Below are 121,896 nucleotides of genomic sequence, written 5' to 3' on the forward strand. Positions count from 1 at the left end.
AAGGAGCCAGACAGCATGCATCCAGGGGACAAGATTGAACTAGTATGTAATTGTGTATGTCTCTGTATGTGTGTATGTCTCTGTATGTATGTATGTAGGTCTCTGTATGCCTGTATGTCTTTGTATGTATGTTTCTGTATGCCTGTATGTCTCTGTATATACAAATGTATGTGTCCGTATGCCTGTATGTCTCTGTATGTACAAATGTATGTGTCTGTATGCCTGTATGTCTTTGTACGTATGTGTCTGTATGCCTGTATGTCTCTGTATACCTGTATATATGTATGTGTCTGTATGTCTCTGTATGCGTGTATGTCTTTGTATGCCTGTATGTATGTATGTGTCTGTATGCCTGGATTCTCTGTATGTATGTTTCTGTATGTCTGTCTATGTATGTATGTATGTGTCTGTATGACGGTATGCCTCTGTATGTATGTCTATATGCCTGCATGTATGTCTCTGTCTGTGTCTGTATGTCTCTGTATGATTATTTCTGTGTTTGTATGAACCTTATTTTAAACGAGGGTGGGGGGCACCAAAATGCATCTTCGCCTGTGTAACTAAAAATCCTAGCACCGGTCCTGCTTGGAGATGCTGAATGTCAGTGCTACATATTGAGAATCTGAGTGACTGCCACTGGAGGTGTCCCTAGGCAGTAATGTAAACACTGACTTTTCTCTGATTAAGCAATGTTTACATTGAAAAGCCTGCAGAGACAGGATATACTCACTGGAACAACTACATTACGTTGTAGTTGTCCTGGTGACTGTAGTGTCCCTTTAAGATGTGTGTTTATATAAAGTCAGAAAGCCAGACTCTACAAATAAAGAACAATATTGGCACCCAGATCATTTCAGCTCATTGAAGTGGTTTGGGTGCTTTGTTCCTATTTCCCTTAGTCCTGCAATGTAAAACATTGCACTTTGAGAAAAACTGCAATGTTTACATTGCAGCACTAAGACAGTCTCTAGTGGATAAAATTATCTTTAAGTACTCTACCAGACAGCCACTAGATATAAGAGACACCACTAGAAGCCACTAGAGGCTCTTCCTGCTTGCTATGCATCTAGTGTCAGTGAAAACCCCATAGGAAAACATTGATTCAATACTTTTCAATCGGGAGGGCCTAAGGCGCTCATGGCACTCACCATGCATGCGCATTAGGGCACATGAGGGACATCAGCGCTGGGACCTTTTAAGTAAATAAACGTTTTTAACCATTTTTTTGTGGGGGGGGGGGTGGTTTGAGGGAGGGGGTGGCAGAGTGAGCTAAAGTGAGCTATAGTGTTAGGAATACAGGATTGGGATTGTCTGAGATCATTAATTCTGATGATGTCAGCCAAGGGGGCAGATCAGGGGCAGAGCCAGCACGGGAATATGGAAATAAGGTAAGTTTTCTTACCTTACCTAAATCGTGGTTTTGACACTATAGGATCAGGAATACATATTTTTAATATATATATATATGTATATTCCTGAACTCACCTTCATGGAGCTACGAGAGTTCACGTCATCTTTGTACTGTCTTATCTGTGGTAGACTAAACAGCAATACTAGTAGATTTTCCTCGGTGCTTCTGTGCCAATGTAAGTATTGCATCTTGAATCTGCAGTGTGATGTTTTTCTAATAAAGGCCTCAATTTAATATTTCTGGATAAGCTGTTCAAATTATTTAATATTTTGAAAAATATTTTTATATTGTAATATTTTGATATATTAGTATACAGTATTAGTATATATTAGTATACATAAAAAAAATAAATGTAAAATTTTATCCAAAAATATTAAATCATTTTAAAAGCTTATTCAGAAATATTAAATCGAGCCCAAAATTAGATGGTCTTTTCATTTTACGTAAAATAAAAATATGTAAAAAAACCATAAAACAATTGTGTAAAGTTATAAAAAATGTTACCATCATTTTTACAATGTAAATTTGGAATTGTTGTTAAAAATTATTGAAAGGTATCTGATTTTTTTTTAAGCCAAATACTCTGACATACTCTAAGAGGATACCAAGATGTATAAATAAATGTGACAGAATAGAATTCATTTATATGCAAATCAATATGTGTACACAACCAGTGAACACAATGAACTTAATGTGACATAATTGTTCTTATTAAAACAATGTATACGTTGCACAAGCATTCAACTAGTTTATTTATTGAATGAGTAATAGTTACATTGTTACTCAAGTCATTGTGCAGAAAGCCTTGCTGGTAGACACAAATACGCTTTTATATGGTGCCATCTGCTGGTGGGAGGTGAGTAATGCAACATATCTTTTTACATTTTCCAATAATATGTAGGTCAAGTCAACCAATACTTACTTCCAGGACTAGCTACCTACACTGTCTATTAACTGGCAATTAAAGTATATTCTCATGACTGATCAAGTGAATAAGGCAGCAGGATCTAGCTGGTAACTAATAGTTACTCTAGTTACATCGTCAAACATCGGAATAATAGGTTACATTCCTGGCAGGGCTAATTCTGCCTTTTATCATTCTGAGGTCAATATAAATTCATCAAATTAAATCATTGTTATTTTTTTATTTAAAAAGATACAGGTTAAACTGTGACTAATACAAGTTTTAAAAAAATGTTTTTGCCCTAAACAGGCTTATATAAAGTCAATCAAGTGTGATGCTCTTTATCTTCAATCTAATTTTTTTAAAAAGCAACAAATTTGATGCACGTGAGCATTAGGGAGTGTGCGAGGTCACATCTGGAATGCCTCTTGCATGTGCCCATGTCTTAGGTTGGAGAACCACACATTAATGGACGGCCTACGGGGTTTACACACCAAACAATTGGGCTAACTTGAACTGATTTGCAACATTTAGGGCAAAGCAACAAGTTGGAAAACCAGTTGAAACTGAGAATTTTTCCAGCGTAGATACTTTGACCTAAATTCTCCAGTTTAATATTTAAATGAATCTCCACCATAAGCAACAGAACTGGAGGAGAGTCTATTTTCACTTCTCTGGAAGTAACAATCCCTTGTTCCCTCAGTCCAGTGAACACGATTGAAGTGTTTACTGGGGTGAATAATGTTGCAGGGTTCAGTAACAAAACACACACACTTACCTCTGCTGTAATTCTGTGTTCACCTTAGGACACTTTGACACTCTGCCGCATTCTCCAACCAATAGGCGTGGCCTAGGACAGGGGTAGGCAACCTTTGGCACTCAAGATGTTTTGGACTACATCGTCCATAATGCTCTTACAGCCATAATGCATTGTGGGAGGTGTAGTCCACAACATCTGGAGTGCTGAATGTTTCCTACCCCTGGTCTAGGAGCACATACATGCCCAGGCTTTTCTATAGTAGTGTCGCAGGAATACCTATGTTGCTGGGGTTCATTTAATTTGCTTTGCAGACAAGGCATGTAAAGCAAAAAATAAATTAATAAAAAAAAAAATCTTAAATTGCACATTCCTCGGCTTACTTTTTGTTAGCTATCAGCATGTGCAGAAATCTCAGAAGTGATTCATGTTTAACGGAGGAAGAAACAAGGCGAACACATTTTTCATTTTTTTGACACATCTGTTGGTGGAGTGCAACTGTCAGTTTCACAATGAAAAACAGCTCTGTGACTCATGGGAAAATTATTATTATTATTATTATCATTATTATTATTTTAAAAGAATTGCATATTTCATAGTACCGTAATGTTGGTGGTGATGAAGCAAAATCTTTTTAAACATTTTCGTGCTGGCAGGTATCTCTGTTTGGTGTTGAAGATGCTAATCAGAACAGATGACCTTCGGTGGATGCCTACTGCCCGGGGATAGAAGGGAACACTGGAACCATGAGTTTTCTAGGACCCATCCACTATCCCATGTAAAGAATCAAGGGGGCCGCCTACTAGCAACATTCTTAGGGCTGCAGTATCCCCCAAGTACATAATACAGTTCTGGTCCCCCACTTTTTAATGTATTTGTCTACTATCTTTGCTGTGCTGGATCTCTATCTAGTGCACCCCCATCGTAAAGATCCTGGCAGTGATGCACAGTCCTTGCCTTCGCCAACAATCCGCACTGTTCAAATTCCCACGCATGTGCTGCACGCTGACATTAAGAAGAGCACATAGTAGGAATCTTGAGATCACAGCCGATGGACATGATAATCAGGTGGGCATTGTGGAATTATTGTGGTTATAAAAGGAAGTGAAACTTGTTTAAGCTCCACCCTTTGTCACTTATTGTCAAGCGCAGGAAGAATCGAAAAGACAAAGTGGATTCTTTGTCTTCCGCATTGGGGTGAAAAAGATCAAAAATGAAAAAAAAAGAAGACCTGATTCAGAGAGAGGGGAAGAAAAGGAATCTATTTAGTAAAAGTAAGCGTGGCATGACAGTGCCGCTTTAATCCTTCTCTGATGTTTATCTGCATATTATTCTTTGGTTTTTAGAAGGTATTAACTGGACTTCCTTCAAATTATGAATAATCAGTTGTTTAAACATTTCACACAGGACATATATGTGGATTTCTCCATTAGTAAACATACCAAATCCATTTCCGATTGCAATGGGTTCCTAACTTTCTTTAAATAACATTTACATTTAGTTCTAGGCAGGTTCCCAAACTCTGCTAGCCTGGTGGGTCCACAGCACACCAACCAAGGGTGAATTTCTAGTCACCAGGGCTCAATTGTCACTCACAAATGTCTAAAGGCGGGTGTAAATTTTTAAGACATGGTACTAAAAATGCTTTTACCTACATTTCCAGTATTGCTAATTTCCAGAATATCATGTCATATACATGTTTTGAATATCATGTCATATACAGTGCTGTATAGTAGACAACAAACGGAAAAGTTTTTATGATCTTAGTATGTTCACCGTGAAAGCTCTCATGATCCTAGTATGTGCACCGTGAAAGCTTTCATGATCTTGCATATTTTGTAACTTGAGAATTCACTTCTTAACCCAGGTATTCCAAACGGATAATTCTGATACCCGCATAATTATATTTTTCCATTCATTTGTACAAACAGCTGGAGAGTGAGCACTGCATTAGATTTAAAAATTATTTTTTTTATTTATGCTAAGATGCACCAAAGTTCATTAAAAATGAAATGACAAAAAAACAGATAAACGATCCGGTTGCCACATGACAGCATATCACCTGTTGAACAAAAGATGAGAATTAGAATATTTCCACATACATATATTAAAATGAAATAAATTAATAAAATAATTTTGATAAAGTTTAAAAAAAATAATAATAATTAAATAAAAGAATATAGCACCCCATCAGTAAAGACTTATAACTAGCACAACTCTTTACTTCGCTCCAGCAATGGTTCTCTCCTGACGTAGAAACAAATTTCTCTTCTAAAACTCTGGTTAGTCGTTTCAAATTACTGGCACTCTGCTTTACCCCCTTACTGTACCAAATCCAATGTGGGTGAAAATATATTGGCTGCATTCTAGCAGATGGTAATGATGGTTGAAGAAAGCTGTGGGCACATTTCAGGGATGTTACGTAGTCTGCCATACAAGCAGTCAATGCCCTAAAAGGAAAATACTTGATGTATCCAAATAACTGTATTTGCTGTAGGCATTATGCCCACATAAAGAATTACTTTTTTTTTTATATATTTTTTTTTCTTCAAAATTTAGCATTTTACAGAATATACATCAATCCGTGCAGTTATACTTGGAAAAATTATTATATATAAACCAAGACAATAAGTGCTAATAGTTCTAACAAACACAAACAAGGTCCATAAAGACATTATTATAATATCATGATGGCATTTTTGGGAGGCTGATTTCTGAAAATTAGGCTCTTTAATTATCCAAATAATCTGTGTTTTTAGTCATATCATATATATCTATGCTGTCACATCTACTGTTACTGACAAAAACAATATTTCTGTTTCTGCATTAATATTTAAAAATCTGAAATATTGTGGATACTGTATAATCTCTAAAATGTTTACCGCCTGTTTTTATAAAGACTGCACAAATAAAAAAAATATATTTATATCTGTGAAAATTTAGATTATTTTACGTTTTTCTCTCTTTTTGAACAGTTATCTATACACACCGTGGCTGTTAATCTGCTTACTACCAGCTTTAAAATAAACGTTAAACTATCTGTTAAATAAAAAATAATGAAGTAGTGGAGGAATTAAAGGGACACTCCAAAAATCATAACTCCTACAGCGTACTGTAGTGGTTATGGTGCATAAAGTGCCCCCCCTCCCCCTCCGCCAGTAGTCAAACCATTAAGTACAGTTAGACTTCTCAACTGCGGTCTGTCAGGTCTCCACTTCCACTACTTCAGACAGGGAGCCAGAAGCTCTTTGGCTTGGATAAGCCCAGTGGTGCATTGCTTAGCGCTAATTGGCATTAGCTGATGCTGTCAGCCAATAAGCCAGAGCTTAGCTAAGTTGAGCTAATAAAAGTTACTAAGCAGGAGCTTCTCGGTCTCTCTGTTGGAAGTAGCGAAGGCTGGGATTGCCGTTTGACAGATCCCTGGTGAGAAGTCAAAATGTTCTAAAATGGGTTGACTACTACACATTGCCCTCCTGGCACCATAGGTGCACTGTAGTGGTTATGGTGCTTTGAGTTTTCCTTTAAATTAAGGTTATAGGGTGCAGCCACTTTCTATTTTAACCAATTATGGGCGAAAATTTCAATTTACATTAAATTTAAAGTTTTATACAAAAAAAATAAGGAGGTGGAGGTATAGATTTACTTACTGTAGCAATTTTCGGGGTGAGGAGTACAGTGCAGCTTTGGGTTTAATAATTCAACGACTTTGCTTCACAGTCTTTAAGGAACAGTCCAAGTAACATAACCACTACAGCTGGAGTCAAACTGTTGAAGGAGCTTCTCTTAACTCCATTGAGGTAAGCTCTGTCGTGTAGGCCTGTTTCTTTGGCTGAGAGTGTCAGCTGGACAATCTCCCCCAGTGCAGGCCATCATGGCAGTAGTTAACTCAGTGCAGGAGTTTCCGGCTGCAAAGAAAGTGGCGGCGGAAGGTACCCAGCAGAACCCAGGTAAGTTGTCAAACTGTTCTTAACTAAATTGACTACTTTTTTCTTTGGTTTTTACTGTATGTATTGGAGCTGATGTGTACTATGGTCGTTGCTGCCGCCCAAGAGTAGTGGGAGTTTGAGCGTAGGACTTGTTTTTTGTATAAATTGACTACTTACCCTGGAATGGCATCATGGCACTCACTGCACCATAACCACTACAATGTGCTATAACTGGCTGTAGTGGTTATAGTGTTTGGCGTGTCTCTTTAATTTACCTAGAGCTGCACAATATGCTAATTTGTCCTCGTAACCATAATTATAATAATAGTCTAACGATTATTATACCTTTCAAAGGTTTTACATTATTTACTAAATATATTGAACATAGCTCCTCTTATGAACGCATTGCTTGAGAGGGGGAAACTAATGACAAATGCAGGAATCCTGGGATATTGGGGTGCATGTTCTACTTACTGTCTGAGACAGGGGAGGAGGTGAATACTATGGTAGAGCTGGGGGATGTGGTAGATTCTTTGTCTTTGCTGGTTGCTCTGACGCCATCTAGTGCCTGATCAAGGCTCTGCAGTTGTGTGGTATCAAGTTTGGCACGTTGTGAATCTGTAACCATGACACTATTCTCTGGTCCAAGGCTGGCAATTTGTTCTGGCGGCATTACCTTCAGGAATCAATTAGGTTAGCGAAGATTGCCAGCAATTTTATAAATGATTAGCTGAATACAATACCCCCATCAATGAAAATGTTGACAGGAAATTGAAAGGAGGGCTACACCTGCAGCTAAACATGCAAAAATGTTAATGGCATTCCACAATGACTGGCATGGGCATCATTTGAGGGTGCACATTTGTCAAAGGTAATCAGGATGGAGGAGGGATTAACTTTTTTTTTATTTTTTAAATAAATATATATATTTTTGTATTTACACCCAGCTCATATTCACAGACAAATTCCAACACACACAATACAATAAACCCCCTACACACACACACACACACACATTATGTACACCCTCTATCCACACATTCACACACATACAAAACAAATAGGACCTAGTCACACACACACAATACAAACAGACCTCCACATACATTATGCACAGTCTCTATTCACACATTTACATACACACAGAACAAACAGGACCTAGTCTCATACACACACACACATTATGTACACCCTCTATCCACACATTCACACACATACAGAACAAATAGGACCTAGTCACACACACACACACACACAATACAAACAAACCTCCACATACCTCACATACATTATGCACAGTCTCTATTCACACATTTACATACACACAGAACAAACAGGACCTAGTCTCATACACACACACACATTATGTACACCCTCTATCCACACATTCACACACATACAGAACAAATAGGACCTAGTCACACACACACACACACACACACAATACAAACAAACCTCCACATACCTCACATACATTATGCACAGTCTCTATCCACACATTTACATACACACAGAACAAACAGGACCTAGTCTCATACACACACACACACACACACACACGCTACTCTATGATCAGCCCCTTCCACATATACGTACTTATGACAAACTGTCCCTGTACACACTCTCACACTACACCATAAACATCCCACTCCAGACCAATACAGACTGTTCCTCCTAAACAGGGTCACCTGGGAGGTATGAGGAAACAAAAGACTAGGTTGTCTATAAATAGTCCAGCAGAGCTCTCGCGTATAACCCATGCAAGAGCATTTCAGTAGGGCTCAGTGCAAGGACTGGTCTAGAGGGGCACCAAACTCTAAGGCCCACTTTGAGGAAAGCATGTCTAATCCCTTTGAAGTGTGCAGCTTTGTTTCTGTAGTAGAGAAACACACATTCTGTCTTCTTTATTTCTACAGCTTCAGTTACTCTCAGAAGGAGTGAGCTTTAAATGTTCCCTTGAAGGACCACAGTCATTAAACATAAATAAAGCACGATTTCCAAACCATTACCTTAAACGTGTCGTCAAGTATATATTTAATCACAGCAGGTTGAATGTAAGGCATTAGCTCTGGTTGAAGCAATTTGAATTCTTCTTTGTTTAAACCAGCTAAAAAAGAGAATTATATGAAAAGGATACTTTAGTCAATGTTAGCGTCATCAGGATATTTGTCTACAAAGAAGACGATAAGAAGCAATTGGCAATGTAGAGCACCCATAATGAAAACCTATTTTTCTACTTAATTGTTTTTCACAATAGCCTTATGTCAATGCACATCCCAAGCCTCCTTAAATGAGTTTATTGTGCTAGTTTTTAGGAAAGTATTATAGTACACAACCTACATGGTGACATGGTATGTGGGCACCCCTGAGCCAGACAATGGGCACAGAATTATCTGTACAGCAAAGCTCAGTGACTTTTAACATAACAAAGGCATTGGATGCACCACATTTGTGTCCTACTAGATCAGTCCCCAATCTGATGTTCGTGTGCTATTTTGAATTTAATATTTAGAAGAACAACCACAGCTCAAAAGTAAATTAATAAACAATATAAAACCATAATAAACCTAGTTTAAAGAATGTATTTCCGAGTACTGATGCACTCAATGAGTAAAAAATATCAAGCCTGTTGCGGACCGTTTTGCTCAAAAGGGGATAAAACCCAGTTTAGGCGATAATCCCCTTTAGATAGACCAGCAGCTACTAGAAGCACCAACTTCCCGAACTCCCAAACTGTACGAATTCACCAACTCTCGAACAGCAGACACACGAGCCCTGGAAGCAGCCGAACAGGAAAAGCATACAATCCGCTTACACTCCTGGCAGTCGGCATACAGTCCCCTTTCCCCCAAGAAAGAGACACACTCCAGCTTCAGGGTTAAACAGCAACAACACTGATTTTATTAAAGACACGGAGGCTCATATTATGCATAACTCTTTCTTTATTTCCTCAGCAGCAAAGATAGAGGAATATAAATATTGTCAAAAATGAAAGAAAAAACTGTATAGGCATAACGGGTAGCCGATCACATGGTAGAGGAAGTGGCTATATAAGTCCTGTGTCTCCCACAATCCCCCTCTTTCTTTGCTGCTTCCTCAGACAGATAAGTGTTTTTTTGCTTCTCTCTGACTCAAATTTGATAATCGTTTACTTGTATGAGATTTCGTTGTATACTGATTTATGGCTGTACAGTTTTACCTGTTACCACTAGCGTTCCCCCTGGGACCCCTTAGTGCTTTTCTCCCTACCCGGGGATTCCTATAGCCTGCCTTTCCCTCCTCCTCGTGCTCCCGCACGGCTCCCGGCTCTGTGCTTTTGCCGCGACCGTTCTGTTGTCGGCCGCGGCTGCGCACGCATTCCTCCCCGCTCGCGGGCGGGCTCGGCGGGTCGGGTGCACGAGCCCCTTCCCCCGCCGGGTGCCCGGTCGCGTGCGCCTTCCCTCACGTGCGGCGGCCATCTTGGACGGACCTCGATCCTTCCCCTGTGCTGCCGTGCGGTCACCTTTGCTTTGCCGGGTCCCCTGGGAACGCTAGACGGTCTGTGTGTTTCGCTTTCTGTGGGTTACTCAACCCTTTGCTCTCCTTTATCCACCTTTGTGTCATTTAGCGGTTTATTTTCTTTAATTGCCCACTGCAGCTTTACATCATGCAGGATAGGGAGGATGGGCCTACAGGTCCCCCTGGGGATTTCCACTCAGACAGTGCTGAGGGTGCTATGGCCTCCCAGGAGTTTCAGGCCATGCTGGAAGCCACTATGGCCTCCTCCATTCAGAAGGCTATTGCCTCGACCATGGGAGCTGTTACTACTTCTTTTTCACAATCAATGCACTCCCTGGTTTTGCCTGCTCTGGCCTCCCCCGCCCCTACGGGTGTGGGGTCCCCCTCCCCTGCTCAGACTGTGCCTGGAGCCCGTAAGGCAAAGGCCAAGTCCAAACACGTCGGCTCCCACTCCTCGATGCAGGTTCTACCTGCCATGACTGACACGCTTGAGGCGGTCACAGATGGCGCGCACCCCACGCGCAAAAGAGCCCCTGGCCGGGCTAAAAAGGCTAGATTATGGAAACGGGCTAGAGCCCTTGATGATGGGTCGGATACCGACCGGAGTGTGGAGGAGGAATCCGACTATATGGAGTATGACTCCTTTGGTGATGATGATGTATCTGGCGAGGATTTGCCCCTTACGGGCGTTAACCCATCAGAGTCCTCCGCCAAGGCCCGGGGTCCAGTTTTAGGCCCCTCTGGGGATGACAAAACGATCCTTGATCCTCAGGGTAACCCCCTGTTCGACCCAGACGACCTGCGTCACCCCCGGTCCGCTGAATGGGTCCCCCCGGATCATATTGCCCAGTATGTGGCCAAACGTATCCGCACACCCCTTTCCAAAGAAGGCCGCAATAAACTACGGGCCGAATGCCCACGCCCTTCTCTCCCGGGCGCTGCGGGTAAAACCCCAGATATTGACCCACAGATTGCCCAGTTCCTGGGTAAGTCGGGCTGGAAGCCCAAAAAGGGTCTTGACAATTCCCTGAAGGGATGCCAGGACAAGATCCTGGATACACTGGGACCCCTCTCGAAGCTCTATGAGCTTCTGGATGCTGCTAAAGCTGGGGATTCAGTTTTGGACGTGGACGTGGCCATAGGTTGGGTCCAACGGGCCATATGCTTGCTGGGGAACGCCAATACGGCGATGTCTATGGAAAGGCGTAAGGCGATATTATTAAAAATCGACCCTAAACTGGCCACTATGACTGTGGCGGAACCTGACCCAACAGAAGAGGGTTTACTGTTTGGTACCTCCTTCGTTAAAGACATGGGGTCGTATGTCAAGACCTTCACGGCGATTGACAAGGCGCAGGCGAGCATGAAACGTGTGTTCGCGCCTAAGGTTTTCGGAGGGGCCGGGCGTAGCAGGAACCGTCCACCCGGCCGGGGTTTCCGAGGCGCATTCCGCGCTACCAGAGGTTCCTTTTTTCCCTCCCGGGGATTTCAGGACCAAAGGACCCCTCCCTTCTTCCCAGCCAGAGGTCGGGCTTGGGGCTCCAGATACCCCCGCAGTGGTACCACCAGCAGACGTCCTTACGGTGAGTACCCTTTCTTCCCCTCCCGTTCAGGTGGCAGGGAGGCTGGCTTTATTTTACCGAGAGTGGACGATGCTCACCTCGGATGCTTGGGTTCTGCAGTGTGTAAAGGGGTATCGACTAGATTTTGTTTCAGTGCCTGTCCAGTCTTATTCCCCCAGAGAACTGTCCCTTCCACGGGAACAAGACGAGGTCGGGGAGATGCTCTCCAAGGGCGCTATAGAGGAACTGCCGTTCGCCGCCAAAGGCTTTACGAGCAATCTGTTCCTGGTGCCCAAGAAAGGAGGCGGAGTTCGCCCTGTAATAAATCTTCGTCCCCTCAACGCCTTCCTGCGTTACCAACACTTCCAGATGGAAGGTATACACTGCCTCAGGGACCTTCTACGCCAGTCGGACTGGCTGGCCAAACTAGACCTGAAGGACGCTTACTTCACCGTCCCCATTGCTCTGGAATTCAGAGATTATCTCCATTTCACGTGGCACGGGCGGCGTTGGCGCTTCACCTGCCTGCCTTTCGGTCTCTCTTCGGCTACCTGGTGCTTCACCAAGCTTATGAAGCCTGTGGTGGCGTTCCTCCGTACCCGAGGGGTTCGCCTCATTGTTTACCTGGACGACATTCTGATTTTGTCCCAATCGAAGGAGGATCTCCTTCTACACCTGGAATGGACTACCGCCCTGCTACAGAAGTTGGGTTTTCTGATCAACTGGGACAAATCGGTCCTGGACCCCGCCCAGTCCATAGAGTTCCTGGGGTTCAGAGTGGACTCTGTCCAACAGTTCCTGTTTCTACCGAGTTCCAAGGTGAAGACCATTCAGAAGGAGATCCGAAGAGCTCTGCGTGTCGCAGACTTGTCCATCAGACAGCTGGCGAGAATAATTGGCCTTCTCGCGGCCTCTATTCAGGCGATCTTCCCGGGCCCGCTACACTACCGGGCCCTTCAACGACTCAAAGGGTCACACCTTCGGTCAGGTCATTCCTACGAGTCTCGGATACGCTTGGACGCAGAGTCCAGAGACGAGTTGGTGTGGTGGTTAGCACACATGGAGGCGTGGAATGGGAGAGCCATCTTCGGCTCCATCCCGGACGTAGTGATCGAATCCGATGCCAGCTTGCACGGCTGGGGTGCTCGTTGTGGCGACGTTTCCACAGGAGGCAGATGGTCCGACGTGGAGAAGTCGTTGCACATCAACTGCCTAGAACTCCTGGCTGGGGCTTTCGCGATCCGCAGCCTTACCCCAGGACGGGCGAATTGCTGCGTTCTCCTCAAGATGGACAACGTATCAGCGGTCCGCTACATAAACCACCTGGGGGGTACGAAGTCCAAGATGTTGGCAATTCTGGCGAAAGACTTCTGGCAATTCTGCCTCTTCAACAACGTTTCGGTAACAGCGGAACACATTCCGGGCCTAGACAATTCGGGAGCGGATTGGAATTCCAGACACTTAAGAGACTCTGGAGATTGGCGTCTACACACTTCGGTGTTCCAGAGCCTGGACATGTTGTGGGGAAAATTCCAGATGGATCTGTTCGCATCTCGACTGAACACTCAACTGCCGAAGTTCTTCAGTTGGAGGCCGGATCCGGCGGCGGTGGCGACCGATGCCTTCCTTCAAGAATGGCCGCGGGGTCTGCTATACGCATTTCCTCCATTCAACATGATAGCGCGCACGATCTCGAAACTGGTTCGCCACGACTGTTGTGTAGCGCTAATCACCCCACTTTGGAGATCTCGACCATGGTTTCCCCGCTTGATGGAGTTGTCGATCGATTATCCTCGGCTGATTCCAATCTTCCAGAACCTCCTTCTAGACCCGGATGGGAACCCACACGGGCTAGTATTACAACACCAGCTACCCCTGATAGCGTGGTTCCTTTCAGGGGACCTTGGATTGTCCCAGACATTCCGCAGACAACTCTCCTACTCCTCGATAACGCCTGGGCCCCATGCACACGAACTGCCTATCGAACTTCATGGAGATCGTGGTCTGGTTGGTGCATGGAACGGGCAGTGGATCCCGTATCTGCCCCTCTACCTTTGATCCTGGAATTCCTCACGTCCCTGTTTGACTCAGGCAAGGCGTACCGCACGATTAACCTCTCCCGCTCGGCTATCTCGGCCGGACACAGGGGTTTGGATGGTTCCCCTGTCGGCAGACATCCTTTTGTATGTCGTCTTCTCAAGGGTATCCGCCTTGCTCGTCCTCCTCGGCCTCGCTTCTCTGCCTTTTGGGACGTTAACGTGATGTTGCAGTTCCTCTCCTCATGGTACCCTAATCAGGAGCTGGCTTTGAAACGACTGTCATCCAAGTTGGTAATGTTGCTCTGTTTGATCTCTTGTAAGAGGGTATCTGACGTCAGGGCCATGGATTGGGACGCCGTTGCATTCACCCCTGAAGGTGTTACTTTTGATATATCCAGGAGGACTAAGTCTGCATCCAAGTCTTTTTCGTATCCCAGGTTTTCCGGCTGTCCGGCGCTCTGTCCGGTGGATTGCCTCAGAGTTTACCTGGATGTCACGAGTTCCCTTCGCTCCGCCGATCTACACGATTTGTTCATATCTTTCAAGTCGCCTCATCGACAGGTTTCTACACCTACCCTGGTACGTTGGATACGTGAACTGTTATCCTCTGCGGGTATAGACACCTCTGTGTTTACGCCCCATTCTGTACGAGGAGCGATGGCTTCTAAAGCCTCCTCAGTCGGGTGTTGTCTGGAGGATATTATGCGGGCGGCAGATTGGTCCAGAGAATCGACTTTTAGAGACTTCTATTTCAGACCTATTGAACACATCGCATCTCGAGTAGTTGCACAGCTTTGAACTTGCATAATATGAGCCTCCGTGTCTTTAATAAAATTCCCAGATTTTACTAGTAACATGACGTAAAGTCATGATTTTATTAAAGACACGGAGGCGAGTATTATTCCCTCCCGCCCTCCCGGTGTGGAATGGGGATACGAGATGCTTGAGACTCTACGGGTTTTTTGTTGTTCAATTGGGTATGTATTGATTATATGTGTTTATTTATATGATTGGATGGTTTGGTACGTCTTACTATGTTTACTAATTATTTATCTTTTGTATTTCAGAATCCAGTTTATTGTTTGTGACTCCTTACAATGCTGTTTGGTAAGTCTACAGTTTTGAGTCTGGAAATTACCATATTTCTCTGTCTTTTTTAGCTTGATGTTGTCGCATTGTTCCTGTTTCCTGTGCTGATCAAGTAGGACATCGTTCTTCTTACCTGGTCTTCGGTTTTCGCAAGAAAGAGGGGGATTGTGGGAGACACAGGACTTATATAGCCACTTCCTCTACCATGTGATCGGCTACCCGTTATGCCTATACAGTTTTTTCTTTCATTTTTGACAATATTTATATTCCTCTATCTTTGCTGCTGAGGAAATAAAGAAAGAGTTATGCATAATACTCGCCTCCGTGTCTTTAATAAAATCATGACTTTACGTCATGTTACTAGTAAAATCTGGGAATTTATTCACACACAGGCTTATATGAGATTCTCCCATGCAAGGGAGGGGTTTACAATACACCAATCCAGTTTAAGGTACAACCCACACATCTCCTCCCTCTAACTTATCTGTTAACACAATTAACGTGGACATAGTTTTACCCAAGTTTCGGATGTACCCTAAATACTTGGGGTACATCCACAAATCCAGTATCTCCAGATAGCCCTAGTATGGAGGAACAACATACGTTAAAATCAGCCCATTCGGATAAAGGGTTCGGGAGTTATGGGACTTTAAAGTATTGACCGACCGCATGGGTAAAGTATCCGAAAACAGTTCCATGCATTTTGGCCCTGCGGTCGGTCACAGACAAGGGAATGCAAACAGACGAATTGCCTGGGTTATGGAGCCCCTAGTTCGTGGGGTTCTTTCTACCGAACGGCGGGCCGTTCGGTAGTTCCCATACGAACTTCTGGAGGTATGGAAGTCTCAGCGGTGTTTGCCTAGTCGAGTGTCCGATTTTAGTTCCAGACACTCGACGGCGAAACACCGCTCTTCGGGAGTTTAAGATGGCCGCCGCCACGTGTTCGTTTCCCGAATGGCGGCCACCCAGAGGACAAAGACCACACTACACTGATTGCCAATTACCCGTTTGCAACATTGTTGCAAACGGTAATTGGAGGCACACTTATTCCTGGGTGGTCTGGTTGTTCGGTAGTTTCACTCAGTACAATGAATGGAGTGATTCTACCGAACAATCAGATGAATGCTGCATACATATAACCCAGGTTAACTGAACACATAAATACATACATGATATTAAAGGATTAAAGGCAGTATTACTATAATATGCTCCACAGTCTTAAAGGTACAGTATCCCAAAAAGTCCCAATAGGTCTACGGATGGCCCTTAAAGGCCCAGTAGCAGTAATATAAACTATTACATGCCCAAATATAGTTTTTACAGTGCAATATGTCCAGGGGCCATAGTTGCAGGGCAGGAGGCTAGCAACCAGGCTTCTCCAGTTCACAGTGGCGAAGTTGGTTTCGCCACAAAGCCTCAGTTGCGATATTCACTAACAAGGTCCAAACTACTTCTAGGGACATATTGTCAACTCAAGAACTGTCTATGCCGCAACACACACGCTTTCAATAACATACAAGCAATGAAAACAACATTGGTTAAAAAGCTAACATTGAACTCTGGTACAGTGGATTATGGGTTCTTTTTATGGTGATGTACAACAGTTCATTATAAGGCAGCTCAATAAACTAGTCTAGCTGACTGTGTAGTGCAAACTGTTGAAGAAGTTAGCGTACTGGTCTGTAACTGTTTTGCGTGGTTCACTATAGGCCCCTTCGTTCCACTAAATGGGGATCTTAACACTACAATATATAATGATGTCTTAATTGTGTACTTCCACATTTTCAGAAATTAGGTACATATTTTTTCAGGGACGCTAATATTCCCTTTCTTGGTACATATAAATACAGGTTATATGCAGATCTGGGTTAGTGGTTCAAATGTCTCATAGGCATGGAAGAACTCTGCCTTGTACACCTAGGAGTATCTGGGATGGCAATCCAACTTTGGGAAATCCGCCATTTATTTGCGTTACCTGCAATGTAGCCAATATCTTGTAAAATATAGGAGGTCCACGTCTCGGGTTTTCCATAAACCATCTCTGCTTTCTTTTTAAATTCCTGCAGAATGTTTGGACTGCAAGGCAGGGATCCGATCCTTGAGATAACAGCTCTAATAAAGAACAGATCACAGAATGTCACACTAATTAGCATTGCAGAATACAATGTATCTGTTTATTTACACCAAAGACTTGACAGCAATTGGACATGCCTGGAACTAAGGCAATGATAGCTGAACTTAGATATTTTTGCAATGCTTGTAACTCATAAAGGCCCAAGTAACTCAGAAAAATAAGCACATTAAAAGCATGTTTAGAGTTAGATAAATATTGCTATGGTTTCACTTTAACATATTATTCTTACTAAGTAGCCCTAATATCATCATTTTAGCCAACATATACTCCTAAAAACATGTGATTCATACTAATTACTATTAATGTTTCAAATCAAACATTGCAAAGTTACTGAGATGATGTATCATATTATCTAGTAACTATGTCCTAGTTAATTAGTTATCAAATATGTTAAATATTAGAACCTAGATATTGCTTATAAACTGATCAGCCACAACTTTAAACCTAAAACATGTAGGTCCCCCTTGTGTTGCCAAAACCGCTCTGCTGCATTGAGGCATGGACTCCACAAGAATTCTGAATATGTCCTGGGGTATCTGGCACCAAGACATTAGCAGCAGAACCTTTAACTCCTGCAAGTTGTGAGGTGGAATCTACACTGATCAGATTTGTTGTTCCAGCACATCCCACAGAGGCTCAATCAACTGAGATCCTTTGGAATTTTGAGGCCAAGACAATACTTTGAACTCTTTGTCATGTTCCACAAACCACTTCTGAACCATTTTTGCAGTGTGGCAGGATGCATTATCCTTCTGAAAGAGGCAACTGCCATCAGGAAATACCATTGTCACGAAGGGGTATACATGGTCTGCAACAATCTCTAGGTTGGTGGTACTTGTCAAAGTAACATCCATATGAATGCCAGGACCAAAAGTTTCCCAGCAGATCATTGCCACTAACATTACATTGCCTCCGCCTTCTGCCTATAATGCATCCTGCTGTCATCCCTACCCCAGGTAAAAGACACGCACACACCTGGCCATCCACCTGATGTAAAAATAAACATGATTCATCAGACCAGGCAACCTTCTTTCATTGCTACATGGTCAAGTTCTGATGCTCGTGTCCCCATTGAAGGTGCTTTCGGTGGTGGACATGGGTCATCATGTGCACTCTGACCGGTCTGTGGCTACACAGCCCCATACATAGCAACCTGCAATGAACTATGTGTACTGACACCTTTCTATCATGGCCAGCATTAGATTTTTCACCAATTGAAATACACTTTCTATTCTGTGTGATCAGACTAGACAGGCTAGCTATCGCTCCCCACGTGCATCAATGAGTCTTGGGGGCCCATGATTTTAAAGCTGGTTCACCAGTTGTCCTTCTTTGCACCACTTTTGATAGGTACTAACCATTGCATGGTGGGAACACCACTAAAGACTTGCCATTTTAGAAATACCCAGCGATCTAGCCATCACTTTTTGGCCCTTCTCAAAGTCACTCAGATCGTTTCACTTGCTCACTTTTCCTGCTTCCAAAACATGAAATTCAAGAACTGACCGTTCACTTGCTGTCCAATATATCCCACCCCTTGACAGGTACCATTGTAACAATATAATCAATGTTATTCACTTTACCTTTACACTTTAAGATGATAATTTATTTCTTCTTCATATTTAGATTCATGTCACTAAAATATCAATATGACTTCCAGATCTGAAATATTCCTGTTGTTTAGGACAAATAGCCCTTATAGGAACACCAGTGAGCTGTAGTGTTTATGGTGCCAAAAGTGCCATGGCACTCGCCATGGTAAGGAGTGAAATGGTTTTAGAATGGTTTGATTAGTTTCCTGGGGCCCACTGCATGACACTCTCTTTGTTTTCATTGCTTGCTATGGAGAAGTAGAAAGCACCCTTGAGCTAAGGACTACAATGCTGGGCTAGCTCTTTGGCGAGAGCATCAGTTGAATGAAGTGGGACCAGCACACAACAGACCCTGGATAAAAAGTAAAATCATTCCAAAATGGTTTACTTCCTTACTATGGGGGATGAGAGGGTGGTGCACACAAATAGTGTAAACGCTTCCCTTGTTGCACAGTATGTTTAATTTAGAATCTCTTATTTCCTGCTCGGTTAACAGCCTGCAACAGCCTCTAGTGTGCAATTAGCGTTCATTTAACAAAGCAGAAGATAAAAACTTCTAAAGTAAACACACTGTACTATAGGATCTGATATAAAATTAAAGCATTTTTTTTCATGTTGACTGTGTCAGTCACAGACAATACAGGTATGACAAGGGATGAATAACAATTTAACTCCAAAAGAGCACCAAAAGAGCAGAGAAAAGAGCAGTGAGACTGCAGGGGCATGATCTATGCACCATAACTGCTTAGAGTTTTCCCTTAATATAGACATCTTATGAATTGAGAAAATAGGTGAGCTTTAGTTTGTCCCCGGAATAATACCGTTCCAGCTGCCAAAGATACGTACCGAAATTCAGATGTTTGGATCTGATTTATTTCGTCTTCTTTAGCTGCACACAAAATGCCTCCCAGTCCTGCTAGGTCAAAGCTCTTTAAATCCTTCAAGGATTTATTCGAATTGTTCAGAAACCCTTGTAGAATGGACCTTTTCTGTAGAAGCATAAATTCGTAATCATTTTATATTCGGACAAGGGTATGTATGGTGTGCTTGTAATATTTGAAGCATGTAAGAAATAGCAAATTTGCCTTGTCAAAAAAAAATCCAGTGAAATTATAGATTCAAATTTGTCATTATTCCAGTATGTCTTGGGGTAAAGGTTTTAATATTGAATGGTTCCTTTATATCCCAACATGCTTACCTGGGCAAATGTCCATTCTTCCTGCTTGCCCAGTGCAGAGACTGCATCTATGGAACTTAAATCCAGCTGGTCTATTTCTTGTTCACTGAGAGCGGTCGCAATACGTCCTAGAGAGGTGACATGATAACTTCTCCAGTCTGACATGTTACCCCACACCTTTTAAAGAAAGCTAGAATTACACCACCAGAATTGTAATCTCCATAATATACAATGGGCTATTATATTGATGCCAACATACAGAACAGTGGTTCCCAAACCAGTCCTCATAACCCACCAACAGTCCAGGTTTTGTCAGTATCTCTAGTGGAATAAAAAAAAAGGGAAATACATAGATCCAGGATTGATGGTGGATCATGAGGACTGGCTTGGAAACCACTTATATAAAACATAGAAAATATATAGGGTCACTGAACATGCCGCCCATCCCACTATTTGTTTTGTTTCTTTTTGCCCCTTATCCTTTTATTTTTCCCCCCAAACTTCACTATAGCCTTATCTCTGGTCATCACTTCTGTTGTAGCACACATGGCTATTAAAGGGACACTCCAGGCTCCAAAACCACTTCTTCCCATTGAAGTGGTCTGGGTACCAACTCCCACTAGCCTTAACCCTGCAAGTGTAATTATTGCAGTTTTTATAAACTGCAATAGTTATCTTGTAGGGTTAACTCCTACTCTAGTGGCTGTCTATCAGACAGCCACTAGAGGGACTTCCGTGTTCTTAGAACACGAAAAGTATTTTAAGTGACGTTGGACGTCCTCACGCTATGTGAGGAACTCCAGCGTTGCCGAAATCCCCATAGGAAAGCATTGAATAATAATTTCCTATGGGGAGGTCTAATGCGCGTGCGCAGCCATTGCCGTGCATGCGCATTAGGTCTCCCTCGCCGGCTGACGTCGGCGGGGGAGGAGACTAGGTGGTGCCTGACCCAGCGCCGAGGGACATCGGCGCTGGACTCCGGTAAGTCACTGAAGGGGTTTTAACCCCTTCAGCAACTTGGGATGGGGGGTGGGAGAGAGAGGGGCACTGTAGGGTCCTGCAGTGCCAGGAAAACTAATATGGTTTGGCACTGGAGAGTCCCTTTAAGGATAACAAAATATTATACAATTCTATATTGAAATATCCTTTTAATCAGTTCTGTATTTGCTATTGACATTTGACTATGTCTGTTGTATTTAGTGGACTGTTTTTCTAAAACACTGAACATTTTATTGCAAAAAAAAGAAAGAGGCAACAGTCCAGATACAGGCATCATGAGCTCCTGAGCTTTTCTTTGATATAAGCAAACTGTTTTTTTTTGTGCATAGAGGAAAACGATTGGGATGGTGATGCTGACGGGAGAAGAGACAGAGTTTGGAGTACAGCAATGGAGATTCTACAAGACTCTACAAGCAGTTATAAAATACATTAAGCCAAGAAAGCAAGCCTGTGGTGATGACTAATCTATTGACTTGAAAGTGGACTGTTTGATGGTAGAAAGAGGATAAGTTCAGTTTGGATGGACTGATCTTCAAGGAGTAGGCAGACATCTAAGAAGAGATGGTAGAAGAGCAGTTCGAGATCTGATCCAAGAGGTAAGGAATGAAACTGTGGGAAGAAAGCGGTGTCTCTTGTCATATAGGTGGTGCTGAAATCAAAAGATTACTATTGGATTTGTTATTGGATACTTACCTCCCAAGATTAGGAGGTACGTGATTAGAACATGGGTGGGTGTCACTGATGATGACCACCATTTGTGAGCCTGTCTAGAAAAGGGGCACTCACTGAATCGGGGTGTCAGCCTGGTATCACCTACACCCTAAAATCCCACAAGCTGAGATGTCATATGTAAGTACAAGGGTCTAGGGGACTAGGCCACTACGCATATTGTCCTCCCTTTCCCACCAACATTCCACTCCTGTAGTCTTCAGTTGTTGAGTTAGTTTTTCGGGGGAGAGAGAGGTAATTGTTCTTTTTTTCTATTTTATATACACAATAATACACAATAATTTTACTTCTTTGGCTTTATTCTTCAGGGCTGAGAGCTGAGAGTGGTTGAAGCCGCTTATAGAACCCAGGATATGCACATTTCTGTGGAAGGTTTCTCTGCCCATGCAGTATAATTCTTTAGAAGACCAATATAAATTGGCTTCTGCCAAGATTACAATATTCTCGTCAGTAGGCGAAGTGATTCCAGTACACTCTGCAAATGCAAGACAAATAGACACAATTAATAGAATAATCTCTGGAAAACCAGCATTTAGATTTCACATGCTTCCAAATTTCAACAACAACAAAAAAAAAAACTCTCATAAGGCGACTCTGAGTGCAAAAACTGTGCCGTATATCTACTATGGGGAATAAAACGCATTACTTAAAATCTCCATTAAGGCATTAAAGGGACACTCCAGCCACCCAGACCACTTCTGCCCATTGGAGTGGTCTGGGTGCCAACTCCCACTACCCTTAACCCTGCAAGTGTAACTATTGCAGTTTTCATGTACTGCAATAATTACCTTGCAGGGTTAACTCCTCCTCTAGTGGCTGTCTATCAGACAGCCACTAGAGGGACTTCCATGTTCTTAGAAAACGAAAAGTGTTTTAAGCGACGCTGGACATCCTCACGCCGAGGGACATCGGCGCTGGACTCCAGTAAGTCACTGAAGGGGTTTTAACCCCTTCAGCAACTTGAGATGGTAGGTGGGAGGAGAGGGGCACTGCAGGGTCCTGCAGTGCCAGGTAAACTAATATGTTCTCCTGGCACTGGAGAGTCCCTTTAAGTTGCCTCTGTCTTGTATTTAAAGTGATAGAGTAGACCGCTAATTTCAATAGTAGAGTCAGATGTGTTATTATGCATAGTGAAGACTGTGGTTTCTGAATTTTACACTTTAACGTAAGATGTTACCCACCAGAAGTTTTCATATTATTTTTTTTCTGCCTATATTTATCTAATATATTTGTAAAGTCTGATGAATAAAATGAAATGTAGAAATGCAAATGCATTTTTGCAAAGCCATCTGGGCTTTCTGTCAATCACTTCTATAAACACTGCCATTTTCACCTGTCAGTCAACAAAGAACAAGCAGTGAGTGCCTTGGCAGTGCCTGGACTGAACTGGATTGTAATGTCAACTGCTGAGTCTTTAATATACATTTAAAAAATAGAAATAGAAAAATCACATGCGAATAATGTTAACACATGTTATCAGTGATTTTCAATATGCTATTAAATGGTGTAATTTCTAGAAAAGTGATTATTCTCCTTTAATTAGTGTCGACATACTTTGAAATATTTTTAGAGCACTATTAGACATGGCCCCCTGTCAAAGAGCCCAAATAAAAAGTAATTATATCGCATTTTTATAGGGACCTATGAAAGAGAATAAAGTAAAAAGAATTGAGATCTGTTGGCTCCATTTCTCCCCAGGTCACCAATACAATTCCTCTTCTTCAATCTAAATAGTTCAGGTCATTTTATATCTGAAAAGGCATTTGTGTAAGCCAAGACACACAAAGAGCCTTTTCAGAATCAGAGGGATCAGAAGAAAATGTCGCCACTGTGACGTTAGGGCGGCCACAGGTGGGAGAAAGAATCTTTACCTGCTGTTTGATTAGGTACTGAGGCGTTGGCATTAAATGCCTGTACTGCGTGGAATAGAGCTGATAGCATCCCCTGACTCAGAGAAATTCCTGCCGCCTCCGATACCATCTGCACAACTGTATTCAGGAACTTTCCAAAGACATTCAAGTGGGGAGAAAGGAACAAAAATATATCAAGAATCAAAAGAGTGTTTGTTAAATATCATGCTCAGTGGTATTTAGGAGATGAACCTGGTAATGATGAGTCGCTGCATTTTTCACTTAGTTCTATCTGGGTTTTTATTTTTAACAGATTCCTTCTCTTTTTACTATCAACTGCGTGAAAATTGATAATGCAACATGCGCTCACGTTCTTCTAATTACTATGTATCAAGTTAAAAGTGTGTTACTGTTAAGGTAGGAATGTAGTCTCAAACACGTGTGCATAACAAGCCTCCCGTCGGTTTATTTCTAAAATTTAACCTAATAAGGTCCAATGATAGCTTCTGTTATAACAAACTAGCCTTTGAAAATTCCTATAGCGGAATATAATGTTCTTCTCAATTAACAGTAATAGGACTGTATAGATCTGCAAAATGCCAAATAAACAGGTCATTCCAAAGTCTATGGATCAGAGTGTAACAATGACATGAAATATCACAAGCCAGGATTCAGCTATGATTCAGGGGAGATTTATCAAAGTGTTAGGATCTGACAAGTGGTGCAAAGTTATAAAAGTGAATCAAGAAGGCAGATTCCATTGGTGCTTTCTCCACTTATCATGATAAGAGTGTTTTAGAATATAACAGGTTGTGTCTGTCATGATTATTTCGGCAGCACCCCTCTTATAGATGCTGCTACTCATAAGCTGAGCAGCTTGTCATGTCAAGATTTTGATTGGCTTTGATTGGCTTTGCATTGGGCCATCAGATCATGGATGCTCTAAAAAGTCAGGCCTGACTTCTATAGTGGTCATTATAAGTTAGTGTTGGATCTCTTCAAAGTTGTTGTTGTTACAAAAATAACTATATCTTTAGGTTCATGGTGTTGAACAGGGCATGGCCTCTGTTGGTCTGGGATTATTTACATGGAGTCATATGGGAAGGGCCTAACAAGTCAAATTCAGAGGGTAGAGTCTAGCAACTCACCACCAGTAAACCTCACCACTACCATTGCTTTTTAGTTCACAAAACTTTGATAAATCCCTCTGATTACCGATAAATTTATGCATTTGTGCATATCCCAATATGCTCATGTCTAAAACCAAGAATATTGAGTGGACTTAAAGTCCACAAATCTTTAGGGTCAGGCAGGAGTTAAGGCATATTGGCTAATATTATAACAGAGTACTCTTATTCACACGTTGTAAGTCTTTCCTGCATCTGTCCCATTTTGTTATTCTACCTACTTCTTGCTTATACTAGCCCCAACCCAAGACCTACTTTTAAAAATATTGTTTTAAAAACAGTCATGTGATAAAACAGACATGAAATGCACCCAATTGGGGAAAATAATGCAATTTCGGGGTTCTGGAGACATTCATATACTATTAAAGCCATCTATCTAAATTGCATATATTATCAGTATTATCAGCACTTAAACTGCTTTTTAATGGGTCCTCGGAGAAACCAATAACAAATACCTTTTTTAATATTCCATTGAATTCTTCTTCCGATAGCAGGTTCCAAAATGCTGTCATATCCTGAACAGTTTCTGATGTCCAGCTCAGTGGGTTTCTCAATAAAAATGATGAAAGCCAAGTTAATGAGGATGGATATATATTGGCATAGAACACAAACATTACATACATAAATAATTTGATAGGATCTACCCATAATGCTCCAGGATTTTGTGCTTAATTTCTACATTTTGCTCTTGACTTAGGCTTGTACAAGACTTCATCCGGTGTATTGTTGCTTCAATCACATCTGTAGATAAGCCATCACGAATGATACCTGGAGACAAATGACAGACGAGGTTCCCAAGCATGTCTAATTGGTAGACATCAGTTATAGAACCATTCTAGAAGACAGAGAGAACATGTGTTAAAACTCATCTTTATTATTCCTGCTGGGACAGAGTTACAAGATGTTATCAGTAAACTCAATCACACTTTATTGTATGCACACCAGATATGCTTGAGATTTCTGCTTGACAAAGATTGTTTTAAGTCAAATGTCAGACTTATCTCTACAGCTAAGGTTTCTTTTAGATGTCCGAAGAAAGCCAAGAATTTAAAATGTACAATAGGTCTAGAAATGTCTCTCTAGAATAGGAAGTCCGTCACTTGGGCGATGTACATCTGTATAGGCAACCTGGGTGGAGAATTTGCTCCTGTAGTTTTAGATATGTATTGGTTCCATTCTGTCCCTTAGATAATGAAGCTATGTTTAGTTGACAGTATATGCTATAATACTCTCTTGTCCTTTACATTGTTCAAACGTAGTTAAACAGTCTGAGAAGCAGGTGTGTTACTTTTTAGGTTCTCATACGTAGAGGTCAAATTGGCTGGACTAAGGATAAGCCAATATCTGCACCTGGGCCTAAGGATGGAGTTTTCTAGCTGTGGATGGGAATATTAGTGCGTATTAGACATATGTTTTTTCCGTCATGGGAATATGTAAGATGTAATCATAGTGTAAGATATGACTTGATATTAAAGGGACACTATAGTCACCAAAATTACTTTAGCTTAATGAAGCAGCTTTCGTGTATAGATCATGGCCCTGCAGTCTCACTGCTCAATTCCTGTCATTTATAAGTTAAATCACTTTGTTTATGCAGCCATAGTCACAGCTCCCTGTACGTGACTTCCTAAACACTTACTGTAAAGAGTCATCTAATGTTTACAGTTCCTTTATTCAGTTTAGAGTTTCTTATATACTGCTCTGTTAATAGCTTGCTAGACCCTGCAGGAGCCTCCTGCGTGTTAGTTACATCCGATTGAAAATTAAACCATTTAGTTTTAATGCAGGGTGCATGAGTCACAGGGGAGGCGTGACTAGGGCTGCATAAACAGAAACAAAAGTGATTTAACTCCTAAATGGCAGCGAATTAAGCAGTGAAACGTCAGAGGCATGATCTATACAGGGAGTGCAGAATTATTAGGCAAATGAGTATTTTGACCACATCATCCTCTTTATGCATGTTGTCTTACTCCAAGCTGTATAGGCTCGAAAGCCTACTACCAATTAAGCATATTAGGTGATGTGCATCTCTGTAATGAGAAGGGGTGTGGTCTAATGACATCAACACCCTATATCAGGTGTGCATAATTATTAGGCAACTTCCTTTCCTTTGGCAAAATGGGTCAAAAGAAGGACTTGACAGGCTCGGAAAAGTCAAAAATAGTGAGATATCTTGCAGAGGGATGCAGCACTCTTAAAATTGCAAAGCTTCTGAAGCGTGATCATCGAACAATCAAGCGTTTCATTCAAAATAGTCAACAGGGTCGCAAGAAGCGTGTGGAGAAACCAAGGCGCAAAATAACTGCCCATGAACTGAGAAAAGTCAAGCGTGCAGCTGCCAAGATGCCACTTGCCACCAGTTTGGCCATATTTCAGAGCTGCAACATCACTGGAGTGCCCAAAAGCACAAGGTGTGCAATACTCAGAGACATGGCCAAGGTAAGAAAGGCTGAAAGACGACCACCACTGAACAAGACACACAAGCTGAAACGTCAAGACTGGGCCAAGAAATATCTCAAGACTGATTTTTCTAAGGTTTTATGGACTGATGAAATGAGAGCGAGTCTTGATGGGCCAGATGGATGGATTGGTAAAGGGCAGAGAGCTCCAGTCCGACTCAGACGCCAGCAAGGTGGAGGTGGAGTACTGGTTTGGGCTGGTATCATCAAAGATGAGCTTGTGGGGCCTTTTCGGGTTGAGGATGGAGTCAAGCTCAACTCCCAGTCCTACTGCCAGTTTCTGGAAGACACCTTCTTCAAGCAGTGGTACAGGAAGAAGTCTGCATCCTTCAAGAAAAACATGATTTTCATGCAGGACAATGCTCCATCACACGCGTCCAAGTACTCCACAGCGTGGCTGGCAAGAAAGGGTATAAAAGAAGAAAATCGAATGACATGGCCTCCTTGTTCACCTGATCTGAACCCCATTGAGAACCTGTGGTCCATCATCAAATGTGAGATTTACAAGGAGGGAAAACAGTACACCTCTCTGAACAGTGTCTGGGAGGCTGTGGTTGCTGCTGCACGCAATGTTGATGGTGAACAGATCAAAACACTGACAGAATCCATGGATGGCAGGCTTTTGAGTGTCCTTGCAAAGAAAGGTGGCTATATTGGTCACTGATTTGTTTTTGTTATGTTTTTGAATGTCAGAAATGTATATTTGTGAATGTTGAGATGTTATATTGGTTTCACTGGTAAAAATAAATAATTGAAATGGGTATATATTTGTTTTTTGTTAAGTTGCCTAATAATTATGCACAGTTATAGTCACCTGCACACACAGATATCCCCCTAAAATAGCTATAACTAAAAACAAACAAAAAACTACTTCCAAAAATATTCAGCTTTGATATTAATGAGTTTTTTGGGTTCATTGAGAACATGATTGTTGTTCAATAATAAAATGAATCCTCAAAAATACTACTTGCCTAATAATTCTGCACTCTCTGTACACCAAAACTACTTCATTAAGCTAAAGTTGTGTTAGTGACTATAGTGTCCCTTTAAGAGGGCAGTGGATGTCGTTGAGGCAAATCCCAGGTATCACCAGGGCTGGATTAGAAGCCTTTATATTTCAGAAACCCATGGCACAATTATTATATTACAGGCATACCCTAAAAAATAGCGTCCCAAGAAAAAACAAAAATAAATAGGTAGAGCGGCTCATTCTGCTCACAAAACAGAACCACACATGCAACAACATGACAAATAACCAAGATTGATACAACGCAATATTACAGCAAAGCATATAATTAGCTCAGAACAAGGATTGTTAAAAGAGAAGTACAATTAACTCTTACCAAGCACTGGTTGATTTTGTTAATTATCATTTCTTTCTTGTGTTTATTTAACAGCAGTGAGTCCAGATCAATTTTTCCCAGGCTAATTAACAATGATCCGCATGCAGGAGGATAGGACACAAAATATTCTGAACTGAAAGTTAAAGAGTATGGAAACACTAACTTATTAACATATATTTACATAGACATTTTAAGCCAAGGAAAACAATGCAGTGTACCAAAATATTTGTATCGCATTCGCAACATAAAATCTTAATCTAAATTGCAGCAATTTACCTTCTGACGACCAGAAGGTTCACAGAGCAGTATATTCCCACCCAACATGTAGCCAAAGAGTTAAAAGAACGGAAATATAACATATTGCAGTAGGTGCCGTCATCAAAATTTCAGAATATTGTTGGCATGTAAGTGCATAGCTTAAAGGCCATATTACCATATATTCATTTTAACATTACGATTGGCAAGGAGGAAACTGAGCTCCTATTTCATGCCTGGATATATCACTTATATGCGTTAGCCCCGAGGGGGAATTGTACGACCCTGGTTCTTCTTTTGCATTATTGCAGAGATGATCAAAGTAACTGTGTTTTGCTTGCCTGTAGTCAAATGGTAGATTCTACCATTTGCATAAACTCTAATGGAATAGAAAAGTGATTTGTAAAAAATGATATTAGAAAATGGCTTTGAAGATCCAGACTTACGGTAGGACAGCTAGCAGAAAAGGAGGAATGGTTGCCTGGGAAATTTTCCAATATCTCCAAGCCAGACAGTGTATCTAAGATGATAAATATAGTTTTGTTAGTGTAGGACAAAAATAGACAAACATTAATACATTTTATTAACACTGACTGTTCTTTTGTATCTTGCCATGCAATATTCTGGGAACAAAGTAGACAATGCAGAGTCAATCTAATGGACCAACCAAATGTTTTTTTTTTTTTTTTTTAAACGTCCTGTTCTCTAAGCGTGCTAGAGTCACCAAGACCTATTCATCTCAATGAAGTAGTCTGGTCACAGTGGTCCTATCATTGCAGTTTTGTAGAAACTAAAATGTTTGTATTGCAGAGTTAAAGGGACACTATAGTCACCTGAACAACTTTAGCTTAATGAAGAAGTTTTGGTGTATAGAACATGCCCCTGCAGCCTCACTGCTCAATCCTCTGCCATTTAGGAGTTAAATCCCTTTGTTTATGAACCCTAGTCACACCTCCCTGCATGTGACTTGCACAGCCTTCCATAAACACTTCCTGTAAAGAGAGCCCTATTTAGGCTTTCTTTATTGCAAGTTCTGTTTAATTAAGATTTTCTTATCCCCTGCTTTGTTGATTGCTTGCTAGATCCTGCAAGAGCCTCCTATAAGTGATAAAAGTTCAATTTAGAGATTGAGATACAATTATTTAAGGTAAATTACATCTGTTTGAAAGTGAAACCAGTTTTTTTTTCGTGCAGGCTCTGTCAATCATAGCCAGGGGAGGTGTGGCTAGTGCTGCATAAACAGAAACAAAGTGATTTAACTCCTAAATGACAGTGAATTGAGCATTGAAATTGCAGGGGAATGATCTATACACTAAAACTGCTTTATTTAGCTAAAGTAATTTAGGTGACTATAGTGTTCCTTTAAATACACCTGTAGAAGTTGTCTTCCAGACAGCCACAAGAGGCAATTCTTCCTACTCCAAAACAGAGTGGAACTCGGCCCTGGAATAAAATGTTAATGATTTGATTAGAGAAGCGAAGCATTTTGCAGCACAAGCATATTTCCAATCCATTCTTTCTTTATGAGAAGCATTGAATTGGAGAAGATCTCAGAAGACGTCAGCAGATATTTTGACAACCTCAACAGTGGAGCAGGGGAGAAGGTGGATGCAATAGAGGTGTCCCAGAGCTAGAAACAAGATGAGTAATCTTCATAATTTTTTAATAGCAAAGGGGTGTGAACCTAAAGTCCAGAGAAAACAAATGTTATTTGTGTGACTTTCCCTTTAATAATGTTGTGCAGAGATAAACTATTTTAGAAAACTAACTTTATTAATGCCTGTCTATCTTTCCACTTTGTAGGACATTTCCAATCTTGAACTGAGCCAGTGCAACATTTGGTGTAACAGCTGTGAGTGGCCAGATAATTGTTAATTTTATTTCTCAAGTGTACTTTGGCTTGTATGTGAAAATAACAGACAAACCATTGGTAAGGGAATCTTTATTAATGGAAGGAAGTCTAATTATTGTTATTTATAAAGCGCCAATAAATTCTGCAGCGCTGTACAGTGAGATGACTGACAAATGTGTGTGTGTTCCTTTCTATACATTGCAAGGTATGATGGGATGTTTAAGGAAATACAATCATTTAGTGATGTTTTATTCCTTAATTGCCTCATAAATTATTACCCATGATATTCAGATGTTAGAATTTACTTAGATTAGTGTGAGGTGTATAGGAACACTATAGGCACCCAGACCACTTTACCCTAATAAAGTGGTCATGGTGTCATGTGCCACCCGTTTTAACAGAGGTAGTTGAAAACATTGCCTTTCTGCATGAAACGGCAATGCATGTATTGCAGGGTTAACCTGCCTGTAGTGGCGCGTCTGGGAAATAGCTGAGTAAAACGCTGATTGGCGCAGAGTGGCGTGTTGCTACACATTCACACTAGCCTTCCCATGATATCCTATGTGAAAGCATTGGATTGGCTGAGATCATCAATCTTGATGATCTCATCTAAAGAGGCGGGGCCAGCCATGGAGACCGCTGTGAGGGAGAAAAGGTAAGTAAACTACATTCTTTAACCCTAACAGTACTGACAGTGACATATTTGTATTCCTAACACTGTAGTGTTCCTTTAAGTTACGGATTTATCTTGCTTTAATGTTAATGTTTAGCCTGATGCTGTCAATAAGTTTTCCTGCCATGATCAATATGACAATACCACCATTGATGAGTCTGAAACAAAATAGTCTATGGCCATGCATTGGTTAAAGAGGCTCGATAACTCTCCCCTCCCCCCCCCCCCCCACAAAAAAACTTTTAAAAATTTGCATTTTATCAACAAAATAATCTTTATGAAATTCTCATAAAGATTGTTGGAATTTTACTAAAATTCTAACCCTGTCAATAAATACCATAGGACAAAGTAGGGACTACTTGTATTATGTATTTTTCCTACGCTTGACAAAAGAGCTACTGCTGTCAAGCCTTGTCAAGGCTTTTGAGAAAGCCTCTGTCTATGTAGGAACCTGTGACCTCTCAAGATCCTCCATAGGCATGTACGCATGCACATGCGTGAGGATACAGCACTAACATCGGCTACTGGCACATTGAGTGCCAGGAGCTGAAGAGGACCATGCAGAAGAAGGTGGCCGGGCCCACAAGGACTAGGTTAAGTTAAGTAAAAACTTCTACAGTTTCCTATAATCCCGGGCCATTGCACTAGAAGCAGAAGCGGCCGCCAGCCAAGATCTTTGCAAAATATGACCCAGGAAGGTGACAGAGTTGCCAACAACAAAAACCGAAATCGTAATTACTAGCAAAATAGCACATAATTGGTAAAGCTAGCTATAGAAATGTGTTCAGAAAATCTAAAGCATGACAAAGCTGTTTGTGTTGAGCAGGCTGAGTACTCTGTTATTTAGAGCTTCTATGAGATGAACAGTTTGTTATATATAAATACAAAAAGTCCTGGTGGACTGAAACATTAATGTTTATAGGTTAAGGTTAGTGTGTTAGTGTTGGAATTATAGTTTGAGTTAGAGTTAGGGCAGACGTGTTTATAGGGGATAAAGAGTTAGGGTTAGGTAAAGTAAGTGCTAAGGGGAGGTGTTTACTACACTTGTGCACAAATCCCTCTCTGTTGTGTAGAACAAATTGAATGCCTTTTAATCTATAGATGAAGTGATTGGTACGTCTATGATTTACAGGCATGTGATGCGTTCCATGCAGACAAACGGGATTTGTAAGACTAGTGTTAACTGTTAGGCACTAATGGGACATACATGAGTTACAGAGTGCAGCTATTTGATTATAGGATGTTTAAAATGTGCATTAAAGGGTTACTCAAAGCACCATCACCACTACAGTCCATTGTAGTGGTTATGATGCCAGGAGTACCCCCTGGGCTCTGGCAGTGCTTTACAGCAAGTGACGACATCCAACTTCTGCAGAGCTGCATAACCCAGAAGATGAGAACGCAAGCCATTCATTGGCTGAGAGTATCAGCTAACTGCTTTTAGCCAATAAATGTAATTTTGGGCATAAAAATACTTTCAAGCTGGCGACTGACAGCGATATGACGCTGCTAGGGGTGGTTTTACACTACTGGCATCAGAAGGGTTAAACTCTGTATTTACTTAGTTTCAAAGTGAAACAATGCACATGACCACTTTAAATCACGAAAGTGCTCACAGCAATAATTTTATCCACAATCCATCAGTAAACATCATATATTGTGTCGATATTTGGTTCTCTGTGTATAATTCTACTTAAGTTTCTGGGATTTAATTTCACTTTGTTGGGACGTTGCCACATTTATGTTTGATCTAACTGTGGCGTGGTGATCCTTGACAATGGCACAGTTTACAATGGGAAGCTGCTGATATCCTGAAGCCAAACTAATATCCTGGGAGAAATTTGAGATAATGTTTTTCTCTAAGAGCAATGAACCAATGGAAAAATTGAAGGTATTTGGTAATAGAACTCCGAATACCATTTGAGTCATATCACCAGTATTTGTTCAGAAATTGCCGTGAACTGTTCTCTAAATAAAATTGTTCATTAACTTCAGATTTGTTTTATCCCCAACTGTCACACAGAAATTAGAATGAGCACCAGAATGAGAGCCAGCTCTGTGTTTAAAGGGTATATCTTCAATTTGCCAGATCTCCTGATTTCAAATCTTTTTTTTTTTGTAAAACAATTATTTATTTTGCCAATGGTTGAAATCTCTCAAATTACTAGTGCACAGGAATCAACACCAACAATGCAAAACATTACAAGTATGATATACATCGTGTGGAATCAAAAGAAACTTAGACACAAAATGTATACAGTTTCTGAAGGTAAATTCGATTGAATCTGCTTCCAGAATACTGGGATTGGTATCATTTTATGTTAATGGGATCTTGTCAAGGTCTGTTATTATATACCCCCCAGAATAATGCAAAACTTTAACAATTAATAAAAAATAAGGGATTTACCTGATATGGCGAAAGTAAATGAAGATTCTTTTCGAAGAGCTTGTAATGGTTAAGAAAGCTGGGTTTGCTCATACTATCGATCTGTTCACATGTAACGCCTTTCACCAGATACCCTGTACTGGAAAAGAACACGTTCTCTAAAGGTGGTCGGAAAACAACAGATGTATAGAGTAAACCAGATTTTAAACACTCAATGTTTAGGTGATGTTCCCCCAAACATAAAGTGCGAGTGCAGCGCTTAAATCAATAGCAACAATTACATATGTAATATTCAAATAGTTGAACATAAAATTAAAAAAAATAAAGTTGCAAGAAAAAGTATGTGAACCCTTTGGAATGATATGGATTTCTGCACAAATCGGTCATAAAATGTGATCTGATCATCATCTAAGTCACAACAATAAACAATCACAGTCTGCTTAAACTAATAACACACAAAGAATGAAATCTTGCCATGTTTTTATTGAACACACCATGTAAACATTCACAGTGCAGGTGGAAAAAGTATGTGAACCCCTAGACCAGGGGTAGGCAACCTTCGGCTCTACAGATGTTTTGGACTACATCTCCCATAATGCTTTTACAGCCATATTTCTGGCAAAGCATCAAGGGAGATGTAGTCCACAACATCTGTAGAGCCGAAGGTTGCCTACCCCTGCCCTAGACTAATGACATCTCCAAGAGTTAATTGGAGTGAGATGTCAGCCAACTGGAGTCCAATCAATGAGATGAGATTGGAGGTGTTGGTTACAGCTGCCCTGCCCTATAAAAAACACACACCAGTTCTACGTTTGCTTTTCACAAGAAGCATTGCCTGATGTGAATGATGCCTCGCACAAAAGAGCTCTCAGAAGACCTACGATTAAGAATTGTTGACTTGCATGAAGCTGGAAAGGGTTATAAAAGTATCTCCAAAAGCCTTGCTGTTCATCAGTCCACGGTAAGACAAATGGTCTAGAAATGGAGAAAGTTCAGCACTGCTGCTACTCTCCCTAGGAGTGGCCGTCCTGTTAAGATGACTGCAAGAGCACAGCGCAGACTGCTCAATGAGGTGAAGAAGAATCCTAGAGTGTCAGCTAAAGACTTACAAAAGTCACTGGCAAATGCTAACATCCCTGTTAGCAAATTTACAATACGTAAAACACTAAACAAGAATGGATTTCATGGGAGGATACCACAGAGGAAGCCACTGCTGTCCAAACAAAACATTGCTGCACGTTTACAGTTTGCACAAGAGCACCTGGATGTTCCACAGCAGTACTGGCAAAATATTCTGTGGACAGATGAAACCAAAGTTGAGTTGTTTGGAAGAAACACACAACACTATGTGTGGCGAAAAAGAGGCACAGCACACTAACATCAAAACCTCATCCAAACTGTGAAGTATGGTGGTGGGGGCATCATGGTTTGGGGCTGCTTTGCTGCGTCAGGGCCTGGACGGATTGCTATCATCGAAGGAAAAATGAATTCTCAAGTTTATCAAGACATTTTGCAGGAGAACTTAAGGCCATCTGTCTACTAGCTGAAGCTCAACAGAAGATGGGTGTTGCAACAGGACAATGACCCAAAGCATAGAAGTAAATCAACAACAGAATGGCTTAAACAGAAGAAAATACACCTTCTGAAGTGGCCCAGTCAGAGTCCTGACCTCAACCCGATTGAGATGCTGTGGCATGACCTCAAGAAAGCGATTCACACCAGACATCCCAAGAATATTGCTGAACTGAAACAGTTCTGTAAAGAGGAATGGTCAAGAATTACTCCTGACTGTTGTGCACGTCTGATCTACAGGAAACGTTTGGTTGAAGTTATTGCTGCCAAAGGAGGTTCAACCAGTTATTAAATCCAAGGGTTCACATACTTTTCCCACCTGCACTGTGAATGTTTACATGGTGTGTTTAATAAAAACATGGCAACATTTCATTCTTTGTGTGTTATTAGTTTAAGCAGACTATGATTGTCTATTGTTGTGACTTAGATGATGATCAGATCCCATTGTATGACCAATTTGTGCAGAAATCCATATCATTCCAAAGGGTTCACATACTTTTTCCATCTGCACTGTGAATCTTTACATGGTGTGTTCAATAAAAACATGGCAACATTTCATTATTTGTGTGTTATTAGTTTAAGCAGACTGTGATTGTCTATTGTTGTGACTTAGATGATGATCAGATCACATTTTATGACCTTTTTGTGCAGAAATCCATATCATTCCAAAGGGTTCACATACTTTTTCTTGCAACTGTATATAGTGTGATATTGTATAAATCACAAAAAAAACAGGGGTGAGTGAAAATTAATTCACGTAGATTAGGGGCGTGGCCGGACCGTGCATGAGAGCAGACGTGTAGTCTCAGAGCTCTGTGCCCTCGGCCTATACTAACAGCTAACAAAGCCTGCAAAAGAGCCCTCAATGGTCCGAACAAAGAGGCACCTGCTCCTGGGTACCCCTCACACCGGTTCCCCGAGGAACAGTAGAGGTACCTTAGACGATTTCGTGTCCACCCCGTCGGACTCTCGCTCCGCCGGGCCTACTGCAAAGATGGCGTCGGCTTCCCCTGATGCAGAAAGCGCGGGAGCCCCCTCCGAAGACGGAGACCAGACAGATGCGCTGACACTGATCCGGCAAGAACTCTCCCGGATCTCGTCCAGCATGCTCACTAAAGCAGACTCTACCGGGATGCTGAAAGAGTTCCGCGCAGCTATGCGAGAAGAGATCGCCACCATGCGCACCGAGCTGACGGCAGTGGAGGTGAGGGTGGAGGCCCTTGAGACAGAAGCGGAGGCGAGCCGGTCCCAACACAGGTCTGCCGAGATTGCCGCCACAAGACAGGGTAACCTCTTACTTACACTGAGACGGCAGGTTGAGGACTTAGAGAACCGGAGCCGCCGTCAGAACATCCGCATCCGCGGCCTACCTGAACCGGACTCAACCCCACTGTCTGAGAAGGTACAGGCCCTGTTTAGGCAGATCCTAGGCCGCAACTGCCCAGAGACTATCCAATTCGACCGGATCCACAGAGCCCTGGGCCCCCCGAGGCAAGATGGGAAACCCAGGGATGTGCTATGCTGCCTACACGCCTATAGCCTGAAGGACGCACTAATGGCGGCCACCAGAGGCTCAGACACCATATTGTTCCAGGGCGCAAACGTGGCGCTGTTCCAAGACCTCTCCGGCCTGACCTTAGACGCTAGGAGAGCACTTCGGCCCATAACGGCTATACTACGAGAGAAAAATGTGCCCTACTGCTGGGGCTTCCCGTTCAGCCTGCAGATTCGACAGGGCAATACCTGGCTGCACATCCGATGGCCGGACGATGTGGCCCCCACACTGCGTGCTCTACACATCCCCTTCGTACGCACCCGTAACTGGCTTCTGGAGACACCACTGGCACCCAACCGAAGGCGAGATACGAGCAGCCCACCGCCGGACACGCAGAGAGTGAGAGACTCCCCTGCTCGGATGCTTGGAGGCCCGGCGGGATCTGAGGAGTGACCTCCTACTAGAGCCCAGAAGAGGACTACTACTGAGGTACCTGGGGTGGGCATCGCGGTTGACCATAGTGGGCAATAGTCAGTAGGTTGGGAGGTGGGAATGAACCTCGGACACTGGCCTAAGGTGACTCTGCTGCTGCCCCCCCCCCCCGTGCTGAGCTGCATCACCATGAACTTGGGACGCTATCCAGTAACTAAGCTCTCCCCCCCCCCACCCCCCCCCACCCCCCCCCCACCCCCCCCCCCATTGATACCTTTGGGTTAGCGTATTTTCAAGCGTCAGCCCCTCCCTGGGATTTGGGTGGGGGACTGGTTTCCAGACAACACCACCCGGATGAGACTCGGGTGAACTGGCTAAACGACCTAACTTGGATGTTGCTTTTGGGGTGGCTTGGGTAGGGGAAGTGAAGGAGAGTATGAGGTAGCAATGGGATCAGTAACATAAGGTGTGCTTCGAAGCCCGGGGGGTTGGGGTTCGAGAAATGGTCAGTTAGCCGTGGGTTAGGCCCCCTGCCCTGTAAAGTGTCAACCGAACTCAGATTAGTACCTAGCCCTTAGTCCTAGTTTTGCTCAAATCAGACCGGCCGAGGGCCGGACGTTGTAGTTTACGACACACTAATTTTTTCTTCACACTGTACCACATTTACACTGAATGTACTGAGTATACCTGTACGGTTTCTGTGTACGACCCCGAGGACTGACTGCGGGTTACAGACGGGAGGACCGCGGGCGACTGAGTTACTTAAAGGGATTGGGGACTCAGGCCTGTCGGACGCCTTCCACACAGTCAAGTCCATTCACTTGTGATAGCGGTTAATCCGCTATTTCCTGACCTCCCTTCCTACCTCGCTGACCCCCCCCCCCTGACAGTTTCCCTACCCTTCCCCCCCCTCCCCTGACTGCATTCCTCCCTCCCTCCCCACTCTCTGAACCTACCCCCCCCCCCCTTCGTCGGCTATGGCGGGGAGCCCGGGTGGGGGTTTCGGCCCGGCCCCTCTGCGCCTCTGGACCAACAATGTGAGGGGCCTGAACACCCCGGAAAGGAGGTCTCATTTGCTCCGGTCCCTGTGGACGGCTCGGGCCTCTATAGCGTTCCTCCAGGAGACCCACTTTAAGGGTGCTGCTCCCCCCCCCCTGGGGGACTCGAGGTTCCCAACTGGATATTTCGCAAACCACCAGTCAGCGAAGAGAGCAGGTGTGGCAATTCTTTTCGCCCAACACATCCCGTTTTGCTGCCTGGATACGAAAATAGATCCGAACGGGCGCTACTTATTTCTAAAGGGAACAATTGCCGATAAGAAATATACGCTGGCTACGATTTACGCCCCGAACTCGGGACAACACCGATTTCTCTCAAAGACCCTCCAACTCCTAGACCAGTTCCGAGATGGACTACTCATTGTAGCTGGGGACACAAATGTCCCATTAGACCCACGTCTCGACACCTCTAGAGGTTGCAGCTCGCACTCCGGTCTTTGTATCCGGACGGTCGGGAAGGCCCTGAGAGATTCGGGCTTGGCTGACGCCTGGAGAGTGCTCCATCCTGAAGACAAAGACTACTCGTTTTACTCACAGGTCCACCACGGTCACAGCCGCCTGGACTATATCCTGATTGCTCAGGAATACCTGCACCTCCTTCTGACCTGCGACATCCAGACGACAATTTGGTCAGACCATGCCCCGGTTCTAGCCACGCTGCGCTCACCCTTGTTTAAACCAAGTGACAGACAATGGAGACTGAATGAACAGGTGCTTGGGGATTCAGTTGTGTGCACAGACACGAGAGAAGTCATTCGGCGCTACTTCCTAGAGAACCCGGCTACGGACACCTCTCCACAAGTTCGATGGGAAGCTCACAAATGTGTCCTCCGCGGCCACTTTATTAAGACCTGCACAAGACGCAAACGGGAGCAAAATCACGCACTGAAGGACCTACACAAACATACAGCGCAGCTGGAAATAGTACACAGAGCCGAACCGACTGAAGACAATCTCCGCCCCCTGCTAGAGGCGAGGAGGAACCTACGTTCCCTCCTGTCCCGGAACCTGACGCACACACTCCGCAAATCCCGGAGATTCTTCTATGAGAACTCAAACAAATGCGGACGCCTGTTGGCCCGCATGCTCCGCAAGAAACGGAGGCAGTCCCGCATCTCTCTCCTGCAAAAGGCTAATTCGCCCCCCGAACGGAGGCCACAAGCCATCATGAAAGAATTTGGAGAGTTCTATGCGCAACTGTACAACCTACCGAAGGAGGTAGGAGCGGAGGCAAAACTGCGGAGACGAGCCGACATTCGAGAATACCTGGAACAACATCTCACCCAGAAACTCACGCAGACCCAAGCCGAGGACCTGGACGCCCCCATCACCCTAGAGGAGCTTAAAGGAGCCCTTAAGGCGGCAAAAGCAAACAAGGCCCCGGGCCCTGACGGCTTCCCGGTGGGATATCTGCGGACATTTGAAGAGCTGCTCATGCCCGAACTACTGACAAGCTTTAATTCGTTGCTGGATGGTGGGAGGTTTCCGGAGGACACTTTGATGGCCACAGTAGCGGTGGTCCCCAAAGAGGGTAAGGACCCCACGTCCTGCGCCAGCTATCGCCCTATCTCCCTCCTTAATGCGGACCTTAAGCTTTTCACGAAGATCCTGGCCCGCCGTGTGGGGGAGGTTGCACCAGATCTGGTGCACCCGGACCAAACAGGTTTCATCCCAGGACGCGAAGCGAAAGATAATACGACCAGAGCCCTCAATATCATCCATTCCGCTAAAACCACCTCCCGAGGGGGCCTCCTGCTCTCCACCGACGCCGAGAAGGCTTTTGACAGAGTCGACTGGCAATTCATGGAAGAAACCCTCCAGGCTATGGGTTTCGGCCCCAACATCCGATCATGGATTGCAGCCCTATATACGTCACCGAAGGCCCGCCTGAGGATTAACGGAGCACTATCCCCTGCATTCCCCATCAGCAATGGCACGCGGCAGGGGTGCCCCCTGTCCCCCCTCCTGTTTGCCCTCACGCTAGAGCCCTTTCTGGCGGCGGTCAGACAGGATGGGGGTATTACGGGAATAAAAGTAGCCAAATCGGAACACAAAGTGGCCGCTTATGCGGATGACTTGCTCTTCTTTATCGGCAATCCGATAGTCACGCTCCCCAACCTGCTACGGTCCTTTCAAACGTATGGAGCACTCTCCAATCTGCGCCTGAATACAGAGAAATCCGAGGCTCTGCCCTTGGAGCTCCCCCCCGGCCTAACAACCCATCTGAGAGCTAACTTCCCATTTCGCTGGTGCACGCAACGCATTAAATACCTCGGCATCTGGCTGATGAGTGATCTAGCAAAGATGTACACAGAAAACTTCCTTCCCCTCCTACGGACACTGGCCACGGACATAAAAAGATGGGGGGGATCCTGTATATCATGGTTCGGGAGGATAAACGCGGTGAAGATGAACCTCCTGCCGCGCCTCCTATACTTATTTCAGACGATCCCCATCAAAATCCCCAAAACCTTCTTCAATGAGATGTCCACGGCCATCAACCGCTTCGTCTGGGCCTCGGGAGTAGCCAGACTCCGATACACGCACCTGATTAGACCAAAACGCCAGGGTGGAGTGGCACTTCCCTCGATTCAAATATACTACCAGGCAGCTCACCTCCTCAGGGTGATAGAATGGCACGTGCCGGACACTGATAAACAATGGGTTGGTCTAGAGCGAGCTGCTTCCAAGGAGCGCTTGCCCTGGATTACCTGGTTGCCAAAACCCGCACAGACTAAAGAAATCCGGTCTCACCCACTCATTGGAGCTACCCTACAGATCTGGGCGACTCTACGGTACAAGCTCGACCTCACCACCAACCCTAATCCGCTGACCCCAGTGATCTATAATCCAGAGATTGCCGGCGGTTTGGCCCCCAGGGACATCATCGGCTTGGGTAACCCGAACACCCCATGTCTTGGCGACTGGTGTGCAGACACACGCCTGAAACCTTTCGAGACACTAACCTCCTCAACACCTCCAACGGGGCTAGCCCGTTTCCGATACCAACAGATCCGACACTACCACAGCTCCCTCCAGGGAAAGCAACTACTATTCAGGAAAAAGACGGGCTTTGAGACCCTCTGTACGGAGGGACAACATCTTCCACGGGGTATCTCCACGCTGTACTCCATGATATTGCAGGCTACCAGGCTCCCCCCTGCGAGATACCAATCTAAATGGGAACAAGCCACGGGGACTACCCTCTCTGAACTGGAATGGGAGAAAATACACGTCCTCGCCCATCAGGGTACGACCAGTGCGAAACTTCAAGAAACCAATTACAAGCTCATGACGAACTGGTATCGGACCCCCCATAGGCTTTTCCAGATGGGGTTGCTGCCTTCGGCTAGGTGCTGGAGATGTGGAGCGGACGATGGCACGGACCTACACATCTGGTGGTCTTGCCCACCCATCGAGGCATTCTGGAGACAAGTACACGAGAAACTACGCGAGATCCTTGACTCCGACATACCACTGCAACCCCTACCGATGCTACTCCACCACTCCACGATGCCCCTGGGAGCCTACAAGAGATCTCTTACGCGACACTTCCTAAACGCAGCCAAGAGCCTCATTCCCGCCCGCTGGAAATCCACAACAACCCCCACCATAGCTAACTGGATGGAAGCAGTAGAAGAGATATACAGTATGGAGAGCCTCACAGCTGACCTACGGGGGACGGCGGAAAAGTGCGCCCGGCTTTGGGCCCCCTGGATCGAATACATGGCTCGTGTACCGGCGGGTTCCCGGAGACGTGGGGCCGAATAGACGGGAGTGCGGGTGGACTCGGGTTGTTGGGCTATGGACCGGGGTGCCGCTGGCGGACCCTCCCCCTGGTTTCCTCCCTGCTGCTGCCGACCCTCTCTCCCCCCCCCCCTGTAATCCCTCCCCATCTGCCCTATACTACCTTGCCCAAGCAACAGTCCCCCCACTGTATGGCCCTCTGACCTAGCAATGGTTACGGATGTAACATACTGTATATAGACGACGAATCTACCCGCCTTCACTTGAGTTGTATGACTCGAGGTGCCTACCCACACCACCGGGCACCTAATCGACGTTGACAAGTCCTGACAAGGGACCCTTGACCACTCAGACTTACCCCTGACCTGTTTCTCTCTCCCTCCCCCCCCCTTCCCCCCCCCATAGGGGGACAGACAGAGACCGACTAGGGACAAAATAGTTGCGCAGTTGCGCCTGTTCAGGACATCTCCAATTAGGGTTACAGTAGGGTGACAGTTCCAACATTGATCTAAGCGATTAGTCAACCAAGCTAACATTCACCTGGGCTTAAGTATGAAATTATCTAATAAAGCGGAGTTAGGTGGCATATAAGACCTATCAGGCAATCTCTGTGTTATAAGCACGACCCCCTAAGCTGAAAAAGGTCCTATGTACCCCACCTGGCTCTGGGCGGCTAAGCTGAGCCTCCCCTTTACAAGACGGGGCTGAAAATCCCTGGTTGGGTCTCCTGTTCCCTCAATGTAGTGTAGAACACCCAACCCGCTTTGTTTACCTATTTCGATGTACTACCCCCACTATGTATGTTTACTCATTTTCCCGTATAACTGCTTATATGTTTGTAATGTTATAATGTCTTGATAAAACCTAAATAAACACTCAGATTGTCAAAAAAAAAAAAAAAAAAAATTCACGTAGATTAGAGCCTTTTCTGGGTATAGGCTCTAAACACACAGGTATTTGTGCCTTAAGGCAGCATACACGATCTCTCTGTATCAGACACTCCCAATGGATAGTGATGTCCTGAACGGTTCGCCTGCGAATAGTTCCTGGCGAATATAGCTTGTTCGCGTTCGCCACGGACGCCGAACATATGTGATGCTCGGTCCGCCCCCTATTCGTCATCATTGAGTAAACTTTGACCTTGTACCTCACAGTCAGTAGACACATTCCAGCCAATCAGCAGCAGACCCTCCCTCCCAGACCCTCCCACCTCCTAGACAGCATACAATTTAGATTAATTCTGAAGCTGCATTCTTTTTTTTTTTGTGTGTGTTTATTATACATTATCCTCCATAGCCAGTAACCTGTGTTTATTATACATTATCCTCCCATAGCCAGTAACCTGTGTTTATTATACATTATCCCCCATAGCCAGTAACCTGTGTTTATTATACATTATCCTCCCATAGCCAGTAACCTGTGTTTATTATACATTATCCTCCATAGCCAGTAACCTGTGTTTATTATACATTATCCTCCCATAGCTAGTAACCTGTGTTTATTATACATTATCCTCCATAGCCAGTAACCTGTGTTTATTATACATTATCCCCCATAGCCAGTAACCTGTGTTTATTGTCAGTGTCAGTGAAAAGTTTGGAGGGGTGGAGGAAGGGGAGAGACGAAGCTGAAAAAAGAGAAAAAGGGAATTAAGCAGAAGGAAAGACAAGAGAGAAAGGGAAGGAAATTGGGAAAGAAAAGGGAAGGAGGAAGAGAGAAGAGAGAGAGTAAAGAAGGAAAAGACACAAGCTAGAACAGAGGTGGTTTAACAGTATTAATCAATAGGCTACAAAGTTGAAAGTGGTGCTATACCTTCTACTTGGGAGAAACTGTATACAAATAACTTGTAATATTTGAAGCAAAGTTGATGCAATGCAAAAAGGTCTTATTCTGTCCATGAGAGATGTATGGATGAAAAACTCCAATATTATATAATAAGAGTGTTAGCAAAATGTAATTGATATAGAAATCCTTTTTTTTCCCCTTCCTTTTTTCCATTTCTCTCTCTCTCTCTCTCTCTCTCTCTCTCTCTCTCTCTCTCTCTCTCTCTCTCTCTATGAATCACCTGTACAAATATATATGACTGGGGGTTGGAGTGTTAAGATATACCAGGAAATGGTTTTAGATATCAAGTAAATAGTCACTTTGGAAGAGATAGCAATATTAGGAATTGGTTCACAAGAGAATTAATTGTGATTAAATATTTAGTAGATAGCTTAAAGGAATGTGGGCATGTCAAAAATGTTATAGATCACTCTAGGAATAGGATGATACACTTAAACGACACTATTGTTCAGTCTATAAAAATGTTGTGGTTTTCATAGTGACCGCACTGAGTTAATAATCTCTTTATACACTTAAACCTGTCTGGATGACAGGCCATTTAGAATTTAGTACAATGGCGTTGAGGCAGAAATGCCAAGGAAATTAGGAACTAATTAAAATTTAAATTTATATTGGCTCCTTAAGGGGGTAAAACGACTGAACTATAAATACACAATATAAAGAGGTAAAATTTTGTTTTGTTAACACGAGCACAAATTTATATGATTAGTTGTTGAGAGTGTTAGGATTGAATAGTACACTGCTTTATATAGTAAGTAAAAGAGAAGGAGGGGAGGGAAGGTAGAAGGGGAATGTAAATGTAGGGAGAGAGCAAAATTAGGATTTTTTTTATAGGTTGTTACACTTAAGTGGCATAATTGGTCAGGCTATTAGAGTTTTGGAACTGGTATATGAAGTATTATACGAAGAAAATGAAAAGAATTAACCTAGGGCCAAAATGTAGATATCACAAGGTAGAGGGCACAAAAAGGGGGGTAACCCCTAAATAGTGAATATCATAGAGAATAAACAAAAAAAGAAAAAAATGCCATTATCATACACAGGTAGAATGGCATTTTTTTCTTTTTTTGTTTATTCTCTATGGTATATGAAGTGTACTGAGCCAATATGAATGTGAGATTTATTGAGAATTTAGTACAATGGATAATAGCCTGAAAAGCTCAGGAAAATAAGAAGTGACCATAACTGTAACTGGATTGGGTCAACGTACAAGGTATATTGTCTGTACTATAACTATACTAACCTAAGTATAGGTTAGCCACCTTTAGGTTTTACCACCTTTATCCACTTTTATATCAAATACTGCACCAAGACATTTTTCCTGTTCTGTGTTTATTTCCTGACATATTCCATTGGGAGTGTCTGATACACTGAAGAGAGGTTGTGTATGCCACCTTAAGGCACAAATACCTGTGTGTTTAGAGCCAATACCCAGAAAAGGCTCTAATATATGTGAGTTAATTTTCACTCACCTCTGTTTTTTTGGTGGTTTATACAATATCACACTATATATCTCTTTTATTTTCTTCATTTTATGTTCAACTATTTGAATATTACATATGTAAGGGGTAAGTCCCTATTGATTTAAGGGCTGCACTCGCACTTTATGTTGTTAGGGGGAACATCACCTAAACGTTGAGTGTTTAAAATCTAGTTTCCTGTAACGGTGGGTTTTGGAGTACTCACAGCGTGTTTTTTCAGCTGCTGCTATCTTAATAACATAAAATCACAATAATCTCCTATATCACACTACAGTTTTCCAGTTTGTTTTAGAGATGTATATAGTACTCTAGCTAGTCAGCAGATGTATGTCATTTGCATGTAGTGATAGTCCCAACATAACTACATGGATTTTACATCATATAATTTCACGAGGCCAGCACAGAGAGAGTTGTGGTGCAGCTCCATATCAAGAGGCCACCTGCTAAGTATTCTTTCGATTTTATTGGTGGTAGCCATGGTTTAGCAGTCTCGTGACATGGTGCTGTACCCCAGCTACTGATTGAGCTAGTCAGACGGTTGGCAACAAAAACATAAAACAGGATGAGCTTGGGATGGGGAATTGTTGAAGGGATGTACAAGGGTAGGGGTAGATTATTTAAGGATTAAGTGAAAAAATAAGGAAGAGAGATCAAAATGATCTAGTTAATTAGCATGGACTAAAATAAGAAGGGATTAAGGAAAGCTGGATGAGAAGAGCGAAATGATTATGGATGAGAATAACTAATGGAGTAAGGTGAGGTAATATGAGTGAAGAAAATGGCATGCAGATAGATTGAATGAGGAAAGAAATAAGTAATAAACAAGGCTGAGAATAGGTGTAAACAAGTGTAGATGTTTTGAAATGAGAGAGATGGAATAGGAAGAAAAAAAGATGAAAGATATGGAGAGGATCAGATAGAATGAGGGAGGAAGAAGAATGATCAAGGAGTGGAGATGGGCCACCAGGAAGTAAAGCAGATTAAATGGAGAGTATAGCAGAAAGATGGTTATTGGGTGGAGAGATATCATGAGAAAGTGCAGATGGGTGAAGAAGGAGAGGGAAGCTGGAGATGAATAGGGAAAATGAATTTGTCAGGAGAAGTTTAGATAAGTTTAGATGAGTAGGAGAAATAAATCTGGTGATTTCAATATGAGATTTTGAGATGTAGGACTGAGCAGGGTTCGTGGATATAATCTAAAAGGGGGACTGAGGAAGATGTAGGGCTGTAATATGAGTTTGTGTGAAATGAGACATAGAAACATACACCAAACAAAATTATAAATGCAATACTTTTGTTTTTGCCCCATTTTTCATGAGTTGAACTCAAAGATCTAAGACTTTTTCTATGTACACAAAATGCCTATTTCTCTCAAATAAATATTGTTCACAAATCTGTCTAAATCTGTGTTAGTGAGCACTGCTCCCTTGCCGAGATAATCCATCCACCTCACAGGTGTGGCATATCAAGATGCTGATTAGACAGCATGATTATTGCACAGGTGTGCCTTAGGCTGGCCTCAGTATTACACAATGCACAACACAATGCAGAATATTACATATTCTATTTTCCTATCCACATTCATGTTAGGTATGGATGTCTAATGGGTTCAAAAGAACAGATGGTAATTTGCTATTCTGTACCATGAGAAATTTGGAATGTGGGTGTATAATATAGTAAGATGAGTGAGGGTCTTCATATGTGTCCTTATATGGTCAACGTTGTTGCAAAGATTTTTAATGTAATTACAGTCGTGTCTATAATAGAACAGTAAACAAAGCCCACACTCTGTTCCTCTGACTTTCTGGACAAAGACACATACTCTCCATCAAAGATCTCTCTCTCTGTAATATTGTTAAGCTGTACCATCTGTTAAGTTTTTATTTTATGTATGTACTGTTGTTTGCATTGTGAGTTGAATAAATACATATTTTTTATAAAGTACGTCAAATTGCGTATTAATATTTTCGGGTTATATAGTAGGATATTACGGTGAGCTATTTAAAGAAGAAAGTACATACATAAACAGATATATTCCAATCACCATTTCCTTATAAATAAATATAGACACAAAATTTGACCTTCTACACCAAAGAAGTTGGAAAGCATTGATTTATTTATTTTCGGTGGTAGACTGTGTACTGATTTAGAAAAAATCACCAGGTTGGCAAATGGTTTAATTTTATTGTCAGTTTTCAAAGTTATCAAGGCAAATTATTTTAATGACTAGATCCCTAGTTCTCTCTTTGTAAAACAGTATACAGAGATACTATACCTTAATAGGTCAACCAGTGATGTCTTATGAGACATTAATTCATACAGGAGAAGGGCCTAAAACAGAAATGAACTGTACGTAAGAAAACATGTACGAACAGTTTGTTAGTTTACTATTATCAGCATTAGTTACTCTCTTCACCAATTAAACCCCAAATAATTTTCTATCTATAGATGTTTGACGGTTCTGTGGCCAGGCAGAAGACACAGTTGAGTAATATTTTCTACAAATAAGATCCAAGCCCAGAGAAGAAGACCAGCTTGTGGAAACTGGTTAAGTATACTCCAGATTACTATTGTCACCCACTGGTCTCCAATGTATACTTGAAGAGTTATCTCAAAGTCATTCTTACCCAGTTTCAAATTCATCTTTCTATTTGTAGTCTCCCCAGTCCCTGTTGTACTACAAAACGGTGTGCACCAACCAATAAAGTTAGTTTTGTCTCAAATCTGTTCTTGATAGAATTCAAATGTCATAAATGGACTAATTTGTGTAAAATGTGTTTTTTCAGTTTTTCATTGAAATCAGACTTAAATTGTATGTTTGAATTACTTGTATATATTGTTAGGCTTGCGTAGTTTTTTTGTTGCATCACGTTGTGTGTACACTGCACATTTTATTCAAAATAAGGTCAGACATTGTGCTAGATTTACTGAATATCTTAACTGCAGGTGTCTATACGATGTAATGCGAACATAAGAATCCATATGTGATTGTTTTGCACATTTGATAATAAAATCGTGCCTTGTAATATATTATCACGATGGATATGGATGAATTCTAAGTTATGTTAGTGCGCCGCGCCATGGGAGATATTGAAACACAGAGAGATGTTGAAAGTAAAAAATGAATTTTCACTGGGGCTTACTATTTGGAAACAATGGTGTAGTCAAAACCAATTTGAATGTACAAAACTGTGAAATATATAATTAGAACAAACTCACAGGATCGCAAATAATGATCTAACCTCACTACAGTCTTTACCTGGAAACTGATAAATACAAGACTAGTCCTTCTGATGGCCAGTACCACCAGAGAGAACAGTATCCAAAGACTAGGCTGTCTAAATAAAGCTCTTCAAAAACATATATCAAGAATCTCAGGATCATTCGCTAAAATGAGAATTCAAAGTGAATTACATTTTTAAAACCAAAGTTGCCAAAATGAAAGCCTAGCTAGCTTAGAGATTGTTTCCAGTTTGGCTATCTTACCAATTCATTTGAAATTCACTTTGAATTAACTTTCAATTCTCACTTTAGTAAGTATCCCTGTATATATTAGGTGCTTTAAATATGAACTTTGATCCTTTGATGAAAAGGAGATGAGTGAACTCAAAAATGAGAGAGAGAAACAGCAGTTTCTTTGGAAGATTGGGCTGCTCCTCATAGACACCTGGATAAAGTATTCTTGAGTGACAACAGTCTGGGCAGTCTGCTGAAACTGTTATTGTATTGTGTCCTTGGGTCATTCGGAATTAGATCAAATTAAAATGAAGCTGGCTAGGTAGTATACATTCTGAATTTGACTTGACACTTGGAACCCTTTGCAGAGTCTTAGCGTGGAGTGGGCAGGAGTAACAGGGGATTATATATACGCTGGTTAGATAGAATTTAAAGTATTGGAAGTATTAGTCCTGCGAAATTCATCTTACTGGCTTTTCACTTCCTGTGTGATAACAGCTGCTCAGCAAGTGAAAGGCACAAGAAAATGGTTCCCCCAAACTTACAATCCAAGTGTGCATTTTTAAAGATATTCTATTCTGCAATTGTGACGTCTTTTTCCTCTATAACTGAATTATTTACAATGCTATTTAATGTAAGATAAACCTGTTTTTAGTTTCTCAAATGCATGAAGAAAAATGTCAACCATGCTTTAGGAGTGTCAACCAAGCCTGTGTTTTTTAATATGGTCTTTATCCACTGAAAATAATATAGAATCCTTTCAAATTTTCCCAGAAATCACAGGAGGTCATTTTCTATTCTGATTTTAATCTCACCTTGAATGAGCACTGGATGCCAAAGGTCGGAAGACATAATTACCTGACTCGTTCTCATTTCTTTCTCCTTTAGTACTGCAACATTCAGGTCCCGTTGTGCTAATAATTGTGACAGAGGGACTTCTCTAAAGAATGCTCCGTTCATGTCTGATACAACTGTCTGCAAATCTCCCGATGACAGCACCTAATTAAAGGTGGAGGGGAGAATCTGACGATCATAATGTGAGTTACAATCTACATAATTGTTCTATAAAGAGGAAATATAGAATATGCAAATAAAATATAAAGCATAAGTTATACAATAAATGCACCCACGATGGTTTAGTGCTTAGAGGGTACTGGTAAAGTAAGGCAGTTCAACAGCCTAGTCTGGAGTCTCTCTGCTAAAAAGATACTAGTTATTAGAAGTAGGAGTAGTGTCTTGAAATGTTCTCAGATGGTATAAGGAGCAAGAATAAGGGGACAATGGAGGGATATACAGTGTAGTATGTTGTATGAGAAGGAATATGGAGAATGAGGTGCACTTACAATGTTTAGAGCCACCAGTTAGCTCTACTTCTGTGCATTGTGTCTCTTGATCCAAATGGGTGATCCAGGAGATATGTAACAGAACCATAAAGTGTAGTATGTACATATTACACTACCTGTATATGGTTCGTATTCTGTTTATGTACATACTACACTATAGGGTTCCTATTCTGTTTATATACATACTACACTATATGGTTCCTATTCTGTTTATATACATACGACACTATATGGTACTTATTCTGTTTCTGTTACATACCTCCTGGATCTCCCATTTGGATCAATACATACCCTGCATATCCTTAAAGGATCACTATAGGGTCAGGAACACAAACATGTATTCCTGAACCTATAGTGTTAAAACCACCATCTAGCCCGCCTGGGCCCCTCGTGTCACCATAAATATAGCAAAATCTTACTGTATTCAAGCCTGGAGCTGTAACTCTGCATGCTGTTTGACTCAGAAAAACAAGCAGTATGCTGACATCATCAGAAGTGGTAGCCTGATCCAATCACAATGCTTCCCCATAGGATTGGCTGAGACTGACAAAGAGGCAGATCAGGGGCACAGCTAGCATGATTCAAACACAGCCCTGGCCAATCAGCATCTCCTCATGAATTGAATCAATGAATCTCTATGAGGAAAGTTCAGTGTCTGCATGCAGAGGGAGGAGACACTGGATGTTTGGATGCATTTTAGACAGCCATGATCCAGGAAGGATCTCTAACAGCCATCTGAGGAGTGGCCAGTGAAGTTATCACTAGGCTGTAATGTAAACGCTGCATTTTCTCTGAAAAGACAGTGTTTACAGGAAAAAGCATGAAGGTAATGGTTCTACTCACCAGAACAAATTGAATAAGCTGTAGTTGTTCTGGTGACTATAGTGTCCCTTTAAGCGGGAAAGTAGAGCTAACTGGTAAACATGATTATTGCACCTCTTTCTCCTTATTCCTTCTCATATGACATACTACACTATACTCCTCCATTGTACGCTTCTTCTTTTTCCATATAGCATCTGAGAACATTTCAAGGCGCTACTCCCATTTTTTAACAAATAAGTTATACAATGTATATTACTATTACAATTATATAAACATACATTATACAATAACAGTATAAGTACTTTGTATTCTTGTTTGGAGCTAAACTCTATTAACAATTCAAATGCCAAAGGTCTGCACATCATATTAAGGCCGAGATCTAATATTTCTGGGTACACTTTTACAGTGATTTAATATTTAGAAAAATGTTTTACATTTATAACATTAAATATTTTTTTTTAATATATTTTTTATACATTATATCGTTTTAGATATTTTAATATTTTGAAAAAAATATTTTGAAAAGTTTATCCATAAATATTAAATCGAGTACTTAAATAGATAACATGACCTATATTTTCCCACAAAGCATTTACTGTCTCTCTGTGTCACTAAATTGTATTATTGTAGCCTTTATCCCGTTTTGTTTAAACTAGTGCTTTGGTTTTTTACCATGTTAAGCCTTTCTTCAATGAAATGTCTAAATGGTTAACAGACCGAATTATGATTATTTCATGTGTTTTTATTTTTTAAATAAAATGCCTTTTGGCTTGATAAATATATATATTTTTGTGTCAGTCTATTCACTAAATAGTGGTGAGTAGACAAATCACTTGCAGAATTTAGGCCACAAATAGCTTTTTTCTGTAACTTGACTTAGTGACAAGGTTGGACGGAATCAATATTGGTAATATTGGAAAAGTTATTTTGCAATATTAATGTGGTCAAGTAGAGCGCCGTCTCTGGTGGCCACTTCCAAACAGTTTAACAAACCTGTTTAGGGTGCCTAGAGTGCAATTTGAACTCTCTTTCCCGTAACAATAAAAATAAAACTGATGTAACGTAAAAAAAAATAATAACTTTAATAAACATAGACTTCGCGAAAACAAAACAAAAAAAACAGACAAACAGAAGTTACTTTGTTATTAGGGCCAAATTCGAGAGAAGAGGCAGCAGACGGGTGACAGAGTTATCATATTGAGAACAAATAAAAGACAGAGAAGTTAGAGTAGAAAAGTGGTGGAGGTAATCACATGGCAAGAAAGAAACTTAAACTGTGAAATATAAAACTGGAAGGAGAAGGAGATAGGGTTGCCATTAGTCCTGTCCAATATTTGATTTGGCTGTTTGGTAAAATCTGTTGTAAAATGTAACATAAAATATCTGGTATTTTCTGGTTAACCTGCTGTCAGTGGCAGGAGACCAACCTGTGGGCATGACCATAAGGGATAACAAGGCTATGCAGTACTGAAGAAGTCATTGACGGTAGCAATGGTGTACGCTTGGTGGAACCTGCATTGATCCGGTGCTTCTCTCACCGTTGGTTGCTGTTACTTGTCCAACCCAGTGCATGAGATCTAAATTGTGAGGCTGTGCAATCCCACCTTCTAATTCTATTTGAACTTTGCATTTTAATGAGGTAGTGACAGCAATCTATGTCGAGAGAAGCACGGATCAATACAACTCCTACACAGCAGTCAGCATATGACTACACTGACAATAGAAGTAACAATGATAAGGTGGGGTAACTGAGAGATGAGATGGAAGAAAGGGGCAATACAGTTGAGGGATATGACTGAGGGATGCCTACCTCCATTATTATTCACTCATTGTCCAGCATTTTTTGGAGGACAGCTAGCTACCCTAGAAGGATGTGGTAAGGACATGGTTTGTAGAATTGGACTTACAAGATGAAGAGGACTTATAGCATAATTCTAATGTATAAAATGTGTATAAACCACACAATAAATTCATGAATTACCCGGCTTAGGATGCTTTCCTGTTGTGCCGGAGAAAGACCAGAGGCATGTTGGGAAAGTCCGACTTTCAGAGCCATCGAAAGCTCCCGTGGATTCATGTCATAAAATGACTGAGCACTTATACCTGACACCAGCTCTCCAAGGTGACTCATATTGGAAAAGGTTAACACCTAGGGCAGAGAGATCCAAAACAAAACAAATACAATTTCAATAATTTTTTCTTGGGTGGGACTTTGTGACCTTGCGCCCCCTTATGTTTTTAGATATGGGGTGTTCATTATACCAGAAAATCTTGGGAATTGTAGCGGTTGAACTGACCAAGGTAATGCCTTACCTTTTCAGAATTTAGATATTTCCCGGTCAGTACCATAATCTGACTTTTAGTCCAGCCTGAGACCTGCTGGAGAGTCAGGATTGCTCCCTGCACAGCCTCTGGTGACAGAGCCTCCAGCTGCGACAGTGTCAGACTAACGACAGCATCAGATAGGGATCCCAGACTCTCGTTCAAAGTCTGGTTTAACATAGCAATCTGGAGAAACTGAGACTTCATCTGCAAAAAAATCAAAGGTTCCACTTAGATCATTTCAAGATAACTCGTTATACAAAAAGGATGATAAAAAGTTTCATACTTGAGTTACTGGCAGGGGAATTAGACATATTTACAGGTTAATTCAGGTTTACAGAATCTCCATAGAGCAGGGGGTCCCAATTAAGTTCCCCTGGAACCCTTTGACACAGTATACCAACATCGAAAAATAATTTGCGCCGTAGCACAAACCTTTTAATAAGTGGCTTTTTTTATTATCATTTTCAAATATTTTGCTCATAAACTGTTTAGTCTTATGATACTCATGAAGCTTCCCCTTAAAAAAGGCAATCTTTGTACTCTGGGTGGTTTTGCTCAAAATGACGATGTAATTTAGCAGGTGCTAACAAACTGTCTGGCAATATTTTCTTGCAATCTAAGCATTGTGCATTTTTATTTCTGGCACTTGTGAATCCATATGATAAGTAGCTGTCGTCATATTTTTTTTTTCTTTGTTTGAGAAGAAGATTGGTAGCATTCTGTGCTTTTCTTTTTTTTCTTTGACTTGTTACTTGTCTCTCCTATTTGAGGAACAGTAGATTCAACTTTTTTGGACTTGTTTTCTTGATTTCTTGTTGTATCGTCTTTCTCAGTTTCTAAAATTGTCAAACTATTAGAAGTAGTAATACTTTTTCTCTTGATAGTTCCTTGTTTTAACCAATTGTCCAAATTCATGGTTGTTGGTTGGTAAAAAAAAAACAAAAACACTTCTCTAACCCCAAAAAAATACAGATCTCACAACCTGACTGCAAAGGATGCTGTTTTTTTTTATAAAGCTCTTAGAAAGAAATGAATATGAGCAGGATTTTTGCTCAATATTACTACAGATTTCACTACCTGACTGCAAAGGACGCTGTTTTGTTAACAGCTCTTAGAATGACATTTTTTTGGTATATCACAGATTTCTACTGATAGTATGCAGAACAAATAAAATTAAAAAAATACATATATAAAATTATATTTAAATAAAATTATTTGAAAATAAGTAAAAATAAATAAAAAAAAAAACATTTTAAAATTGCCAAAATCATGTGGATACTCTCATTTCACTCTTGCAATTATTTGGTAGTTAGAAGAAATTGCAGCTACTCCCATGAACACTATATGTCACTATGCAAGCAAGCCTCACTTCAACCAAAAGTCAAACCCCTGGGGAACTACATGGATCATTAGATATTGCACTTGGATCAATATGCCAAGTCAGTATAAACACTAGGAGAGAGAGGAATGGGAGAATACTGAAGGAGAGAGGAGTAAAAGAATACAGGAAGGAAAGAGGAGTAAAGGAATCCTGGGAGGAGAGAAGAGTTAATAAATGTTGGGAGGAGAGAGGAATGAAGGAATACTGGGCTGCAAGGAATTCTTACCTTAAAGGCACACTATAGTCACCCAGACCACTTCAGCTCAATGAAGTGGTCTGAGTGTCAGGTTCAGAGAAACTGCTATGTTTACATTTGGGGTTAAGTCAGCCTCTAGTGGCTGTCTTCCGGACAGCCACTAGAGGCGCATCTGCGACGCTGGAGGCGCATTTCGCCTCCATCGCGCAGAGCTTCCATAGGAAAGCATTGAGAAATGCTTTCCTTTGGACACTTTGAATGCATGCACAGCACTTGTCGGACGGGGAGCTGACGTCGGCGGGGGAGGAGGGATCACCAGCGCCGAGTGAGCACGGCGCTGGATTAAGGTAAGTGGCTGAAGGGGTTTTAACCCTTTTAGTGCCACCGGATAAGGACCCTGAGGGTGGGGGCACCCTTAGGGCACTATAGTGTCAGGAAAACCGCTTTGTTTTCCTGACACTATAGTGATCCTTTAAATGACGCTGGGCAGGCTGAGACAGGACAGGTATGCATAAGTGTGTAGCAATCTCGCAATCTCTTTATAAGATCGCGACCTCGCGATCTCTGCTGTTTCCGACCTTCCGGGAACAGCAGGGAATAACGGCCATCTTGGATTGGGCAATTCACGGCAGGGCCCTAAATTGGGAAACGCAGCCTCAGAGGAACGTAAAAGAACTCCATCCAGGGGATCATTATTGAGGTATCATAAGGAAACAGACTGAATGTTCTTGTGTTTTAAGATCTGTTATAGGATAATTTATGTAATGTGTTTGTCAGAGAATGAAATAAAGATTTACTTGCATACATATAACATTTTATTTATAACCAGACCAGAGTCCTACAGGATGCAATAAGGTGGTAATTGCAGCCCTACCTGGTGGTCTTTTATGTGGAATATGGAATCTAAGTCCATGGAGTAATCAATTTTCAATTACTGCTGGTACTATCACAGGGAAACCATCCCATCTTTCTTTGTTACTTTCCTACAGCCTGCAACATGTGCACAGTCGTGCTCGTCCTTTTTACCTTTTATCGTGTATTCAGATGGATTTCTAGAATACATGATAAAGTACTGCAGTTTTCATGACCTTTGGCCACCAGCTAGGCATCATGTAGCCCCATGTAGCCAAAGCGCAGCTTAAGCGGAACAGGGCCTTGACAGGGGTTAGGAGGCGGGCCCAGGAGGAACAGACAGGACAGGTGGGTTATGGGATATGTGGGATTGGCTATTTAAGGGAGGAGCCATTTTGTAAGGTTCACTTCTAATTTCCTACCCGGTTCAGTTTGTGTGCATCCCGGTGCTCTCTAGACTTTCTGGGTAGGGTTTCTCTTTTGTCTCCTCTGCAGGGCCATGGATATCGTGGAGAAGCTTTTGGAGGGAATCAGGACAGCGGCGCGGCAACAAGGAGCGGATTGGGTGCAGGCCCAGCTGGGCCCGGTCCTTGCTGCGGCAGCAGGACAGGAGGCCGGAGACTCACGCCCGGCGAGGGCCAGGAGGCCCCCGAGGCGTTTGAGCCCGGGAGGAGAACCGGAGGTCGGTGGCACGGGAGTGCAGGAGACAGCCAGTGGAAGTCGTAGCAGGCCCAGGAGCTGCCTGGTTGAGGCTCTGCCTCCCAGTGTGCGGCCGGGGCTTCGGCGTGGTGAGTCGAGACGGGCGGCTGCCCTGGACATCGATGCACCAACCCCTAACACGGAGGGGGCCGTGCGCGGAGCAGGATCCGAGATGGCGGCCGGACGGCCTAGTGCGGGGCCTGGCGGGGCGGGGTCTCGGCCCAGGAGGGCACCCCCATCGGTCTTGGCGGTGGACTGCAGCACGCGGACTGGGACGGTCCACGACGGGCCCAACGTACAGCAGGCAAGTGCAGGGGCTCCTTCCGGGGGTCCCCTTGGCGTGGTGGGCAGGCGGGGAGTGAGGCCCGATTCCAGGGAGCGGGCGGACGGGGAGGCGGGTAGGCGAGCGGCCCAAGGGGAGCAAGGGTCGGGCGGAAGGCCCCTGGGGGGGGTGCGGGATGCTGCGAAGGGGTCCCGCGGAGTGCAGACTGGGCGGGCTTCCGTGGGAGGGGATGGGGGGTCCCTCGGTAGTTCTCTTGCGGGGCGGAAGGTATTGCCTGCGGGTTCGATGGATGTTAGGAGGGTGGTAGAGGGTAAGGGGAAAGGTAAGGCCCCGAGGTCCGGTCGGTCGGGGATAACTGTCTCGGGGAGCGGGGTGTCACCATCCGCGTCCGTTGAGGGCCCCGGGGGAGGTGCCCCTGGTCTGGGTTCCGTAGGTGTAGTGGTAGGTCGGGCTGCGGCGGGGTTGGGGCGCGGGGCGGGAAGCGGAGAGGGTGGGCCTAGTTCGGAGTCGGGTAGTGCTAGCCCCTCGCCGGTGAGGGCCCCCAGGACACGCAGACGGAGGCCCCGGCGCAGGCGCGCAATGTCAGGGAGTTCGGCAGGGTCCGGGTCCCCCAGGTTGTCTCAGCGGGGGTTGGCATCCAAAGGCGATGGTAGGAGTCGTAGTCCACGTGGCAGGGCTCTCAGGGCCTTTGGGGCGCGACGGCGGGAGGATACCCGGCGGGAGGCTTTGGCGGTTAGCAGGCGCTCCCCGGTTCGGGACGGGAAGGTGGTGGGGGAACAGTACGCCTTGCCCAGGACTTCTTCTCCTCTTTCCAGGTCCCGGAGTCGCTCCTCATCTGAATTTTCCAGGCACCGGGTGGGATCCCTGGTTGGCGGGACATCGGCGGATGGCGTTCATCCTGGACGAGCAGTGACGGACTGCGCAGCCCCGGGTGTCCTCGGCCCCAGGGGCTTGGCCGGTGAGTCTATTGAATCGCTACAGTCCAGTGCACTAGTACAAACACTGCAGTCACTACTCCACTCACTGGGGGCGGGGGGTGGCACACAAGGTAGCGTAGGGCAGGTGTGGACGCAAGGGGGAGGGGAGGTGGGGCCCGGTCCAGGGACCCCGGCGGTAGTTGCGGGCGGGGAAGCTGTGTCGGCTTCCAGCGTGGGTGAGGCGGGAAGCGAACGGGCGGAGTTGACGGGGGGGGTGACGGAAGCAGCGAGGCAACATGCGTATGTGTCCTTCGCGGGCCCGCTGGGGGTGCACCTCAAGCAGGAGGTGAAAGATAAAATCTGGAAGGGGGAATTTTGCGAGATTTTCTCGCTTCTTCCCTTGGAGGACTTTCTTGACCTCAAGGAGGAGGACAAAAAGGACGAAAAGAAAGAGGAGGAGGAGAAACGGCGGAGGTATCGCAAGATACCGAAGTCTTTTGGTAACTGGCTAAGGGCATTCTGTATCCTAGCCAGCGTGATCGGGGAAAAATCTCCGGGCTCCTGCTCGTCCCTGTTTTGCTACTTGGACGGCATATGGGAGGCATACCGCACCTATGGCGGATTGGCATGGTGGCGGTATGATGAGCAGTTCCGGCAGCGGCTGGCGGCGAATCCGGGCATGCGGTGGGACCAGATGGACCTGCCTCTCTGGATGAAGCTCATGATGGCACAGAAGGCACAGCCCTTTCAGCACGCGGCTGGCGCTAAGGGTCAGTCCTCCTCGTCGGCCGCCTCGCAGAAGGGCTTATGCTGGCTCTTTAATGAGGGCCAGTGCAAGTGGGGCGCAGCCTGCCGCTTCAAGCACGAGTGCTCGGGTTGCGGTGGGGCTCATGGGCTCCAACGTTGTTTCAAGAAAGGGAAGTCCGGGGGGACAGGAGCCTCTGCCGCGGTTGGCGGCGGAGGGTCTCCCACTACCTCGGGGGCTAACCCCAGTGAAATTAGACGCGATGGAGCCCTGGCTAAACCGCTACGGTAACAGGGCAGACGCGGAGCTGCTTAGAGCGGGGTTTGGGCAAGGGTTTGTCATTCCGTTTCGGGAGAGGGGTGGCACTGCTTGCCCTCATAATCTCAAGTCCGTGGTGGAGTTCCCAGAGGTGGTTCGGGAGAAGTTGGACAAGGAAGTGCGGTTGGGTAGGATGGCGGGGCCTTTTGTGGCCCCGCCACTGGCGGGCCTTCGGGTCTCTCCCCTCGGGGTGGTCCCCAAGAAAGAAACAGGGAAGTTTCGGCTCATTCACCATCTTTCCTATCCTAAAGGGGAGTCGGTGAACGACGACATTGACAGGGACCTATGCTCGGTCTCTTACGCATCATTTGACCAGGCGGTCGAGCTGGTGAAGAGAGCTGGGCGTGGTGCGTTGATGGCCAAGGTGGACATCGAGGCTGCTTTTAGGTTGCTTCCGGTGCACCCGGCGTGTCATCACCTGTTAGGGTGCTTCTTTGAAGGGGGCTACTTTGTGGATTTGTGCCTTCCCATGGGGTGCTCCATTTCGTGCTCTTACTTTGAGAAGTTTAGTTCATTTCTCGAGTGGGTGGTGCGGACGGAAGCGGGAGATAAAGCGGTGGTGCACTATCTGGATGATTTCCTGTGTGTGGGGCCGGCCGGATCTCCCGCGTGCCAGCACTTGTTAGGTACCATCCAATGGGTGGCGGGCTGCTTTGGGGTGCCGCTGGCGGCAGATAAAACTGAGGGCCCGACTGAGTGCCTTAGTTTCCTGGGTCTGGAGATAGATTCAGTGCGGGGGGAATGTCGGCTGCCGCTGGCAAAGCTGGAAGGTTTGCGCGGCGTGGTGGCAGAGGTGCGTCGGGCACGAAAAGTGACCCTGCGCCGACTGCAGTCATTGGTTGGAATGCTCAATTTCGCCTGTAGGGTGATACCCATGGGTAGGGTGTTTAGCCGCAGCTTATCGGCGGCTACCGCGGGGATTAGGTCCCCTCACCATTTCATCCGGGTATCTTCGTCCATGCGGGCGGACTTGGGGGTGTGGGATACCTTCCTCAGGGACTTTAACGGGACGGTGTTCTTTCGGCAAGGGGGCGTGTCGACAGCTGAGCTAGAGCTGTACACCGACGCGTCGGGTAGCGTGGGTTTTGGGGCCTACTTCGGTGGGAGCTGGTGTGCTGAAAAATGGCCGGAGGCATGGGGGCAGAGCCCCCTCATGCGTAACCTGGCGTTTCTGGAGCTGTTCCCACTGGTGGTGGCGCTGGCGCTGTGGGGGGACCGGTTGAGGGACAGGAAAGTGGTTTTCTTCTCGGACAACATGTCCGTGGTGCACGCGGTTAATAATCAGTCTGCAGCATCGAGGCCGGTGGTAACTCTGCTGCGGCGCTTTGTTTTGTTGTGCATGTCCCTGAATGTGGTTTTTCGCGCGCGCCATGTGCCTGGGTACTTGAACGAGGTGGCTGACGCTCTGTCTCGTTTTCAGTGGTCCCGGTTTCGAACGATGGCCCCGGAGGCCCAGGACAGGGGTCAGCCGTGCCCGATCGAGATGTGGCAGCTAGGAGCGTCCTGCTTGGCGGACTCGTGAAGGCTTCGCTGGCACCGGCCACATGGGCCGCATACAGTAAGGTCTGGAGTTCATGGGAACGTTCCTGGGGCGGGCTGGGCCGAGGGGTACGAGGGGAGCCGCCTCTGGATGCCTTCTTGTGGTTTACCTTTCAATTACTGGCGGGGGGCGCCTCCCCGGCGGTGATTGACCGGAACATGGCTGCAATGGCGTTCTGGTTCAAGCTCCATGGTGGAGCGGATCTTACCAAGGCGTTTATTGTCCGGCAAGCACTCAAAGGGTATCGGAGGGCTCGGAGGGCCCCCGACGCTAGGCGCCCGGTGTCGGTGCATGTGCTGGAAGGGCTTGTTCGGGCGCTGCCCTCCATTTGTTTCAATGCATTTGAGGTGTCGCTATTCCGTGTGGCATTTCTTTTGGCTTTCTTTGGGGCGTTCCGCGTCGGGGAGTTGGTGAGCAACACCCGGGCGGCCACGGGGGGCTTACAGGTGTCTGGGGTACGTATACTGGATGGGAAGCTGGTGGTACACTTGGCTAGGTCCAAGACGGATGTGGAAGGCAAGGGCCGGGACGTTACGCTGGGGGCCCTGCCGGGCTCGGCATTGTGCCCAGTAGCTGCGGTGTCGGAGTATTTGGGTCAGAGGCCCGCGGTTGGCGGGTCCCTGTTGGTCCATGCGGATGGCTCGTCGCTCTCTCGCTTCCAATTTCAGAAAGTTTTCAGTCTGAGTCTGGGTCGGATGGGACTGGATGCCAGCGCATACGGCACCCACTCCTTTCGTATTGGGGCGGCCACGGAGGCCACACGTCTAGGTTTGGGGGATGAGGTAGTCAAGCGGATTGGGAGATGGGAATCTGTTAGGTTCCGCTCATATGTACGCTTGGGTATGTTGGAACACTAAGGGACATTGGGGCGGCCTGGGGGGTACGGGTGGTTTTATCCTGTGTTTTTTCTTTCTTCCCCAGGCCGGGTCGCTTGGATCGTGGGTCATTCCTTCATTTTCTGGGCCGGACGGAGGGCTGCAGCTCGAGCTCAAGGCCAGCAGCTGGGCTTTCCGGAGGACCAGCTCGTAGTGCGCTGGTGGGGGTATCGGGGCTTCTGCTGGGGGGACGTCTGCAGGGCAATATTTGGTATGGTCGCAGGCGGGGCGCGGCCAGATATGCTAGTTTTACATGCAGGCGGTAATGACCTGGGCCTCACCCCGCAGCGGAGGCTGGTAAAATGGATGAAGCAGGATCTTAACCGGTTGGTTGATCTGCTTCCCGGGGTGATGCTGGTATGGTCGGAGATTGTTCCGAGGCAGCGGTGGCGTTACGCCCGGGACCCGGTAGCCATTGATAGATGCAGGGGTAAGGTGAACAGCCTGATGGCAAGTTTTGTTAGGAAACTGGGGGGAGTGGTGGTAAGGCACCGGGAACTGGAGGAGGGGTTGGATGGGTATTACCGCTCGGACGGTGTACACCTTTCGGCAGTGGGTTACGACCTGCTAAACTTGGGTCTGCAGGAGGGGATGCAGAGGGCGTTCCTTCTCCGGGGTGGCGGAGCTCAGACGGCTTAAGGGGTCAAGGTCTGAGCTTGTGGCGGGATAGGGAGCTGAGAGAGAGGACATAGGCTCCCTATGAGGAACGTGAGGAACATGGAAAAAAGTGGAATTATGGTCAATGGTGGTTTCGAGTCCTGGAGGTGGCTCAGAACCTGGTGGGGCAGGGGTATCCGGGTATACCCCTGCCATGGTTACTTATGGTTGGCACTTGTTCGGTTCAAGTTGGCGAGGTTGGAAAATGTCGTTACATATTTGTATTTGTTATGTTGGGGGTCATTGCCCTCTATTAAAAAGAAGGATACGGATGAGAGGGGCGGAAGGTGGGGGCAATGACCCATGTTTATATGTTAATTTATTTAAAGCAATATTATCGTTATATATTATTTAAATTATTTAATAAAGCTGTGGACAAATTTTCCCATATACCAGGTGTCAGTGTGTTATTGGGTTAGGTATGTGGGGGGTTTTTGTCCAAGGTTCCGCCAGCCCATATGGCGACTATACACCGGTCATGTAGCCCCATGTAGCCAAAGCGCAGCTTAAGCGGAACAGGGCCTTGACAGGGGTTAGGAGGCGGGCCCAGGAGGAACAGACAGGACAGGTGGGTTATGGGATATGTGGGATTGGCTATTTAAGGGAGGAGCCATTTTGTAAGGTTCACTTCTAATTTCCTACCCGGTTCAGTTTGTCCCGCCCACCCTCCCTATATTTTATGTTTAGATAGGGGTTTCCCGTTTTTTCACAGCGGCGGGATAGGGAGCTGAGAGAGAGGACATAGGCTCCCTATGAGGAACGTGAGGAACATGGAAAAAAGTGGAATTATGGTCAATGGTGGTTTCGAGTCCTGGAGGTGGCTCAGAACCTGGTGGGGCAGGGGTATCCGGGTATACCCCTGCCATGGTTACTTATGGTTGGCACTTGTTCGGTTCAAGTTGGCGAGGTTGGAAAATGTCGTTACATATTTGTATTTGTTATGTTGGGGGTCATTGCCCTCTATTAAAAAGAAGGATACGGATGAGAGGGGCGGAAGGTGGGGGCAATGACCCATGTTTATATGTTAATTTATTTAAAGCAATATTATCGTTATATATTATTTAAATTATTTAATAAAGCTGTGGACAAATTTTCCCATATACCAGGTGTCAGTGTGTTATTGGGTTAGGTATGTGGGGGGTTTTTGTCCAAGGTTCCGCCAGCCCATATGGCGACTATACACCGGTCATGGGAAATGTACTTCAGTAACGTTTAGCCATCACTGAGCCATCACTGAGAAGTCAATTTACTATATTGTAACCTTTTTTTATGTTAACCCAGGAGGATGGCTGCCATTTACTGAGGCCCACACACCTGGATTTGAAGTATGGTTATTCTGATATTAAGAGATTTTTTTAACCAGGTATTAACAATAAATGAACAAGCAATTTCTTCCAGACTGGATCTCTTTGAAATCACTATAACCCCTAGATGAGGAATAGTAATTACTATTTATCTGCCAGATCACTCTCCCTGCCAATAGTATTATAGACTGGCAACATGCAAAGAAACCAAGATGGCTGAGTCAAAATGGCACAAAATAAACTGCATAAATATAATTTAAAATACTTTTTCTAGCACTGTAAATGAATAGTTAGTAAATTATTAATGCAATTATTCAAATTGAATGATTATGAAGAAATGTCTTGCTGAATATGTGAACCATATAAATGTGCATCTTCTACAGGAATATATCTTTATATTATTTATTACTTAGTACCCCAACCCCTTTTTAAAAAACTGTGAGACCTCCCCCTATATTGTGGGACAGGACGACATTCCCCTGTTTATGTGTCACTCTCCATATATACACTAGGATGTAGAAGCATGGATATTGTTAAAGGACAACTATTGTTTTCCTGGCTCTATAGGGTCTTTAGGTCCCCCCCCCCCCCCCACCCTCAGGGTCCAACTCCCGCCAGGCTCTAGGGGGAGGAAGGGGTTAAAGGCTTACCTTTCTCCAGCGCCGGGCTCCCTCGGCGCTGGGGACTCTCCTCCCTCTTCTGATGTCACCGGCTGAATGCACAAGCGCGGCAAGAGCCGCGTGTGCATTCAGTCAGTCCAGAGGAAAGCATTTTCAATGCTTTCCTATGGACGCTGGCGTCTTCTCACTGAAAATCACAGTGAGAAGCGCAGAAGCGCCTCTAGCGGCTGTCAATGAGACAGCCACTAGATGCTGGATTAACCCTAATGTAAAGATAGCAGTTTTCTCTGAAACCGCTATGTTTACAGCTGCAGGGTTAACCCTAGATGGACCTGGCACCCAGACCACTTCATTGAGCTGAAATGGTCTGGGTGCCTATAGTGGTCCTTTAAGTCCTACTTTGACCCTAATCTTCTAACCTTCTCAACAAACACCCTACAGTTAGACCAGGAGTAAAGTGGTCCAGGACTCAAGTTTGAGAAGGACTGGATCTCACCTTGTAGATATAAGGTTCCGAAACAGTGGACTTAGCCAAATGGGGTGAAATTGCTGTGCCTGCCTGATGTGCTGTTTTTATACACAGAAGGGTAAATCGAGGTAAAGAAGAAACGTCACCTTTTGTACATCAGCATGATAGCTCCTCAGCTGGTTACACTTGATCATTTGGTGCAGCAATGCTCTGGCCACTGTTGGATCGAGATCTAGTACATCATCGTAGAAGCAAACCAACAATCCAAGCCTAGGATTTTCAGGGAAAATAAATTAGTTAGAGCTAAAAAAAAATATTTTATGAAATCAATAATTATTTATCAGGTAGTATTTGTCAAATTATGACACAAGCACCATCAGGTGTCCATAATGCACCCTTTTTGAAGTCAATTGGGTAATCCCTAAATCCTGAACTATTGACGGTTCTTTAACAATTTACAGGCTACGGGTCAGTTTTTCAGAGAATTCTGCATTTGGTGAAATTAGCATAGGAAAATGCTGACTGTTACTTTCCATGGAAACGTAGTAAGATACTTTTTAGATGTAAAGATACATATATCATCAAAAAAGAAAAATAGGAGAGAAAGTGCATTGTCAGTCCTTAGAATTACTGGGATTATAGAGAAACTGCCAGACAGGCAAAAAATAAAGAGGAGACAAGAAACCTGAGAATAGATTGAGAAGGAAAAAACATGAACAAGTAAAAAAAAAAAAGAAATGAAAAAGAAAAAAGAAACTGGAGATCAGTGTAGTGACGGAACAGGCCGGTGCAGACAGCAGTGAAATGGAACATGGTGTAGCAAGCCAAGGTCAGGATATCTGAGATAACAATCATCAAACAAACCAAAACAATAAGCACCCAGACAACACGTAAGTTAGTGCTCCAGAAAGCAAGGAACATGTAAGCGTTTCATGGCATACATGACCTTGCAATATAATGAGAAAGAAGAGATGCACCTCATTTGTAATTCCAAATTACACTTTCTTTTTCTTCTTTTTTTTTTTAATTCTTTATTTTTGCGAGTGTTGGCAAACAATATAACAGATCTTGTGATCAGCAGGTACATTTTTTTACAGTACATGGATACTTTCGCCACCTAGCTTAGTCTACTCAATTTTAATTTTTAGTATAGGCGGGTTTACCCAGGTTTCCCTGTCGGTGGTCCTCGAGCTTGTGACTGGGTGGGGCGGTAAACTTGGGCCGTATGTGCCTTGTGGCCAGTGTAAAGTACGCCCTGATACCAATGCAAGAGTGAGGCACGTAGTTATGGTATTATTGGGTATGGGAGCCCTCGAAGCCGGGTGTGAGTTCCCGTTTTGTTATGCTGTAACTGAAGGCGGGGGTTATGCTCTGGGCACCCGGAGGGCTGCTATTTTTGCGCTGGCGTATCGCTTGGTGGCGCTTGGGGGGGGGGTGCTTTGGTACTGAGCTAGGTCTAAGGCTTACGGAGCCGGCAACATAACATAACAGATATAATATATAGAAACATATATAAACATAGTCAACTTTTTTTAAATAAAAAAAAAAGGAAAAAGGCAACAGTTATAGGATTTTGTGAGTGGTAGCGTGCATAGGGTAGTGCACAGGCAAAACTAGTCCCAACGTTCAGGGTGGCAGTGCCGCTGTCGTGGGTGCTCCTCCTCTTGGCACGAATGGGGTGATGTCTGCTACATTCCAGGCTGGGTGGGCTGTACGCAGCTTCTTGTTTTTTTCCCCCATACCGTCAGGGTTCAGGCAGCTTCCAGTGGAGGTCTGGTTGCGAGGTATTCTCGGGTTTTGCTGACCTTTTCTCGGGCTGAGTAGCGGAGCAGCGCCGGCTCCGCCCCCCCCCCAAATTACACTTTTACTATGGTGAACACCAGTGGTGATGCACCAGTCCTGTACGATTCCATACAGCATTAAAAACATACACTTCCTCAGAGTGTTATTAGGTCATGATGTGAGAAGCCCCCATGTTCTAAAATTATTAGCAGATTGGTGTCCACTTGGATATGGGCAGGTATGGTATATGGAGGTTAAATGCACATTTGCATTAGAGATATGGGCAGCATGATTAAGTGTCATCTGAACATGTGCGTGTATCACAGAGCTCCACAGGAATAATACTCATATTAATGTGCAGTGTGAGTCTACCACAAAGCTCCACATCTATAAAATTCACAGTCATTTGCAGTGTGTATGAGTATATCAGAGTTCCAACACAATAAAACTCACAGTAATTTGTGTTCGAGCTGTAAACGCCACTGAACCTTAGTTTATGTATATTAGATGCATTTTTTAAAATTGAAATAAATATCCTAACTATAAAAATAACTGTTAGCTCATAAAATCTAAATGTGCTCTTGTAGTGTCCCTAAGCCAAACCTCTCTAGATACTTTCTCAAGAGGGATATGTAAATATTATTCACATACCTGTCATGGTTTCAACTGAATATTTCATGAAAAGTTTTTTTGAAAAGTCAGTTTGATGGCTTACAAAGAAGACAGTTGACTGTTAGAGTAGGACCTGCCAAATATGGGGTACATTGACGTTGTGGCAGGCTTATGCAATGTATGATCATATAATGTAACTAAACCCCCATCGTTTTTTTGCATAGATTAGGTGTTTTTGATAAAGCTAGCCAAATAGCTGTTTAGCAGATAAGGGAGTGCGCTGGATTTTCATTTTTAGGGAAGTTACAGGAGCTAAAATGGCTCCCCCAGTCAAAATTCAAAGCACACCCCCTGTTCTCCAACCCCTGTCAAGGCCCTATTCCACTTATGCTGCTTAAGTTCCATGGGGCTAAAATTTTCTGGGAATATGGTGACTAAGAAATATTTTGGCTTATACATTCTATATGAAGACAAGGTGATAAACTAGAAAAATTGCAAATCCTTTTACAAAAGAATACAATTAATTCCACCACCTACACATTTCGCCTACATCTCTCACGTATCTAGGCATTAAACTACCAGCGGATCCCTCTACCTTACATAAACTAAATTACACGCCCATGATTAACACACTCATAATGGACATGGAGACCTGGGCGCATAAACCCATCTCCTGGATCGGGAGAATACACTCTGTTAAAATGAATATTCTACCCAGAATCTTATTCCTGTTCCAGGCCCTGCCCATTCCCATCACAAAACGAGACCTCACTCCTTTACAACAGGCAATAGACCGGTTCATCTGGCAGAACAAAAGACACAGGGTGTCCCGCAACATAGTCTACCGCCCCAAGACAAGAGGAGGCTTAGGATTACCTCACTTACACTACTACTACCTAGCGGCCCAATTAACACAAATAGCCCTATGGCATACCCCCCCAGAAACTAGGCGATGGGTAGACCTGGAGTCACTACTTATGAAATCAGATCTCCCACAATTCTACATATGGACCCCGAGGGAACATAGAGCATTACCAAGAACAGCCTGCCCATCCATCACCAATTCCATACAGTTGTGGGACAGGTTCGCCCTAAAATATGAACTCATGTCCTCACCCTCCCACCTCACCCCGATATACCGCAACAGAGCCTTCATACCGGGCATGAGACCAAGAGACTTCAGAGGCCTCGAACATGCCGGTCTCCAGAGAGTCCACCAATTATACATAGGCAACTCTGTGGTCTCCTTCACGGAGCTACAAACTAGAGCCACCCTAACCCCATCTTCAGATACCTCCAACTCCGAAATTACGCTACCCAGGAGACAGTGAAAACTGCTGCCAAAACCAACTCCCACAAAGAGAAGTACCAACAGGGCATGATCACCCAACTGTACTCCAAACTCTGTTCCACCACAAAAGACTGGGGCAACCTACACTACACTGATAAATGGGAAACCGAACTAGGAGAGACACTAGAGGGTATAGGTGGCAGGATATCTAGGAGGCCAACTCAAAAACCTCTATATGCGTTACAATGCAAACACAATCTTATAAAACAATGTTCCGGTGGTATACCACACCGGTGCAATTGTACCACATGAAAAAGACCTCTGCTGGCGGTAGTGTGGAGCAAAAGGGACATACACCCACATGTGGTGGTCCTGTCCCAAGGTTAGAGTGGTCTATCCAGACCGGTCGAATTGAACCCATGGACGTTTCTGTTAGCAAAACCCTTTGACAACTGGTCCAGACCAGAACAACAGCTGATCAACAAAATCACCCTAGCAGCTAGACGGGCCCCGGCCCAATCCTGGCTGCGAACCACCATGCCTCCCATGACCGCAGTACTCAATAAAGTTAAAGAATGCCATCTTAAGGTCAAGATGACCGCCTGATTGCGAGGCTCCATTAAAACATTCTCCAAAACGTGGGAAAATTACATTGTCACACGACAACAACACCTAGACCAGTGATGGCGAACCTATGGCACGCGTGCCACAGGTGGCATGCCGAGCCCTCTCTGTGGGCACGCGGCCACAGGTCCGCCATCACTGCAGAATAGGCGCCTGCCTGCCCGTAACGGCAGGCGCCTATTCTGCTTCCGTGTCGGGAGGCAGGGGGAGGGATCTGTGTAACAGCTCCCCTGTCCTCCCGCGCGATGCTGTGTGGAGCGTTGCCGAGCGTTACCATGGCAACGCTCCACACAGCATCGCGCGGGAGGACAGGGGAGCTGCTACACAGATCCCTCCCCCTGCAGTACTTACCACCACCGGACCACCAGGGATGGCTGTGTCCCCCCCCCCCCACACTTCATTGAAGGTAAGACGGAGGGGGGTGGGATACTAACACACCACCCCTACCCCCCCCAGAAGTACCCTCACCCCCCAGCAGCACCCTACCCACCACAGCACCACCCCTACCCCCCACAGCACCACCCCACCCCCCCAGCACCACCCTACCCCCCAGCACCACCCCTACCCCCCACAGCACCACCCCTACCCCCCACAGCACCACCCCACCCCCCCAGCAGCACCCTACCCCCCCAGCAGCACCCTACCCCCCCAGCACCACCCCTACCCACCACAGCACCACCCCTACCCCCCACAGCACCACCCCTGCCCCCCACAGCACCACCCCACCCCCCAGCAGCACCCCACCCCCCAGCACCACCCCTACCCCCAGCACCACCCCTACCCACCACAGCACCACCCCACCCCCCCAGCAGCACCCCACCCCCCAGCAGCACCCCACCCCCCCAGCACCACCCCTACCCACCACAGCACCACCCCTACCCACCACAGCACCACCCCTACACAGCATTACCCCACCACACCCCCCCAGCAGCACCCTACCCCCACAGCACCACCACACCCCCCCAGCAGCACCCCTACCCCCCAGAAGTACCCCTACCCCCCAGAAGTACCCCTACCCCCCCCCCAGAAAAACCCCTACCCCCCAGCAGTACCCCTACTCCCCCACAACAGTACCCCTACCCACACACAGCACCCCTACCCCCCACACACAGCACCCCTACCCCCACACACAGTACCCCTACCCCCCCACAGCACAGCACCCCTACCCCCACACACAGTACCCCTACCCCCCCACAGCACCCCTACCCCCACACACAGTATCCCTACCCCCCACACAGTACCCCTTACCCCCCACAGCACAGCACCCCTACCCCACACACAGCACAGCACCCATCCCACACACACACACACACACACACACACACAGCACCCCTCTCACACACACACAGCACCCCCCAAACACACACACAGCACCCCTCTCACACACACAGCACCCCCCCAAACACACACACAGCACCCCCCCAAACACACACACAGCACCCCCCCACACACACCCAGCACCCCCCCACACACACACAGCACCCCCCCACACACACACAGCACCCCCCACACACACACACAGCACCCCACACACACACAGCACCCCCCCCACACACACAGCACCCCCACACACACAGCACCCCACACACACACACAGCACCCCCCCCCACACACACACAGCACCCCTCATACACACACACAGCACCCCTCATACACACACACAGCACCCCTCATTTACACATACAACACCCACCCCCCCACACACACGCACCCTCCCCCACACACAGCACCCCCCCACACACACACGCACCCCCCACACACACGCACACCCCCACACACACACGCACACCCCCACACACACACGCACCCCCCACCACACACACGCACAAAAAGGTTCGCCATCACTGACCTAGACCGACCAACAAACAAACCGATAACACACCGACCAAGACACTACCCCTAAACCTACCCTGCTCACCCTCCTCCCCCCCCCCCATGCTCATCCCCTCTTCTTCTCTACTAGGCCGAGACAACCGGTACCCCGGTTCATGTTCTTCAAACTACTGACACAGAACCACAGTAAAATTCATCGATACCTAATGTTATGTGTGTACTCACTCTTTCTCCTATTAAACAAAAAAACGCTGGCAGATGGCAGCTACATCATGAGTGTAAAATATATATTGCTTTTCTTCTGTACCAACCACACAATGTCGAACCATACATTGGCTCTTGCACGAGCATATGTACAGTAAATGTATTTTTACTTCCTCAGCTGTCATTGCAAAAATAAAGAATTATATATAAAAAGAAAAAAAAAGAATACAATTAATTAACCTTTTCACAGACAAGTCAATAAATAACATGTAAAGACTTTCACAATGACAGTCAGAAAACTGATATATCATGACAAGGGATTGGCGTAACACTTATCTTGAAGGTATCATCCACTTTTCAAGATAATAGCAAATACATTTTTTTTTTAATATTATTTAGATTTTCTGTAAGATTATATGTTTTCCTTACCTGTATATGGTGGAAATGTTCCTCATATCGAATCCTGAGGAGTTTATAAGTTCCAAAAAAGCTTTTGCCAGGTCTGGTGTTATATCGTACACAGTATCTAGCTGTTTTGTGGCATTATCGTAGCTGATAAACATTCGTATCTTAAAATGGAATTATTAAGAAAAACTGTTAGTTTCTTTTTTATTGTAGTGAAATCCTACAAGTTTCATATAAATCTCCTTACAATCTAACTTCACGGAAAAAGTCTACACGACAGGCACTACCCTGCCTCCACTAAAATCTCTCAAGAGCTCGAAGTTCCTCAGCAGGAACTTCTGTTAGCTCTCTTGAGCGAGGAATTAGCTCATTGGCTGAGAATGATGCGATGTAGGGCTTAGTTCAGGTGAGCTAACAGATGTCCCTGCAGAGGAACTTCCAGCTCTTGGGGATTGTAATGGACATGGGAAGCAGTGTCTATCCCCAGGGACCATATTCCCAAACAATTTTACTCCTTACAATCTGTAGGGGGAGGGGCACCAGGGAACTAGTTATAGCAAGCAGGCTGTAGTGGTTATGGTGCTGGAGTGATCCTTTTAGGGTCTGCTCTGAACTAGAGAAAGTCCCAAATATTTGAACTCCGACCCAACAAGACCGACTAATGTAAAAACAAGCTAACTAGTCCTGTAGAAATGTATCTTTACAGCAATTATTTTTGGTTGCCCCATAACAACCATTAGATCATTGGGAAAGCAGAGGGTGAAACAAATGTCATCAGACATGTCTCCCCAATGTTCCCCCATTCATTTGAAAAGCTGCACCAGGACCTCACAGTTAGGGCCATCCAATGGCATCACTCATCTGAGAACCAGTCAGGTTCCACTGCTCTTTCATAGGGTACCGAACGAGGCTGCATCAGATTATTAGTTCCCCTGCGGCTTACTGAGAGGGAGGGAGTTCAGGTCACATCCTCCCAGCTTGCAGAGAGTCGAGTGGAGAGGGAGAAAAAGAAGCACAGATAGGAGCAGGAGAGGGACTGAGCGAGACTGAGACTCCCATGGATCTTAGCCAGCCCATTCCCACATTCTGCAGCCCACTCGCATTGGACCCCGGGGAAGCCACACCCCTGCTCCCAAAACAGGAAGGTGTATCCTGTTTGTATATCTGTGTGTCAGTGTTTATGTGTATCTGTGTATATGTGTATCTGTGTAAGTCTGTGTGCGTGACAGTGAGTGTGTATATCTATGCCATTTTGTGTGTCAGTGTGTGCATTTGTGGGTGTCAGTGCATTTATCCCAGCATTCAAACACCAACACTACACACAAACACACTCTCTCCACGCAAAAAACATGCTTACACTCAAACACACAGATACTGCTCAAAACACAACCCTGCAAGGAAAGGGCACATGGTAGACCCCCTGCTGGCATAGCATTGTGGGGGTGTAGGATAGCTGAGGATCTACTTTTGGCAACCCTGGAGTGGGGGTCAGGGGGGAGTGGATGTCAGAGATTGCCTATCATGGTCTTATCCAAGTTATTCATCAAAACTAGACTAGTGGGGAAATAGATCATTGAGTAAAATTCTAAAGTGCTGTGTATATATTACAATCAATGTGATGGGCTATATCAGGGGTAGGCAACCTACGGCACTAGTGCCATGCACGGCACTCAAGGTGTCTTTGCACGGCACTAAAGGCTGCTAGAGCCAAACAGGCTCTGGCCTATCAGGAGTCCCAGTGAAACTTCAGATATCTGCTAATACGAAAAGGTGGTGAAGGACAATCCGTAATTTATATATTGCAGCACGTAGAGGAAGTGACCTCAGATCACTTCCTCCCAGCACTTGTGAATGGGAATCCACACTGTGGTAGAGCAGCCCACAGCGGATATTGCAGCTCCTGTCCTTCACCTGTACCTGGCCAGCCTGGTCTCCACTGGAACCTAGGGAACCAACCCACTTCTAGATATACACATAAATGCACAATAGCCCTCCCTTCATACAAATAATACGAGCAGCCCACAAACAAAAATACACACAATCTGCACAAACATAACCCGCTAACAATCCACATACATGCACACAACCCCACATGCAGCCTCTCACATGCAATACCCCAAACAGCCCCCACACATACACACACTACCAAACACACAATGTGGCATATCTATCCACACACAATTCCACAAGTAGCCCCCATACACAGCCCACATTCATAGGTACACGATACCACAAACTACTCCTGAACATATACAATATAATAGCTCATATACGCACAAATACAAAGATACAAAGCAATTACAATATAAATAACACAAGCAGAATACGGCAGCATACAGACCTCAATTTTAAAAAATAGGACCGACACGCTACGGATCACAATCCTATATCGGCACAGTGCTGCTAAAAGGTTGCCTACCCCTGGGCTATATTATGCTTTACAGATATGCACCTGGCATAATAAGGAAAAAAGACAGTGCGGGGTAATACGGAATAAACATTTCTCTAAATATAACTTGTTGTGAAACTCATTTTATCCAATGAATTCTAATTAAACTAATAAAGAAAAAGAAAGAGAACACATTGAACAAAGTGACTAATATAACCAATTATTCCCAGTCAAATCACATTTTCCAGAGCAATTAATATTGCTTAAGTATAGTGGATCCGGCAAACCACCACTAAAAACAGTAATTTTTGAACAGACATATATTTTTTCAATTCATGTTCCTATTGGATATAGAACATATATGTGATGTCTGCTTCATTAAATCATGGATGTTTTATGTTACATCCTTTTTCACTTAATTCTTTTGCACAGACATTGCAGGATCCACATGCATCTGCTCACATCCAATTCGATGCCATATTGGAGGAGGCAGACATAAGCTTTGGCTAATTAGCTCTGGCTAATTATTACATTACAATTATGTTGACTAATCTGCAACCCAGATGTCTGTAAAATAAATTTCAGTTATGTAGTTCGCAATCTTCTGAAATGTTATGGTAAGCCTTCACTGTCGTAAACTATACGTTTGTTTCACACAATCCCACTGTAAGGATGAAGTTTTATGTTTTCCTGAGCTGTCTTCTTTGCTTACTTAAGAAAATGAATATTTGGACCTACTCACTTCATTTACATTTATTTTCCTGATTTCGTCAACTGGAAGATGAACCATATACCTGCCCAAAATCCAGAGGTTCTCAGCTGTAACCCATGATGTGGATCCATTGAAATCTGTGGATATAAGTTTGTCTTATTTTTGTGATACGTTCTCAATCTTGTAAATGTGCAGCAGTCACCATGAAAGCCAATGGAATATTCCTGCTAATTGCTCCACATCAATAAATTTGACCAGACAGCAATGCTTATAAAACCCCCAATGTCCCCTAAACTCACCATTATTCATGTAATTTTTTTGGAGAATTTCAGTCATCCATTCATACAGAGCTCTCCTGTCATTGGCTGTTATCTTATCGTACAGTTCCTTGAAAACAGATGACCTAAATCATAGATATGTCTGTTATCCTTTATAAGACAATAATATAATGTAATTAATAGATAAAGCAATATGTACTACTCAATCGGTTACCATTAACCCAATCAAGAGATATACAGGATCTCACAAAAGTGAGTACACCCCTCACATTTTTGTAAATATTTAATTAAATATTTTAATTAATTTCCCAATTGTACAGCGCTGCAGAATTTATTGGTGCTTTATAAATGCCAGTAATAAATAAATACCATACCATACTTGTTAACGTTTCAGTCCTCAAGTGGACTTTCATCAGGACAAGCAAGGTTTGTACATTACTGATTAACTATTTTAACTAGTAATACTCATACTTTTTTTTACAAATACTCAACGTCAATTTATATCTCACAATGTGTTAGTAGTCTAGGCTGAAAAAAAAGAATAAAACTATTGCGTTCAACCCTTGAACACATCTTTTTATGCTGTTGATCCAAACGTAGGCAAAAAACTCAGTATGGGAAAAAGGCTTTATCTCTGGACCACAATTTTCCTCTTTCTGTGGCATTTCTGCAGTATTTGCGTGGTATACCTTATTTCAAGTCCAGTATATTGTAAATACAGTGTACTAAAGGGTTACTACAATCAATACAACAGTGTTTTTGGTAAAGAAAACACTGTGTTGGGTCACAGTAACCCTTCCTATATGGGTCCACCAAAAAAAAAAAAAAAAAATGTCTCCTAACTTATTTCTATTCCAGAGCCAATTTCACACCGTGTAGCCCAATCTTCCACTGCTGACGTCACTCTCTCTCGCCGAAGTGGAACAGAGGTTAGGGAGGGCGTGCTGAGGGGAGAAAATTGGCTCTCTAGCATGCATAATTTGCACAGGTTTAACATCTGGAACTCTAGTTCTGGTCTGGCTCAGGGCACTCCAACTACCAGAGGTGGAGTTACACCTTCAGCAGTAGAGGTTATAGCAAAATGCTGCACATACAGATTCCAGGCATCATGACCACTTCAAATCACTGAAGTGGTTATGGTGATTTAAGTAACCATTTAATAAACCTTCCATCCCTGAACTAGTGTGCTGACCCCAAATAAAGGTTCCTTACAGATTCTTGAAGGGTTCATCCGGTAATTCAGATGGAAGATTCGCTATCACATCTCTTTGGAGGTAATGTTCTCCATACATACGAATGACCTGGCTTAGTATATCTACGCATTCTGCGGAGTTCAGAACTGGAAGACATTTCTCAAGAGTGATAAGAAATATTATCCTTTTTGCTCCTGGACACTGTAAAATCCTTTCTCGTAATGCCTCAAAATCCAGATCAAAATCTACCATATCCTAGGGAAATAATATTAAAATTATTAGATTCATCTGTATATAATTTCCATTAGGGTACTTTGAGGAAATCCAAACATAATAGTGACATGAGATGTAAACTTGCAACATAACTATCAATCAAATAATCAAAATACTTTTGTCTTGCTCAATTAAAAAGAATCAAAATACGAGGAGCAGAGCCAGTGCCAAAGCGAGACAGACGTGTTTTGCTAAAGCTTTGTGCTCATACACCACAACACCAGGCATATTTAAGCTTTCCTCTCTCATACTGGAACAAATTGGTGCGCGATCAGTGTTGGCATAGATGGGTAAAAAAGTAAAGAAATATTGGGCGGATCTGGGCTTTGGTTCCAGAGATATCAGGATTTTCTTGAAGCAGTCTCAGAGGCCCATATTCTCCAAGATGGCGCCCGAGGAGGCCTACAGCATGCAGGTGGACAGCATGCAATTGGAGCCACCAGCCTCCTCGAGGGCACATTTGGCCCAACAATGGTCACAGGTGCAAGAAGATAATACTTCCTCACTTAACGCAGACATCAAGGCCCTGTTACAAGATGTCAGAGATATATATCGGGAGGAAATTGCTGTGGTGAAGGAGGAGGTCTCCACGGTAACAAATCACATTGTGGCCATGGAGGAAGATGAAGGGTAGTGTTAGGGTGACACAAACAGCAACATATGTCGCTATCAGTTTTCTACAGAGGCATTGCGCAGAATTGACTACGCGGATGGCAAATATCGAGGACTGGGTTAAAGCCTGTAATACCAGGGGCATTCCTGAGACTATTGCAACCGAGGAGCTCCCTCACTATGTTCATCAATATGACGATCCTGAGACAAGCTAAACAACCAGCGATAGATGCCTGCTTCCAGCTTATCAAGACCAAAAAGGCACCACAAGATGCCCTAAATGATGTAATGCTCTGCTTTGTTCAGGACTATGATAAGGGTGCTCTTATAGCGGCTGCTAGAGCTTACGTTTTATAGGGACCAGTCCCGGCAAACTACAATATGCAGACAGCCGCTTAGGTGAATTACTCACTTGCTGAGGGACAATGAGATCCCCAATAAGTGGGGCTTGCATCCTCTCATGGCGGAAAAAAACAGCAAGGTGCACATACTCACACAAATTTTGGAAGCATCGACTTTACTTGGGTTACTGGGTCTGCCGGTGGAGTATTCTTCCAAACCGATATATGCCCTGCCTGGGCAGTGGAGAAAATTACCCAATTTGTGCTAAGGGGAACCTTGCCAAGGACTGAGCTGCGTCTTATAAGAGATGAGATCACCCTTGTATATTTTCACCTAATGTGCCATTTAGCTCTTTAGCACGTTGTTTTTCATGTATAGATGTTAGCTAAGCTGACTGAGCCCTCTGCTTACACTTTTTATATAGATTGAGATGTTGATAAAAGGTTGGGGTCATGTACTAGAGAAATGTTACTATAAAATAGGGTAATTTCATTATATGTGTAACTTTTGCTATTAACCAGCTGTATTAGGGCCTGGGGAGTCAGCACAGCTAAACGGACAAGGGCACATGTATGAGTGTGGGAATGGTGCTAGTGATGGGCTGTATGTGTTAAGGGGAGTGGTGATGGGTTTGGAGGGGGGCAGGGACCATCTTACCTCAGTGCCTTTTGGGATTCTGGCCAGCAAACAACTTCCCTCCCTGCCTCTGCGCTCCTGTTTGTCCTGGGCCTGCATGCTTTTCCTGCATGAGGGATGGATATTGAAGGCATCCTGTCTGCCCTCAGAGCTGCTGCTGCCCTGGATGGCGGTAGGCACCTTCAGGAGCCATGTGCTCCCCTCCAGCCTGGCCTGCCCGCCGGTGTGGGATCACCCCCCCCCCCCCCCCCGTGGGCAGCCCTCTCCTGGGGCCTCCCATGCGGCTACAGCCCCTGTAGGCCGCAGGATCCCTCACCTCGGGCCCAAGGCACCACCAGGCCGCATGTCAGCTCCATCTGCCCCATCTGACACGCAGCCTGCTTCATCTGCCGCCCCCCACGCACCCCCCGGCCGTGGACAGCGGGCCAGGGGGGCCAAAAGGTCTACTCTGCATCCTGGGGGGTCTGGGAGGCCTTCCCAGTCCCCACGTGGTCAGCACACTGGTGGATCCAGAGCCGGGCCGGTGGTGGTGAGTGGGCCCCTCAGGGCCACGCGGGGCATTTTGGTGGTGGGGGAGGTCTGGCGGTCACATTTTTAGGATCTAAGGGTAGTGTTTCACTGCGACAATTTGGGGGTTGTTCAAGCCATTACTCGGCTGACAGCCTCCTTCCCTCCGGTGGTTCGCTTGCTTAAGGGGCAATCGCCTCACAGGCGGATCTGGAGGGAACGCCTTGCCGGCGGACATATGATTGCTCTGTTTGGCAGAGTGACAGAATGGGTCCGTGGATCGGTTTCCACGGCCACCTGGATGCTATGCTCCTTGGGGCTGTGCATGTTGGGGTATTGGTGATTCCTAGTAGGCCATGCGGTGGTGGGGTATTGTTTGCCACCATTCCGCGCCCTACGGATCATATCACTATAAGTATTTGACAATCCAGGTCGGATGTTTTTTTGGGGAAGGCTATGGAGGTTCGGCTGTTGCACTTTTCCTTTGTAGAGAACTGTGAGCTGCTCCCAGTATGCACGGGCCCTCTTTTGGGTTATGTGGATGGGATTTTTTCTTTCCCATTCCCAATTTTTTGGGTCTTTCGCTCAAGTCTGATGGTTCTGGGGATTGTCCGCAAGGAATCTTGTGGCATTCCTTTCGGTTTAGCGCTGCCTTGGAGGCTTTTAGGATGGGTATGTCAGCGCACGTGGTGCAAAGAACCGGGAGGGGGTATGGTGAGATGTCTCGGTGAAGTAATGCTGCTTTTGTGGAATTTGTTCAATCCTTGGGGGTGGTTGGGTTCAATTCTCAGCGGCGGTGGCTCATCCATTCATTCCTTTGAGGTAGATAAATAAGTACCGGTTCCTTGGGTACAAGTAACAATTCCCAGGGTGCACTTGGAAAACAGATAATATCTGGATGTCCTTTTTCTGGTTATACTCCCAGGTGGGATGCGGGTGTCCGTCCGGGAGGTGAGCTATTGGGTTGTGCGCCTTCTGAAGCGGAGGTTCGTTGGTTTGGTGCCGGAGGTATGAAATGTGTTTGGCTCCTCCCGGAGCAGGTTCAGCTGTCCCACCTGTCCCTAATGTTCGGGTTATCCACCTGGCGGGCATTGAGCTTGGGACGATATCAATGTGGTGTTTGGCGTCTGCCCCTAAGAGGTTATTGGTGCGTGTTTTAGTTGTTTCGTGATGCGTGGTGTTGGGTTCACTGTATGACCCCGTGTGTTAAGTTATATATGTTAAGTTATGGTTATTTATGTTTAACGTTTTGGTTTCAGAAAAGAAGAGAGATTATGATTATAGAGATTATTATAATAAGTTATGGATGTGTTATACAGGACTTGTCGTATGTTATATAAGAAGCAGTAAAAAAAAAAAAATTACAAATAAATAAATTACAATTTTTTTTTTTTAAATTATAATAATCAAATAACCTTGATTGGTCGGAGGTCATTTCCCGTATCTTTTGGCAGCGGGCCCATAATCAGTGCATGGTACGCTGCTGTATGAAGCAAAATTGAAGGGCCTTTCGAGGTGTTTGAAGGTAAGGGGATTTTGGTTTGCCACAGGGTATTTTCGCGCATGTGGCAGCTACTGTGTTTCTGGGTGATGAAGGTCGGGCTAGACCTTTTTTCGTCGTGCCATGCAGGAAGTGGTGGAATAGGCCTGGTTGGTTTTGGTGGGGCTCCCCGTTGATTTTAGGTTTAAAACAGCGGGGTTTGTGGCGGGGAGCATGTCCTTGCCAACAGGGTTGGGGAGCAGATGGAATGTCAGGAGATGGACATGGTGGGTCTCAACCTCCCCTGCTCTGTAAGGTAAACTTTTAAGTTACCGAATAGGACGTGCCCACCGAGCAAAAAGCCGGCTTTAAGATGATGGGAATTTTTGGTTTGGACGAGGGGGGAGGCGAGACACCAGTGGGTAAAGTTTTGGTGCATGGGCACCTGGTTAAGTTAGTTGGCAAGGACGGTTATTTAAGTTGGAGGCTGTAGGGCAATAAGTGTAATTTATATGTTAATTATGGTATGTATATGTATATATTTATGTGTTTATTTATATTTGAATTAAAGAAAAATAATAAAGTTCGGATGAGTCCTACAGTTGTAAGTTTAATAAATGCTGTGGCCTGTTTCATCCAATATTCGTTGTTTGTCATTATTGGGGGGAGAATTGGAGTAGTCTCCTTACTCTTAGTCGCACCATATTCCCCGCTACGTACATACATGTACACTATCGATTATTCGTGGTGAATGTATTTCTTGTGACATGCAAAATTAATATATGTTAAAAAAAAAAAAATAATCAAAATGCAAGCAGGTAATGCATGCACTAACAAAAATTTTAGAATTTTTAAATATTTCATGACATAGACCACACAATATAAAATAAAGTTATGTCTTTATAAAGTTATATCTGAAGGTTGCTTGTTTGGAGTTTTCAAGTAATTGGGTATGAAGTCATTGTAGAGGAAAGATAAAATACTTGGGTAGAGAGCAGAAGAAGAGACATGCTGATTCAGGCACCAAGACAACTTCCCATTTTGCTGTTAGTTTAACATAAAATGTTAATGATTCTTAGGTTAGCTTTTACTTACAAAGTGCTCCTTCTTTCCACCAAAGAGGTATTTCATCGTCAACTGGAACTGCTGTGAGTCAAGCTTTCGTAATTCTGTCATGAGAAACTTGGGATCTTCAGAGATATGATCAAGGTAGTTATTCACGGACATCTTTGGTGAACATAGGGGATATAACAAAGATACAAAATAAACCCCATTACACATAATGATTTTAAATAAATAAATAGGCTTGTACATGATCATACATTTTGCACATTCGAAAAAAATTGCATAGTGGAAACGTTATGATTTATACCTTGCAATTATAGCTTGTGGTATCACCCTACTTGAGAACTCGGATTCTCTTTTTTTCCGTTCCTGTATACATTTAACACAGGCACAGTATATTTTTATTCTTTGTCTACTATATTGTCTTTCTTACATTCTCTATCCAACCCTTACCTTTAAAGTATCAATAGAAAAAATATTTTGCGTAGATAAATATATCCCAATTTTTCTGATTAAACCTGGTGTCCACACATTAGCACCGGAGCTGCAGAAAGAAAGTGAGATGTGAAATGGTACATGGTTTTTAGGTTTGTAAATGTATTGCACCCCCATAAAAAAACAAAGCGTCCAATCCAGCCAGAAATATATATTTTATGCTTGGATACCAGTCTTTTATATTAAGTTTTACTCCTTTCTCTTCCTTTAACATCACCCTTTTCATATTCTTACAACTTGCACAGGTGACCTGGGTTTCCTGGCCATCCATGGCAGCATTAAAGGGACACTATAGTCATCAGAACAACTACAGCTTAATGTAGTTGTTCTGGTGAGTATAATCATTGCCTTCAGGCATTTTTATGCAAACACTGCCTTTTCAGAGAAATGTAGTGTTTACATTGCCCCCTAGGGACACCTCCAAGTGGCCACTCCTCAGATGGCCACTGGAGGTGCTTCCTGGGGCAGTGCTGCACAGTAGGTAGCACTGCCATTTAGCGTCTCCATGCTCTGCATGGGGACGCTGAATTTTCCTCATAGAGATGCAGTGATTCAATGATTCAGTGACACCACAAACAGTTACTGCACCTGGGTATCCCCCTGAGGGGATGGGGCAACATGCTGTGGGGACGTGAGGGGCAGAGGCCAGCGGCGCTCTGCCCTGATGCCAGCGCTTCTGCTGGGATGAGGGGGTTGCAGGCCAGTCCTGTAACAAGGGGGTCGGTAGGGCAGAGGCCAGCGGCGCTCTGCCCTGATGCCAGCTCTTCTGCTGGTATAGCCTGCAGGACATCAGGCTCTGGACAAGGGACAAAAGGAGGGCAGAGGCCGACTGCACTCTGCCCAGCTGCCAGCTCTTCTGCTGGGGTACTTGGGACATATTCCGGCTCAGTAGCCAGGGGAACGAGGGGGTCAGTGTGGGTTAACATTTCCTCTGTTAACCCTGGGGCCAAGTTAGGAGTTAGCTGGGAGGGGAAATTGTACTTACCCCCTCCTCCTGTTGTTCCTGTGAGGGTAGTTGGGGATCTGGACAGGCTGTCCAGCATCCCTGTAGGTCAGGCAGGGCCGGTGCAAGGATTTTTGCCGCCCTAGGCAAAAAATTTTTTGCCGCCCCCCCATATGTCCAGCCCACCATGTGACATCACAATGCCCCGCCCATATGCACTGCCATATGGGCCAACGCCAGTCTTCACAAAGTGTCTTATCTGAAAAGACAGTGTGTTTACATTAAAAAGCCTACAGGCACAGGCTATAGACACCAGAACCACTACATTATGCTGTAGTGCTTCTGGTGACTATAGTATCCATTTAATGTGAGGTAAATTAGAGATTAGTGCCACTAATAATATATTGGATTTCCTACTTACCACCAGATGAGGACAAGAGGCTGATGATGGGCTCAGTCTGGCTCCACAGGTCTGGTGTAGAAGAGGCTCTCTGGAGACTGTTTTTAACAGTGCTCACAACAATTAACGAACAGGAAGCAGCTCCATTTTATGGGCCCCTTACACAGCTCAAGGTCTGGGCCCCCAGGGGGCATACGCCTACAATGCCCACCCATAAATCCACCTACATGGCCCATCCATGAGTTGGGGATGTTTTATGTGTGCAATTTGTGTAAGGGATGTAGTGTGTTTATAGGGGATGTAGTGTGTGTTTGCGTGTAAGGAATGCATTGTATGTTTCTGTGTGTGTGTGTGTGTGTGTGTAAGGGGTGCAAGGTTTGTTTCTGTGTATGTAATTGAATGCAGTGTGTGTCTGTAAGGGGTGCATTAATTATGTAAGAGAACGTAAGGGATGAATTGTGTGTTTCGGGTGTGTCTGTGTGTGAGTAGGAATGCATTGTATGTTTCTGTGTGTGTGTGGGGGGGATGCATTGTGTATGTGTGTAGTGTAAAAGAGAGGGTTTGTGGGGTAGGATAGGGACTGAGATGGGAACAGCTTTCTTTTTTTTTTAAAAAAATTCATAGTGCTCTCCCCTCAATTATTGATTTCCCCTTCCCTTCTGTCCCTCCGTGTTCTCCCCTTCTGTCACTTAGTGCTCTCCCTTGGCCCCCTGTCCCTCTGCAGTCCCCCTTGGTGGTCTTCTCACTCCCCCCTCCCCCCTTAGTGGTCCTCCCTCTCCCAAACCCCTTAGTAGACATTCCCCTACTCCCCCCACCCCCTTAGTGGTAATCACCCTCCTCCCCTCTCCTTAGTAGTCCTCCCTCCTTACCCCCCTTTGGTGGTCCTTCCCCCCCTTAGTGGTCCTTATCCCCCCTCCCCTAGTGGTCCTTATCCCCCCCAACCTCCCATAGTGGTTCTTATCCCCCCTCCCTCCCCTAGTGGTCCTTATCCCCCCTCCCCTAGTGGTCCTTATCCCCCCTCCCCTAGTGGTCCTTATCCCCCCTCCCCTAGTGGTCCTTATCCCCCCCTCCCCTAGTGGTCCTTATCCCCCCCAACCTCCCACAGTGGTCCTTACCCCCCCTCCCATAGTGGTCCTTACCCCCCTCCCTCCCATAGTGGTCCTTATCCCCCCCCTCCCTCCCATAGTGGTCCTTATCCCCCTCCCTCCCTCCCATAGTGCTCCTTATCCCCCCCCCCTCCCATAGTGGTCCTTATCCCCCCCCTCCCTCCCATAGTGGTCCTTATCCCCCCCTCCCTCCCATAGTGGTCCTTATCCCCCCCTCCCTCCCATAGTGGTCCTTATCCCCCCCTCCCTTAGTGGTCCTTATACCCCCCCTCCCTTAGTGGTCCTTATACCCCCCCCTTAGTTGTCCTTATACCCCCCCCTTAGTGGTCCTTATAACCCCCCCTCCCTTAGTGGTCCTTATACCCCCCCTCCCTTAGTGGTCCTTATAGCCCCCCCTCCCTTAGTGGTCCTTATACCCCCCCTCCCTTAGTGGTCCTTATACCCCCCTCCCTTAGTGGTCCTTATACCCCCCCCTCCCTTAGTGGTCCTTATACCCCCCTTCCCTTAGTGGTCCTTATACCCCCCCTCCCTTAGTGGTCCTTATACCCCTCCCCCTTAGTGGTCCTTATACCCCCCCTCCCTTAGTGGTCCTTATACCCCCCCTCCCTTAGTGGTCCTTATACCCCCCTTAGTGGTCCTTATACCCCCCTTAGTGGTCCTTATACCCCCCCCCTTAGTGGTCCTTATACCCCCTCCCCCCCCTTTAGTGGTCCTTATACCCCCCCCTCTCCCTTAGTGGTCCTTATACCCCCCCTCCTCTCCCTTAGTGGTCCTTAAACCCCCCCCTCTCCCTTAGTGGTCCTTAACCCCCCCCCTCCCTTAGTGGTCCTTATACCCCCCCCCTCTCCCTTAGTGGTCCTTAACCCCCCCCCCTTAGTGGTCCTTAACTCCCCCCCCTCTCCCTTAGTGGTCCTTAACCCCCCCCCCCTCCCTTAGTGGTCCTTAACCCCCCACCCCCTTCCCCCCCTTAGTGGTCCTTACCCTTCCCTCCTGCCCATGTAGCGTGGCCGGGCGGCGCGGAACGCGAGACAGGAACCTTTGTTTCCTGTACCCGGCCACCGGCGGAATGACAGGAAATGCTCACTGAGTGAGCACTTCCTGTCATTCCGCCGGCGGCCGGGTACAGGAAACAAAGGTTCCTGTCTCGCGTTCCGCGCCGCCCGGCCACGCTACATGGAGAGACCGGCAGGAGGGAGCACTCTGCGCTTCCCTCCTGCCGGTCATAAACCCGACCGCCCTCCAGGCAGCAGTGCTGCGCCGCCTGGGGCTTGCTAAAGCGCTCAGGCGGCGCAGCATGAGGAGCCACAGCGGGGACAGGGATCCGGCGCCCCCTGGTAAGTTGCGCCCTAGGCGGCTGCCTAGGTCGCCTTACAGGTGGCGCCGGCCCTGAGGTCAGGCACAGAGACCACGGTCCCATCTGCGCTGTCTGGGAGATTGGTCTCTCCCCTTGTTAGGTTAAGCTGCCGCTGGGGAGAGAGGGTGCTGTGCTCCTCTCCCTGAAACACAGGCTGCCGCTGGAGAGTGAGACTGCCTGTCTCCACTCCCATAACATTGTCCTGCTGCTGGAGAGAGAGACCAACTGCCTCTGCTCTCTGTAGGACACACTGCTGCTGGGGGGGAAGGATGACAACTTCGGCCCCCCGGACTTCACACTGCCGCTGGGGAGAGATGGTGCTGTGCTCCTCTCCCTGAAACACAGGCTGCCGCTGGAGAGGGAGACTGCCTGTCTCCACTCCCATAATATTGTCCTGCTGCTGGAGAGAGAGCCCAAAGGACGACATCTTTGGCTCCCTGGAAATCGCACTGCCGCTGGAGACTGGGTGTCCATATCCTCAACCTCCACAGTTTTTGCTCAAAGGCCATTGCCCCTTTTCTCCTGTTGCCATCGTAGCATTTTTTTAAAACACTTTATTATAGGACATATTATGGCATCTAGGACATCCAATCACATATGTGCATGTGAGTCCACAGCTGAGAATAATCTAGTTCAAATTATAAAAATTTTATATTGAAGTGGTCTTTCACCTATCCAATTCTTTGTCATGTTGGCTGACCCTTTTTATCTTTATGATACTAAGATATTGTAGCATAATCAATTCTGCATACAATACTACCATTTATTAATTGAGAAATTTAATTTCCAAGTATGTTTTGGGGATGGAAATATAATAACAAAAGTCATTGTTTACATCTTGGAAACTTGAAAAGGAAAGATGGGACTTCTTCCATGCTTTTAGAATTTAGCATTGTGGCAGATTCTAATGCTTCTCCAAGTATCATTTGTAGACCTGCTAATTGGTCTCAATTCAACACCTTTACCATGTATCTCCAGCCTTTTCAGATTAGCGTGGCCGCAATGTTCTTCAGTTCTCCAGCACAAGTCAAACACAGCTCTGGGCAATCTGCATCTCCTCATAGAGATGAATTGAATCAATGCAGTTCTATGAGGGTGGAGACACTGAATGTCAGTCACACTGTGCAGCACTGCCCAAGGAAGCACCTCAATTAGCCATCTGAGGCTGTAATGTAGACGCTGCATTTTGTCTGAAAACACAGTGTTTACTGCAAAAAACCTGACTAATTATACTCTTCAGAACAAATACAATAAGCTGTAGTTGTTCTAGTGACCATAGTGTCCCTTTAATGTGGATAATAGCCAGGAAAATATAATTATAATAAGTACGTTTTCTTTAATATCATTGTTTGTAAGTACTGATAATACAGACTGTGAGGAAAATGCTGTGCAGAGCTTCATAAATTATTATTGTACACCCGAGGTTCCCAACCCTGGCTTAGAGGTGCACCAACACTCCTGAATTTCAGCTTCTGTTCCAGTAGTGATACTGATAGATCCTGGACTGCTGGTGTGTCTTGAGGACTGTCCTAGACAGCGGATTCATTCTGTAATGTTTTGCTATTTAAGAAATGTATGTTATTTTAAATACAGAAGGAGTCACAGGTTCTCTTAGTGCCATGGGAAGCTTAGTTCTTGTTGGCTTAGTAGTAATATTATAAAGCATACATATGAGTCCTTCACTGGCCATGATACAGCAGTCAAAGTAAGAGCCAGATACAATGTAATATCAAGCCGTTCACTAAATGCTCAACAACATGATAGACTTCTAGAATTTTATATATATCTATATATATATATATGTCCTATTTATTCACCAATATTACAAACCCTCCGGCCTTCATGTACAATTTTGGCTATTTCTTTGCCTGTTTTTTTTAAACATACGGCCTGCTAGTATCCATTGTATTGGTGAGTGGTATGCTAAGATTGGTTGAGTGGTATGCTAAGTGAACAGCGTCAGACAAATTGTCATATGTCTACAGGTGGAACGTTGAATGCTTCAAAAATGTACCTGTGAAATTGCAGTATGTCAAGTAGGCCTGTAAAGACAATGCATCAAATTAGCTATTTATGGGAGATACACAGAATAGAATAGAATAAAATTGAACTGAATAGAAAGAAAATACACAGAATAGGGAGATCTGCTAAATGCTATATACATTACAGAGATCAGAGAAGATAATTTAATATACCAGAATTCTTCATTACAGTATATTAGATAAATCACTTTCATAGTTCATGATGTTCTAAAATTGACCATAAGTATTAGGAAAGTATCAGTTCTTTCTAGGGTGACAATAATTACATTAAATGTAGAGACAACATAAAACTATGTATGGAGAACCAAGTTTACTAAGTGAACTTGTCAGAACAGATTTCGTAAATGTATTTATTTATGTCCAATCCAGTGCCCCCACGTCACTGTCATGCAGGGTTTATGGGTGATACACTAAAATAAACCAACCCACCACAACCACCACTATCTCATACCATCCTATCTAATTCTTTCATCCTACCTCTCTTCTAAGATGGTGACTAATGTGACTATTGTGACATAAAGAAGATATTACTATACTTACCGAGCAAATATTTTCCAGAAATGATTCCATTCTGAAACAAAGAGAAGAACAGGATTTATCACACTGTGAAAATAATGGTGTGTTTTTCAATAACAAATTAATATGGTAAAAATACTAACCAGTCCATTAAGCAGCTGCATAGGTAAGTCTATAAAATAAGCATAAGAATAATTTAAAATAAAAGAAGAGTTTCGGTTAATACATATAAAAAGCCTTGTAAGGAAATATAAATGCAGCATAAATTGTATCTTCCAAAAATCCATTGTTTGCAATGTGAGACTGTGAGACAAGTTCACTTGGATAAATTATAAGAACTTCCACGCATGTGGTAGGTCCAGCTATATTGGAATATAGGATTAGGGTACCAGGGATTCAAAGAGTCTTCATTGATAGCATCCCAGAACCATAATCACAATGATAAGCCATGGGTATTGGTCTTGCCATGCTCATGTGTGTATATTTTGATACAAGTCGTCCTTTTTTTTTTAATATTCTATATTTAAGGCAAGTCATCATTTTAAATGCCTATTTTACAGCAACACAACATGATGATTGCGGCTCAGAGTCCACATCATAGGGACACTGTGCGCAATATCGAGTGTCTTCAACAGATACTGTACATTCTTATATGAACACTAGTTATAATCAAAAGCATATATGGGACCCCCAGGTTAAGGCTGATATAAACCATACACACCTGTCCCATTTTGTAGCTGTGTGGCTATCAATCCAGGTGCTCTTGTTTGACATTGTTGTCAACATAGGTATTGTTAGGGAGTGACATTAAGGGCTATAGTCCCAGTTCTTTAAACCCAGATACCTATATGTGGCAGGGTACAAATGCTTTTATTTTATTTTATATGGCTGCTAATCAAAGTATCTGTCCAATTTAAAGCCTATGAATAGGTTCTTGATGAGCACAAAATGTGAAGGCATGCGGTGTCCTCAGGGTGATGTTATTATCTTTTTAAACTTCTTTGTTTAAACAAAAATGTCATACCATGTTGACCCATGTTATAATTCCGTCACTAATTCGTAGATATGCCCCTTTCTCAGTCTCTCCACTCTGATGGTGATCTTCTTCTGTCCTCTTACTGCTAACTTGTCCTTTCAGGACTTCTCACGAGCAGCTCCTTTTCTTTGGAACAGCCTGCCTACTCCCATCATACTCTCCTCTATTTTTCAATTCTTTAAAAAGTCCTTCAAAACCCATCTGTTTAGAAATGCTTCTGACCTCCCTGAGTAACTCTATGTCACAAATCTGTCTCCCGCTCTCTGTTGAAGGGCCGCACTCCACTTTCACCTCAAGTTCTGTTACTTTTCCACCACGTTTGCTGTCCCACGGATGTCCTTCCTATAGTGTCTTTATACCCCACCTCCTCTAGACTGTAAGCCTGTTCGAACAGTGTCCTTATCTACCTATTGTTCCTGTAACATTTTGCAATTGTCTCATTTATTGTTGACTTTCCCTATGTCATAATAGGAATAAGTTGACGCTATTTCAATATCAATAATAATAATAATTATAATAATATAGATACAACATGATGCTATGTATCCTACACAAAATGTCAGCTTGTAGGATCACCCAAGTAGATACAGAATAGTAACAATGTCTCAGAGTAATAATCATCACAGTGATATCAATGGTAATTGTTAAATAATATTCTCAGTCTCGATGCTATACTATTGAGGGTATCTAAATATCTGCACAAATTAATTTTTTCACGACTGTGACTTCAAAGGTACCAAAGCTGTCATACTAATAGATTCTTCTAACGTGTATATAGATGTATAATTAGCTGGTTAAATTTCTACAATTCCTAAAGTCGCCATCCAAGGGTGTCAAGTTACCCACAATTTAGTACACAAATCAGTGGTGAATAAGGATTTTAAATAAAGGCAGATCAGGTGGCTCTTCAAGGCTTTAGAGGAAACGTACACATTGGGGCTTTAGCACGATCCAGTTGCCCATACTAGTAGAGTAATGAGTAGCAGGGTTTAGAGGAGATGGAGAGAGACATAAGAGAGTGGAGCAGAGGGAGAGAATCAGGAAAAGTGACTGAAGTTTTGTTAACGAGATGTAGACTGATATACAAACATTGTCTAGGTGAGACATTGAGCAAGGCAATGAGTTTAGTAGAGATTAGAGGAAACAGGAAGGAGAGAGGGGAGACAGGCAACATAGAGAAAGACACACAACATATAAAACTCACCACCCTCACTATGATCTATTCTAGTCTTTTTATTAACCTCTAAATTTCCCTGAAACAAAGCAAGAAAAATAGTAAACTAGCGAGACTACAATGAGGTATTTGGCTTTCAGTAATCCTTATAGAAAGTAGTATTAGCCAATCATATGCAGACAGTTCAGCTCATCCCCTTGGACCAGGACAGACCAATGGCTAGGTCCAAACATCAATACATTCTAAGACAATCTGATGAGTTCAGTCGAGTAGTGGCTGAAATCACATATAAGTGTGATTTCAGCCAAGAGTCAGGTGTATGAACCAATTTTATACCAAACTTTCAAACTTAAAGAAACATGATAGCCACCCCGACCACCAAATCACAACAAAGTCGTGTGGATGGCAAATCCCCCTCATTTTAACCCTGCAGTGTAAAACATTGTCATTCTGTCGGCAAAGTTTTTACTCTGCGTTTTGCCATGCATGCGCACTAGCCTCCCATGCTTTCCTATGGAAAAGCATTAGATTAGTTTAGAACATCAAGATTGATGATCTCAGCCAATGAGACGATACCAGCTGTAGAGAGCAGCGCAGTGTTCTAGAAAAGGCAAGAAAATATATTTTTAACCCCCTAATGAGGAAGAGGGGAAAGGACGGTCACCTAAACAGTAACTAGGACACTATAGCGTTAAGAAGTAACATTTGAGTTCCTAACACTATAGTGTTACGATAAAAGTTTCTTAGTCACTTGCAACAATCTTTACAACCTGGAATGGATCTTACAAGGACTTTAATTGGAACAGAATGGTTCAAAAATGTATATTTTTATTCATAGGTTTTAACCGACCTGCTGGGAAACGCATTACACCAAAGGCATTTTAGGAACATGTTTACATATCCTCCTATTTTCTTTTCTTACACCAGCATTTATATGATCAGTTATAATAACTTTAAAAAGATGGACATCAAGCACCCCGTCAAGTAGAAAGTGTGGTGCATGCTGGGAAATCCAATCTTCTTAAACCCTAGACATACTACATTTCACTGCAAAAGCACCATGTAAAATAAACCGTGTTATTTATGCTGTACTGATTTATTGTGCTGCAGCTTCCAGGTGATAGGCCTACAATTAGGGTTTAATCTTGTCAGATGGGCATTTGTCCTTTGTGTTTTTCCAAGATGTCTGCCGGTGCAAGCTGACAGATGCATGTGCTTTTTCCCCTCTCTTTTTCTTCTGTGTGTTTATAGTGCATTTTGACACTTCTAGTGATCATATAGAACAGAGGTAGAAAACCTGTGGTAATCCAGATGTTGTGGACTACATCTCCCACAAAGCTTTTAGAACCATAATGGTGGGCAAAGCACCAGGGGAGATGTAGCCCATAACATCTGGAGTGTTGGACGTTGCCTACCTGTGACACCTGTGAACTATTTTCACCTCCAATATTTTTTCAGACAAGAATTGGGAAAGAAAACGTTTTATTTAACAGTAGGATAATTGTTCTTTGATCCCCAAATGCCCCCCCTTTTTTATTTTTCCCTTATAGTGCCCATTTGTGGGACTTAAGAGTTTGTAGAGTGAATAAAACAGAGTTCAAATGCAATACAACTCACAACAATATGTAATGTGCATGAGTAATTCACAGAGCTCCACAGCAATAAAACTAACTGCAATATGTAATGTGTATTAAAGAATTACAGATATCCACATCAATAAAACTCAGTAATAGTAGCGTATCACAGAGCTCCACAGCAATAAAACTATTACATTAAAAAGGTCTTTACTTTTTTGGTTAGCAATGAGATAAATGACAGTTTCTGGCACAAAAAATGCACCCCAGCTTTCAACATTTTTATAAGCCAGGGGATGAATAAGAACATAAGAAATATGATTTTTTTTAACCGGAATCATTGACAGTTGGCATTATTCATCCATTTAAGAAGGATGCTGTGCGATTAATGGGTTTATTCTGCAGATAAGTCCTAAATTCAGCATGTCGGTGTCAGATCATTTACCTGAGTGGATCTATATATAGAAACCTCCCAAATGTCCATATTTAGGAGGGACAGTCCCAACTTTTGACCCAAATCCATTTGTCCCTCTTCTATAGCTTAATAACCCTCTTTTTTCGGAGCTCCATATTGTTGGTGTGTCTTAATTTCTACCAAGGTTCCACAGCAATCATACTTGCAGTAATGTGTCTTTAACCCCTTAAAGGGACTCTGTTACTGTCTGGGGTCTGTGCATAATTTACAAAGACTCCAATGGTGAGGGTCTGGTGACCATGGGGGGGCTGGGGAAGGAAGGTTCTACTTGCCTGAACCTGTCCCTCGCAGGCACTGTCATGATCTTCCTTCCTGTCCTCGTCAGCACCTGGCTCTTCAGCTGCCAGAAGGTGATGTCAGCACTGTACTCTCATGCATATGCGAGACTACAACATTGAGGTCTATAGGGGATTCTGTGTGACCGCTAAATCTTCCATAGAGAGGGCTTTCCCCCCTACAGCCATCACCAGGGACGCGGAGGGAAATGACAAACTTGACAAAAGGTAGCTCCTCCTCTCGACAAGCTTGTCAAGTGCAGGGGGAAAAAAATTGTCCTTAAATATGTTTTAACTGCGTTGGGATTTTAGTGAAATCCAAACACAGTCAATGTAAGTATTTCATACTCGTGAAATTCTCATTTTGGATATGGGGATGACAGAGTTGCTTCAAAATCCAATAGATGCGTCTGTTTAACCCCTTAAGGACACATGACATGTGTGGCATGTCATGATTCCCTTTTATTCCAGAAGTTTGGTCCTTAAGGGGTTAAATAAGATACATTGTTCTGGTTCGAAATCATGTTTTAGTTGCATACATTGTTAGTGTCCCCGTTATACCTCTTGAAATGCTGGTAGGTATGTAAACTAAATATCTTAAACACTCTATCAGGCATAAACAAATCTGCATAACCTGACGTATGAATAGGTTTTACAGTCAGTGCATTATCCATCATTTATGTATTAATATTTATAAGCAGCATTCATGTGTTACTATGGTCTGTGTGTTGCACACATACATTCCGTGAATTCCTAGAGCAGGCATAGGCAACCTTTGGCACTGCAGATGTTTTGGACTACACCTCCCATGATGCTTTGCCAGCATTTTGTGTGTGGGAGCATTATGGGGGATGTAGTCCACAACATGTGGAGTGCCCAAGGTTGTCTATCCCTGTCCTAGAGTATACAAATTGATGATGGCACTTGGAAGAATGACCCCATCAAGAGAGGCAATGCTCTTTCCCCCTTTCCCCATTACTGCTGACTTTTAGACTACCGGAGGTGAAATAGCAGCACTGTGCCATAGTTTGGACACTAACACCTGGCTGACCGTTTGACCCACAGCCTGTTTATGCACCATGGTTGAATAAGAGAGAATATTCCCAGATCACTGAGTGCTTAGATCTGAGCCCAGCTCACAATGCTGCCCTGGTGAGGCTACCCGGCAGTAACCCAATCTGGCACGTCCTACAGAGATTTCCCTGGGTACCTGCAACAGGAGAACTCTGGGCAGCTGCAAACTCCGGCAGAAGGAAAACCATCAACAGGAGACAAAGCTTCATTTCTACGCCCATCCTAAAACAAGAGCAACATTTATACACTAGACAGGTACAAGAAAGAAAAGATGTGATCATAGTGAGTAATCCACAAATTATCTACACAATGCATTTATAAACTGATTTGAGTACTGAATGCTGTCAAAGACAGATTAATATAAAATTAAAAATAGATTTTTTAGATTTTACATTAATTTTCTTATTATTTTCAATTGTTCCATAGCACTTTCTTGAGAGATATAGCCTTGAGCTCTCCCTTGTATGTGACACATAAACACAGGCCATGTTACCATGCCTAGGAGCTAAAGGCTTGCCACGTTCCCCGTGCGTTCCTGAAACCCCATGCCCTGGGAGTGTAAGCAAGAGTACAGGTCCATATTTATCCCTGGTGGGATCGGTTCCTCTAAAGACCTTTTATGATTTATTTATTTTATTGTACATGTATAATGGCATATACAACTGACAGAATCATTACACTTGAAAGTCCACATATTGACATTTCCTGGTATCTCTGAACTACATAACATTATTATTATTATTCACATTTATTTAGCATTATTATTATTATTATTATTTCATATTTATTTAACTTATTCTGCAGAGCTGTACAATATTGTAAAAGAGAGAAATTTAATCATAAATAATACAATTACAATATGTAATAGGAACTAAAGGACCCTGTTCAAACGAGCTTATGGTCTATAGGAGGTGGGGTATAAAAACACAATAGGAAAGGCCTCTAGGGGGACAGCAAAGAAACAAGGTGGAAAAGTAGCAGAACTGGAGGTGAGAGTGAAGTGTAGCCCTTTAGGTGAGACCAAGACCAAGAGATAGATTTGTGAAATAGAAGTAACTCTGGGAGGCCATAAGCTTTTCTGAAGAGATGGGTATTGAGGGACTTCTTAAACAATTGAACACTAGATGAGAGCCTGATGGGTGTAGGCAAGGTCTCCCAAGAATAGTTGGAGATCCTGAGTTATAGGCTCGATATCAAGGTTAAACTGAGGAGCACCTTCAGTCTGCGTCCTGCTTTCTTGGCAGTCAGGCCCTGTCCCCTTTCAGCTACTTTTTCTAACAGAAAGGTGGAAAATGTTCTCGCCAGTTTCCTGAAATGGCAATTTCTGAAAAAACAGGTGAGATTTACAAGAAAAAATTTGCTTCTTAGATCAATTTAATAAATATAAATCAAAATATTGACAGAATTTATCTGTCACTCTTCAGAACACGTTGATAAATATCCCTCAAAGTGTGTGGGGCAGAACACACGGGAATGAAGAAAGGGAGACACAAGGATGGGGAGACAGGCTGACGAAGGGGGTGAGAAGGGCCAAGCCAGTGGTTTTGCAAAGAGGTCCGAGAATTCCAAAAGTTCTCCTATTGTAGCTACCAGAACATCAGGAGAAACTATTAGTTTACAGCACTGGTTCCCAACCCAGTCCTTAAGTACCTCCTAACAGTCCAGGATTTAGGGGTTACCCAGGGTGTCTAAGGCAGGGGTCCTCAGATGTTGCTGAACTACAGCTCCCATAATTCTTTGAATTACATAGATATCCAGAGAATCATGGGAGTTGTAGTTCAGCAACATCTGGGGGGTCCGAGTTTGAGGACCCCTGGTCTAAGGTGTCACAACAAGATGATCCCTAAATCCTGGACTAGTAGGGGGTATTTGAGGACTGGTCTACAGCATCTGAGGTGCCAAAATTGATTCTCCAACAAATGAAAAACTGAAAACACCTGTGATAATACCACTATTATTCAATGAAATTTAAAGGGGCACTTTAGCTTGCTTGTGAAGACTGTGTCATATTGTATTCATTTTGGAAAAAGTGCAGATTTTAATAGAAATTGACACTTTTCTAAATTATACTGGTTACACCCCCCTGACTTTTCAAGCAGACAATTGGTCCTGTTTTTTTTCTGGTTCAGTTAGCTTATTTGCAAAGACATCTCATTGAGCTGCATTGGGAAGTCTGTGATTGGACAGCCACAAAAAGTCTGGGCTGAGTTAGAAGAGGAGGGCTTGCAAAGGTAGCAGACCAGAGACTTGCAGGTTTTGCAGGCTGTTTTTAGATTTATCCCCAATGAAAATAATTCCTAACTAATGCATGCATATGAATTTACATTACTTTAAGAATTGCCACATTTTATAGACAATCAAGATGGCTGCTCTGCAGCAACACACCAACGCAAATGCACCAACATAGGGAGTATGAGAAGAAAGATTCAGACCTAATATTTAGGTGTATTTTAGCTTATAGTTTAACTCATATTTTTAGGAGGACAACATATACATTGACCCCATTTCTAGAAACCAATTAATTGTGTTATTACTCCTGGTTTGTGCAATGTGTTAGTTAGACATTAAGACCATGAGCCATCCCTTACAAGGCCTGAAGTGCAGAATTCTATTGTATTCCAGATCTTTATCACCCAAAGGGCTTGTATTGGTGATAATAGCTGTCCTAATTCCCTGAATGAAACAGATCACATTCCATTATTAACAAAAATGCTCCTGTAACATAATCTACAGTATCCTCAGTCTTTTCAAGTTGTTGTTAACGATTTCACTGCTTTTCATACTATAAATTAGAGGATTAAACAAAAAACGATGATAATGTCTTTCTTTTAAAGGCCGATACAGACAGCACTGTAAGGCAGTATAACAGGCTACATCATTGGATCTGGGTCTATCAATGGCTCAGTTATTAAGATTGAGGATCATGACTTGTTTTGCGCAATTCAAAAGTCTAAAACGATTTAGGGATTTATTCAGTAAATACTGATTTGTGATTAGTTTGAAAGAAAGAAAACTTGTTGTTTGGACATACACACGTGATAAGAGATAAAATAATATATGGGAAGGGAGCAAGGTCATAGAAAGGACCCTTTTAAAATGCACAAAAAAGGACCCACTCAGCATTGCCCATGTACAGAGATCAAATGAAGTACTTTTGCACTGGTTAAATTCCTTGAGTGCAGTTTGTGCAGCACAAGCGTGCGTAATGGTGCTCTTGCTCTGAACGTATTGGGTACTTTTCTACAGTGTGCCCAGAATTAGGAAAATAAATGGGATTAAATCCAGGAGAAGTGCCTAAATTTGGACTATCCATCTGGGAATGTTGGCGTGTACATGGGGACAGGAAATTGGGACTGTAACAGGTATGGCAGGCCTCCTAATCATCCTGATTTTGGCAAGACAGTCCCAATTTTTAGGTCCTTTGTCCTGACTTTTTTATATGGTGTCCCACTTTTGAGGACACTGGGGAACTGTCCCCAACAAGCATAGCGTGAGTACATCTTTTGTACTATTTCATTTGTGCTATGCCTAGGGCACAGGTCTAACACATACAAACATACAGCTATTAAAAGGGATTCTGTAGTGCCAGGAAAACAAAGCCGTATAGTGGCCCTCTCCCTCAATCCCTCCTCCATCGGTGCTGAAGGGGTTAACACCCCTTCAGTCACTTACCTGAATCCAGCGCCGATGTCCCTCGGAGCAGGGTCAGACTTCGTCCACACTCCTCCCCCGTTGATGTCCGCCGGTGGGGGAGACCTAGTGCGCATGCGCAGCAATGGCCGTGCTTGCATTATTCAATGCTAACCCTGTTTAGAGTACACTGCAGAGCATGAGGACCTCCAGCATCAGATACCGGACCAAAGGTCCGTTTCAAAACAGGAAGTCTACCAGACAGCCACTAGAGGTGGAGTTAACCCTCAGAGGTAATTATTGCAGTTTCTTAGAAACTGAAATAATTACCACTGTCGGGTTAAGGGACATGGGACATTACAACCAGACCACTTCAATGAGCTGAAGTGGTCTGGGTGCCTAAAGTGTCCCTTTAAACAAATAAACTGTTACTGCTGAAGAAAAGGAGGGGACATATTAACATATCAGCATCTCGTTTTAGAACTTTATGAAAATTATGAAATATTTTGTAATTAAATATTAATTCATTATAACTATTGCAAATATATATACAGTGACATGATGTGCCCATGAAAGCATAGCTAGTATATGAGTCTAAACAACATAATTAGTTTCTGTGCCTCCCTGAAGCTTTTTATCATTGTCCAACCATGCAACTCCTGGAACCAAGTCCCCAGAATTCCACAAGCGACTTGCCTTTGGTACTCCATCTGATGTGGACTACAGTTCATATGAGGCCAGCAAAAATCTGCAGTAAGGATTATTTTTCAATTGTGAGCTCTCTTGACATGCCTAGAAACTACACTTTTCCATTACCATTAACAATATGAAATGCACTGTGCAACCGTTTCAAACCAAAACAGGCCTACACATCGATTGTAAGCTTATGGATCTAGACATTTAGTTGCAGTGTTTTCTATATATTCTTAACTGATAAGTTGGTTTAAAATTGACATTTGCATATCATTTCACAATACTCTGCAATATACAAGCACTTTATGAATAAAATAATATTCATTATAATATTTTCTACTGTACTTATTACATTCCACAGCACTTTATCCAATCCGCCAAAACAAGATTAGAAAAACAGTGATCCTTGGAAAATAAAGGCAAAATAAACATATACACACATATATTATCAGCCTATTTTATTTTTTATATCATTGTATCTTTGTTTGTAGTGTTTATCCATAAATCTGTGTTTATTACATTTTTTTTCTATATACATAAGTTTATTTTTACCCCGCAAATGAATCTGTCCAGTATTAAATTGTTCTATAACCCTGTTTAGAGTACACTGTTCTAACAAATTAACCTGATTAGCTTTTTAAATAGAGCCACAGACAGAATTTAAAGAAATTACTAACCTGATAGACAGTGGCAGTGAGTCTGTGTAATAGTTGCTTCTTTATCCCACAGAACCTTTAGAGACAGAAAGAAACTAAAAGACTCTCTGTAATAAGGTCAGTGGCGTCACCAGTAGCTACAGCCCTTTTTTGTGGGCAGAGAAAGATTCATCACCAGTACAACCTGGGGTCTGATTACAAACACCTCCTCAATTTAAGCAATGGTACCTGATCACTCAAGCATCATTGTGCAGTGTTTGTATTGTAAAGGGTAGATCTTACTGTGGAGAGGGTGACAGCATCTCGCTTTTATTTCCTCTAAATAAATGCATGCAATAGGGTTCTATTAAAATCTATGTTACCCTGCAAGATGCATCTTTTATAACTTAATGAAAGATACAATATATTTAGGTCATCTTAAAAAAGAGAAGTAAATGTGGCTCAAAAACTAGACAGGGAACCATCTTAGACACTAATGGATTTCCCTAATATTTTTAATTAATTAAGCACAAAATTATGCAGACAACACTAAAGAGTAAATTATAAACTAGGCTAGGATATTTTTTCTATTACGATGTCGTTTGCAGAAATAGTCTTGGTAAATCACTGCATCTGACTCTTCAGAAATACCCATGAGAAATACCTGCGTTTGGGTTGTTGCTCCAAAATTTGCATTCAGAACTATACAAGTGCGAACATAGTGGGAGATTTATTAAGGCAAAAACACGTTCTTTTCTGGTATCTTTCAGAGTGATATAAATAAATGATAACAGATTTTAAAAATTAGTTAAAGGGAAACTGTCACTTGCCATATTTTTTTTAATATTATGTTCCTGGCTAATCATGGCAGCATTTAACTAATGGGCTAGCTCCTCCCTCTAGCCAATAGGACAGGAAAAAACTTAATAAAAACAATTAAATGGGCAGGTATATAAGGATCCGAGGCAGCCCCAGTTCCTCAGTCTTTTTTTCCTTTCCTCTTAGCCAAGGGACAGACAGTTTGTTCTTTTTGAATTTTCTTTTTTTTTGCTCACCGGACTATTGATGTAGTCTTCACTCTGGGAAGGTCAGCCTTCCTGCCGAGGAAGTTCAAGGTTACATGTAGCCCACATCTTTGTAGATGGTAACCCCATGAAGACTGCAGGCATTACTGTTTCTATATTACATCACAAGGGCATTTAAAGCATTTAATGTGGATGCATCCTATAAAAAATATGAGGAATCCAATAATGCCCGCAAAAAGGCGATTAGATTCGCTAAACTTCAAAATGAAAAAATGATAGCCAAAGAGAGCAAAACCAACCCCAAAGCATTCATTAAGTACATAAATAAAAAAAAAAAAATAAAAAAAAAAAAAGTGTAGGTACACTAAAAACTGGAATGGGGGTGTTAGTTAATGAAGACCAGGAAAAGGCAGGAATTTTAAATAACTATTTGTCCTACGTATATATTAAGGAAGAACCCATGGCATTAGATGTGCAAATGATTGCTGCTAAAAACTTGCATAAAAATTGTAATTGGTTAACTCAAGACAAGGTGCACCAGCAATTAAAGAAAGTTAATATAAACAAAGCTCCAGGGCCTGACGGTATTCATCCACGAGTACTTCAGGAACTAAGTGTAGAAATAAGTGAACCTCTGTTTTTAATCTTTCAAGATTCTTTTCTTTCAGGAAGTGTTCTGGAGGATTGGAGGAAGGCGGATGTGGTTCCTATATTCAAAAAGGGTTCAAAATCCTTGCCTGGAAATTATAGACCTGTGAGCTTAACTTCTGTGGCTGGTAAAATATTTGAAAGGTTATTAAGGGATAATATTCAAGAATTCCTTGAGAAGAACGTGTTATCAGCAAAAACCAGCATGGTTTTATGAAGTGGGTGTCATGTCAAACTAACCTGATTGCATTCTACGAAGAAGTAAGTAGAAGTATAGATCAGGGTGTTGCAGTGGATGTGATCTATTTGGATTTTCCCAAGGCATTTGATACAATTCCACACAATAGATTAGTGTTCAAACTGAACTAAATTGGTCTAGATGAAAATGCTTGTTCTTGGGTAGAACATTGGCTTAAAAATAGAGTACAAAGAGTTGTCATTAATGGTAAATTATCAAGCTGAGCAGAGGTGGCAAGTGGTGTCCCTCATGGTTCTGTTCTGGGACCCCTTCTATTTAACATATTTATAAATGATCTAGAAAAATGCATTGAAATTCATGTTTCAGTGTTTGCAGATGACACAAAACTCTGTAAAGTAATACAATGTGAGCACTATAAATTACCTTGCTGCAGAGGGATTTAGATAGACTGGGGGACAGGGCACTCAAATGGCAGATGAAATTTAATGTTGAAAAATGCAAAGTTATGCACTTCGGCGTAAAGAATGCACAAGCAACGTATACCCTTAGTGGAAGTGTTTAGGGATAACAACACATGAAAAGGACTTGGGAATTGTTATAGACAACAAACTGTGCAACAATGTGCAATGTCAATCAGCAGTGGCTAAGGCCAGTAAGGTATTGTCATGCATGAAAAAGGACATTCATTCTCGGGAATGAGAATATCATTTTGCCTCTTTATAAATCACTGGTAAGACCACATATTGAATATGCTGTGCAATTTTAGGCACCTGTTCTAAAGAAGGATATTATGGCACTAGAAAAAGTGCAGAGGTGGGCTACAAAATTAATAAAAGGAATTGAACATATCAGCTATGAAGAAAGGTTAACAAATTGAAATCTTTTTTTTAGTTTAGAAAAACGTCGCCTGAGAGGGGATATGATAACATTATACAAATATATTCGGGGCCAATACAAAATATTATGTGGAAATCTATTCACAAACCAGACTTTACATAGGACACGAGGCCATGCGTTTAGACTGGAAGAAAGAATATGTCGTCTAAGGCAAAGAAACGTTTTTTTACTGTAAGAACAATAAGGATGTGGAATTCTCTGCCTGAAGAAGTGGTTTTATCAGAGTCCATACAGATGTTCAAACAGCAACTAGATGCATACTTGCAAAAACAGAATATTCAAGGATATAATTTTTCAATGTAGGGTAATTGCTGCTTGCAGGGCCGGACTGGGGATACAAAGCAGCCCTGGAAAAAAAAAATCTATGCCAGCCCCATAAGTCATTGCGCCATATATTGTCGCAATATATATATATACATATATATATATATATATATATATATATATATATTGCTTTTTCTAATATAATATATTGGTCCTTTCAGAGTAAAACATTTAATTATACAGTAAGCATACTCACATGCAGACACAGACAATCACACTGACACACACAAGCTCATTGATATACAGCCTCATAGACAAACAATTTCACTAATATACATACGCTCATTGACATAAAAACACAAGCTCACTCACTAGCAGGCACACACACACATACACATGCAAGCAAGCTCACTAGCAGGCGCACACACACACAGCTTAATGTAGTGGTTATCAGGGCCGGACTGGGAACTAAAAGCAGCCCTGGAAAAAAATTCTAGACCAGCCCAATAATGCGTCGCGCCAGCATAGTGTGCTGATATAGAGGGTGAAAAAATAACCTAAAATTGAAAACTATTACTCCAGCGAAAGAACGCATATAGGGCTTTACGGATTACGTCTCCCCATAGGAAAGCATTGAAAAATCATTTCAATGCTTTCCTATGGGGTTTTGAGCGACGCTGGAGGTCCTCACACAGCGTGAGGACGTCCAGCGACGCTCTAGCACAGTAGACAGCCACTAGAGGTGGAGTTAATCCTGCATGGTAATTATTGCAGTTTATGAAAAACTGCAATAATTACACTTGCAGGGTTAAGAGTAGTGGGAGTTGGCACCCAGACCACTCCAATGAGCAGAAGTGGTCTGGGTGCCTGGAGTGTCCCTTTAAGTTATCTTGCTCATTTTGAAGTCCTATGGGTATGCTCTTCACTTTGAATATGTTATTGTGCATGAGTATGCAACTAGCAACAAGACTGGGCCAATACGTGCTCATTACAAATATGTATATATTAATGACATTTATGTGTGTATTATGCATATATAAATGTATATTAATATATTATAGGCATAATTATATATGTTGCTAATACACACATCAATATACATGCATATATAAATATATATATATATATGTGTGTGTGTATTACTGTCAGGATCACATCAATTACGTCTATTACGTTTACCTCGTTTAGTGTATCGTCTCCAATTGTCTCCTTTTTGTCTCTTACAGCGACCCTTGTGTTTCTTTTACTTCATCCCAGTCCCTGTGTGTTTCTTTTTACCCTTCTCCAGCCTCTGTATGTCTCTTTCCCCCAGCCCCTTTGTCTCTTTCTCCCTTTCCAAATCTCATCTGTGTGTCTCTTTCTAACTCCAGACTCTGTGTGCCTTTTTCTCTTCTCCCAACCACTCTGTGTCCCTTTTTCCCCCAGCCCAGTGTTTCCTCCCACAAATCTTGTGTTACTTTGTTCCCCTTCCCTTCTGTATGTCTTTGTTCCCCCAATAAAAACCTTCTGTGTCTCTTTCTCCCCTCTCCTCCATGTGTCTGTCTTCCCCCTCTCCTCCTTGTGTCTCTCTTCCTCATCTCCACCCGTGTCTCTCTCTCTTACCCCTCTGTCTCTTTGCCCCTTCCCCTGTCTCTATTACCCCTCTGTCTCTTTGTCCCTCCATCCCCTGTGTCTCTCTATTACCCCTCTGTCTCTTTTTACCCCCTTCCCTGGTGTCTCTCTATTACTCCTCTGTCTCTGTGTCCCCCCATCTCATGTGTCTCTCTATTACCCCTCTCTTCCCCCCCCCCATATCCTGTGTCTCTCTATTACCCCTCTCTTTGTCCCCCATTCCCCTGTGTCTCTCCATTACCCCTCTCTTTGTCCCCCTTCCCCTGTCTCTCCATTACCCCTCTCTTTGTCCCCCTTCCCCTGTCTCTCCATTACCCCTCTCTTTGTCCCCCTTCCCCTGTCTCTCCATTACCCCTCTCTTTGTCCCCCTTCCCCTGTCTCTCCATTACCCCTCTCTTTGTCCCCCTTCCCCTGTCTCTCCATTACCCCTCTCTTTGTCCCCCTTCCCCTGTCTCTCCATTACCCCTCTCTTTGTCTCCATTACCCCTCTCTTTGTCCCCCTTCCCCTGTCTCTCCATTACCCCTCTCTTTGTCTCCATTACCCCTCTCTTTGTCCCCCTTCCCCTGTCTCTCCATTACCCCTCTCTGTGTCCCCCTTTCCCTGAGTTTTTACTTCTCTGTTTGTGTCCCTGCTGTCTGCCCCTTGTCACAGGAGGACTGAGGGAGGGGGCGGAGCTAACTACCAAGCTCCCTCGCAGTTCCCATAATTCCCAGCACAGCCACATCATAGAGTAATCACTACTCTATGATGTGTAGATGCTGGGAATTATGGGAACCGCGAGGGAGCTTGGTAGTTAGCTCCGCCCCCTCCCTCAGTCCTCCTGTGCTGACAGCTATGATGCTGTCAGTATCAGTGAGTGTGCTGCTGGATCGCTTAGGCGGCCGCCCGGCACACTCACTGATACTGACAGCAGCATAGCTGTCAGCACAGGAGATGGGGCCGCCGGCCGCAAGGTGAGTAATCACCTCAGAGTGTGCCGCCGGACCGGCCACCCGGCGGCACTGACATGCGGCCGGCGGCCGCGATATTCTTAAAAAGGGCTGCAGGGCTCCCTCTCTATAGGGAGTAAGAGCTCTGCAGCCCCCAGGTGCCGCGGCCCACCGGGAAATTTCCCGGTATCCCGGTGGGCCAGTCCGGCCCTGGTGGTTATGGTGTCTATAGCCTGTCCCTGCAGGCTTTTGAATGTAAACACTGACTTTGCAGAGAAAAGGCAGTGTTTACATTGCTTCCTAGTGACACCTCTAGTGACAGACACTCAGACGGTCACTAGAGGCGCTTCCTGTGTCAGTGCGGATTGGCTGAGATCATCAAGCTTGATGATCTCAGTCATAGAGGCAGAGACCAGCACTGTGGTGGAATCTCAGTAAAAATAAATTTAGTAGGCCGAGATTACCACGTGGCATGTGTACGTGCATATGCTGACGTATCGATCAGTTGGATGCACGAGGCAAGATACGATCAGTAGTGTACGGAGCATGTGCAAGAATACAGGATATAGTATTCCCCCTCCTCCATTGTGCTGGACAAGCCATGCGGTCAAACAGGAAGTTAATTCTTATTTGTGTTGATTGGTTAAGAGAATGTGCGGGTGGAGCTTAATATGGGAGGAGTTATATGCCTATATAAGGAGCCTGCACTATTGTCCGGGGCTCAGACTTTGCTGTATTTTGGTGACATTAGTCCCTCTGAGTCCCGATCGGTGATCCAATAAAGAATCTCTTCCTTCCTGAAGAAACCTGTGTCCATCTCTCTGTGCTTGGCTTCCGTCAGTTTCTCCGGTATCATTTGGTGCGTTGGCCGGGAATCTCATCGTTCAACGGTAGCTGAGAGGCAGAGGCGTGAGACGGTCTATCTTTGCCCACGTTCTCTACGGCTGCACCCCTGAACTTCTGCGTGGACCTCCCTTCGTCTCGGCGCCACTGGTCTGTTGTCCAGGAGATCATCGGCCTCTACGTGAGAAGTGCTGGGGTGTCCCCGTCGATGAGTGTGAACTCAGGTTCAGGAACGAGGAGGTAAGACAACTGCTGTTTTAGACGGCAGGACCCACTAGGGGTATACCGATTGTGCGGTAGGCCCAAAGGGGTTTTGAATCTGTGTATCTGTCCCCTCTGTCGGAGGGAAGGAGCGAAGGCGCACCGCTCGATCGAACGCTCTTTAGTCAGACCGTTTGATTTGGTTAGTCAGGCGGGGCGCTCTGGTGTAAAATAAGCCCTAGCCGGACACCGGTGTCTTGTCTAGACTAGCGTTCTAGGGTGTATATTTTGTTCGCTAGGTCGGAGGGACCGGGAGACTAAGCGGCGTCTGTGTAAATCCGGTTCGCTAGTTCTCATCCTATCTGGGCTAAGTGGGAAGGCGTGTAAATTTGGAACCCACTAGACTTTTGATAGTACGACTAAGAGGCATCTGTGTAAATTCGGTCCTCTAGCTCGTTGTATAGTGCGACTAAGAGGCGTCTGTGTAAATTCGGTTCTCTAGCTCGCTATATATGTGGTGATTGGGCAGTGTGGCTAACCAAAACGTATGTAGATTGTTTTTAGGTAGTCCATTCAAGGTACTGGCCAATAGTTTAGTTGGGAATTGTAAATGTGTTAACGATTGTTTTAGTAAAGTGTATATCTTGTTAGATAGCGCGAGCTCAGCCGTCTAGCGAGAGTGTTAATAGTGTGTTGCTGTATTATAGTGCACGGTACCATAATCCTGTATATTTACTGACATTGTATAATAAGTACTAATCATTGTCGTCCATTGCATGTTTAACACCATAACCACTAATAATTGTATTGTGACCTTAACTTGTGCTTTGATCTATGCTAACCGTACTGTAACCGCTATTTGTAAAAGACGATGTTACTGGGGTGTGTTATAGACGGGTAATTCGTATATAGAGAATTATAGCGTGGGTGACTGTATAGTTACGCCAAAGGGCATAATATTGATTATATAGTGACTGGTGTAACAGCTGTGTGTGTATGGGAATTCCCTGAGTGTTTATTGTTATTGTGTACGTTTCACTTGGTAACCGTACCACGTGGTGCTGTTGCCAGAGGAAACGGGTGTGACTGTTGAATAGTACGCATGCATAGTATTCGTTGTCGACGACGTTCCATTGTTAAGTATGGGTGCGTCGCAGTCAACGATTCCGGATCCCTTAGGTTGTATGGTGAAGAATTTTAAAAAGGGATTTAAAATTTGTGATTTTGGGGTAAAGATGTCTCCTGTACGTTTGGTCACTTTGTGTACTAGGGAGTGGCCTACTTTGGTTGCGGCATGGCCGCCACGTGGCAGTTTGGATCCAACTCTGGTACAGCGCTTACACGTGGCTGTATCAGGTAGGCCTGAACTTTACGGCCAGTTTCCTTATATTGACTGTTGGAGACAGGCCGTAAATGACTCGCCAAAATGGCTCCAGACATGCCACGAGGAGCAGTGTCGCCTCATGGTAGCTAGGACTTGTTCGTCCACTAGGACCGGTGTTAGGCCCATTTTGGACACGCCCCCTGAGTCCGAGATCCCTTTGCCGCCCCCTTACTTTCCGTTAAGAAGAAGTGACGCAAACGCAGGAAGCCCTGCACCCCTCCCCTCATTACCCTCATCCACTTCCGCTTCCTCCTCCAGTACAGGATCCACCCCCCCTCGTACTAAATCTCCCCTTCCGGAACCAGAACCCACCCCCATTAAAAACGAATATCCTGATTTGGCGCCACTTCAGACTTCCGGTCAAGCTTCATCTAGCTCGGCTCGAAGTGTTTTATTTACGACCTTTTCACAAAACCAACCTCCCACATCCCCATACCCTATCTCTCCCCGACCGGAACTCATGACTGACGCCTCTCTACGTAGCCCTATCCAAACCCGACAGTTGACTGGTGCCCAACAATTAAAGCATTATCAGATGCCTCTTCGCCTAAATCCCGGGTCAGCTTATATCGATGCCGCAGGCAGGGGCGGACTGAGAACCCTCAGGGCCCCCGGGCAAAATAAATCAAGGGCCCCTTACAGGCTCCACCCATACTCCGCAGCAAGCGCCACCCATGTCCCGCTCCAGCCACACCCTACACAATCTTTAGACACAAGGAACAAAAGTGCAATAATCCCTTCAAGGCCCCAGTAGAGACTACAATGGGCCATGGAGGGGGGTCTTTCTAGCAGAGGCTATCTCAGTGTCCTTTAGAGAGTGTGTTAGAAAGAATCCCCTCCAGGCCCTATTGGAGACTACAATGGAGTCTAATAGGCTTGGAAGGGGGTCTTTCTAACAGAGGCCATCTCAGTGTCCCTGCTGGAAACAGTCGCCTAAAGGCCCCAGTAGAGACTACAATTGAGGGCTAATGGGCCATGGAGGGGGGGAGCATTCTAGCAGAGGCTATCTCAGTGTCCTTTAGAGAGTGTGTTAGAAAGAATTTCCTCCAGGTCCCATTAGAGACTACAATGGAGTCTAATGGGGCCTGGAGGGGGGTCTCTCCAACACTCTGGTTCCTATTCACAATATAGCAACACAACATAGCTGATACCTAGGCCAAGTTGGCTCCTCTTACCCTAATTACGGTTGCTGACTGGCAGTCTGTGGGCTTGCTGGAAGGCTGTGGGCTTACTGGCTGCGGCTGGCAGGCTGTGGGCTTGCTGGCAGGCTGTGGGCTTGCTGGCTACTGCCGGCAGGCTGTGGGCTTGCTGGCTGTGGGCTTGCTGAAAGGCTGTGGGCTTACTGGCTGCGGCTGGCAGGCTGTGGGCTTGCTGGCAGGCTGTGGGCTTGCTGGCTACTGCCGGCAGGCTGTGGGCTTGCTGGCTGCGGCTGGCAGGCTGTGGGCTTGCTGGCTGCGGCTGGCAGGCTGTGGCTTGCTGGCTGGCAGGCTGTGGCTTGCTGGCTGCGGTTGGCAGGCTGTGGGTTTGCTGGCTTTAAGCCTAACTGGTGGCCTGTAGGCTGGCTGGCTGTCTACTGGCCAGCCTGTGGGCTGGCTGGCCTGTGGGTTGGCTGGCTTGCTGGCTACTGGGGCACTCGTAGATTATTTAAAGAAATAATCCATGCACAATAACCACTACTACTCTGTGTAGTTGTTATGGTGCCAGGAGGGCCGGGCCCCCCTCCCAGAGTAAGTAGTCAAACTGTTTAAGAACAGTTTGACAACTTACCTGGGGTCTGCTGGGATATGAGGCTGTAGTAGGGTATAGGAGCAGTGGTGCAATGTGTAAGGGGTGCAGTGTGTGTGAAAGGTTCAGTGTGTGTGAGGGGGTGTAGTGTGTGAATGTGTAGGGTGTGTGGGGCAATGTGTGTACGAGGGGGCTGTGTATGTGTGTGGCAATGTTAGTATGGGGGGCTGTGTGTGTATGGGTGGGCAGTGTATGTGTGTGTGTGTGAGGCAATGTGTGTAAATGTGTATGTGTGTGTGGGGGCAGTGTGTGTGTATGGGGGGCAGTGTGTGAATGTGTATGGTGTGTGGGGGCAGTGTGTTTATGGGGCTAAAGTTCACTCTCACCACTGCGACCACCAGGAATACCTGGTGGTCACAGTGTTGAGAGTGAACTCTAGCCCGTAGCTCCAGGGCTAGAGTTTACTCTCGCAAGAGCCGTAACGTTGCCGTGGTAACCGCGGCAACGATCTGTGCTCGCGCAAGAAGGACCCAGAGGAGCTGCAGGCTGAGCTCCTGGGTCCTATCTTCCTCCCTCCCCTGCCGGCTGCCCGCACGGTGCCTGCGGACAGGGGAGGGGGCAATTGCCCTCCTCTTACTCCCCCCTCCCCCTCTTCTTACCCCCTTCTTACTCCCACTCTCTTCTTACCCCCCTTCTTACTCCCACTCTCCTTACTCTCCCCCTCTTCTTACTACCCCTCCCCCTCTTCTTACTCCCCCCTCTTCTTACCCCCTCCCCGCTCTTCTTACCCCCCTCCCCCCTCTTCTTACTCCCCCTTCCTCTTTTTACTCCCCCCTCCCCTCTTCTTACCCCCTTTACTCCCCCCTCTCTTCTTACTCTCCCCTCTTCTTACCCCCTTTACTCCCCCCTCTTCTTACTCTCCCCTCCCCCTCTTCTTACTCCCCCCCTTCCTCTTTTACTCCCCCCTCCCCCTCTTCTTACCCCCTTCTTACTCCCCCCTCCCTTCTTACCCCCTCCCTTCTTACCCCCCTCCCTCTCTCTTCTTACCCCCCTCCCTCTCTCTTCTTACCCCCCTCCCTCTCTCTTTTTACCCCCCCTCCCTCTCTCTTTTTACCCCCTACTCCCCTCTCTCTTTTTACCCCCCTCCCTCTCTCTTTTTACCCCCCTCCCTCTCTCTTTTAACCCCCCCTCTCTCTTTTAACCTCCCCTCCCTCTCTCTTTTAACCCCCCTCTCTCTTTTAACCCCCCCTCCCTCTCTCTTTTAACCCCCCTCCCTCTCTCTTTTACCCCCCTCCCTCTCTCTTTTAACCCATCTCTTTTAACAACCCCTCCCTTTTAACCCCCCCCTCTCTCTTTTAACCCCCCCTCTCTCTTTTAACCCCCCCTCTCTCTTTTAACCCCCCTCCCTCTCTCTTTTAACCCCCCCTCCCTCTCTCTTTTAACCCCCCCTCCCTCTCTCTTTTAACCCCTCCCTCTCTCTTTTAACCCCCCCTCCCTCTCTCTTTTAACCCCCCTCCCTCTCTCTTTTACCCCCCTCCCTCTCTCTTTTAACAACCCCTCCCTCTCTCTTTTAACAACCCCTCCCTTTTAACCCCCCCCTCTCTCTTTTACCCCCCCTCTCTCTTTTACCCCCCCCCCTCTTTTAACTCCCTCCCTCTCTCTTTTTACCCCCTCCCCGTAGCGTGGCCGAGCTGCTCTGCGTCCGCGGTGCCGGCCGGAGTGATAGGAAGGTGCACACACACTGAGTGTGCACCTTCCTGTCAGTCCGGCCGGGTACAGGGAACAGAAACTCCTGTTCCGCGCGGAACAGGAGTTTCTGTTTCCTGTACCCGGCCGGACTGACAGGAAGGTGCACACTCAGTGTGTGTGCACCTTCCTATCACTCCGGCCGGACCGCGGACGCAGAGCAGCTCGGCCACGCTACGGGGAGGGGAGGTGAGAAGCTGCAGCCGCCTGAGCGCTCTTAAGAGAGCGCTCAGGCGGCTGCAGCATTTAAAGGGGCTGCCGGGCCCCCCACCCGGCCGGGCCCTCGGACCATGTCCGAAGTGCCCGACCGGTCAGTCCGCCCCTGGCCGCAGGTCAAATGGCACACGCTGACCCAGTCTTCGTATATGTCCCATTTACCACTACCGACCTTTTAAACTGGAAGACCCATAATTCCTCGTATACTGAGAAACCACAAGCCATGACTGATCTGTTCACCTCAATAGTACAGACGCATAATCCGACATGGGCTGATTGCCAGCAGTTACTAATGACTTTATTTAACAATGAGGAAAGGACAAGAATAAATCAAGCAGCCATTAAAGCATTAGAAGATAGAGCCCGTGCTTTGAACCAAGCTAATCCAGCAGCATGGGCCGCAACACATTATCCCAATACTGATCCCGATTGGAACGTAAATGGTGCTGATATGGTTCAACTCAGAGCCTATAGAGACGCTATAATTGCTGGCATGAAAGCAGGAGGAAAGAAAGCCATTAACATGTCGAAGACAGTTGAGGTGATCCAGAAAAGCGATGAAGCGCCCAGTGTCTTTTATGACCGATTATTGGAGGCGTACCGCTTGTACACCCCCTTTAATCCGGAAGACGCAGATAATTCCCGAATGGTTAACTCCGCCTTTGTCAGCCAAGCATACGGAGATATTAAGCGCAAGCTACAAAAGTTAGAAGGGTTTGCAGGTATGTCCATCACCCAACTAATGGAGGTAGCTAATAAGGTTTATATGAACAGGGATACAGAAAGTAAGAAAGAGGAAGAGCGCAAGATGCGTAAAAAGGCTGATATGCTAGCGGTAGCGATCGCAGGCGTAGATAGACGGGGCCCAGATAGAGGCGATAGTAGATGGAATGAGGAACCTCTAAGTAAAAATCAGTGCGCTTACTGTAGGGAAGAAGGGCATTGGAGAAATGAGTGCCCGCGAAGGGAACAGTCTGAGAGAGACAGACCTAGGACAGGTTATGGAAACTTTAGAGGCAGAGCGAGAGGTAGAGGAGGCCCCGGAGGGAGTAATGGTTATAGAGGGAGTAATGGGAACAGAGGAAGTGTTAGGGAAGACAGGTATATTCCAGCAGCGCAAAGGTCCCGCGATAGAGAAGGTAGGGACTTCGTAGGATTGGCTGACACGGTCATGGAGGACTATTGATACCGACCGGGCTCCATCCCCCTTGGTCGAGCGGAGCCTATGGTCGATGTATCAATAGGGGGAAAAAGGAGTGCGTTCATGATCGACACTGGTGCTGAACATTCAGTGGTGACTAATCTAGTTGCTCCTCCATCTGGAAGGACTATTACTGTGATAGGAGCAACTGGAAGAAGTGCTGAAAGACCGGTTCTTAAAAGTCGACTCTGTACATTGGGAGGCCACGTAGTAAAACACCAATTCCTTTATATGCCTGAATGTCCAGTCCAATTGCTGGGACGTGATATGCTATCAAAATTACAAGCGCAGATTACGTTCCTACCAAATGGAACAACATCTTTAAAGTTTAATGGACCTTCAGGTATTATGACTTTATCCGTACCAAAGGAAGAAGAGTGGCGACTTTATACAGTGTTGACTAGCCAAAACCCTAGGAGTGATGAGACATTGTTTAACATACCAGGAGTTTGGGCAGAGAACAACCCACCAGGACTGGCCCGCAATATTCCACCTATAAAAATTGAACTGAAACTTGGGGTTTATCCAGTAAGCCTAAGACAATACCACATCCCACAGAAGGCTAAGAAGAACATCCAATCCTATCTGGATAAATTCATACGGTATGGTATCCTAAAATTCTGTACTTCCCCCTGGAACACCCCATTGTTGCCTGTTCAAAAGCCCGGTACAGATGAGTATCGACCTGTGCAGGACTTAAGAGCAGTCAATGATGCGGTTGTTAGTATACATCCAGTTGTACCCAATCCATATAACCTGCTTGCTTTAATTCCGGGCGGGGCTACTTACTTCACAGTCTTAGATCTCAAAGATGCCTTCTTTTGCCTTCGAATTGCCACAGAAAGTCAATGTATTTTCGCTTTCCAATGGGAGAACGCTGTAACGGGCTCAAAACGCCAAATGACTTGGACAAGACTGCCCCAAGGGTTTAAAAATTCACCTACCCTATTTGGTTCAGCCCTAAGTCAAGATCTATTGGATTTCGAGTCCATCCCAGGAGAGTGTGTCTTGTTACAATATGTAGATGACTTGTTGATAGCAGCAGTTACAAAAGAAATCTGTCAGCAAGCCACGCACGATCTACTACACATTCTCTGGAAGGCAGGATACAAGGTGTCTAGAAAGAAGGCTCAGTTGTGTTTGCCAACTGTCAAGTATCTAGGATTCCATATCTCTGAAGGTCAAAGGATTATGGGGCCAGAGAGAAAAGAAGCTGTCTGCCAAATACCAATACCCAAGAATAGAAGACAAGTGCGAGAATTCTTGGGGGCAGCAGGCTTCTGTAGGATATGGATTCCCAGCTATGCGATACTGGCAAAACCTCTGTACGCAGCCATCAAAGGTACAGAGCACGACCCCTTCTTATGGACCCAAGAACAGCAAACGGCATTTGAAGATGTGAAGAAGGCTTTGATGAGTGCCCCAGCATTAGGTCTACCTGATCACACACGACCATTCTACTTATATGTACACGAGCAAAGAAGAATGGCTGTGGGAGTATTGACACAGTACTTGGGATCATGGCAAAGACCTGTTGCCTACATGTCTAAGCAACTGGATGCAGTGGCCAGCGGACTTCCACCTTGTCTAAGAGCCGTAGCTGCAGCCGCCTTGCTAGTAGCTGAAGCCGATAAACTCACTCTGGGTCAAGAACTTTATGTACGAGTCCCACATGCAGTACAGACGTTGTTGGATTACAAAGGAAATCATTGGTTTAGTAATAGCCGTATGACCAAGTATCAAGCAATGTTGTGTGAAAATCCAAGAGTGCATTTAGAGACTGTAAATACCTTAAATCCAGCTACCCTTTTGCCACAACCTACTGAAAGTCAACATGATTGTTTGGAAGTAATGGATGAAGTATTTTCAAGTAGACCAGATCTTCGTGATTTTCCCATCCAGAACCCCGATGTTCAATATTATACCGACGGCAGTAGTTATGTGAAAGAAGGGATCCGCTATGCAGGATATGCAGTGACAACAATAGACAAGGTGATAGAAGCTCGGCCACTGGCAAAAGGAACATCAGCACAAAAGGCAGAATTAATAGCACTAACACGAGCGTTACAATTGGCTGAAGGTTTAAGAGTAAATATCTATACGGACTCTAAGTATGCGTTTTTAACCACTCATGCCCACGGAGCTTTGTATAAAGAAAGAGGACTACTGAATTCAGAAGGCAAAGAAATCAAATACGCAGCTGAAATCCTACAACTATTGGAAGCAGTGTGGGAGCCGAAAGAAGTCGGTATCATACATTGTCGAGCGCATCTGAGAGGAGATGGTGATGTAACCAAGGGAAATCGGATGGCAGATAGTGCAGCTAAGCGTGCTGCTGAATCAGGAAGACAGGAGTATGTGGGGCATATAGCTGCTCTTATACCAACTCCACTGTCTCAATGGACTCCAGTTTATACAACTCAGGAAGAGGAGTGGTTAAAGACTGAACCGGGAAAGTATTTGGAGAACAAGTGGTATCAGCTAGAAGATGGAAGAATAGTTATACCAGCATCACTAGCAGTAGAAATTGTCCAGAACTATCATAACGGGACACATTCTGGGAGAGACAGTACAGAAGAATCTCTCAGGAAACATTTCTACATACCAAGATTGTCCAACTTGACTCAGGCCATTGTACGTAGATGTGTAACGTGTGCTAAAAATAATGCAAGACAAGGACCAGTAAAGCCACCAGGAGTCCAGTTTATGGGGGGACTCCCCATGTCCGATCTACAAATAGACTTTACAGTGATGCCTAAATCGGGTGGACATCGTTACCTGCTGGTAATTGTGTGCACCTATTCAGGCTGGGTAGAAGCATGTCCTACTCGTACAGAGAAAGCAGGAGAAGTTGTAAGATTCCTGCTACGAGAAATAATACCCCGATATGGACTACCCTGTTCTATAGGATCGGACAATGGGCCAGCTTTTGTTCACCAGTGCCTACAACAACTGACTCATATGCTTGGTATAAAGTGGAGGCTTCATACTGCATATAGACCCCAGAGTTCTGGTAAGGTAGAGAGAATGAATAGAACTATAAAGAACCAGTTGGCTAAAATGTGTCAGGAAACCCAACTTAAGTGGAACGTTCTCTTACCTATAGCTCTATTGCGAATCCGCAGTACCCCTACCAGAAGGATGGGCCTCTCTCCTTTTGAAATTATGTATGGACGACCACCTCCCGTACTTGGTAACTTAAGGGGGGATTTGAGTCAGTTGGGAGAAGGAATTACCCGGCAGCAGGTTGTAGAGTTGGGTAAGACTATGGAGGAGGTACAGAAATGGGTACAAGATAGATTACCTGTGAATATATATCCCCCTGTTCATAGTTATCATCCAGGAGACCAAGTGTGGATAAAAGAGTGGAATAATGTACCGTTAGGGCCTAAGTGGAGAGGTCCTTATGTTGTTCTTTTGTCTACCCCTACAGCGATAAAAGTAGCCGAAGTGACTCCGTGGATACATCACTCCAGGGTTAAGCCAGCAGCAGTCGATTCTTGGCAAGTTACAGCAGATCCAGAGAATCCCTGCAAGATCCGGTTGAAACGCACTACTCAGTCGGAGTAACGAGGAATTATTGTGGATTACAAATTTTATTGTTACAGGTGTGAGTGAGAAGGCCATAATAAAGCCTGTCCGCTTACCATCACATAGTGTATAAGCCAGGAAAGTCTCGAAGGGACACCTGTGAAGACGAGCAGAACTCCATTCCCTGCAGCCCTCACATCCTGGAAGCTGAGGTTCCATCGCACGGACGAAGACTGAGGATGACGGCGAAAGATGTGCTTTTGATTGTGTTTATTTACATGTGTTTTTATATTCAGGAAGGTAGAGGTACCGACACTCCTAGCTGTGAGGTATGCATTAAGACTACGAGAACAGGTAACCATATTTCCCAAACCCTAATTTGGCATTCACAATACGAGTGTAAAGGAGAGGTATCAAAATGTAGATACCTAAATATAGACTATAGTGTGTGCCATTTAGGAGTAGGAGAACCTAAGTGCTTCAGTCCAGAGTATCAACCTCGTACAATTTGGTTGACTCTCAGGAATGGAGATCCTCAGGGGACCCTAATTAATAAGACGGTGTTAGAATCCGTACATTCTTCGGGTGTTCTGCTATTTGATGCGTGTAAAGCGATATCGAGTGGTAGAAAGCCGTGGAATGTATGTGGGGATCTTAGATGGGAGAGGACGTATGGGTCTAACGATAAATACATTTGTCCCAGTAGCAAAAATAAATATGTGAGTCCTAGATGCCCAAATAAAGACTATAACTTTTGTCCATATTGGTCTTGTGTGGGGTGGGCGACTTGGGGACAGACAGTAGACAAAGACATGATAGTGACTAAGTTGCCGACTAGCCCATATTGTAAGTCTATGGAATGCAACCCAGTCCATATACTTATTAATAACCCCGACAAGTTCTTAGATAAGTATGGAAATTTATTTGGGTTTCAGATATACGGGACGGGTTTAGATCCTGGGACATTATTGTTTATAGGAATAGAGACTGATACGGTATCCTCCCAGACTCATCAAGTATACCATTCCTTTTACGAAGAGATGAGTATAGATAATAAGATCCCCCATAATGCTAAAAACCTGTTCATCGATCTAGCTGAAAGTATTGCCGGTAGTCTTAATGTTACCAACTGCTATGTGTGTGGAGGTACTAACATGGGAGACCAATGGCCTTGGGAAGCAAAGGAGGTAATGTCCGGTTCTGAGGCAGTTGACCAATTAATATCTACACAAGCCGATTATCATATGAGTGTTAGAGGTAAATCTGAGTGGAGATTAAAGACCTCCATCATAGGTTATGTTTGCATAGCAAGGAAAGGAATAATGTATAATACTTCTGTAGGAGAATTAACTTGTCTAGGGCAAAAAGCTTACGATGATGATACAAAGAATACAACTTGGTGGTCGGCTTCAAATGTCTCAGAACCATCTAACCCGTTTGCTAGATACGCCAATTTAAAGGACGTGTGGTTTGATCTATCCATCACATCTACCTGGAGAGCCCCAGCAAATTTGTACTGGATCTGTGGTAAGAAAGCCTATTCGGAGTTGCCACAGGACTGGGAAGGGGCATGTGTGTTGGGTATGCTCAAACCATCCTTCTTCTTGTTACCGATTGAAACAGGTGAGACTTTAGGTGTTAAAGTGTATGATGTGAATCATAGGAAGAAAAGGGGACCCATAGAGATAGGTACCTGGGAAGATAATGAATGGCCTCCCCAGCGTATCATAGACTATTATGGGCCAGCCACGTGGGCTGAGGATGGTACTTTTGGTTATAGAACCCCTATTTATATGCTCAACCGTATTATAAGATTACAGGCGGTGGTTGAGATTATCACAAATGAGACATCACAAGCGCTCAATCTTCTAGCGAAGCATAACACCAGGATGAGGACAGCAGTCTACCAAAATAGATTAGCCTTGGATTACCTTTTGGCAGTAGAGGGAGGTGTATGTGGGAAGTTTAACCTAAGCAATTGCTGTCTTCAAATAGACGACGAAGGGCAAGCAATAGCTGAGCTTACTAGCCATATGGTTAAACTAGCGCATGTGCCTACTCAGGTATGGAAAGGGTACAATCCAAGTAGTTGGTTTGGTAGCTGGTATGAGTGGTTTGGAGGGCTTAAGGCAGTGGTAGGTGGAGTCCTACTGATTTTACTGTTGTGTCTACTCCTACCGTGTCTTATACCCCTAGTAGTTAGGTCGGTGCAAAGCCTGATAGGAAGTATAGCAGAGAGGAAGGCTGCTGCACAGATAATGGCGATATATAAATATAAGGCTCTAGATCAGGGAGAACCAATGCAAGAAGATGAATGTTGAAGATTCACATCATAAGATAAGTCTGGTCTGGTTCAAGGTAACTTGCGGTGTAAGCAAAACTAAGGTTATGTGATGCCTCAAGTAATTGTAAAATATCAAGAGGCATCAAAGGGGGGAATGTGGTGGAATCTCGGTAAAAATAAATTTAGTAGGCCGAGATTACCACGTGGCATGTGTACGTGCATATGCTGACGTATCGATCAGTTGGATGCACGAGGCAAGATACGATCAGTAGTGTACGGAGCATGTGCAAGAATACAGGATATAGTATTCCCCCTCCTCCATTGTGCTGGACAAGCCATGCGGTCAAACAGGAAGTTAATTCTTATTTGTGTTGATTGGTTAAGAGAATGTGCGGGTGGAGCTTAATATGGGAGGAGTTATATGCCTATATAAGGAGCCTGCACTATTGTCCGGGGCTCAGACTTTGCTGTATTTTGGTGACATTAGTCCCTCTGAGTCCTGATCGGTGATCCAATAAAGAATCTCTTCCTTCCTGAAGAAACCTGTGTCCATCTCTCTGTGCTTGGCTTCCGTCAGTTTCTCCGGTATCAGCACGACGTTGGAGAAAAAAAAAAAAGTGAGTAAAACACTATTTTTAAAAACACACACAGACACCACGACTGACACACACACACACACCACGACTGACACACACACACACACCATGACAGACAAAGACACACACACACACACACACCATGATACAGACACACCGTGACACAGACGACACAGACAGACACACAGCATGACACATATAGACACACACACAGCGTAACACAGACAGACACACACACAGCATGACGCAGACAGACACACACCATGACACAGACAGACACACACACACAGCATGACACAGACAGACACACACACACACACACACAGCATGATACAGACACACACACACAGCATGACACAGACACATACACACACCATGACAGACAGACACACACACAGCATGGAACACACACACACACACACACTCCCACTGACATACATATTTTTTAGTACCTGTGGGTGGGCAGACTGGTAGCTGTGCTGGCGGCCGCAGGGAGAACTTGAAAGGCGGCCGCAGGGGAAGCTTTTCATGAGGCCGGGAGCAGGCTCTTCTGGGGGAGCAGGCTGTTCTGTCTCTGCTCCCCCTCCCTCGCGCGCAGCTTAATGAGACCGTAGCCGGAATATGACGTCATATTCCGGCCCGGTCTCTTTCTAGCGCGCGAGGGAGGGGGAGCAGAGACAGAACAGCCTGCTCCCCCAGAAGAGCCTGCTTCCGGCCTCATGAAAAGCTTCCCCTGCGGCCGCCTTTCAAGTTCTTCCTGCGGCCGCAGGTCACCCCGGCCCCAGGTGCCGACGGCCCACCGGGAAATTTCCCGGTATCCCGGTGGGCCAGTCCGGCCCTGGCTGCTTGATCCAAGGATAAATCTGACTGCCATTCTGGGATCAAGAAGGATTTTCTTTTCCTAGTTTGTTGCAAGTGCTTCAAAGTGTTTTTTTGCCTTCTTTTGGATCAACAGCAAAAAACAAATGTGAGGAAGGCTGAACTTGATGGATGCAAGTCTCTTTTCAGCTGTGTACCTATGTAACTATGTAACATCGTGTGGTTTTCCAGAATCATACTTCACTCAGCTGAACTCTCTAGCAGAAGCAAGTTCAGGTCCTGGTAAGTCTATGTGCCGATTCTGGCAGTGTTTACAGCATGCATGCGCGAACGGCACTCACAAACAAGGCCGTCCGTATATTCTATGCATACGCATGCGCAAATGGCACGGCTGCGATTAACCCTGGTTCGCCAATTCACAAGATGGTGGATGGGGCATTTCAGGCCATGCAAGCATGCGCAAGGTTTTAAAGGCACGGAAGCGCGAACATTTTAATATACCTCTGATGGTTTTTTCTCAGCTTATCTTTGCTTGGAAATATCGGATTTGGACGCGTTTTTTGCTCTCAATTTGCCTTTTTTCAGCTTTCTGCAGGTAAGGTTTGAAGTTTGTTCCCTTTGTGGGAAAAGTTCATCATCTTACTGTTCATATTTAGTTACAGGATATTTTTTTCATTGTTAGCCCTTAAGTTGATATGGACAATTCTCCTGTGTCAGCCAAATCATCCGTTATAGGCCATGGGTGAGCAATATGTTTTTTATTTGGAATTATTATTAAAGAGTGCACAGTCTTATGTGATTTCTGTTTCAACATCCCTCAAAACCGGTCGGCCCTAGATCTCCATCATGGAGAAGGGAGAAGCCTTCCCAGGATGTGGAGCAAGGCCTTTGGAAAACTGAAGGCTTTGCAGAAAATGCTTTGCCCTTATTGCTGGTGAATCTGGTGAACAACATCAGGTGCCCCAGGCTTCAAACTCTGCACAGGATATAGCCTCATGGATTAAACAGGCAGTGGCAGAAGGGATTGTCGAGTCTACTAGAGGCAAGAGGCCTAGACAAGATTCCTTCCAAATGGGTTCAGAATCTTCGGAGGAGGAGAGACAAGGCACAGCAGAATCCTGGGAATTGGAACAAATTTCTCAATTGAGGAAGGATCTTCCAGTCCCTACTTTGTCCTATGTTTTAAAGAAAACTAGAGCAGACAGGAAGAAATTAAGAACAGATCCTGAGAGAGGGAGAGAAGAGGAATCGATTGGGGAAAGGTAAGTTCGGCATGACAGTGCCGCTTTAATATAAAAATACACAGAGTAAAATAACACACGTATATATAAAATATTTATAATACTATATATAATGCAACCACCCCCCCATGTTCCATATATATATATATATATATATATATATATATATAATAAAAATAAATAATTAATTGAAAATAAATAAAAAAATTAAATAATTAAAAAAAAATTATATATGTATATATTTTATTCTAACTGTATTTGATATTAATATGTACATATTTTTTTGTCAATCTTTCTCTTATTATGGCATTTGCGTTATGGGGTACAGAATAAAGAGAGGAGGCGGTATGGGGTAATACTAGTTGATGGAAACAAGATGGTACATGGTACACTCCTACGAAGGACTGCCATATATTTTTTGTTTTTGAAACGTCAAGTAAACATAGTATTACAAGCAATTGTTGAAGAAATGGGTGCTACGGTCAGTTAGTAATTGCTCAAATGGTAGGTTTCATGTGTACAATAGAACAGGTTAGTCATGCTATGTGTTAAGTAGCTCTGGCTCTCGCTCAGTACATGTCAACATGGCATTGGTAGCTTACGGCACAACAGGTCAAGCGCTCTGGGTAAAGTAACAGGATTCTGCCACAGATTAATAACGTTAAACATATTCACACAAGCTAAACTCAGCCATAGCGTGCTACAGTGAAAGATTACTCTGACTGCTCCTATTCTTAGGCAAGTTTGAGAAGAGACAAGCTTAGTGCATTATGTGTAGAGCATGTTAGGCATTTATCTACAGTGTCTGCGATCTATAAGCAGGTTTGTGTTGCCCTAGGAAATAGTACAAGCTAGCAATCCATCACATATCAGACATTTGTAGGGTTATTGCCCACAGCGCCATTTTCCATAGATTCGGCGTATATTCAAAATTCTAAAACAAGCGTGATAGGGATGTCAGAAGTGTTATGCAAGATACTATGTAGTAAGGCATAGACATACTGTGCACTCTGGGTATAAGGCATAGTTAGCAGGTTAGGCTGGCTGTCGGTTTAGGCAGCATTAGGTTACATTGCATGCATGGTAAAAACAAAAAGAGATCCTCATAGAAATCTGAAACAATGCTAGGGCATGCTTATGGAGTTGTCGACATGCTTGGCAGCCAATAATATTAAAGGACCACTCTAGTGCCAGGAAAACATACTCGTTTTCCTGGCACCAGAGTGCCCTGAGGGTGCCCCCACCCTCAGGGACCCACTCCCGCCGGGCTTTGGAAAGGGTAAAGTGTTTAAAACTTACCTTTTTCCAGCGGTGGGCGGAGAGCTCTCCTCCTCTGATCCTCCTCTTCTCCTCCCCGTCGGCTGAATGCACACGCGCGGCACGAGCTGCGCGCATTCAGCCGGTCACATAGGAAAGCATTCATAATGCTTTCCTATGGACGCTTGCGTGCTCTCACTGTGAAAATCACAGTGAGAATCACGCAAGCGCCTCTCGCGGCTGTCAATGAGACAGCCACTAGAGGAAATAGGGGAAGGCTTAACCCATTCACAAACATAGCAGTTTCTCTGAAACTGCTATGTTTATGAAAAAATGGGTTAATCCTAGAAGGACCTGGCACCCAGACCACTTCATTAAGCTGAAGTGGTCTGGGTGCCTAGAGTGGTCCTTTAAGTAAATGATCAGGCCTAGGTAGTGAAAATAAAGAGGTAATCATGACTCTAGGCTTACAGTCTATTATAGTACTGAGGGAGTGTCCAAAGTCCTGTTCTGTGTCCAAGCTGGTAGTTGGGCTGCGATCTCTCACCCTATGCCACTGGTGTGCTGTATGAGGTAATCCACTCTGTGGTCTTGCGTGATGAACATGTAGGTGTTTCGTGGGCCGCGTCGGCTCCCGCTCCAGCCCCAGGCCTCATGGAAGGTCTGCATCTGTATTCCACAGACTCGGGCATGCAGTGCAGCCGGGTCTTCCCCTTTATGGGTGCTACGGAGGACCCTGATATTGCGAAGCCGGCAGCGGCGGGCGGTTCTCCGGCATCGTGGGCGATGCTGTGGGGGTTTACCCCTCTTGGCCTTCGGCCCAGGTAGGCAGGGAGCCTGGGTGGCGTGTGCTCCAGGCTGGGGTCTGCCCGAGCGGGACTCGCCCGGCCCTTTCATCTCGGCTTCTCTCACCTCCCGCGTAGGCTTCGGTGCTTGCAGTGCCATACGCTGCTCCAATTGCTGCCAGAAGCGCTGGAATGCCTTGGCTATGCGTCGGAGGAAGCGCTTGATTATGTCGTCGCCGTGGCCTGCATCAGTAGGCGCCATTCGTGTCGCGGTGTGCATGCTAGGCCCGCTTTGTGTTGGGCCTGTGTCTTTGCAGGCTGTTAGGGTGTGAGCGAGAACCTGCTGCCTATCGATGGGGACCGTGATGACCCTCGCCGGTCCAGAGGGGGGGGAACAAGGGCCCAATATCGAGTGTCCAGTCGAGAATGGCGTCGGAGGAGCGGCCGTCTCCTCCGCGCCGGCCATGCTTGTAGGCCGCATACGGTACTCGGGCGATTCTCGCTTCAATTGTGGCATGTTTAGTACCCGTTGATTCGCCCGGGTGTCACCAGTAGCTCAGTGGCCCTTGTGAGTCGAGT

At 44.4% G+C, this 121,896-nt stretch overlaps 1 protein-coding gene across 1 annotated transcript; it reads right to left on the reverse strand.

Moving 5' to 3' along the window:
* Positions 1-5,048: 5,048 nt before the first annotated feature.
* Positions 5,049-121,579, reverse strand: OTOA (otoancorin). The gene is made up of 29 exons (XM_063429484.1): positions 121,080-121,579; positions 93,093-93,178; positions 87,492-87,520; positions 87,373-87,403; positions 86,805-86,832; positions 80,946-81,036; positions 80,523-80,654; positions 75,597-75,832; positions 74,406-74,509; positions 74,137-74,243; positions 71,030-71,169; positions 64,401-64,524; positions 53,387-53,602; positions 53,055-53,222; positions 49,767-49,907; positions 47,728-47,783; positions 33,844-33,961; positions 29,358-29,431; positions 28,657-28,789; positions 25,499-25,689; positions 25,310-25,403; positions 23,689-23,818; positions 22,105-22,292; positions 20,111-20,266; positions 19,759-19,901; positions 17,162-17,298; positions 9,008-9,105; positions 7,473-7,674; positions 5,049-5,134 (listed from the first exon to the last, which is right to left on the reverse strand). The coding sequence occupies exons 1-29, from the start codon at positions 121,577-121,579 to the stop codon at positions 5,049-5,051; spliced, it is 3,939 nt and encodes a 1,312-aa protein (XP_063285554.1).
* Positions 121,580-121,896: the final 317 nt, after the last annotated feature.

The sequence above is a fragment of the Pelobates fuscus genome, chromosome 8 (genome assembly GCF_036172605.1).
Source record: "Pelobates fuscus isolate aPelFus1 chromosome 8, aPelFus1.pri, whole genome shotgun sequence".
Taxonomy (NCBI): Eukaryota; Metazoa; Chordata; class Amphibia; order Anura; family Pelobatidae; genus Pelobates; species Pelobates fuscus.

Excerpts from the sequence above, each read along its gene's own strand:
- OTOA (XM_063429484.1), bottom strand. The coding sequence starts at position 121,579 with ATGGCGCCTACTGATGCAGGCCACGGCGACGACATAATCAAGCGCTTC. Across the intron at positions 93,179-121,079 it reads CAGCACACCAGTGGCATAGG|GATGGGCGTAGAAATGAAGC; the intron begins GTGAGAGATCGC and ends CTCTTGTTTTAG. Across the intron at positions 25,404-25,498 it reads AAAATCCTGGAGCATTATGG|AAACCCACTGAGCTGGACAT; the intron begins GTAGATCCTATC and ends ATTTTTATTGAG.